The sequence below is a fragment of the Musa acuminata genome, chromosome BXJ1-6 (assembly GCF_036884655.1).
Source record: "Musa acuminata AAA Group cultivar baxijiao chromosome BXJ1-6, Cavendish_Baxijiao_AAA, whole genome shotgun sequence".
NCBI lineage: Eukaryota > Viridiplantae > Streptophyta > Magnoliopsida > Zingiberales > Musaceae > Musa > Musa acuminata.
In genome coordinates this window covers 36,306,640-36,410,760 of record NC_088332.1, presented here as the reverse complement: position 1 = coordinate 36,410,760, position 104,121 = coordinate 36,306,640, and the positions used below count along the sequence as shown (strand labels likewise).

At 41.2% G+C, this 104,121-nt stretch overlaps 12 protein-coding genes, 2 long non-coding RNA genes and 1 other non-coding gene across 29 annotated transcripts; 6 read left to right on the top strand and 9 right to left on the bottom strand.

Annotated features, from left to right (window-relative positions):
- Nucleotides 1-534: 534 nt before the first annotated feature.
- LOC135676778 (kinesin-like protein KIN-12G) lies at nt 535-9,227 on the bottom strand. 2 transcript variants are annotated; one of them, XM_065188324.1, is made up of 21 exons: nt 8,812-9,227; nt 8,344-8,499; nt 8,175-8,258; nt 7,817-7,936; nt 7,611-7,724; nt 7,290-7,382; nt 6,950-7,039; nt 6,749-6,819; nt 6,569-6,643; nt 6,360-6,447; nt 5,564-5,622; nt 5,401-5,464; nt 5,234-5,299; nt 4,761-4,919; nt 4,518-4,622; nt 3,932-4,167; nt 3,672-3,741; nt 3,532-3,588; nt 3,259-3,321; nt 3,068-3,147; nt 535-2,589 (listed from the first exon to the last, which is right to left on the bottom strand). In XM_065188324.1, the coding sequence occupies exons 1-21, from the start codon at nt 8,992-8,994 to the stop codon at nt 783-785; spliced, it is 3,840 nt and encodes a 1,279-aa protein (XP_065044396.1). In that variant the 5' UTR covers nt 8,995-9,227; the 3' UTR covers nt 535-782. The 2 variants fall into 2 exon arrangements, with proteins under 2 accessions (XP_065044396.1, XP_065044397.1); XM_065188325.1 differs by having other exon boundaries at nt 3,259-3,318.
- Nucleotides 9,228-10,620: 1,393 nt separating this feature from the next.
- Nucleotides 10,621-17,823, top strand: LOC135676777 (protein AIR1-like). 4 transcript variants are annotated; one of them, XR_010514421.1, is made up of 9 exons: nt 10,621-11,151; nt 11,316-11,423; nt 11,529-11,687; nt 14,444-14,605; nt 14,852-14,968; nt 15,062-15,169; nt 15,250-15,843; nt 16,994-17,084; nt 17,532-17,823. XR_010514421.1 is itself a non-coding variant. In XM_065188323.1 (7 exons), exons 1-7 carry the CDS (start codon nt 10,753-10,755, stop codon nt 15,640-15,642), a joined length of 1,446 nt encoding a protein of 481 aa, XP_065044395.1. In that variant the 5' UTR covers nt 10,621-10,752; the 3' UTR covers nt 15,643-17,823. The 4 variants fall into 4 exon arrangements, 1 of the variants encoding a protein (XP_065044395.1); XR_010514420.1 differs by having other exon boundaries at nt 16,994-17,823; XR_010514422.1 differs by having other exon boundaries at nt 10,622-11,151; nt 11,322-11,423; nt 16,994-17,823.
- A 4,839-nt stretch (nt 17,824-22,662) lies between these two features.
- LOC135585108 (granule-bound starch synthase 2, chloroplastic/amyloplastic-like) lies at nt 22,663-29,460 on the top strand. Of its 3 annotated transcripts, none has more exons than XM_065188319.1 (9): nt 22,663-22,869; nt 23,738-24,004; nt 24,547-25,054; nt 25,266-25,330; nt 25,587-25,664; nt 25,749-25,859; nt 26,029-26,073; nt 26,685-26,858; nt 28,067-29,460. In XM_065188319.1, exons 1-9 carry the CDS (start codon nt 22,750-22,752, stop codon nt 29,021-29,023), a joined length of 2,325 nt encoding a protein of 774 aa, XP_065044391.1. In that variant the 5' UTR covers nt 22,663-22,749; the 3' UTR covers nt 29,024-29,460. The 3 variants fall into 3 exon arrangements, with proteins under 3 accessions (XP_065044391.1, XP_065044393.1, XP_065044392.1); XM_065188321.1 differs by lacking the exon at nt 22,663-22,869 and adding an exon at nt 22,876-23,028 and having other exon boundaries at nt 24,681-25,054; XM_065188320.1 differs by lacking the exon at nt 22,663-22,869 and adding an exon at nt 22,876-23,028.
- Nucleotides 29,461-31,006: 1,546 nt separating this feature from the next.
- On the bottom strand, nt 31,007-33,368 carry LOC103988858 (cation/calcium exchanger 1). The gene has a single exon (XM_009407527.3). The coding sequence runs from the start codon at nt 32,778-32,780 to the stop codon at nt 31,092-31,094; it is 1,689 nt and encodes a 562-aa protein (XP_009405802.2). The 5' UTR covers nt 32,781-33,368; the 3' UTR covers nt 31,007-31,091.
- A 1,262-nt stretch (nt 33,369-34,630) lies between these two features.
- On the top strand, nt 34,631-37,284 carry LOC103988859 (uncharacterized). 3 transcript variants are annotated; one of them, XR_001978507.2, is made up of 4 exons: nt 34,631-34,885; nt 35,542-35,706; nt 36,522-36,630; nt 36,727-37,276. It is a non-coding gene; the product is annotated as an uncharacterized LOC103988859 (long non-coding RNA). The 3 variants fall into 3 exon arrangements; XR_010514419.1 differs by having other exon boundaries at nt 35,542-36,630; nt 36,727-37,284; XR_671984.3 differs by lacking the exon at nt 36,522-36,630 and having other exon boundaries at nt 36,727-37,275.
- A 602-nt stretch (nt 37,285-37,886) lies between these two features.
- On the top strand, nt 37,887-44,089 carry LOC135676776 (TATA-box-binding protein). Of its 6 annotated transcripts, XR_010514417.1 has the most exons (10): nt 37,888-38,568; nt 39,485-39,572; nt 40,246-40,317; nt 41,261-41,311; nt 41,465-41,509; nt 41,603-41,695; nt 42,085-42,186; nt 42,269-42,398; nt 42,588-42,688; nt 42,912-44,089. XR_010514417.1 is itself a non-coding variant. In XM_065188316.1 (8 exons), exons 1-8 carry the CDS (start codon nt 38,492-38,494, stop codon nt 42,341-42,343), a joined length of 603 nt encoding a protein of 200 aa, XP_065044388.1. In that variant the 5' UTR covers nt 37,888-38,491; the 3' UTR covers nt 42,344-42,795. The 6 variants fall into 6 exon arrangements, 2 of the variants coding, with proteins under 2 accessions (XP_065044390.1, XP_065044388.1); XR_010514416.1 differs by having other exon boundaries at nt 42,269-42,688; XR_010514415.1 differs by lacking the exon at nt 42,912-44,089 and having other exon boundaries at nt 42,588-42,795.
- On the bottom strand, nt 42,779-43,746 carry LOC103988860 (NADPH-dependent aldehyde reductase-like protein, chloroplastic). Its single transcript, XM_009407528.3, has one exon. It carries the CDS (start codon nt 43,744-43,746, stop codon nt 42,928-42,930), a length of 819 nt encoding a protein of 272 aa, XP_009405803.2. The 3' UTR covers nt 42,779-42,927.
- Nucleotides 44,090-45,364: 1,275 nt separating the features above from the next.
- On the bottom strand, nt 45,365-45,889 carry LOC108953091 (NADPH-dependent aldehyde reductase-like protein, chloroplastic). Its single transcript, XM_018827346.2, has one exon. It carries the CDS (start codon nt 45,887-45,889, stop codon nt 45,365-45,367), a length of 525 nt encoding a protein of 174 aa, XP_018682891.2.
- A 6,792-nt stretch (nt 45,890-52,681) lies between these two features.
- Nucleotides 52,682-54,451, bottom strand: LOC135677511 (uncharacterized). Its single transcript, XM_065189870.1, has 2 exons — nt 54,371-54,451; nt 52,682-53,938 (listed from the first exon to the last, which is right to left on the bottom strand). Exons 1-2 carry the CDS (start codon nt 54,449-54,451, stop codon nt 52,682-52,684), a joined length of 1,338 nt encoding a protein of 445 aa, XP_065045942.1.
- A 4,891-nt stretch (nt 54,452-59,342) lies between these two features.
- Nucleotides 59,343-65,110, bottom strand: LOC135677796 (NADPH-dependent aldehyde reductase-like protein, chloroplastic). The gene is made up of 2 exons (XM_065190192.1): nt 64,389-65,110; nt 59,343-59,596 (listed from the first exon to the last, which is right to left on the bottom strand). The coding sequence occupies exons 1-2, from the start codon at nt 64,930-64,932 to the stop codon at nt 59,343-59,345; spliced, it is 798 nt and encodes a 265-aa protein (XP_065046264.1). The 5' UTR covers nt 64,933-65,110.
- Nucleotides 65,111-69,328: 4,218 nt separating this feature from the next.
- LOC135676774 (glutamine--tRNA ligase-like) lies at nt 69,329-83,390 on the top strand. The gene is made up of 23 exons (XM_065188315.1): nt 69,329-69,586; nt 69,683-69,730; nt 69,813-69,884; nt 70,090-70,189; nt 72,774-72,869; nt 73,536-73,597; nt 73,696-73,797; nt 73,880-73,972; nt 74,503-74,655; nt 74,730-74,785; nt 75,690-75,780; nt 75,845-75,931; nt 76,109-76,306; nt 76,376-76,474; nt 77,759-77,890; nt 77,985-78,121; nt 80,031-80,130; nt 80,213-80,308; nt 81,809-81,909; nt 82,001-82,103; nt 82,204-82,293; nt 82,388-82,517; nt 82,944-83,390. Exons 1-23 carry the CDS (start codon nt 69,458-69,460, stop codon nt 83,039-83,041), a joined length of 2,373 nt encoding a protein of 790 aa, XP_065044387.1. The 5' UTR covers nt 69,329-69,457; the 3' UTR covers nt 83,042-83,390.
- Nucleotides 83,363-85,248, bottom strand: LOC103988864 (cinnamoyl-CoA reductase-like SNL6). Its single transcript, XM_009407533.3, has 5 exons — nt 84,971-85,248; nt 84,546-84,709; nt 84,258-84,449; nt 84,017-84,176; nt 83,363-83,921 (listed from the first exon to the last, which is right to left on the bottom strand). The coding sequence occupies exons 1-5, from the start codon at nt 85,227-85,229 to the stop codon at nt 83,605-83,607; spliced, it is 1,092 nt and encodes a 363-aa protein (XP_009405808.2). The 5' UTR covers nt 85,230-85,248; the 3' UTR covers nt 83,363-83,604.
- Nucleotides 85,249-85,379: 131 nt separating this feature from the next.
- On the bottom strand, nt 85,380-89,550 carry LOC135676775 (uncharacterized). 2 transcript variants are annotated; one of them, XR_010514414.1, is made up of 3 exons: nt 88,000-89,550; nt 87,651-87,711; nt 85,380-85,521 (listed from the first exon to the last, which is right to left on the bottom strand). It is a non-coding gene; the product is annotated as an uncharacterized LOC135676775 (long non-coding RNA). The 2 variants fall into 2 exon arrangements; XR_010514413.1 differs by lacking the exon at nt 85,380-85,521 and adding an exon at nt 86,952-87,201.
- Nucleotides 89,371-89,567, bottom strand: LOC135677948 (U2 spliceosomal RNA). Its single transcript, XR_010514780.1, has one exon. It is a non-coding gene; the product is annotated as a U2 spliceosomal RNA (small nuclear RNA).
- A 1,219-nt stretch (nt 89,568-90,786) lies between these two features.
- LOC135677795 (probable glycosyltransferase At5g03795) lies at nt 90,787-93,941 on the top strand. Its single transcript, XM_065190191.1, has 4 exons — nt 90,787-91,417; nt 91,512-91,642; nt 91,781-92,129; nt 92,788-93,941. Exons 1-4 carry the CDS (start codon nt 90,947-90,949, stop codon nt 93,472-93,474), a joined length of 1,638 nt encoding a protein of 545 aa, XP_065046263.1. The 5' UTR covers nt 90,787-90,946; the 3' UTR covers nt 93,475-93,941.
- Nucleotides 93,942-104,121: the final 10,180 nt, after the last annotated feature.

The window sequence follows — 104,121 nt, the reverse complement described above, 5'->3', positions numbered from 1 at the left end:
GTAGACATTTAAAGCACATTAATGTATTCACAACCAAGATATCATCATCATCACATGAGCACACCATTTCTATGCCACCGAGAGCATTATTCTTTCGAGACAACGACCTTCACCTAATGGAGAAAGCAACCTCACAAACATGGGAGCAATGCGCACGATGGAAAACTTGTCCTCGAGGACAAGCACTCATCAATGAATTAGGGGACGGAGTGTGACATGTCAAGGGGCCAAATATCATCGAATTCTCGACTCCAATTCTCCAAATTATGGCTTGAAATGATATTTCATGGTTTCCATTAAATCACGATGGAAGGGTTGATGGAGTAAGAAGGAAGAAAGATGAGGAGACAGGTGAAAAAAGATGAGAGAGAACACATGGAAGAATGAGAGAAGACAAAGGAGGAAGAGGACAAAGAGAATGAGGAAGCGTGCACGTCGATGACATACTACGAGCAAGCGTACGGACCAGTATACTTCGGTATATCAAATAAGTACATTTTAATACTGAATTCAAACTTAACTTTGACTGTTTAAACCGCTGTCATGTGAGATGGCAAAACACCAATATGCCAAAACGTTCTCACGAGCAGAAGATGTATTCATGTGGAGCTCTTGAGGTTCTAAGAACAAGAACAGCTTCACAACGAGCAGAAATGCAAGACAGGAAAACACGAGCGAGATCTCGATAGGGGTCCGCGCAAATCACAAAACCAAATTTTGAGCAGTTGAATGAGCGACCCATCACTGTGATGAATCTGAATTAATCAAACAATCCATCAGTTCTAACAGGTGGTAATTACTTCATCAAGATACATCTGGACACAGCTTAACTCATGTTCTAGCTTTTCCGACACAATCCCTGAGCAAACTCCTTCGTCGGAGATCACCATTGCACTTCTGTTGTTCTCCAGGAACTGATTCAAATTCTGTGTGGCCAAATCTCTCTTGGATTTTATCTCCTCCAGTTTTGTCGATTCCTGTTGCATTGTTTCCTGGCACAGCTGAATCTCACCTTCTTTTAAGTCCAGCACAAATATACACTCCTGGAACTCAAGTAACAGGTTTGCCAGCTCAGCCTTTCCGGCCTCTCTCATCTCTGAAAGCATGTTCTTCTCTTCCATCACCTGTTGCAACCCAACTTCTGCTTCCTGCAGTGAGAGCAGTCCAGTATTTATCCCATTTTCGTAGCTCTTCATCTTAGTATCGATTGCATCAATTTTCTTCATGAAGCTTGCGATTTCTTTTTGTACAACAGCCAACTGTTCCTGTAACTTTTTCATCTCCACCGACAGCTTGCTTCGCTCCTCCTCACACTTTAGCAGTTCAGATGCTTTACCAAAACTCAAGTTCTTTTGCACCGGGACGACGTCGACCGTATCCATATTATCAATCGCAAACAGCACTCTTTCGGTCTTCTTCCTTTGAGTTTCTGAATCATGGAGCTTAGACTTTAAACAATCTATGTTGCGTCTCAACTGAGATTCGGAATGTTGAGCCTTCGACAGTGCGGTGCTAGTTTCATCCTTGCGAGTTTGAAGACATCTTAGTTCTTCTTTCTTTTGCTCCAAATGTTCAAAGCACACGTTCAGCCTTGTTCTAGCCCGGGTTTCTCTCTGTTCCCAATAGTGTGCCTCAGAAGAAAAACTCCCAAGTGCAAGTTTCAGAGCCAGAAACTTCTTGTCCAAGACTGTCTTTCTTTCCTGTGTCTGGGACAGAACACGCTTGAGTTCCTCGATCTCTTGTTCTTTTAACTGAATGCCAGGCTCTACTTTTTCAACATTTTCTGAAAGCTCTTTCACATCGGTTATGTTCTTCTCGAGTATCCCAAAGTATCCGAGATCTGTCCGTACGGCAGCAAGCTTATCTCGTACGAGCTCCAAATTATTTCTGACCGAATGCCGCACTTTCTCTGGCACTTCCGCTAGATGTTCCATCAGCTCCTCCGTCTCTTGCTTCTGGCAGCCTGTTTCTTCGTCCATTTCAACTAGCTTTTCCGGACATACAATCTCTTCTTTGGTTAAGGATATGCTGGATTCCATAGAAGCCAACATTCTTTTGAAATCATCCCTCTCTTTCATGGCTTTTTCATATAAGCCCATCAGTTTCTCATTTTCTTCATGCATCTCATAAAGTTGGTGCTCAAGACTTTCGATATCCTTCTTTCCTGAATGGTGGAATTCTTGGTTGAATTCTTCATGTCTATTTTCATTAAATTCAGCTGACATGTCAACTTGCACCAGAGACTTCTCAAATTTGGTGAGGCTTCCTGCATCATTATTACCACCTTCCGCAATTGCATTCTCATAGAGTTCAATCAGCTTATTGTTGTCCTCAATAAGAACACTAAACTTCATACGCAATTCCTCATTCTCCTTGGCCAATGCAATGGCTGTTTCATGTGCTTCAACTTCTCTCTGACTAGCAACTGCAATTGCATCCACCATCGTTTTAAGTTCTATCTGATCATCAGAAAGCTTGCTTGTTCCTGAAGTGATGTCACAATTAGTTTCTGGAAGTTCGACCCCTACGTATGGAGCATGAGGAGACTTCCTTTGTTCTTCTAACTGTGAGCCTAACTCATCCACACGCCTGCAGAATAATCAGATTAGCCACCAGAGAAGAAATTCATGGTATTGACAAAATTATAACCATTTTAATGAAAAAGCAACAGTGAAATGTTTCAATAATGTTCATGAGATTGCTGAATTTTATATTGTAACAATTAAGGGATAATAATAAAAACAATAATAATAATATAGTAATAAGAATAATAAGCATTCACATTCTCAAGATTTCAAACAAAGTTTAGCATGGACTTCTCAGCCTGCAGATACAATCAACAAAAATGTTTTCAGTACTAAACATGATAGCTTCCAAGAATATATCAGAGTTATTCATATATGAACTCCAAAAAGCTGATGAAAAGTTAAAACATATGCCTGTCACATGGGTTGTTTAAGAGTAAAACCATCAATCATGTCAGACAAGTCACGGGATGTCATGCAGCACCAATGGAACAAACCATGTGATGTGCCAGATTTTGGGTAGAGAATTTAACTGGAAGTACCTTTCCAGCTTTTCTTTGGCTTCAAGACATGACGATAGGTTTTTACGAAGTGCTTCTATCTCCCTCTGATTTTGAATAGCCTGCACAAGATGGCCATGTCATGAAAAGATATGTTTGCCATATCAAAATAATTAATAGGTAAATTTTTGGAACAAAAGAATTAAAAATAAAAATATTGCCGCTGTCCTCACCTGCAAATGGAGGAACTCATTTTCTTCATTTCCAAAAGAGTCCCAAGATGATGACAGGTTCTGCTGTGAAGAAAGATGGAAATTTTAAAATAAGTAGAAATAACCAAGATTTTCCAACTTGCACACTGAACTTGCTGAACATAAGTCCAGCAATTCCCAAATCAGAAAGCAGTGAAACAAGACCGAGTTTTCTACCAATATGTCTAGGGACATCTTATGCAAGGATAAGCCACTATATGCTGATCAAGAATTTTAAAAATTTAGCTTTCGAACCTGAACAACATCTGAATCTTTTTCATGCATAAGTTTCCAATCCAGAGCCTCCAATAACTACAAGCCATACATGTATGTTAATTAAGCACAAAAAATAAAAGGAACAATGATGAGCTTAACTTGAGAGAAAACATGGATACCTTATCCTGCAAAACAGTTATCTGTTCATTCATCATTTCTCTTTCACCTTCTTCAACAAACAACTGCAATCTGGGTGTCAAATATATAAAAATAATTATTATTGATATGCATAAGAGTTTATTTTGATGAGTTGCTGGCTGTAGAGTATATAAAAAACTAGAGTGAAGCATCATTATGGAAGAACTTATGAGTAAAGATGAAATGAAGTATAAAGAATTTCATCTCAAAGTCAAGAAAAAATAGCAGCGCAATAGCAGACCTTCTGAGTTCTTCTTTCAGCTGCAAGTTCTCCATGGCAAATCTCGTAACTTCTGGATTACGGTCAACCTGGTTGCAGAGAGCTTCTATTTCCTTCAGAAGTTCTTCCTTCTCTTGCACAAGATGTGTTTCAGCTGATAGCTTTGCAGAAGCAACTGCTTCTAACCTCTTAATTCGTTCTTCACGGAACCGAAGTCTCATCTTAAGACTTCTTACTTCTTCTGTTCGTTGAGTAACCTAGTAAGCAAAAATGTACCATGCAAGTTTTAGATGAATAAAGAGTCAGAAACATTAAAATTCATTTAAACAGGCAAGCCTAGAAAGATGAAAGTACATAAAATTGTCATCTGACAAAATTATTGAGAAGTCACTATGTAAAAGCATTATGATGAACATGCTGTAACGTTGAACTCACTGAAAGTTGGTTCTATTTATTTTATTTAAACAAGTTTTAGGGCATCACAGTCAAATCATACAGATCTGGCAAATCAAAGTTTTAGGGCATCATTGTCAATTGTATGTAACGCAAATTCGCATGGAAATATCGAACTACCCAGAAAGCTATCATAATAAGAGACTATAGTCACCAGCTGCTGTGTAGCCTGCTTTTCGGCAGTCATTGCCTTCAGAGCTTCTTCTTTATCCTTATCCCTTCTAAAAGCTGCCACTAGAGCAGCTTCATATTCCTTCCTCTGGAGTAAAAACAAGTGTCAGATAGATTACTGTGATGGATGTATGATTCTAGATGCGTTGTTGCCAACACATGCCAACAACTATTACAAAGAAAAACAACATAATTCGATGAGATGCTCAACGTAGGAGATGCCAACCTGCGATAACCTTTTATCAAATGTCAGTGGACTAAATGATCCGTGCCCTCCATCCCATTTGAAAGAACATGGAGATCCAGTAGGACAAGCACTCAAACCATCAGTCTCAGTGTTGTCAGGCCCAGCACTTACCAACCCTCGCAAGCGATTCACCTCTTTCTGCATGTGTTTAAGAAGTAAGGCAAACTATATTCCCATAAAGGAATTCAAGAAATAACATCCAGTATCAAAATTATATTATGATCCCACGTTTTACAAGACAAAAAAGCCTTATTAAACAACATCATCTTACTAAAACTAGATTCACAAATTCAGAAAACTAAGAAAATGCATAGTGGATTGTGAGTGCACACTAGACAATGTACCATAATTCTTTTCTATGTTAGCAGACATTCCGGCATCAGTTGGAACAAAATTGCAATCACACGTATAGACTCCATAAATGAACATTGTAAAAGAATATTCTATGTTACCTTTAGTTGCTGAATCCGTAGACGCATGCTAAGAACATCTCCAGAAGCATCCTCATTTACAATTGCCTGGAGATAATAGGAAATGATAAGTGATTTATTCTGTTACAAATAAGATAGCATGTAATGCAATTTTTAAAAATAGAAATAAAAGGTATTGCATCACTTACATTATTCCGAATGAACTTGGCCCGTTGTGCAAACTTTAGTGTACTTAGTGTCTCTAAACCACAGCTACAGAAAATCCAAGTTAACAAACACAAATGGAGAACACGTCAATCAAAATTATCTACACAGAAAGAGTAACAACTTGTGGCATATAGGGCCACTAACCAATTAGATGGGCTTATATTTGCAATTATGATGGTTTTGGAGTTGCCTCCCAATGAGTCCTGAAAGAAACAAAACATAATTTAGACATCAAGGCCAACATAAAACACCAAATGTCTAGTTTAAAAAGAAAGGACATTTGTCTTATGCTGAGTCACTAACAGTGGGACCATAGATCTTTTCTGCTGATAAATTTATGATCTAAATTTTTTATGATAAATTTTTGATGATAAATTCTACAAAACTGATTAATTTATGATCTAAATTGTTCATGTTTATATTTGTGGTACATTTCAAAACTGATAATTTGTTTGCTTTATGAATATATGCTCAATACATGGATATGACAATAATCATAATTTGCTTCGTGCACAGACAGTGTCTGTTGTGAACATAACAAAATACATAGCTTTATATCAAACATAAAATGGACACTGAAAATTCATGTGATGCCATAAACCAAAATGATAATTTGATTCTTTTCCATCAGATAATGGAATGCCCTAAACAGCCAATCGGTGGGGAATCATGAGAAAGTATGGTGCAGCCTACAAGATCTTATTGTTCCCTTAGAAGAAAGATCAGGAATCATTAACAATAAACAATAATGAAGAAGTTTCATTGATGAAACAGATAACTTTGCAGTTTCCTTCATATTGCAGATGGAATTTTTACACATATAGCATTTTTTTTATAGAGAAAACTTCAAACATTTATATATGCAAAGAAAACCTATTCTAAGTTGAGACACACCAATGTGCAAATTATAACATATCAGTTTCCTTCACAAACAATTTACCTGAAGAAGAAAGGTCAATTTAGAATCCCGGTAAGGTACATGTAGTGATTTCTTGCTTGATGTGCTGACAAGGTTCATAATAACAAGCCTGCATGGCCCAAATCACATTGAGAAGCATAAGTGTGCAAATGGCAAAATACCAGTGATGTGTAGTCGCAAATTAGATATACAATTTATTAAACCAGACACAATAAGAAAAATATACAGACCCTAAGGTTGAGAGTGACTTGTTAATGTTAGTCGCTTCCTTCAGTCTGTCACCCTCGGCACCTGAGCTCTTCTGCCTGAGTCCATGTGTCCAAGAGGGTTTAAGAGCTAGATTGATAGCAAAAACAAGTGGCCAAATATTCATGAACATGTTTTGGTGGAGTACTTCAAAGTTTATGTACCTCTCTGATCCTGCCAAGTCTACAAGGTTAAGCCTAGCAAACCTGTGATGAGTAACACCCTGGGATTCCCACTGCAAGATTTTGAAACTACAATATTAGTTCGCTTACTATTAAAAAATGTTTCATGGTCAATGTAGTTCAAAATACTTTGTTAATTCATAATAAGGAAAAAACACTATTGATTTGGCAAATCTAACACACCTTGCTTTCTATGACACAGGTAAAAACACTATGAGAACGACTGCTTGCACGATTCATGTTTGTGGCAGCCACCTTTCTATTTGCTGCCCCCTATAAACATTCAAGCAATTAATCATACTACTTCCACAGAAAAGTACAATTTAAAAGACAACAATATTGGAGAGATTTTAAAACCATGGTAGATCATTTCAGACAGGTTTGAGATGTCTTGTGCTATGTTTCTACCATATCCAGTAAAAAGGGCTTCTCACATTATATATCGAGGAAACAAATCAATTAAGTTGCAAGCAATCCAAACATATTAGCTAGCCACTACAGTTTGATGCATGTTCGAACAAACCTGAATAAGTTGTTGCATAACATCTCGAGCACTTGAAACTTCAAATTCTGAAAGACTCTCCACATGCACACCTTTCCTTGAGTCTTCTCTTATCTGTAATGAAGCAACAAGAGGTGAACTCTTGCATTCCAAAACACTAGAATATGGAAATGATAGAATCTAAGATATTGAGGATGTTTTTGACAGATAAACAAATAATAATCAGGACTTGCCCGCTCATGATTATTCTGTTCACCTAAAGGATTAGGTAAAATCTAAAGAAGTTAATTTAGGAATGCAATATAAAACGAGAGAAACATAATTTCTATGATCACCCTTCACCTGCAAATTTACAGAGGATGGATCCAAAAGATCAAGTATTTGTTCATTGTATATTTCCAAAAACGAGCATTTACACGTAAATCTTAGCTTTTCATCTCGTCGGGCCTCTTTTTCCTATCAAACAACCATGAGAAGTCAGCCTGTTACAAGCGCTCTTTTTGCTTAAAAATTAAATAGCTTGAAAAATAGGTGAAAGTGAATCTTACCTTTTGTATCCTTGAGAAGAGATACTCAAACACTCGAGGTGTCATCCCACAGTAAACACTATGTCTGCGTGTTCCACCTTCTATGTCTCCTAACATCGTGTGTGTTTTGCCACTACCAGTCTGAAATAAAATTATCTCGTATTAAAGCTCTAAGTCCAACTATACAACAAACATCATATGTATACTCTCATGTTATGTAAATAAGAAACTAACTATGCACTCGATCTTTTCCAAGAAAAGACGACTACTAAGTCTCTCCTTTATGCATTCTGAGCATATGAAATAGCTGACAGAGAATAAAGGAGTAGCATTCGATTAAGCAGCAACTAAAAGTAAAAAAGAAATGTCAAGAACTTACTTGGCCATAGGCAAACATACAGCTGTTATAGCCTGCCACACAATTCTCTACCATTGGCACTCCGGCAACTTTAAATAGGTTCTCCTGTTATGCACTAGATGCATCACTTCACCAAGGATAACATGTCATGAAGGAGAAGTGTTATCTGAAATGGAGAAAAAATTATCACCTGGCTGACATGCTCATCAGCAATGAGATCAAATGTGAAACGGGACTCTGGGTGTCCAGTCCAAGTAATGGTTTGGCAGCTGTCCTGCCTGACACATCTGTTGTGTCCTTGCAGAGATATTTCCGCGCTGCTAAGGGGTCGAATTCGAATGACGACCTACTTCAGTCAAAAAATGAGCACAACCACTAGCAAGAAATAGACAATCTCAACACTAATAACCTAAAACCTGTGAAAATGGATTATCCCAAAATTTGAACTTTTTCTAACCTATTTTCACAAAAAGAAGTCCAATGGGAACAGAAAGCATTAAAAAAAATTGTAAAAAAATCTAATATCAGAAAAGTGGTGCAGAATATCCAAAAATTAAACTTCCCTGAACTGTTTCCTTCAGGAAACCTTAACGATCAGAAACTATCACGAATCTGCTTCCAAGATCGCAATCTTTTCAACTCAAAAACCCTCAAGTACCTGCACGTTATGATCCTTCCAGAAGGATGGATCTTCCCGCAGCTCAAATCTCTGAACCGGCAGGCCGCCGGTGACGGCCTCGCGATCACCATTCCCATCCACAGACCCCGCCTCGGAGTCAGTCACGCGTTCTTGAAACCTGACCCTGCTGCCAACGCTCCCAGGTTCCACGACCGCCGGCATTATTCCAACCCGCAGCAAAAACCGAATGAAGAAGAAAATCCCTAGTTTGTCACGGCAGCGGCCAAATCCAAGGCTCCAAGACGCAATCGAGAAGGGAAAGTCAAAAAGAAGAGGTTTCCGAAGAAGAGCAAGGATTTGGGAGCTCCTAAGGTTTCGATTTGGAGACGGGATTGAGGAGTAGAGAGCGGCACGGAGAGAGAAGGGGGAATGGGATCGAGCCGATGGAAAGGAAGAGGAAGAGGGATAGTGCGACTTAAATGCTTTCGTTTTTTTGTTGTTCTTGTTTATTTGAATCGGACGGTGGAGATGAGCGAAATGGACGGAGAAGATGGCGAGAATTCAAATTTCGCGACCGTTTGCGCTCGAAAGCCCCACCGGAAGTGTTCCCAAAGTTCGAGGCCATGGGGATCCTTTACAATAGTCCAAACGGCTCCGATTAGGACACGGAGATGATGGTGTCTGCAGTTACGTTACACGTATTATTGCAGCGAATCCCGGCGCACTTAACAGCGCAGAAACAAATGGCATGGTCAAAGACCGATCAGCGGATCGGCTGAGTCAGCAGACCACGACCAATTACTTCTTCGTTGCCGGTTTATTACAATCTTGGAAAAGAAAATACAGGTTTGTTAAATCATATTATTAGAATTTTATTTGTTCTTATTCGTTATCCAATGATGACATATTAAGTCAAACCTAGTAACTCATTTAATCTATCGAAATATTTGGATATATAGATTTTTTTTATTATCATAAAGCAGTTTGTAAAAAGAAACTATATAATTTACCTATAAAATCTCCTGCTAATTAATTTTTTTTACCGGATGACATGTCTATCGAAAAAATATCTATGCACATCATTTTTCGTAAATCGTAATTTTACTCTCCTATTTTAGTAATTTTTTTAATTCATAATTATCTCCAGTTTCGGTCTTTAAGCTGTTCATATCGGTGGATTATATCTCATCCATCTCCAGCCGTGAGGGAAAACAAAAGAGCATTATACATAGAATAATATTTCCTTCTTAATTATTTTGTATGATAGAGCATAATTATTATGGATTAAGACTACCTGAAAAATAAACTTATGGTAAAAAATGATTAATCGAGTGGCTACGAGTTTTCTAAGATAAAATTCTAATTCTTATCCTTCATGTGATTGACCTATATATATCAAATAATAAAAAATCATTCAAAACGGATAATTTATTGCGAGCTAATATACTCACTTATCATTTGAAACGCATAATGAGCTATTACTAATTTAATTAATTAGTGTTATTTTTGTTCTTATCTCAATTCTAGTTGGAAATAGGGATATTAATTTTTTTCAAATAGCTACTCCCGAGGAGTCATTTAAATCAAATGTAGATAAAGAAATAATTACTCGAAATATAATATTTATTATTTCTCATAATATAAAATAGAAATTAATGCAGATTGATCTAATATACTCATTATTATTACCCTATCTGTTATTATTTCTAATATTATAACGTAAAATTGAAGCAAATTGATTTCTTTTAAATTATTAAGCACTATATGACATATTTTTTTCCCTTTTTACTTGAATCGGATTCGGATCCTAATTCGGATCAAATTGGAAGACCGAAACCACCCGTAATTAGGGTTGGAGCCGCTCTTCGCCGTCTCTGTTTCCGCCTCTGCTGCTCGTCAGAAAGAGGAATTCGAGTTTTCCGATCATCGTTAGGGTTAAGATCCCTCGATCTCGTGGGGCTCCTCCTCACCCTGTCCCGGATGCGCGAACGACGGAAATCCAATGGGAAAATGGAACCCTCGGACGAGGGCGAGGCCGCGCCATCGATTGTCTTCCTCAGCAGTAGCGACGATGAGGAGGCGAACGAGGACCTTAGCCTCGCCATCGTCAAGAAGGCGCGCCAGCGCGAGGCGAAGCGGAAGTGGTCCGAGGGCGCCCTCGGCCCCGGTCCCGTCTCTGCCGTCTCGCTGGCTCACGTCATTGAGATTTCCTCCTCTTCTCCTCAATCCTCAGGCGAGGCGGAGCTTGCCTCTGATCCGACCCCTGCCCCTTCTGCCGGAGGTTTGATGTCTCCCATGGAGGAGACGAAGAACATGCAGAAGAAGCCGAAGAAGAGGAGGAGGAACAAGAAGAAGAAGCAGTTGGAAGAGAAGGAAGTTGTAAGTTTTATGCTTAGTGTAAAAGGCGATTGTTCGTTTCTGATTTTTTTTTTTGGTTTTGATTGTATTTTCCGAGATTCAAACATTTAGGAGGAGAATTTACTTGTAGTTTGTATTTCCTTGAATATTTAAAGGTGGTTGGAAGGGATTAACTCTTGCTTTAGCTGCAGGTGGATACTATAGTCGAAGAAGAGAAGCCATCGGGGCCGCCAGAGTCTGTGATCACTGAGGTGAATGAAACATCGGACAATCTGGTTTTTCGAAAGCTTCTTGTAAGTCTATATAATTTTCTTTCATCTAACTTTAGTTTCTAATAGGAAGGTCTGATTTTGATATTACTTCTCATGTTTTTTTTTTCTTTTGTATTTTATGATAAGCGTGGGCCAAGATATTTCTATCATTGGGAAAACACTGTGGGGTCTTGCTTCAACTGTGGGGAAGAGGGCCATACAGCTGCAAATTGTACTATGGAGAAGCGGCAGAGACCTTGCTTTGTTTGTGGGTTGTTTGGTCATAATGGAAAGCACTGCTTACAGGTGAGGAACCACACTGTTTTAGGTGCATCTGAGTTAAATAAATGATTAATTGCATTGGGTTTTGACTTTTTTGTTTAAAAATTTCAAATAATAAAAGTGGAACCTGATTAAACTGAGGTTCTTTGATGCGTACTGATTTCTTCAGCCATGTAAGGGTCTATTTTATCTAGACCTGCAGTTGAACTCTTGCTTCCAGTCGCTTATTGAGAAAGTGCATTTCATTTTGGCACTTTCTATATCGTGCTGGAAGGATGTCGTGAACTGTCCTTTTTTTAAAGGAAAACTAATAGGTAAATAAAAAACATTTTGATTTTGTTTAGCATTTATACTGTATGTCTAGAAATGGATGCCATGTGACATATTCTAATGACCTCGGAATCTAATTGATTTTTATTTTGACCCAAAATCAAAATGCCTTAAATGTCCCTAATCTTCCTTGGTTCTGTCAACAACTTTGTACTGTGAAATTAATTTTCTGAATCGTGTAATTATTTAGGATCTACGTGGCTTGTTTGTTTTTCGTTTTCCTCCATTGGGTTCTTTTCTAGTGGGATTTAAATTGTTTCACATGTGGATCTCAATGGAAAAGAAGTTAATGTAATTAAATCCTAGGTAGTGCTTTGTAGTAGATTGAAGGGGAAAGAGGAGGAAGATAGAGAAGAGATGAGGGGAGATGGGAGGAAGAAGAAAGGAGAGGAGAGGTGGGGACACAGGGGAGTTGGAGGAGAAACTATGAAGCATGGATGCTTCAAAATGTTTGCTGAATCTTTGTCATGTCCATGTCAAACACAACTGACTGGATTCCTCTCAACTTGTGTCAAGTAATTGAAAATATATTAAGATTCTTGTCCCTTTTGACACTTATGTCTGTTTATATATTGCATGTGTGGGATGTTCATGTTATCAATATAAGACGTCACTGCATGAACTGGACTGTTGACTTCTCCTTAATGTTTTGTCTATGTTTTTATTCGTATGATTGGAATGCGATGCTTCTTATGAATTTAATATGTTGGTTGTAGAATATTTAAACTGTGTGAAGTAACAGGTATAATAACCGAGGTTTGCAATACCGACTCTTACCGCTCGATACGAGTGGTACATATCGGTCTAACAAGGGACCCGTACGCGGACCGCCCTCTACCGGGTGGTACCATAACCTGACCCCGTATCAAGTGATATGGGGTATGTATCGGGCGGTAATGGTCGAAATCCGACCGTTACCGACCTGTACCAATCGTTAACGAGCAGATTTCAACCATTATCGATCAAGGGTTGAGATCGACCTATTTCAAACAGTCACATTGACCGTTTGAACCAGTGAAAAGGGTTGTTCCTCCTCTCTCTTCAACTTATATCACTCTCTCAATCTCTTCGACTTCCTCATACTCATTCTCACTCACATCTAACAATTCAAATTATTTCTTTGTAGATAATTCAATATTAACGAAAGCACGGTTCAGAACGTATCACAAAGTTACTCCTCAAAGTCTAAAAAATATATGTGTCATTATTCTTTCCTAATTTAGATTATTTTTTTGCTAAAATTATACTAAATTCATATTTATTTTCAACTTAAAAACTCTAATCTATTTTTTTTATTTTCAGGTATTTTTGGAGCTATTTTTGATTTTTTTTGGGTGTTCTATCGGTATGCCCTAGCGTACAGTCGGTACGCCTCGGTATGTACCGTACTGACTATTGGTCGGTACACTGGTATGGATCGAAATTGCAAACCTTGATAATAACATATGAAAAATATACATGTGGTTACTGTGTTCATGCCATGTTGTTCCTCACTTTTAAAAGATTAATCATGTTGGCATGTCTGCATCGATGTATAAGTCTCTTGTTGGTGTCCATGCTTTATAGTGGACTAGAGTGGAGAGGAGGCACGGAGAAAGAGGAGATGAGGGTTTGCAGTAAAGGAGGAATGCAAGAGGAAGAGGATTTGGGTGTAAGGGAGAAGAAAGGGAGGGATCTCTGGTGTTGGATGGTGTCGGATGTCAATGGAGAAGTGTTGGAGTGGTTGTGGAGAGGACATAAAGAGGACTTATTCCTCTGACATGCTCAAAGCCCATTGCTGAAAACGGATTAAATAATAAAGACTTCTTGAAGTTTTCTTTTTCCTCCATTAAAGTTGGCATTTGCAAGGTTGAAAGTACTAATCTTATGTTGGTCAAACATCAAAATCCAAGGCTTTGCACAGGCAAAGTATCCCATGGGATCCAAGTTAGCCAAACAGGCATAATTTTCTAATCTGCTATTTGAAATCTATAATGCTTGTTTACCATTTAAGCTGGCAAAATATTGCATTTCCATTCTCATAGTATTTTCAATCTTCATATCAGTTTGGATGAGCTCTTGTAATGTTTGGTAGTTCTGCTATTTTTTACATTCTTTATCTAGTCTAAATATGAGCTCTTGCTAGATAATATCTCATATCAGTTTGGATAAGCTGACAAAATCTGTAAATTCTCATATTGGTTTGGATGAGCTCTTGTTATATTTGGTAGTTCGGTTATTTTTTACATTATTTATCTCGTTTATAAATCTTAACTAGATGCTTTAGATTTTTTAGTTATGCATATTAACTCTTCTTAATCACATAATTTTTTTTTCTGCAATGAGTTCTTGCTTTGTGCTTTTTCTTGGGTTTGAAAATGGGATGTTCTCTTCTTTCTGCATAGATTTTTGCTAACACTGTACTTCATTGTTTCAATTCTGCTTTTATGTTGATATTGAAAAATCCACAGGGACAAGATTGTTTTGTTTGCAAAAGAAGAGGCCACCATGCAAAAGACTGCCCTTACAAAAATAAAAAGGTTGCTCAGTGTTCAGAAATTTGCCTGCGGTGTGGAGAGACAGGACATGTTATGTTGTCATGTAGAAATGATTATTCACCTGATGACTTGAAGGTTAACAGTTCTTCAAAACCTTCCCTATGCATTGATTATGATTTTTTGAATTCTACTTGTGTCGATATACATGCCAAAAGAGGGATTAATAAAGCCAAATTTTTTCATACAGAATATGATTTACTACTTATGCTTGGTAGATCACCATGATGCGGTTGTTTCAGTTAATTGCTAGAAAGGCTTGAGGGTGCAAATTATCCCAGATCTGTTATATGATATCTGATGTCGATCTCATTTATTTGATAGGAGATGCAATGTTATGTTTGCGGAAAGTATGGTCATCTATGTTGTGTTAACTTCACAGATACTGGTCCAAGAGAATCCTTTTGTTACAATTGTGCTAAGCCTGGCCATACTGGCTTGGTAAGTTGGAAAATTGTACACTTTCATTAAATTGTAAATGTTTTCTCATTTGTTTTACTTTAAATGGCCCCATCTATAACTTTGTTGACTTAGGGGTGTGCAAAGCCACGTGGTGATAGTGTTGCTGTTGATTCACCAGCTGTGTGCTGTATTTGTCATGAAGAAGGACATTTTGCACGAGGTTGCACAAAAAGGACTAAGGTCTATCAAATTTCTATTGTACTTAAAAGTTAATTGTTTTATTTGTCTATTTAGGATTCTAATTTGTGTTAGTTTTGCAGTCTTCTAGAAAGATGGGCGAATCATTAACACCTCAGACGTTTGACAAGAAGAATAGGAGGTCTAGGGGATTTAAGTCCGTCCCTCGTGATTTTGGTAAAGAACGAAAAAAGAAAAGCTTGGTATATGAAGAAAGAAGGAACATGACAGCCAGTAAGTTGAAAACAAGAGGTGGTTGGATTGTTGATGATCCAAGTGATCTTCCTAAGAAGAAATTCAGAGCAAATAATTATTCATCACCTGTGACACCAACACAAAGGAGCCAAAGAAATTATTCATCAGGTTTTAGTGGGCATTCTTCAAGTTTTCATACTCCTAAGAGATGGAAGTCTTACACTGGAACTCCCAATTCTCATGCTACAGTAAAGGCCTTGCATCGAGAATTTTCATCGTAAAGATTTAGTAACTCATTACTATTTTTGTGAGGGCTTAAAGCAAGAAATCGTGGGTTCTTTTTCAAATTAGGCAAATCTGCAGAAGTATTCTCTTTGTTTGAAACAAGTGCTCCTGAAGTGATCCTCAATGCCTCCTTGATACAGGGCCTTATCTTGCATTGTTCTTTTAGCAGTTCAGGGGTGCTGTAATTCTTGACAAAGGTAAGCATCTATCATATGCTTTGTTAACTTTCTTGTTTGAAAGTTGAATAGATTTGAAATTGTTATCAAAATATTTGAATTGGGACTAATACAAAATTTTATTTGGAGAGCAAAAAAAGATGCTCGTGAACACATAATAGTTGTATCATTTATGATTTTTACCAGATTGATTCTCTTAGGTTTCCTATTATATTATTTCAGGGGTTGCTTAATCATTTAGAATATTCGAAACAATGTGTTTGTATGTATGGGTGCAACTTGGAGAATACGTTTTGAATGCTGCAAGTGCAAGTCATAAATTTTAGGGCTTAGAAATCAGGGAAAAGATATCAAGTGTCATACATGTTGGCTCTAGTTTTCCATTTGTTTGTAGCAGCTTTTGTGTCTCATGAAGTTGTTTTCCATTGCTCTAAGTTCTAGATTGGACAAACTATAGTTTCTACTGTGAAAGTGTTTCTCTTATCAAACATGTATATTGAGTTGTTCATCATGTATATATTATTTTGTAAGGAAACAACGGCACCAAAACTGGAGCATCAGGATTTTACAGATCGAAGGTTACTTTTATTGTCTGTTTAGTGTGTATACCATGTGTTATTTCTGCAAATGATTGCAGACTGGTGAAGACACAACAAGTTCATATCCCCATTCGATTTATTCATTTCAATATCTCCTAATATTCTCAGATTGTAAAATCAAATTATTGGAAGTATTACTAATGTCATCAATAATTTTTTTTATCGAGAACATTGGTGACAGATTGTTGAAGTGGACTGCATCAATGAATAGAGTAATGAGAAGATTGGATTAAATGGCTAATATAAGTACATTACAGGAAAGATATTGTGGTTATGTTTTCATATCATATGGTTATTATAGTTTATTAGAAACCACATGGTGTGAACCAGTCATCTGTTCAATCCTTTGATCGTTTAGGTTGGTTGAGGGCCTTAATACTAAGCATACTAGAGATTTGCATGTACAAGAACACGTGAGTATGTTCGAAACAGGGGAAGCTATCACACAAATGCCAAAAAAATTAGGAATTAGAAAAAGATGGTGCAGATTCACTGTAAATATGACCACAGAATCCTCACTCAAAGAACAGCTGGCAGTCTGTGTATGATGTGATGTGTTTTGTTGGATGTAGGTAATGGAATGAGATGATGCGCAAAGGCACTTCCCCAAGGAATGAACTTCTGAGTACTATCTTTTGTTGGCTTGACTTACATGGCTTCCAGGTTTGTTGGGGAGATTCTTATCCTAATGCATTTATACAGTGTTTTTGTAAGTTTGTTGTCCTCTAATCAGATGCAAGGAGTCTATGCATGGATTAGAAACTCAGAACTTGTACTGGGTAACTTATCAATGTTAACTTTTACTGTGAAAGAAGTTTTGCTCTCTAATAGGATAACTTCATGGTCCCATCTGTCTACAATTGCAACTTAATCAAATTTCCTTGGAGCCTTTATAGGCTGGTCCATGATTACTTGATCAACTGTGTTACTTATAACTGTGTACTTCCTCGACAAAGAAATTTTTGTGAAGAACAGAATCTTTGTATATGCTAGGGTCTCTAAAGGTACAGAAAGAAAAAAGATTGTTTACCTTATCTGGTAGACTTTGTGCAAGAAAGAGCTAGGAACTTTTGCTTTTACTGTCACCATTTGTTTACCTTCTCTTGTCAGATGATGAAGGCTTATTGGCTGGAATAGCTGGTTGGTACTTGGAATATTTCCTGCATTCTTCAGTGTTCATGATTCCTGCCAGAATCAAGGGAGCTGATTCTTTGGTCTTTAAAGAAGTTTGTTTTCTTATATGCAGACTCATTGTTTTGCTTATCATTCATTACCTCGACTTGAAGCTTCTGATTCTTAAAAGTTTCTTTTGGTGTCAACTTTAAGCAGTTTATTCCTGTAATGCCTATGATCACTCTGTTGTTGTATTCCTTCGTTCTTGAGTTCACCTCATGTTTATTCAGAGGTTAGCTCTATCTGTGGTTTGGTTTTTGGGCAAGGATTCGTTACACTCTACATGATTCTATTTATTGGTAGAAATTTACCAAGTGACCAATAAATCACTCAAAATTTACCAAGTGATCAATGATTTTTTGTAGGATGATTTGGAAAAAATAAAAAGGAAAAAACAAATAATATACCAATTATTAATTATAGAAGAATGATTCGGATTGGGTTTTACCATCTTTTTTCGTGTTGTAAAAAAAATTAACAGTAAGTCATGATGAGCAGATTAGTTGGGTAAAAACTCTTTGGTTGTGATTATGTGTTGAAAATATCCCTAATAAGATTAAGGAAATTAAATTTTGAAGAATATTTTTTTTAATTTTTTATTTTGATGCTGGTTGGCATGTGTGAATTTAGCCAAAATATGAATACTTGGATCGAGAATGATATGTTTTGGGATATCGTTCAACTAGGGGTGACGTGACGAATGTCGAATGATATGTTTTGGGATATCGTTCAACTAGGGGTGACGTGACGAATGTCACTCGACGACACTAATATCGTTCAACTAGGGGTGACGTGACTAATGTCACTCGACGACACTAATCATACAAGTGATAGTCAACATAACTTAGATTTTTAATGAGTAATAAAGTGATAGTAAAAATAAAAATAATAATAATTAGTAATATTTTAAAATTAGCATCATTTTCTTGACTTGAGAATAATTCAATTTAGAATTTATAGTGAGTTAGTTCCTTTCAAATCTTGAGTTGATATTCATACTGTCTTTAAAATTAATCTTTCCCTTAAAATGTAATAAGTATATTTGAAGTATCCCAATACATTTTGAGTAGAGCTCATAGACTTAGTGGCAAATTTATTCGGTTCTACGATAATATTACCTCGTCCTCATAGAATGAACTTAAGTCACACACATTAAAAATTGGACTGATTGCTAACCTATCCAATAGCTCCGAGTGAAAAGCATTTGGCTCGAGTTTTTTTTATAACTCAACGTGGTCCAAATTTCCTATACTTGAGTTTACTATATGTCCTAGTAGAAAATATTTCTTTTCGAAGATAAACCATGACAAAGATTATCTTTATATAGAGCTGAGATGTTTTCCTCAATTGTTCATGAATTTGATCATAAATGGTCTTAACGTGGGCAACAAATTCTTCTGTATCTATGTTAAGTAAACCACTTCAAATGAAGCTTTTTCTTTTTTAATCTATTATTAGAACTATTGTTGGCAAATTCAGTTTGAGAAAGAAGGAACTCCCTCCCATCTTTTAGGATTGTCATCTCTATTTAGCCATCTATTTGTGAATGATAAACAATAAAAAATTATAATTTAGTACCCAAATATTTTTAATTTATTTTCAAAAGTGACTCATATATTAATCGTCATAATCCGAAATAGTGGACCTTAGGACCCAAAACAAATAAATTGACCATATGTGAAACATCAAGAGAATTTTAGGAGGTATGAAATGAGCTATCTTTGAGTATCTATCAAGGAATACAATTATATCCATGGTTGGTATAAAATAATATTTTACACTCCTTCTTTGGCCTTTTAACAAATATAATATTTTTACACAAATCTAACAATATCTCCACAAAAATATCTCTCTTTAATAACTGTTTTTGTTTTGTCACACCCAAAATGTCCTCACCATAATGTAATTCTCTTACGATAAATATTTGTAAAGAATCTTTTAGTAAACAAAGTTATTTTCTTTTAATATAGTTATTCATAAGTGTATAATTTAAAATATAGTCATTCTCTTCTGACTCTCGTAAGACTTTAGAGAAGAAAGGATCAGCTACATAACTTTTTAGTATAAGATCAAATCTAACAATCTCATGAGAAAAAGTAATCAACAAGTTATACTTCTTACTCAAAGGCATCAACGACCTTGTTAGATGAACTAGCCTTGTGTTTTAGAGCAAAGTTGAATTTTTCTAAGCAATCCATCTTATATGTGAAGTATTAAGCATTTTTTATGTCTTAAGAAACCTTAAAGCTTGATGGTCTAAATAAAAAATAAACTCCACTTTGATAGGATAACCTTTCCAATGTCGTAATGCTTGAATTACCACACATAACTCTTTATTGTATGTTAAATATTTCAACCAAGCATCACTTAGTTTCTCATTGAAATGCAACAATTGCTTTGCCTTCTTGCATTAAGATAGCCATTTTTTCAATGCCAAAAGTATCACACTCTACTTGGAGAAGTCGAGGAATGCTAATACTAGTGCTTTCACAAGTCTTTTCTTTAATAATTTTAAACTTTTTTTAGTTTTGTTGGTTTATATAAACTCTGTGCTTTTCAAGACATCCACAATGGAAGCTACAATGATGCTAAAATTTTTAATAAACTATTGATAAAATGATGTCAAGCATGAAAGCTTCTGAAACTCCTAGGTGTAGGTCAATCAAAAATAGCTTTTACCTTTTCTTCATCCATTTATAAGTTACCTATACTCACCACATAACCTAAAAATATAACTTTATTAGCTATAAAATAATTTTTTTAGATTGATGTATAATTGGTTTTAATGGAGCACTTTGAACACATTTTTTAAGTGCTCTAGATGATTAATTTATCTTAACTATATACCAAGACATCATCAAAATAAATAACAATATAATTTCCTGTGGCTCAACTATTGAACAATATATCAAGATGACTTAGAGTCATCAACCTCATAATAAAAGTGTTAAGGGCATTGGAAAGTCTAAATGCTATGATAAGCCATTGATATAACTCTTTAGTTTTAAAAATCATCTTCCATTTATCACTGATCTAATACAAATTATAGCTATTATAAAGATCAATTTCAGAAAAGTCCTTAGCACTCATAAGCACATCAAACGTATCATCAAGACGGAGGATTGAAAATATATGCTACACTATTATCTTATTGACAACCCTACAATCAATACGTATCCTCGGTTATTCATCTTTTTCAATAGTTAAATGAGTGGGCATAACACAAGGTTTAATTGATTTTTTAATCAATCCTATAGATAACAAACTCTCTACTTGTCTTTGTAATAAATATATTCTTTTGATGACACACAATAATATGAAAAATTAAGAAATATAGGACGAAATCAATTTGATATTGAATATCATAAAAAGGGGGTAAACCAATAGAAGACGATCAAGAGCCAACCTTTCAAATTGGTCCATCGTACGTTTCACTCATTTTAAAACCCTCTTACTCTCTCTTGACCATTTTCCTTAGCCACTAATGTATTAGTAATATTTCCTTTCTTGTCGGATTGCTCAAACTCTTTATAATTTATCTAACTAGTTGAATTATCAGATTATATAATGGTAAGAGCTTCCTTTGATAACTACAATTGTAGAAACTTCACCCCATCTCTAACTAGAGAATAAGTATTCTTTCTTCCATCATGATTAGTATTTTAATCAAATTATCATAACTTACCTTAGAAGCAAATGAAGTATATATCAAAATAAAATTCATCTTTGTACCTTCCAATACGGAATTTGATCTTGTACCTTTAAGATACCAAGATCTCTCTACCCTTTGGAGAGAATTTGATCTTGCACTTTTGAGATATCAAGATCTCTCCATCCTTTTTGAACTATGAAACCTTATATAGTTTTGGATGACATGCAAATATATGCTTTAGTTTGTATAACATAAGCTTTGAAACTATACTCTCTACACTACTTTAATCAATTATTAAAAAATATTTCTTTTCATAAGGCAAGTAATATATTCTGAAAATATTATTTCTAAGCCATTGTTCATCTTCTTGAATAGTCATGATATATTGGATAACAAGATTTTCACTCTCAAAATATGGCTTACAATTTTTTTCTTGAATGATATTTTGGGGTTCTTAGACGAACTCATTATCCTCTCCATTAGGCTCATTTTCTATAAGATTAATTTCAACTTTCTTTCTTGGATACACGTACAAATTTGTTTCAGGTTTAGGACTTATGAATTTGATAAAAATTTAAAGACTTTGATGGATATATCCTAAGATGTTGCTCAACCAGGATGCTACTTGATGTTGCTAATCATAGATGTGACGAAGCCAATAATTGATAGGAAAATTCAATCTAAACAAAACCTATTAAGAATGATCTGTAAAAGTTTTTAGAGAAGCAAAACTGAAAGATTGTTTCTTTTGAGCTTCCATTATAATGACAAATATATCTTAATAAAAAAATATATTTTCAAGTAGTCAACACACTATTAACTAAAAGACTTTTAATGAGAGCAATAAAATGACTACAGAAGTATAATAATAATAATAATAATAATAATAATAATAATAATAATAATAATAATAATAATAATAATCTAAAATATAATTAATTAGTAGTAATATAAAATTAGATTATGCCATCTACATCATTTCTTCTCTTTTTCAATATAATTGTGGAGGAAGTGGGTTATGTCTAAGGTTCTAAGAAGTGGGTTGGTTATGTCCGTTCTTTAGGAAATTGATTAGATCGACAAGACTTGATGAGCAAATCAATATAAAATATTATTGATATGAGTTTTATTTATAAAATACCTAAGATATTAGTTTGATAGTGATAGTGTATATTGAAAATTTTATTTGATTTATTTTAGTAATATTTATTTATTACCTTAGCCATAAAATTTTTGAGAGATTATCGTAATTTCGAATTTTATTTTCTTTATTTATGTTTTTAAAAATATTTATGAATGAGAAATATTTATGATATATTAATATTTAAAGATATATATATATATATATATATATATATATATATATATATTACAAAAAAAATTGTTAGGATAAATAACACCAAGGAAAAAGAAGGAAGTGTAGCGATTCAATCCACCGTGTGCGGTTGACAGAAGAAGAAGAAGAAAGACGCCCGTGTTCACCTCGTTTCCGGCCGGCCCGAAATGTTCTCCCAACTCCTCTCCTCCCCGCCGGTCCCACCGGCGTCATCGCGCGCCGGCGCGGTGGCGTGCCGCCTCTCTCACATTGCGACGCGCCCGCTCACCCCTTCTCCGCTCCCCACCGTGAGTTCTCTCTCTACGCCTTGATTTTTGGGGCGGCACGCCCCTGAGGAGTCCAAGAAAAGGCGTTCCGCTCTCGGAAAAAGAGAGAAAGAACGGTTTGTTTTGTAACTTTTTCGGTAGAAAAACCTTCTTGCAACTCGAAAAAGTTGCTTTAGAAAGGTAACGATCTTTTCTTTCCCCCCTTTTCGTTTTCTTGGTCTCTTAAGGTCGTAATCTTCAACGAAATCTCTTTTGGGGTTCCAAGAAATGGGTCCACTTTTCTTCTTTTTTTATTTTCTCTCTTTTTGAAGTCATTTTATGCTTCTTGTTTTAGCTTCAATTTCGTGCAAATGAATCATTCGTATAATTATTTCTCCTCGCGTAGAACACGATATGCAGATCCCTGAAGCCTTAAAATCTGTAGGTAATCGAAATTCTGAATCGAGTCTTAACATCATTGCGGCAATGACGGTTTGCTTTTGCTTTTTCTTGGACCTTCATGGCTTATTCACCTCAACCGATTAAATCATTTTAACCAGTGCCCGCTGAGTTGCACCTTGTTTTTTCTTATCATCTTCACTCAGAAGATGTGCAATATTCAAATATCAGAAAATTAACTTCCAGTCTTTATCTTTAATTTTAAACTTAATTTTATTGAATTTGTAAAGGTTATGAAAGGAAAAAGGGTGCAAATTCCCCTGACAAATGATGAATTCTGTCTCATGAGTTAATTTCTGAAATATAAAATATTGGCCCTTTTTCTTTTTATTTATTTGTCTGCTTTCTGCATAATTTTGGTAGGAACTAGAGACTTATGCTTGTAGCTAACCTTTTAGGATTAAATGGACTTATTGATTTCAAGCCTTGGTTTTCTTTACTTCATCTCCAGAGAAAAATCCGACTCAATTGTATTGATTATAATGGAAGTGCTTGCACGGTGAGGTTTATGAATACTGTCTACCATGGACTATCGGTTGGATTGGTTCGAATCAACCAAATGAAGGGAAATCCCCCAGGAGCAATTAGGAGAAGCAGCAGTGCCGAGGGACAAGAGGACAGTGACAAAGATGATGAGGATATCACTGATGATGCCCTTCGAGCTACCATCAAACAGAGCAAGAAGGTCTTGGAAATACAGAAGAACCTGCTGCGACAGGTTTTCTCTTATTTCTTGACTTGAATCTTTTCTCTAAATTCAATATGGTCGTGCCTGAACATATCTGTATTCTTGGTTCGATGTATTGTCTTATGTCAGACTACTTCTTGGGGTCTCCCAACTTGACTAGTTGTATTTGGACAAACATGTGTTTCTATATTCTTTGTACATACCATGACAGCATTGTTATTATTTAGGGATGGTTTGGCTTAGAAACTAATCAGAAAATAAGTACATCTATTTTGATATCATAAGTACCTTAAAAGTTGAAGATACTCTCTCTAACATGCTACTAAACCAGTTCTATGTTTATTTACACCTTATCATTCATAGTTTACATTCTTCTTTGATATCTGAGATAAGTTATATAATTGAGTTTCTTTTCGATTGACTGACTGGGGATTTGTTATGCTTCCTCCGCTAAAGCACAACCCAAACTTCCTTGTTGATATCACCAATTATGTTCAGTGACTCCATAGATTTTGCTCTTTGTTTTATACTAAACTTGATACAAATGCTAAACTTCCTGAACTTTAATGCAGATTGTTGAAAGGAGAAAATTTGTATCATCTATAAAAGATAATTTTGTTACAAAAGAAGAGGAAACAGTTTCTTACAATCAGAATTATAGTTCTTTCTCGAACATGGATATAGATAATGATGAAGATTTTGATAGGACAAACAACCCTTGGAGTTATTCTGACAATTATGCTCAGACAACTGAAGCTGATGTTCTTGATTATGGGGAGGAAACAATAGACGGCATAGAAGTTGAACAATCTGTGGCAGAAACTCTTGGACTGCTAAGAGAAGCCGATTTGGAGCCGTCTCAGCCTCAGGATATGCCTCCAGTTATTTTTGAAGAGTCTGAATATTATACTATGAATGATGAGATCCTTGAGGTCTCTGCAGAAGAGGGTATGCAAGGTTCAAATGAGCAACAAGAGGTGCCACCTGAGGAAGGAATTATGGACTCTGCACCTTTGGCTGGCCCGAATGTCATGAATGTCATCGTGGTGGCTGCAGAATGTGCTCCATGGTCTAAAACAGGCACTTATTTTCCACTATAATTTAATGAAATCATCTCTCGTTGATAAGTTTTGCATCTTTATCATTGCAGAAAATCTACTTGATTTCATGTTCTCTTAATTTCTTTTAATCTTTTATTGTAAAGGTGTCTGCCTGTTGGTATCTAACTATTATGTTGAGTTATTTGAACTTTTTTTTCTTTATACTGACTGTGGTTGATGATTTTTAATAGGTGGGCTTGGAGATGTTGTTGGAGCTTTACCTAAGTCTTTGGCCAGGAGAGGCCATCGAGTTATGGTACTCACTCCTATGACTTGCTATCTCATCATGTTAACTCATGCAAAATAGTGAAATACCATTAGTGAATTCCTGCCTCTGCACATAGCTTGAAGTAGTCAGTTTAGAAGAATGTGAATGTGAAACAAGTTTCAAAATATGTTTCTGAATTTTCTTTTCCATAGGCAGAACAAATTTGATCTGCCTCTGGTGTTGTTCAAAGTTGAAACACTGAGTTGTCTCATTGTCTGATTTTGCATACAATTTGTTGCTTTAGGTAGTGGCACCAAGATATGGCAACTATCCTGAACCTAAGGAAGTAGGAGTTAGGAAAAGGTACAAGGTCGATGGGCAGGTATTCATTTGTTCCATGAGTTTTTAGAGTGAGACATCCTGCAGATATAATATAATTTTCTTAGCCTTTCTTCTTGTTTTACAGGACATGGAGGTTACGTATTATCATGCCTTTATTGATCGTGTCGATTTTGTTTTTATCGATAGCCCTGTTTTTCGCCACATTGGAAATGATATATATGGTGGAAACCGACTGGTAAGCCTTGTTCATATTTTGTCTTGCTTCTTTAGACACATTAATCATGATTAGTGTCTCAATTGTTCTGAACACTATATTACATGTACTCAGTTTTTATAGTTTTAGCAATAACAATATTATAAAATCTTTTTTCCATCTAAAATTTCTTTTAATATTTGGAATGCAGGACATTTTGAAAAGGATGATTTTGTTCTGCAAGGCAGCAGTTGAGGTTGGTCATGCTATTCGTTAGCTAATTATAATTAGTGAGACATGGATAACCAAGTACAAATATTTGTTTCTTGGATATATCCAACTATCCTGAAAGATAATGAAATGCACATGATTTCAATTGACAAAGTTCATGGATCATATGGATTGGAAATTGTGAAATAGTTCTAGTCAATTGTGTGTCGATGGTAAACATTCTTTCTTCTTTTTTTTTCTTTTTCTTTTTTTTGAGGGAGAAGCATATGGAGTTGTTGACAACATCAACTAAGGCACTTTTAGAATTTGGGTAGTAAGAATTTCTGGAATGTAAGCAAGCTATGAAGTCACTGTCACATGCATGGGACTTGGAAACAACATGATTAGATGTGGCAACATGACAAATCTTGTAAAAGTAGGATAAGGCACATCATGATCTTGATAAGTAATATATGTTTTTTTTTACATATGTTATTGAAATTTCATACATTGTAGTTTGTATGATATTGATAAACTATGCTCATCATATATGAAACTTATAAGAAGATAACAACCATTAACAATAAGAGCATAACAATCAATATGCCCCTTTTTAACTTAAATGTTGTCTGAAGAAGGCCGTCTAAGTTGTTTCAGGTTCCTTGGCATGTTCCATGTGGTGGCACCTGCTATGGAGATGGGAATCTGGTTTTTGTTGCGAATGATTGGCATACTTCCCTGCTTCCTGTTTATTTGAAGGCATATTACCGTGATAATGGGCTGATGATATATGCTCGCTGTGTTTTGGTGATACACAACATAGCACACCAGGTATATCCTTGGGCATTTATGGTATTCAGTATCAGACAAATTTCTTTTGTTCCTATTTCTTGTATGATGTTCTTATTCTTGGGCTGTTGGGTTTGACCAATTTTTATGTACATCCATAAAATAGTTTATGGCCTATATTGTTAGCCAACTAGACCAACTATTCTGGAACACCAACAACTGAAGAAACACGGACATAGTGGTCAATTAATTAAACCCATAATGTTCATAGTGGTCAAGACAATTCAATTCAATTTGAAAACCTTCTGCAGTTGCAAAGAAGAGTTCTCAATCATTGATAATTTCTTTATCACACTATTAAGATAAACAGTATATCCTCGGCCAATACATTATGATATTTATGATATCAACAATAATGAACTTTTTCTGGAGTAGGCAAGTATATTCTTTTGCACCGTTAAACTACTTTAAGGGTGATATGATTTGTTGATTCAAGGCCATAACCTTTTTTTATTTCAAAACAGAATCTTATTTGGTCTTTCTTTATTTCTTTTGGTACTAATTATCTGTACTAACATACCTCTTCTGGAATATTTATAGATCATTTTTGAAGTCGTCCAAAACCCTAACGAATTATTTCCCTTCAATTGATGCTCGATTGTTAGTAACTTTACTTTTCACAAATGTGAAAAGACTTCTTGTTCCTGCTTATATTATTTTCTTCTTTGTTCTACATGAACTATTCCAGCTAAATGTGATGGCATGTTGGATACTCTTCACATACATTCTTGAAAATTGCAGGTTACAAATGAATTCTCGAATCATTTAAATTCAAGGCTGTAGTTGTAGATTGAATATTGAATACTGTAACTTAATCGTTAGTTGTTATTTATTAAGAATTGAAAATTTTAAGCACTCAACCATTAGAAAGTTGTCTACTTGCCATTGAATTAGTTAGAAATTGTAGATAAATAGAATACATGTAGATTTTGTTTGTTATGTCTAAGAAGGACATTATGGTGTCCTTCAAGATTCAACAAAATGGTGACAGAAATGAAACCAAGGTAATTAGACTTGCATAACATCGTCACTTGATTGACCTATAGTGGTTGCTTGGTTTACTTTTCTTTAACATCTATGTAACAATATCTTCTTCCAGTTCAGGTTTGGAACCATCTTTTTCCATTTAGAAAATTGATGCAACTTTAAGATTACATTTCCCAATATGTTAATACAGATTTCTCATTCAGGGTCGTGGTCCAATAGACGACTTCTCCTATGTGGATTTGCCAGGCCACTACATGGACTTTTTCAAACTCTACGATCCTGTTGGTGGTGAACATTTTAATATATTTGCAGCTGGTTTAAAAGCTGCTGATCGTTTGGTTACTGTTAGCCATGGTTATGCTTGGGAGTTAAAAACACCTGAAGGTGGTTGGGGACTGCATGGGATCATTAATGACAATGACTGGAAATTCCAAGGAATTGTTAATGGAATCGATACCCGAAGTTGGAATCCGAAGTTTGATATGTACCTACAGTCTGATGGTTACACCAACTACTCTTTGGAAACTCTTCAAATGGGAAAATCCCAATGCAAGGCTGCTCTACAACGTGAGCTTGGTCTGCCTGTCCGTGACAATGTTCCTATCATTTCCTTTATTGGAAGATTAGATGACCAGAAAGGTGTAGATCTCATAGCGGATGCCATGTCATGGCTTGTAGATCAGGATTTACAGTTAATCATGCTGGGCACTGGAAGGCCAGACCTTGAAGATATGCTTCGGAAATTTGAAAGTGAGCATCATGACAAGGTCAGGGGATGGGTTGGGTTTTCTGTGAAGATGGCTCATCGGTTCACGGCAGGTGCTGATGTGCTACTGATGCCATCGAGATTTGAACCTTGTGGGCTGAACCAACTTTATGCAATGATGTATGGGACTGTGCCCGTTGTGCATGCTGTTGGTGGCCTTAGAGATACTGTAAAACAGTTCGATCCATTCAATGAGACAGGTCTTGGATGGACCTTTAAGAGGGCAGAGGCGAACAAGATGATTGAGGCACTGGGTCATTGTCTGAACACGTACAGAAATTACAAGAACAGTTGGGAGGGATTACAGAGGCGAGGGATGATGCAAGACCTAAGTTGGGATAATGCTGCTCAGCGCTACGAAGACGTCCTTGTCGCTGCCAAGTACCAATGGTGATTCCATTGCCCTTGTCGGTTCTCTAGTTCACAGCATTTCATTTAGCATCCTGTTGAATTTTCACAACTTGTGGTGAGGCTTCTAAGCAATGGCACAGCTGCAAAGTTGTTCTATATCTGTTCTGTTTGGCGATGGCGAGTCCATAAATTGATCACATCTTGGTGATATTTTCTACATCCTTTGGTAATCCATCTCCTCTGTATTGCATGAGGAGTTGACAGCTGATGATTTTTTCTACTGTAAGTAATTCTCATGTCGGTGTAACATCTTGTGCAGGCTTGCTGATTAGTTCTTTCAAGTAAAAGATGGTGTAAATTGTAAGATCTTGTGCAGGCTTCTGTATGAAATGCTCTAGCTCTTTAGGCTGTAAATTTGGAGCAAAGTTGTTCTATATCTGTTACTGTCTATGAACATCAAAATATTGTTTGCTCATTCTACGTTCCCACCCCCCACCCCCCCCCCCCCCCTCCCATGTCTCTGCTATGCTGGTCTTTTGTATTTTACCTCATTGACAGTTCATATGAAGTTGTTATGAGAGAGTTATTTCTCGACAGTGATTTTATACCTTCATCACTGGAAACTGCACTCGACCTGCATAAGATTCTGACGCATTCCACTGGTTGTCAAGTTTGTCAGAAATGGAAACGCAGGTGAACATTTGGTGTTCCTACTTTTGACATTTATAATGCACTTTTTAGTTATATATATTGGCAATGTCTTATTGTATTGGAGTGTTACAAGTTGAGACTTCGAACTGGCATCTTCTTCATTCCTCATTGCCGACCTAAGTGGAACCTCCCTTCCCCATGCCAATAGGAATAACTCAGTCTTCACAGCAGCTGGATCTCAAGCAACAATGTCAGTGGTAAGTCTTCCTTTACTGAGCATTACTCAAAAAATTCCTCATTGCCGTACGAGCATGTAGAGAATCACTGCACCGTGTGCATCTTCTTCGTTCGATCCCTCGCACCCCAAGTGTTTGTTTAATTGCCGACGAAGCACGGAACACAAAGCCGAAGAGCGTCTCCATGGGAACGACTCTCGGGCAGCGTGTCTATGTCATCTTCCTTAGCGTTGAATTGCCTCGGGAGAGTAAATGAACTTGCATGTGGTTTCAAAACCTCGTTTTCCTGCATTGATTGGTTAGCCCTCGTGACTTGCCAAACTCTTTGTATGTAAAGGAGTTTGGATCTGATGCTAACATCGTAATCTGTTGTTGGGGTTTTCTCGAAATTAGGGTTCATCATCTCTGGGCCTCTTAAAACAGTCCGAAGATTTTGGGCTACAAATAAATGACTCTACCTCTACAACAAAAGAAGAAATAGGTCACCTTGGAGAACTTCGCAAACATGCATTCAAATGTAGCGGAAGCAATCTGTACCTCATCCATCCAGCATCTTGCAGGGGTAGGAAACTTCCTTTTTCTTTTGCTTCTGTCTAATTTTTCCCTGTTTCTGATTGCAGAATGGGAGAGAGAATTGATATCCCAAGTTTAATTTTCTTGAGGAAATTATTGATATCCCAAAAGATGGAACGTTCAATCTAAATCAAGCTAGAGACTAACACTGTATTTTATGATGCACCTTGATTTGGTTGGATATGTAGATGCATAAAGTTCCTGATGTTTACAGCTTCAAGGATTGTGGTGAGGTTCACAATTCCAAACCATATTAGTCTTGTTCCTGATGTTGATATTTCAAGATTTTTTCAGCCATGATCAGTCTCTTTAACAAGCAGCAGAAAAAGAAGGATGCACCACATTGTCAACTATTCTCTTTATTGGTATGACAGTGTAGATGCAGACTCCAGATTAGGACATCGAGGTAGTGCTCGAGAGGAAGAGGGTAAAGGTAAATGCTACACCAGAACTAGATCCTGCAGCGGTTAGGTGTTTGAGGAAATGTGCCAGAGAAGTGGAGTTGTGAGATATCAATTTGACAGCAAACATGAACTTTACCAAACATTTGAGCAGAAGAAAATTCATGAATAGAAGGAAACATTAACATTCTCCCTTAAATTCTATGCTTCCATAGTGGTTTTGACAGGCCCTTTCTGGCTATTGTTGCAGTTACACAAGTCCAAGAGACTGAACCATTCTTAGAGACAAGGAGCAGAAATAAATAGAGAGCAGGCCAGAGCCTAAAACCCTGTCGAGCCTCATGCCTCTCCTGGGCAAAATGACCAGGGCCCACAGGAGGCCACCAATCAGAAACCCCATCGTCTGATACAGTGTGAGGTCCTTTGGAATGACCACAGGTGTGGGGTATGCACTCCATGAGGAGAACACAAAGGAGAGACCCAGCCCCACCAAGGTGTTGAAGATGGGCCCACCATAGCAGCCAGACATTGCAACTTGGGTCCCACCCTGCCTGTCATGCAGTGCCACTGCCGAGCTGGCAATCAGATCCCCCACTGAGTTGCCCCAGGCCAGGACTGTGAGCCCCAGAATCGAGGAGCTGATCTCCATGACAGTCCCAAGCGAGACCAGAAGAGAGACCAACTCCTGCGCAATGATGTAGGTCCAGGTTACACTCATCAGGAAGCCACCAGCAAGCCATGGGAAGAGAAACCTTGTCGGAGGTCTGCCCTTCTCGGTCTTCACCAGGCAAACAATGCCCAGCACGAGCCCCACGAGTCCACCAGAAATGTATATCGACAGGCTTTCCTCTGAGCCAGCATCCTTCCTCTTACAAGTCACCAGAACTGCCAAGAGCAATGGTGCCAGTGTCACCGAAGCAACTGCAGATGGCTTGGACCATTTCTCCTTGCTGACATCTGGGATGGTCAACATCCTAGGCAGAGAAAGAGGCAGCTCTAAACACCGTACAATTCTCTTGCAGTGGTAACAAGCTGATGGATTGCTCCTGGTACCATCTGATTCACTTGTTGAGGCAGTTTCCTTCTCTGTTGAATCTGGCTGATGGTCTTCCAAACTCTCCAGAAGAGGAGCTTCCAGGTCAGCATTCTGTCTTGTTTTGCATGAGAGATCCTGTTCCTGTTCCTCCTTCCTGCAGAAATGTCCTACAGCTACCAGCAACACATAGACAAGATACAGTGAAGTAAAAGCTATGGCACCCCATAGATTGATCTTTCCTATGACTAGTATCACAAGGAGGACCGAGAGGACAAAGAGGAAGAATAGAAGGTCTCTCACAAAGCTGGACTTGTCGATGGGATACTCGTGGGAGCTGACACAGGTGCTTATGATTCCGACAACCACACAAGACACAAAGAAGGAACCACCTAAGACGCTGTTGAGGCCTACAACACCTGAACCAGCGCCCATGAAGGAGACAATGCTAGAGAATGCGTCGGGAGCGCCGTTTCCTAAAGAAAGAAGGGTCGCTCCGGCAATGGTGGGAGGGAGCTTCAAGAGTGTGGACAGGCCCTCTAAGTTTGTGCAGAAATAGTTTGCAGATGTATCCGCAAGAAGATAAAAGAGAACCAGAAGCCATAGAATCAGAAGAGCGTAACCCAAGAATGGATACTTGCCATAAACACAGTAGAAGATGTGGAGATAGTTTATGTAGCCTTGAGAGAATCGGGCTTCAGAATTCAAGAGCACCGACTTGCCTTTGCAGATGTCATGACAACCTTTACTGGAATCTCTGAGATGAAGTTTTGTGGATCTTTGAAGAATTGCATGGGATGTATCAAGGTGGATAGAAACATAGAAAATCCCCACAGCCAAAAACGATATGTTGAGGAAGATCAGGATTACCTTTTTAGCTGAAAGAACAGGGAAGGAGATTGCCATTCAAGGATGTATGTCCAAGAGCGGTTGAAGGTGTTCACAGATTGGATGCTGAAGAGAGCATATACTACCATGTCTTGGAGAACAAGAAGTCCATGTTTCGAGACCTCAGGTTGCTAGTCATCCAGTACATGCTCAGATCACTGAGAAAGGTGTCTTGAAGAAGAAGAAGAAGAACACCAAAGAAAGATCTTGAAAAAGGGAGAGGATCCTTCAACCTTACACCATTAAAGTTAGGATGGAGAGGGGGGTAATTTGGATGCCTTCGTATCTAGTTTCTTTCATGTGTCTCCATCTTAAGTGAGAATCTTGTCACCAAAAGATGTGGTGGTTGATACCTTCACATCAACTGCTCGAAAGCATGAGCCCTCATACCAAAGTTACGGAGAACAGGATGCTGCAAAAAAGGCTTGACCTTTGAAACAAAGCAAAATGGTCAAGGAAGACTGCCTGATCGAAAGCCATATGCATGCATCTCCATATGAAGTTATTTCTTTGATATGGTTTGGAACTATATCATGTCTGCTCTTAGATCCTGTACATACTTATAGGCCATTAGTTCTTTAAAAAGGCCAAACTCAACCGGACAGCTTGCAAATGAATGAGACACTGATATATATATATATATATATCTTATAATCATTCTTGATTAATGAAATGTTTTAACATGGCGAGCTAAAAAGTTTTCACATTACTTGTATTGCATGCGCTTCCTTTAACAGAAGAACAGAAAAAAAATATCTTTTTTGCATAATCCAAACAAGAACAAGCTAAATGACAGATGTTTTGTGCCAAAATGTGTGTTCTTGTGCCAAATTCCTGTTTCAGTGGACTCATATTTTGCTTTGAGGATTTACAAAGAACACTTTGTAGGCGATTCAGTGAATCTGACATCTCCAGTAACTTTATGTTTAAAGAGGTTTCTGAGGTGAGTACACAATGCCTTTGAATGAAGCATCAAAGCATGTAAACAACTTGATGACCATGTCAGAGATTAAAAGTAGTCGAAACCCTCACAGAGAAAAAGCTAGTCGAATGGCATCACCACCGGAAGAATGGTGCTGAGATGAAGCATACCCGGTTGGACATGAATCATGCGGCATGCTGAGTTCAACTTCCCTAGCCCTCACGCAACTTGGTGATTGGCTCAGTTCCTTGAGGAGGGAATAAACCAAGGAGGAATCACCTCATGGAGCCGATGCTGATGTATCCTCCAAACAGCTGTTCTTTCTTTCGGTGATGTTGTTTCTTACTGCCTGTGGCACACATGCTTGTGATGGAAGCAACAAGTGTACAACTTACAAGAATCATTTCAGAATAATTTTTTGATATAGACAACACTTGACATATTCCACATTTCTCTCATTGTGTCATCGGTAAGTATCATTGCCAACTCGTAAAACGTTGCATATTTCTATTTTTTCCAATTAAAAAGAAACTATTTCTTCTCTATTAGTCAATCCAGTGGAGTGTATTATTGACTATTTAAAACTCTAATATACTAACAAAATATTATATATATATATATATATATATATATATATATATATATATAGTATTGAGTGAACAAAATACATCGGTTAGAATGATTTACCTATTATTCATCAATTTAATTTATATTGTTATTCTTTTTAAAATTATTGTATTATAAATTATTAGAAATGTTTATTATTTTATACTATTTAATTTTTTAAAAAAATTCAAAGTAAATGTTAACAAAATATGTGAAGGATCTTATTGTATTCAGATCGGGTCGGATTGTAACTTACTTGACCCGACCCGAACCGGACCGAGTCCATCACCGTTGAAAGAGAGGGGGAGGCGCCCTCACGTGGTTGTCACGTGAAGACCGCTCGAGCGTAGGGTTTCTTCGAATCCGAGATCTCTGGTTCCTTCCTTCCTTGCTCCCTCTTTGTTCTTCTCCTTGGCGGTCTCGGTTTCACCAGGGGAGGGGAAGATGTCGTTTGGGTTGCCGGCGTACGGCCTCCAGGCGATGCTGAAGGAAGGGCACGAGCACCTCCCGGGGCTCGACGAGGCCGTCCTCAGGAACATCATCGACGCCTGAAAGCAGCTTTCCTACATCACCCGCACCTCCCTCGGTCCCAACGGTGGGTTTCCTTCATCGATATCGTTACGCTCACAGTTCCCTTCTTTTCCTTAGTGGGGGTCTGAGGTTGCATTGCCTTTCTGTTGTAGTTATCTTGATAGTCTAAACGCTTATTCACTTACCATTAGAATTCAGTCTATCAAGATTGCCCTTTTCTTGGAGTTCACCTTTTGTTGTTATGTCACATTTTGCTCTCTGAATGTAATGTAATAGGCCCTTGTCTCCTTTTTGTGCCTTGGAGCTGATAGTTGTATGATACTCATTGCATCATTTAAATTCAAATATCGCAAAGAATGTTAGGCATGCATGGATGTCTCATTCTCTTAGAAGAGGCCATCCATAGGTGAAATTTTGTATTGGAATAATTTCATCTATGGAACGAATCAGTAGTTACTACGAAAAATTTTAGAAGACTAGCTGTGGTTTTATTTCTCTTTGGATTCCTGGTTTACTCTATTTGGTTAGCTTGACATAGATTGGAGAGGTGATGCTGTGATTCACACTTTTTTAGTTGTTTTTTATTTTTTTATAGACTTATCATGGGGCCACACTCATCAGTGGCCTTTGAGATAGAAATTTTGTTTGGTTTGGATTCTTTTCTTGGGCTTATTGTCATTTATTTAATTAACATTCTTTTTTATTTTGTGAACTTGTTAGGTAAGAACAAAACAAGTGATGCTGCCACAATAGCGGATGAGCTTGAGGTCCAGCATCCTGTTGCAAAGATTTTGGTGCTAGCAGGAAAGGCCCAGCGGGAGGAGATTGGTGATCGGGCCACACCCTAGTGAAATAATAAGTGGTTATACGAAAGCAATTAATAAGGTTCTTTCTTTCGTTATCCTATATTACTTCATTGTTGACCTATAAAATCCAAGATACCCCCAAAAAACACCCAAACTAACAAAAGAAGAAAGAAAACACAGGACAGAAAACTAGCTCTTCCTAGGAGTGGGTATAGACTGAGGGGTAGACAGTGTACTCATTATTAACAAGTTGGACTAACTTACCAAACTTGATACTTGGATGGTTCAACCGAGTATCATAATCTCTAACTTACCATAGTAGATAAGAGTAGCTTGGACTTCAAACTCTTGCTGAAAATGCCAGGCTTAATGCATTGGAGATAATATCTTGCTTGTTCGCCAAGCATGCTGCTGGAAATGCTAGAGCAAAAGAAGGGGTCTCCAAGGATGTCTTGACCATGAATATCTAATACATCTATGCAACCAAGTTAGGCCCTCTCGACATCTCTTTCCTTCAATTATTTAGTCGTTGAACTGGAAGCTGCAATACTTTTGCTGTTTGCATCTGCTAAACCAGTATTATAATCGGAAGAAAGTGTATGCTGTTACTGGAAGTTCCTCTTTCATTCTTTTTCTTTCTCCCTTTCTTTCTGGGTTTTTTTGTAACTTGTAGGGTGATCTGGCTTGGAACATGATATTGATTGTTATTCTTCGAACCGATATATGGATCTCTGGATTTCTGTTTAAGAGTTTCTAACAAGTCAAATGTGATCAATGTCTTTAGAGAGTGGTGCTTTCTTTTACCTTTTTTTTGTGTATAAGGTGGTTAAGGTGCTCAAACTTGTAGCTTGGAATAGTTATTGACCACACGAATCCCCGATTCCTTTGTGACAGATATAGTCTTTGAATATGCTGCTGATGTTGCCTGTACTCTTCTCTGGGTTAATCAACTGAGTCACATTTCAATCTCATGGTTCCTTCTGAATTCACTCGTTGCGCATCGGTAATTTTAGCTAAGCTGCTGAAATTTCTGCCTTCGCGTAGTTGCCTTACTTTTGGCTCCATTTCGGTTGCATTGACACCTATACTATGTTTGCAGATCATAAAGGCCAAGTCAGCAGGTGGGCCAAAAAGAGATCAATCGACTAGCATGGATGAGGATTAACTTCTTCTTGGATTTTTTAAGAGCATTGTTACTGACAATGCTGCAGCTAAAAGTGTCGTATCCGTTTTTAGCCATGCATGTCACACAAAGTTTTGATGCAACGGATATCTGAGCAAAGTTCAGCTACAGAAGCCAGTGGCTTTGTGGCACTAGTAATTGCTTTCGAGGGAAGATTTGCAGTTCTCTGAATCTGGTGCACTGGTTTTGAACATCAGAACATTTCATTGTTCTCAATCAGAAGGTTTCATGCACGAGTTTCCTGAATTGTTCCTATGATGTAATCGTGCCAGCTTAGGGTTGCGACACCGTATTGTGCTGGCTGTCATCAGTATCAAAGTATCATTCTTAGCAATGTTGTATTAGTCAAATAAAATTAGGGTTTTTTGTTTGCAACTATGTAGGATAAATCATAGTGTTCTTTGTATTGTAGGTTTGACAGTTTTGAAAATTTTGAAGTAATATGAATTTGTACTTAAAATGTGATCTATTTTTATAAGCAGGAAATGATGTATTCTTATTGATTGATTTGATGATATGAGATACTGAAACGCCAGTAATCCATCAATAATGTTAGAAGGGACTTGAAATGTGTTTAATGGCTATTTAAATGTATTTTATCGAAGATGTCAACTAATGTAGTTGATAAATAGGATTGGAGAATCTTAAAAAAAATGAATCGGCGTGGGTTTATCACCCCTAAAAATTGTTGGGGTTGATGTGTTCGCTGTTTTTGTCCTTGGTCCCACAAATCGTCTAGTCCCCAACGGGCCGCAACACCCCTGCAACGTCTTAGGGGTGACTCAGTAAAGTCAAGTTGCGTGGTGTGGTTGTCATCGCCCGTAATATCTGTCACGGGCGAGGTATTCGATAATTTTTACGTTCCGGCCCCCACATATGTGGGTCCCGCTGCATTTTATGCGCAATAGACCTGCACCCGGGTAATTTCTCAGGGTCGATTCGGTTAGGGACGCAGCATTAGATCAGAAAGGTCCACGTGCATTCCGGAATCTTCGCCGAGGAAACTCAAAATGACTAATCTGCGGGGCTTATGTGCAAAATGTAGCCCTAAATATTATCCCGCGGAGAGAATGCACATCCGCTTCGTCCCATTTGCTACCCACCCCTCCCCAAAACCTCCCTCTCCCTCTCTCTCTCCTTCAGAGGTATTTATCGCCGGATCTGTTCCTCTCCCTATAAAAGGCCCATTTGTTTGGAATTTTTCCGCCTACGTCACCATTTCCCGCCCAAATCCGTCCGTCTCCGACCTCCAATCGCCCGAGCTGAGAGGATTTGCGGCGTCGCCGGCGGATTTTATGTCGAATTGGGTCAGATCGTGAGATCATTATGTCTCGTTCGTTCCTGCTACGGTTTGATCATATTTTCTGCTTCCAGTCCCCGGAGTGACCCGGCAAATTAATAGATCGTGCTGATCCTTTTATATTTGTCGGCTGCGTATTAGATTTCCGCTATTTGGCCTGTTGTTGATTTGGAGGAGCAAATATTTGGTGATTTCTGTGTGTCGGTGGAATATTTTTTAAGATCGGTCCTTTATAGATCGAGTAAGGTCATTTGAGGAGATTGGAAATATAAAGGTGCGATTTTGAAGAGCGTTGATTGGGTTGAGGAGAAGCGAAGCTATATATATTCTAGAACGTTGGTGTTGATTGATTATTTAGGAGGAAGATTTGGAAAGTGGAGCATGGCTGATCAGGGCCTGGAAGGGAGCCAACCGGTCGATCTCTCCAAGCACCCTTCTGGCATTGTTCCCACGCTTCAGTAGGTCTCTCGTCTCTTCGTTTTCCCTAAAGAATGCAGTATATTTTTTGGACTAAAGTTGCACATTAAATTTTGTATAACAGTATAGGGATGCTTAAAGAATCCAGATATCCCTTTGTGTCTGATCGTGGGGAAACCATCTTCCTCCAGACTTTGCTCCCTATACTTTAATAATATGTTGACTTGCGATTGAATGCTAATGGACCTATGATTTGTTTTTCAGTTTTCTGTTGAAAGATTCTGTGATCCAGGTGCTTATGCTTGAATATAGTACTTCCATGGTTGATGATAATCAGTTGCTTGGGCTTTGTGTTTGGGTGATGATCAGTTGCTTGAGCTTCACCTTTTTTCATGTTGCAAGTGAATTCAGAATAACGTGAAGAACCAGATGAAACGGGTTGCACACATACAAAGAAAAGAATTACTGAATTTGCTCTCTAATCAATGTTCACTGGTTGTGATCTTCAATATTGTCTTTAAGCACTGCATTCTTTCTTTTACCTGTTTAGACCTACTTTTGTGCCACCATATGAGCATACAAGTTGTTGGTTGTTCGACCTATTTATTAGTTTGGATCTTCTATTTATAGTAATATTATACTTTGGTAGTTTAGATTATTTTATGTGCATCAAAAGGAAGCATGAACAAAGTTTCTTAGGAATTCTCACCTTGATTTGCCACTACAATCTTTCATTTCTTCTTGCACAAGACAGTACTTGTTGATAAAAACTGCTTTGATAGTCAAAACGAACTTATCTACATATCCACAGGTAGGATACGTATGTTGATTAGAGAATGCTGACCTCCTGTGCTTATCACTAAAGTCTGAACTGTTGTATGCTGCTGTTAGCTGATATTGCAATAAATAGCCAGATAAATTGTCATGAATTTCTTTGACTTCTGTTCAACTCTCCAGGAATATTGTTTCAACTGTTAATTTGGACTGCAAGTTGGATCTTAAAGCAATTGCTCTACAAGCTCGTAATGCTGAGTACAACCCCAAGGTATGAAACAACATTAGGCAACATTGAACACTTACATAATATGTGTTCTGCATTAATAAGGTTAGTCATTCATAATGATATTTTTTTTTTAGTTTCTCGTTGCACATGATTCTAAAGTATGTTCGAACCTAGCTAAGGCCAGTTTGGGAGTGTTTGAGATCACAAAAGACCAACTTGAAAGGAAGCAAGTCTTGTACAGAAAGCTCCATATGTAATTACTGAGATGATTATGAAGTTTCAATGACATGCTGAATAGAATCTGAATTCTGAAGTACATACATATGTCACATATTAATCACTTGGTGATTGTGTGACTTGTGCGTTAACTTGGTCACAGTGATATCCTTTTTGTGTCTATAATTTGAAATGAACATTGTTCTAGAAGAAAGCTCATCTTATTTCTTTTTTACCTTGTTCATGTATAAGTAAATTCCAAACTCAAAAAGCTAGGTTCCTTAATGGCATGAGCATAATCTGCAACAATTTTTTATAGAGTAGACCATTTTTCATTTTTATTAGGATTTAGGTTTTCTTGCAATCTCCTTTTGCATTAACAAGAGGTTTATGTGAGGTTGACAGCTGATAGTCTCATGCTGCACTAAAACACTTTGCATTATACAAGTGCAGTAAATCAATGCTTCATTAATTTTTGCATACTTGTTCTTTTGTGCAGCGTTTTGCCGCGGTTATTATGAGAATAAGAGAGCCAAAAACTACTGCATTAATATTTGCATCAGGAAAAATGGTAATTATTTTTATTGTTCTTTTTTGTAGATTTTGGGATTTTTCATGTGTAGTGGATGTGCAACAACTACTTTTATTAACCTGTTAATACATCAAAATAGATTTAATCTACTGTTACATTTTTCTTTGCCCATTTTTATTGTAGATTTAATTTTTGACATTCGCTTTAAATGAAAGGAAGCATGTGTCTTTTATTTTTGGCAAACTCATAGGTACCTTTATTTCATAGATCCTAAAGTTGCAAATACCCCTCTAAAATTTACAAACTTTGGTGAACATCCTTTGAAATATATCATAGACACCCTTTAACATTAACATAATTTAATGAATATCCTTCCATTTAGAAATTGTGGATGGGTATATGTGAAAGAATTGGATATATATGAAAGATTGTTAACTTTAAAGACACATTCCTAATATTTGCAGCTTTAGTAGGGTACACACCAAATTCTCCATGTCTTAGAAAGTACATATGAAATTGTCCTTTTTATTTGTACATCTTATATACTTCTTTGTTTTATTTGCTTCATTACTCTATAAAAATATGATTATGCAAGAAATTAAATATACTGAATCCATGATGGCGAGCCGCTTTACAATGATAAAGTTCCTCAAGTTCAAGTCATGGAAACAATATATTAAATACAAAGGCAAGGTTGGCTACATTGATATGCTCCAATCTCTGTAATGTCAGGAGCTTCATGGGGTCACCATTTTTATGAGGAAACATGTGGAACACTCTGGAAATTATGTAATGTAATAGGCTGCATGAAATGGTAATAGTCAAATTAATGTTGCATGAAATGGTATGATGTTGCACCCATTACATTATCCAATAGCCAAATTAACATCACAGCTATTATACTGGCATTGTTGCTTTACAAAGTTCTGTGACAGTTCCACTGTTATAGTTTTTGTGCTGACTTTCTAGATCCACATGGCAGGTCTGTACTGGAGCGAAGAGTGAGCACCAATCCAAACTTGCAGCAAGGAAGGTCTGATTACTTAGACTGTGACTCTATTTACTCTTAAATGCTTCAAAGCATAATTTCCAGTACTAGCAGAGTATTAAGATCGTGTTGTTCGAGTCTATGTATCTGCAACTGCACTTTGGAGTTGTTTCCTTACTCGTGTCCTTGGCCTTTCAGTACGCCAGAATAATTCAAAAACTTGGTTTTCCTGCTAAATTTAAGGTAATTGCTCTTAAGTTGTTGCTTCCTCTCTTGCTACTAACTTTTGTGTCTTATGTATTCTATCTTAGTATAACATTCTACTGTGGTGTCTAGGATTTCAAGATTCAGAATATTGTCGGTTCATGTGATGTCAAATTTCCAATAAGACTTGAGGGCCTTGCATATTCTCACGGTGCCTTTTGCAGTGTACGTAATTGATCTGTGGATGAGCTTTACGGCTGGTTTTTGCTGATTTGCTGCTTTTTTGCACTATTTTGATCTATCATTGATTCATTTTTCTTCTTTTCCCCTACTTCAGATCATCTACTTCTCTCATTTCTGATAATGATAAGCATAATAAATATTAAGCTTAATCATCTTTTTTTATGAAGCTACACTGCAACTTTGTAGAGCCAATCTGTTTTCTTAAACCACTCATCCTTTCTTTTCTGCTAGGGTGATTTACTGGCACTGGCAAAGCACATGACCTTTAGAATCCCTTCACTGCGTCTTCCCCTCTTTATTGGTTTTGTAAACCTAACTTTTTTCTAGATGCAATATGTTCAACATTGTGGAATGCTGATTGCTTCTCGCAGTATGAACCAGAGCTCTTCCCTGGTCTGATCTACCGGATGAAGCAGCCAAAGATTGTGCTCCTCATATTCGTCTCAGGAAAAATTGTTATTACTGGAGCTAAGGTAAATCTCTGCACTGACATTCTTCACAACCTCATTATATAATTCGGCATATCTGATTCATGTACCTGGAATTCTTTATCAGGTGAGAGATGAGACATATACAGCATTTGAGAACATATATCCAGTTCTAACTGAGTTCAGGAAAAGCCAGCAATGATAAGATCAACAAGCCTGACAGTTCTTTCACCTATGCTTTTAAATATCTGCATGCAGTAAGTACTGATCCGAGCAAGGACCGGTATTGTATTGGTCAGTGTAATTTTTGAAATATTTTTTCCAGCTGATATTGGGTGATTCAGTTTGGTTTATTGTTGGTACACATCGGTACTGAAGCCGGGATTCACGCTTTATTTACTATCTAGTCAGCTTATATTGATGTAAAATGTGTGTTTGTTGAGCAGATTTCCATCAGACTGGTGGTAATATCCTGGAGTCAGATCTGTGCAAATGGAAGACATCCTTGGGGCGACACGAGCGAGGGAGCTAAGTTAATACCTGTACTGTGAGTTCTTCTTCGAGACTGTACATCCTGTCGAAGAGTTGTATGAGAAAACTGCTTGTTTTAAGATTTCAAGATATGAATAAGAACATGTCATTAACAGTTTCCCATATTGCATTATTCTTTCTTGCCTCCTTGGAATGATCTTAAAACGTAAGACAAGCTTAACATATCATTCTTATTTCATCGAACTTAAATACTCTGTGGATCATTATCGAGCATTCAGCTCGTCTGCAGCGATCTCAGATATTGCCACCATTGATACGAATGATCTGCCCATTCACCCACTCTCCGTCATCGCTGGCCAAGAAGCCCACCAGCGGCGCCACGTCCTCCGGCTGTCCCAGCCGGCCCAGCGGTATCTCCGCCGTGCACGCTGACACGGCCTCCTCCGATTGCCCGGCGTAGAACATGGGCGTCGCCGTCGCACCCGGGGCCACCCCGTTAGCCGTGATGCGCGTCCCCTTCAGCTCCTTCGCTAGCACCCTCGTCATCACCTCGACTGCAGCCTTCGTCGCTGCGTACGTCCCGAATCCCGGCCTGAGCCCCCCCACCCCCGACGACGAGAAGGTGATGATCCGCCCGCCGCCGCCCCGGACCAGGCGGTTCGCCGCCTCCCGGCAGCAGAGAAACGTGCCTTTGGCGTTCACGCCGAACATCTGATCGAAGATTTCCTCGGTGGTGTCGACTATCGATGGGTATCGGGCGTCGTTGACGGCGGCAGCGGTTACGAGTATGTGCAGGTCGGCGCCGAAGGTAGCTTCAGCTGCGTCGAACAGGGACTTGACTTGGGCGGAGTTGGAAACATCGGCGGAGACCGCTATGGCCCGGGGGCCGCCGGAGTGGCCATCGCCAGCCCCGTAAGTCGTGTTGATCGCCTCCGCCAACTTCTCCGCCGGGCTCGGGTCGCCGACGTAGCCGATGACGACGCTTGTGCCAAGGGAGGCGAGGTGGGCCGAGACCGCCGAGCCGATGCCACCTGCGCCGCCTGTCACGATCGCCACGCGGCCTTTCAACGGCTGCAGGCGGTGTTCCATCGCTGCGGTGCCGGCAGCCGCCATATCTCCCCACTCACAGCCTGTGCCTTTGTTTCTCTTCGCAGGAGAGCTCTAAGGCAACTGGCTGTAGCAGCGTCGGATAAGGGGAAACGACCATCGAGAATTCTGGTCTACTTGTCGCCGGTCAACCACAACAGTCTGCCGACAGCTACTGCATCCATGGCGTCAACATGAACGGCGGACTCATGCATCACCTCGGAGGTATAAATATCTAATGCTTACAAAGTAGTAGCAAAACTAATTGAGCATTGGATTCAAATCATTATCAAAGAACTGGGAGTCGAATTAATCGATCTTGTACTCTATTTTCTTTTCTATGTCAGCATAGTGCATTCTAAGACATAAAGTTGCGACGGACGTACGCAAACTTCTCGAAGCACAATACATGAGCTATAAGGTTTTTTTTCTTATTTAAAGAGTTATCAATATATGATCAAATTCGCAAATAACGAGAATTAATTTTTGCTGCAAAATTAAAGATCTAGCTTAAATTCATCAAGATATGGATCGTATCTTGCTTGGATCATTGATCTAAATGAATCTCGATCCACATAGATAGATATAGCTCAAACTCTAAATGAGATGTAGATTTATGAGATCCTGTTTAAGATTGACCCAAAATAGGTGTAAATGGAAGAAATCTAGGGTAAGAGTGGAAGATAAAGCGTAAACCCGAAACTAATTATATGAAATTTAAACATTATCTTCTCTAATTTCTTATACATATTTTCCCATGATTCTTTGTTCTTGCTTGCCTCGATGGGGTTTGATAATGAGGCGTTCCGATTACGTGTTCTTGTTCGACGTCTACATTACTTGCTGTTTTTCATGTCTATTGATGAGGGTAATAATAATGATGGGACACGAACTAACGCCACCTGCTCTCGGGTGATGTCTCCTAGGCCATGCAGACCGAAGAGTTGCGGGGGTCGCCTGCTTCGGTCTGACCTGACAGCGCTTGGCCGAAGCAGACCAAAACGTCGACCGAGGCATATCGCCATCCTGCAGGAGCTCGGTCCTTCATGTAACGCTAATGCCGGTGTCAAACGTTATCCAAGGTACGACCCTGCTCCCTGCAAGCGGGCATATCAGGAAACGGTGACCTTCCCTATAAAAACCCTCGCGTTCAGAACGAAGAAAGAGAGAAAAAAATAAGAAAAACCCCCTGAGACTATTGACTGACTAGATCGTCGGAGGGGTCAGGCCGAGCTCTCCCGACCCGACCTGTGTGCAAGAATGAAGACGAAGTACCTCCCACCGAACGCCCAGGCGAGGGGTCCCCTCCCGGAGAAAACGATGACCCTGTCGCGATCGGACCATCGCGGTCGGCTACCTCAACAGTCTCAAGGGTCGTTCAGGAAGATCTCCAATCATTCGAACCCGAACCCAACCATATTGGCCCCGAGGCCACGGCGTAAAGATATTGACCCTAACAGTTTGGCACTAGAAGGAGGGCCGAATGGCGAGGGATCGGTAGATCAACCTAGACGAACCCATAGTTGAGGGGTCGCACCTAATCGGGGCTCCGGGGGAACGCCCCCCGCATGGTGAACCTCAAGCTAAGCACCCCGCCGCGACCTCAGAGCGCTATTGGCGGTTATTCAACGACCCGGGCTTGTCGTCACCCGAAGGCGCCCCAACCGACCCGTCGCCCGTATCGCCCGAGGCCTTTCAGGACCTCGCTTATAAAGTCCGAGCTCTGACTGGGATGGTGCAGACCATTATCCCGCTCATTTCTCATCCGGCGCACCCACCTACGATCCAACCACTGTGGCAACAAGAGCCGCCCGTTCGGGCTCACACGGTATCGGGCGTCGTTGACGGCGGCAGCGGTTATGAGTATGTGCAAGTCGGCGCCGAAGGTAGCTTCAGCTGTGTCGAACGGGGACTTGACTTGGGCAGAGCTGGACACGTTGGCGGAGACCGCGATGGCCCGCGGCACCCCGTAGGTCGTGTTGATCGTCTCCGCCAACTTCTCCGCTAGGCTCGGGTCACTGACGTAGCCGATGACGACGCTTGCGCCAAGGGAGGCGAGGTGGGCCAAGACCGCCGAGCCGATGCCACCTGCGCCGCCTGTCACGATCGCCACACGGCCTTTCAACAACCGTAGGCGGTGTTCTATCGCTGCGGTGCCGGCAACCGCCATATCTCCCCACTCACAGCTTGTGCCTTTGTTTCTCTTCGCAGAGAGCTCTAAGGCTACTGGCTACAGCAGTGGACAAGGGGAATCAATCATCGAGAATTCTGGTCTACTTGTTGCCGGTCAACCATAGCAGTCTGCTGACAACTACTGCATCCGTGGCGTCAACAGTAACGACGGACTCATGCATCAGCTCGGAGGTATAAATATCTAATGCTTACAAAGTTGTAGCAAAACTAATTAAGCATTGGATTCAAATCATTATCATAGAACTGGGAGTCAAATTAATCGATCTTGTACTCCTCTATTTTCTTTTCTCTGTCAGCGTGGTGCATTCTATTAGCTTAAACAACTTTAAGCCATGGCCTCGGGGCCAACGCGGCTTGGTTTGGGTCCGGATGATGGTCCGATCGAGACAGGGTCGCTGCTTCCTCCGGGAGGGAACTCCTCGCCTGGGCGTTTAGTGGGAGGCCTCCGTCTTCACACCTGCACACAGGTCAGGTCGGGGGGGCTCGGCCCGACCCCTCCGATGATCAAGTTAGTGAATAGTCGTAGGGGGTTTTTTATCGATTGTGTCCTCCTCCTCTTTTCCTCAGAGCGCAAGGGTTTTTATAGTGAGGGTTATCGTTGCCTGATGTGCCTGCCTGCAGGGAGCAGGATCGTACTTCTGGTAGCGTCTAACATCGATGTTGGCGTGGTATGAGGGATCGAGCTTGAGCAGGGTGTTAATGTGCCTTGGTCGGCGTTCCGATCCGCGTTGACTAGGTGCTGACAGGTCAATAGAGGAGTGAGGCATCATCTGGGGCAGTTGACGTCACCCGAGTCTTGTCACCATTATTACCCGACCTGCACACAGGTCGGGTCGGGGGAGCTCGGCCTGACCCCTCCGACGATCAAGTTAGTGAATAGTCACAGGGGTTTTTTATCTATTGTGTCCTCCTCCTCTTTTCCTCGGAGCGCGAGGGTTTTTATAGTGAGGGTTATCATTGCCTGATGTGCCTGCCCGCAGGGAGCAGGATCGTACTTCTGGTAGCGTCTGACATCGATGTTGGTGTGGCATGAGGGATCGAGCCTGAATAGGATGTTAATGTGCCTTGGTCGGCGTTTTGGTCCGTGTTGACCAGGTGCTGACAGGTCAACAGAGGCGTGAGGAGTCATTTGGGGCAACTGACGTCACCCGAGTCTTGTCGCCATTATTACCCTCATCATATTCCCTCCCCCCCCCGAAGGAGGCTATGCATCGGTTGGTGTAAAGGGGGGTCCGAGACATGGCTTCAGCTTTAAGAAACTATCCTTGCTAGGCGGTTGCCGGCCCGTTACCAGGGGTGTGAGAATTGTGGAGTTTAGTAACTAAAGAGGGTTGGATGTGCAGTGGTGGCCCTGGGCAGTATGCGGCCGAGGAGCATGCCTCGGGCAGGCAAGTCACGCAGAGATAGTGGTCTCGGGCAACATGCAGCCGAGGAGCATGACTTAAGCGGGCAGGCCGCGCAGAGGTAGTGGTCTCAGGCAGCACGCAATCGAGGATGCACGACTCAAGCGGGCTGGCTGTGCAAAGGTAGTGGTCTCAGGCAGCTTGCAGCCGAGAAGCACGACTCAGGCGGGCTGGCCGCGCAGAGGTAGTGGTCTCGGGCAACACACAACCGAGGACGCAAGACTCAGGCGGGCTGGCCGCGCAGAGGTAGTGGTCTCGGGCGGCTTGTAGCCGAGAAGCACGACTCAGGCGGGCAGGCCGCGCAGATGTAGTGGTCTCGGGCAACATGCAGCTGAGGAGCATGACTCAAGCGGGCAGGCCGCGCAGAGGTAGTGGTCTCGGGCAACATGCAGCCGAGGAGCATGACTCAAGCGGGTAGGCCGCGCAGAGGTAGTGGTCTCGGGCAACATGCAGTCGAGGAGCACGACTCAGGCGAGCAGGCCGCATAGAGGTAGTCGCTCAAAGCGCCTCCCGTCATCACCTCTTGTATCTCGTGGTGGCGCATTTCCCCGTCATAGATGGCACCGAACTCCTGGCGCTATCTGGTGGCGTTCCTATGGGAGTGCCACTACGCCAATATTGCCCTGATCCGGTCCCTCTTCCTCTCCTGTTTTCGTCTTTCCAAGGGGTCGGGGGGTTATTATCTGTCCGCCCGACTGGGCTTCCGAGTTAGCGGGGCACCTTCCAATAATAAGGGATGGAAGGGGCGTTTCTTTTTTGTTTGTCGTTCGGAGGACTGGGGATTCGGGCTCCAGTGGGCGGCACGCGTGATTGACAACACCGCCCCGGCCCTGAACGACAAGGAGCGCAGGGACCTTTGGTGACTTAAGGAGATTCTACCAGCCTCTCAAGTTATCCGGGAAATGACCGAGGGGTGGCTGGTCGAGGCGGGTCTTAGCCCAGCGCCTCGAGGTATGCCCGCAGTGGGTAGCGATAGGGTTTTCTAAAAGATCGTTTTTGGTGCTCTAACCAATGTCGGTGTTTTCGTGCAGAGATGGTGAACCTCGTCGCTATGCGCGGGGGGCATTCTTCGTCGGCTACGTCGTCGCGTCAAACAGTAGAGCTGAGGGCCGGCTCGAAGGAAGCGCCAGTAGAACTCGAGGCCAGTTGGCCACGGAAGAAATCGAAGATCGGCGTCTAGAAGGCGGATATGCCACCAGCTCAGGCCAGGGAGGTCGTTGTTGAACCAGGCCGGCGTGATCGGCAATGGGGCCTTGGTCGAGGCGAGGTCGGTCCGAGCAACGAGGGGGCAGGGAAGGCGCCCCGGGAACCCTCCATTCGCGACCTGTGTCGCCTTCCCGTGGGAGCGCAGGATGAGCCCTATCAAGCTCAGGTGATGGGCGGACTTTCGAAGGGCCAACCCTCCGACCTGCTGGTCGCCCGGTGGGCGGGCTTGACCTGCAGGACCCGAGTATGGGCCGACGGGGAGGCCGCAGCCTCCTTCGCGTGAGGCGGGCTTCATCTTGATACGGCTCGGGATCTGTACACCATGCCCTCGGATGTTTTGTTGGGCAAGTCTGCTAAGTCGTTGCTATGGGTAAGCATCTCGCTATCAACTTCCTACCTATGCCCGAACGGTACTTGTCCTGACTCTTTCTCTTTGTAGGGCCAACATTATACCATGATGTTGATGGACCGCGTGCGTGACGCGGGTCGGGCACTCAGCGTTTTGAGCGACTGCAACGTGGAGTTGTGTCGGCAGATTGAGGAGGTCCATGCAAGAGCAGCTCCGGAGGCAGTCGTGGTGGCCGAGCAGCGTGCCTCCAATCTGGAGGCGGAGGTGACACATCTTACCTCCGTCGTGAGGGCGGCCGAGCAGCGTACCTTGGAGCTGGAGGCGGAGTCGGCACGCCTCAAATCCGAGGTGAAGGCTGCCGAGGGGCAGAATAATGAGCTCCAGACGCTCCTAAGGGTGATTCGGACCGAGGCTCGTCTGGCCCGGGATGAGGCGGCGGGCCTCACTTGGAAGCTGGAGGATGCGCGCACCAAGGTGAAGGGGGCTTCCGACGCCCTGGCCGTCGAGATGAGTCAGCGGCCGGAGAAAGATAGGAAGTTGATCGAGGATTACAAAGAGTCCTCGGGCTTTCAACTCGGTCTGATCCGGTCGGGGCAGGTTACCTATGAACATGGGTATCGGATTGCCCTGGCTTGTTTCAAGGCGTGCCACCCCAACCTGGAGGTTGAGGAAGACCCCTTCGCCTCCTACCCTGAAGACCAGAGCGTCGATATGCCGGACGAGGTTTTTTTTTACGACAGCGCCGAAGCCTCCGGAAATAGGGTAGAACATTGTAATAACCTAGGGGTTTGGTCTGGTGTTGTAACTTGTCTGGTCCTGTAATCAGGTTTCAATTTCAAAAAAAAACTTTTGTTTCAGACTTTTGCCTTGTCTACTTCGCTTCTCCTTTATACGAAGAATTTCTTGAGATTTTGCACGTTCCACGTTCTCGGCAAAGGGTGGCCCTGCATGGTTGCAAGCCGATACGTGCCGACCCTGACGATGTCGATAACCCGATAAGGTCCTTCCCAATTGGGAGCAAGCTTGTCGCGCGCTCGGGTCGGGTCGCTGACTTCGGTCTTGCGCAGGACCAAGTCGCCTAATTTAATTGGTCGAGATCGTACCTTGCGGTTATAGACTCTAGCGACGGCTCTCTTATAAGAGAGGTCTTTCAGGTGTGCGTCAGCACGCCGCTCTTCGAGCAAGTCGAGGTCGGCTTGTATTCCTTGGGTCGATGTCGTTTCATTGTAGTTTTCCATCCGAGGGGTAGGGAAAACCACTTCGGGGGGTAGTTATGTGCTAGTCATAGGTGCCCAGCAAGCCAATCACGTGAGTGATGGCACATGTGACTTGATACAGAATCTTTTTGCTTATTATATTTTGGCGTATATCACTTTATAACTATTGCATATGTGCATATATATATATATATATATATATATATATATATATATATATATATATATATATATATATATATATATATATATATATATATATATATATATATATATATATATATATTGTTATGTCCTTGGATTTGTGCAATGGGAATCGGATCGTGATGAGATCACGATAATGAGATCGATTCACCTTTAAACACATATCCTAAATAATCCCGGTCATAGGTTACTCGAGAGGGACATCGTGATAATCGGACAGACTGGTGTGCTGTGTACCCGTCCATATGATGGATGCAGCTGGTCTCATAGTTGCTCATGTAGGGACACTAGGGATACAGTACAGGTGCTCATTGGAGAATGAGTTCACTGATTGATCCGCTTACGAAATGCTGGATGGTTGATGTTACCTTATTGTCAGACAACAATTCCATAGTCCTAGTGGTGTATCTGGTCCTTTGACTTGAGACACCAAGGATGTCCTGTATGAGCGCTCCACTCTTTGATACCAGACTTATAGGTTTGGCTGTCCCAGATCTAGTACAATTGGTCATTATGAGTGGTAGTCGACCTTACGAGGGCTATTGAGTGTCGATAGAGGATCATCCACTCTCGGCGTCATGAGAGGAATATCCCATGTGTTCTCGCTTAGACAAATCCCTGGCCAGGGTCATTCGGGTTGAGAGAAAAAGAGTTCTCTGGGAGAATCTGATTAGAGCGAGACTCGAGTAGAAACCGTATGGGTCTGACAATACCATGCTCGATATACGGTCTCTGGGATATTAGATGGATGAGGGATTATAGGTACATGGTAACTGAGGACAGACAAGTCCAATGGATTGGATTCCCCTGTATCGTCTGGGGACTATGGCGTAGTGGCCTAGTACGTCCGTAGTCGATGAGTCGAGTGAATTATTACAAAGATAATTATTCACTGAGTTAGAAGGAGTTCTGACAGGTATGACTCACGGCCAGCTCGATATTGGGCCTAGAGGGTCACACACATATGGTAGACATTGCGATGAATAGAGGTTCGGATATGAGATATCCGATGGAGCCCTTGTCTTATTGGATGCAGATCCAATACCCACTAGGGGAGGACCCATTATGGTTTGACAGGGGACCTCTATAAATAGGAGGGATTCAGAGCCTCATATGCTAGAGCCTTTGCTTGCCTTTCCTATTCTCCTCTCCCTCTCCACCTCAAAGCAGGCATGGAGTTTTGAGGAGCGTCGTCGCAACCTTGCTGTGTGGATCACCGCTAGAGAGGAGGACGCTTGACCTCCTTCACCCTCTCGTAAGGATCTGCAAGGAAACAGGGATATACGATCTCCTTAGGTAACACAATCTACTCTATACGTAGTTTAAGCTTCGCGGATTTTGCGCACCAATCTTCGCACGACAACGAACATCTCTTTGGGAATCGGGGATTTTGTTTTCTTGTTCCTCCACTGCGTATATGATGTCGCCCCCAAGATTTCCTAACAGGATGGCCTCGGTCCTGAAGGAGAGGCTGTAGGGGGATTCTCCTGTTGCGGATTTGGGGGTGGTCCACAGGGACCATAGGATACTTGGGAGCTCATCTACCCAGGTCGATCGGGCCGCAGACACTCTCCTCCTGAGCCCGTCCAGAATAGATTGGTTGGTCTCCTCGGCAAATCCGTTCATCTGGGGGTGGGCCACCGAGCTGAACCTCAGTTGAATCCCATAGTTCACGCAGAACTCTCAGAACCTCACGCTGGCGAACTGGGATCCATTGTCCGTGATGATGGTTCTGGGCAAGCCGAACCGAGTCATGATATTTTTCCAGATGAACTTCTCCACTTGCCGTTCTGTGATCGTTGCTAGTGGCTCGGCCTCAGCCCACTTGGTGAAGTAATCTACTCCCACAACGATATATCTCAGTTGCGATTTTGGGGGTGGTCCGCAGGGACCATAGGATACTTGGGAGCTCATCTACCCAGGCCGATCGGGCCATAGACACTCTCCTCCTGAGCCCGTCCAGATAGATTGGTTGGTCACCTCGGCAAATCCGTTCGTCTGGGGGTGGGCCACCGAGCTGAACCTCAGCTGAATCTCATAGTTCACGCAGAACTCTCGGAACCTCACGCTGGCGAACTGGGATCCGTTGTCCATGATGATGGTTCTGGGTAAGCCGAACCGAGTCATGATATTTTTCCAGATGAACTTCTTCACTTACCGTTCTTTGATCGTTGCTAGTGGCTCGGCCTCAGCCCACTTGGTGAAGTAATCTACTCCCATAATGATATATCTATGTTGCCCCGAGACTGGTGGGAAAGGGCTGAGGAGGTCCAATCCTCATTGTGAGAATGGCCATGCGCAATCAATGCGGGCGAGTGGAACCGCAGGCTACCGGGGCGTTCGGGTGTGCCTTTGCATGGGCCGCACCATTGTATGTAAGATCTTGCGTCTCATGCCATGGTGGGCCAGTAGTATTCTTGGCGAAGGATTTTGTAGGCCAAGGTCCGTCCAGCGATATGCTCTCCGTAAATCCCCTCGTGGACCATGGCCAGGACCGTCCGAGCCTCTTTAGGCCCGAGGCACCACAGTAGAGGATGCGAGAAGGACCGCTTGTAGAGTCGTCCGTTCACCTCGGAGTACCATGCCTGCATTCGGCGAATGCGCCGAGCCGCAGCCTCGTCGGTGGGAAGAATCCCGTCGCGCTTGAAGCGCAGCATCTCTTGCACCCATGTGGCACGCGCGTCGGCTGAAGATATAGCCGAGACCGAGATGGCGCGAAAGGGTAGCTCTTCAATCTTGACCTGGGCTTTGGAGTCCAACCTTGAGGCCAGTTTAGCCAGCTCGTCGGCTCGCTCGTTTTGACTCCTTGGCACCTTAGATACCATAAAGTGAGAGAAATTGGAGGCTAGGCTTTTTACCTCTACCAGGAACTTTGCCGTGGTTGGTTCCCTGGCTTCGTATCTGCCGCTGAGTTGCTCAGCCACCAGCTGCGAATCGGTGAGGATGTGGATGGCATTCACCTGCATCTCGAGGGCCAGTCTGAGTTCTGTTAGGAGTGCCTCATATTCGGCTTCGTTGTTGGTTGCTCGGAACCCGAAGCGGAGGGAGCGTTCGAACGAACGCCCATCGGGGGCTGATAACACCAGTCCCGCGCCCGCACCACTCAAGGTAGCCAAGCCATCCACGTGTAGGATCCACGCTTCCCTAGGCTGCCCGGAACCCTCAACCTCAGTCTGAACGAGTTCCGAGATTAAGTCAGCTATCGACTGGGCTTTGATGGTAGTCCTCGACACGTAATGTATGTCGAACTCTCCAAGCTCTACCGACCACTTGAGGAGCCGACCTGCAACATCGAATTTAGATAAAACCTGCCTGGAAGGTTGGTCGGTGATTACCTCAATCGGGTGGGCTTGTAAGTAGGGGCGTAGCTTCCGGGCAGCCAGCACGAGCGCCAGAGCAAGTCTCTCGATTGGCGGGTACCGCTCCTCAGGCTCATTCAGGACATGGCTGATGTAGTAGACCAGTAGTTGCCCACCGGAGGCTTCTTTGATTAGGATGGAGCTAACCGCGTGCCGGGAGGCAGCCAGATAGATACCGAGTTTTTCCCCAAAAGAAACTGAGGCAAGGCGGGGGAGGTTGGCCAAGTGTTGTTTGACTTGTCCAAAAGGTTCTTCGCATTGCGCCGTCCATTGGAAGTTCTTCGGGTTCTTCAGCGCCCAGAAGAAAGGGAGGCAACGATCACCAAATCGGGATAGAAACTAGGATAAGGTAGCGAGCCTTCCGTTCAGTCGCTGCAAGTCCTTGATTGTCCGAGGGGTTTGCACATCGATGATCGCCTGGACCTTTTCCAGGTTGATGTCGATTCCTCTTTCGTGTACGATGAATCCAAGGAACTTTCCCAAGTTAACGCCAAAAACACACTTTGTCGGGTTGAGTCGCAAACCATACCTCCGTAGCGTGGCAAACGTTTCGGCCAAGTTGGTCAGATGATCCGCCATCGCACGGCTCTTCACGATCATGTCATCGACATAGACCTCGATGTTCTACCCGATCTGTTGGGCAAACATCTTGTTCACGGCTCTCTGATAGGTAGCGCTTGCGTTCTTTAGCCCTAATGGCATAACTTTGTAGAAATACACCTCTAGATCAGTGAGGAAGGTCGTGTGCTCTTGGTCCTCGGGCGCCATTTTGATCTGGTTGTAGCCGGAGAAGGCGTCCATGAACGAAAGGTGGGCATGCTCGGCGGTTGCGTCGACCAGCTTGTCACGAACGGTCGTCGCGCACCCACAACAACTCCGTTCAACGAACCGTTCGTCGCTCACACCTGCATGTACAGCTGCTTGACAGCATGTTTTCTCATGGTTTTGGGTCATTTTGCTGTAAATATGTAAGTTCGAACCAGCTGCAGCGTTGCAAAAGCGATCGCTCACCGAACCGAGCAAAACAACCCCAAAACAGCCCAAAACGGCTCCGTTTTCGCGTGCCGCGGGAGGTGAGCGGAGTGCTGCCTCCGCTCACCAAAATGTCAGCCATCTCAGCACCCAGGAACCCCCCGGGTGGCACATGGCTGGATGGGGCTTCGGTTATATACCGGGCGTTGAACACTCTTTCGCAAGTTCGCACGTGACCTTTACGGGAACTTGGTGTTGCGCCTGGGACCAGGTGAGCGGCTGTTTGTGGGCTTGCAGCTGTTCGTTCATCCTTGAAAGCCTTGTTTTCCTCCCTCTCCCTCTTTTCTCTTGTGCACACAAGGTGTTCGACGATTTGCTTGTAAAGCTTCCCTTTTCGCGAGACTTCGGGACTTGTCCGTTGCTCGTTCTTTCGATCTAACTTTCTTTCTCTTTTACAGGTCCTTCGTGACCTGCGAGAGGTTACAAAGTGGCTGATCCTTGCGGAGCAAGATCGCAAGGGCGAAGCGCGACTTAGGCAACGCAAGCTAAGTTCGCGTCTTTGCCGCACGGGTGACCCGCGACTTTGGCAACGCACGCTAGCTTCGAGTCTTTGGCCGCAAGGGTGCCTCACGCCTTAGGCAATTCCAGCTAAGGTCGTGACATTGTGGTATCAGAGCGGGCAAGCTCTTCGATCGAACAGCGAACGAACTTCGCAACTTCGCCATGGCAAAGCATCGTGGCGAATCAAGCAAGACGGGGCAAGCCGGAACCTTGCCCCAAGCAGCCGCAGGTGGGCTGCATGTGCACACTCGCTCTCATGCTGTTGGAGCCGCTCACGAGGATCGCGGTAGCGAACAGGATGAGCGAGAAGTTGGCAACTCTCCGCGAGCGGAGGAAGCGCAATCTGGTGCGCTAACGGGGAAAAAGAGTCATAAGGAGAGACTCACGACGGCGGAAACCTGCCTGGATGTTCTGGAAGTGAGCATGGAGGAACTCTACCATGGCCAACAAAGGCTTGTTGGGGTAGAGAGCTCGCAAGAGGAAGCGGAGTCCAGGATCGACAAGGTCGAGGCCCTAGTCGACCGACTGTCTGATGACACCAAGGACTCCGTGCTACACTTACAGGATGTTGTGGCGGAACTCACGGCAAAGGTGGCTATGCTCACAAGAACGCTAAATGCGGGAGGAGGCAACACCCGCGTTGCACCGCCACAAAACTTGAGGGCACCTGAGCCCCATGGATACGGAGGGGCTAGAGATGCCAAAGAGCTCGAGAACTTTTTGTTCGACATGGAGCAATACTTCCGAGCTACGAGGCCCGATTCTGAAGATACCAAAGTTTCTATAGCAACAATGTATCTGAACGGAGATGCGAAACTTTGGTGGCGAACTCGTTGGGAGGAGATCCAACAAGGTCGGTGTCGAGTCGACACATGGGAAGACTTGAAGCGGGAGTTGAGAACTCAGTTCCTACCGGAGAACACAGAGTTCGTCGCAAGAAGGAAGTTGAGACAACTCCGCCAAAGTACCACCATCCGAGACTACGTGAAGCGAGACCACCATCAGGTAGCATTGCTTGGACTCACGGGGGCTTCCCCAGACTTCCCCGGTCCTAGTGTGGGTCGGGAACTTCACCGTCTGGTGGTAGGTGGAGACTACGACTCTAATCTTGTTGAGGGTGGGGCGACCGAGGATGGCATTGTATGCGGTAGGGAGATCCACCACTAAAAAGGTTGACATCACCGTCTTCGATCTGGGTGGCACTCCCAAAGTCAAGGGTAGGGTGACGACTCCCAACGGCGAGATTGAGTCGCCGGTGAACCCCGTGAGCGCCGAGCATATGGGCTCCAAAGGCTTCTTTAGCCAACCCAAGTTTCCGGAAAGCGTCAAGATAGAGCACGTCGGCTGAGCTCCCCGTGTCGATCATGATCCTCCTCACCTGGGTGTTACCGATCCGAGCTGTTATTACGAGCGCATCGTCATGCTCTGATCGCTTAGCGCCCTCGGGGTCGAGGCCGCGCTGGGGAGCATCGACCCTGGCGGAGCAGGCATAGGCCTTCCTTCCGAACATACTAATCCCTCTGGATGCTGGGCCGCCCGTGATGATGTCGATGTGGCGCTCAACGGGGCCCTCCATATGGGGCGAAAGTTCCCTATTATGTCGAATGTACCAACTGAGGTGTCCTCTGCGGACGAGCTCCTCGACTTGCCGCTTCAGCTCGCGGCACTCCTTAGTATCGTGCCCGCTTTGCTGGTGGAAGCGACAATACTTGGACTGGTCGGCGTGTTCCCATGGGCTTTTCATCGGGTTGGGGGCCCTGAGTAACCCTTTTTCCCTTATTTGGAGAAATATCTTCGTTCGGGACGCGCCCAAAGAGGGCAACGGGGTCCTCAGCGCGGCGGCCGATTGTCCCCGAGATAGCTCCAGCCTGGCCCTCTTATTCTCCTTCCGCTTCCTGACCATCCAGGCCTCGGTCGCGATGAACTGGTTCGCGCGTTGAAGCATCTCGGGCACCGCGGTGGGGGGTTGCTCCACGAGAGACCAGAAGAATCTGGAAGGTCACAAGCCTATCATAAACGCATGCATCAATAGAGAGGGATGAGCATCCGGTAATCCCCAGATTTGTGTTGCAAAACGATTCATAAAATGGGAGAGGGGCTCGTCCTCCCTCTGGTTGAGTCTGAGGAGTAGTGCAACGGAATGTTTCGGTCGAGCGTAAGCCAAGAAGTTGAGTTCGAAGTCCTTGACGAGCTGGTCAAAAGAGGCGATCGTCTCGATCTTTAGGCCGTTGTACCACGTGTGGGTCGGCCCTCTCAGAGTGGTGGGAAACACTCTGCACATCAAAGCATCAAAAGTTCCATACAGCGCCATCTGGGCACAGAAATCGGCTACATGGTCCACTGGGTCGGCGGAGCCGTTGTATGCGTCCAGGGAGGGGAGTCAGAAGTTCGGGGGGACTGTCTGATCCTGTATCTCGGGTGTGAATGGAGATCCCTGGTGTGCGTCCTTCCCGAGCTCTCCCCTCGACCTGCGAACCTCTTTCTACACCTCGTCGTGCCGCTGACTAATGAAGCGTAGCTGGGCTCGCAGGGAATCCGTGAGTCTGAGGAGAATGCCTCGGGTTCCGGGCGGCCTCTTGGGTTTGCCGTTGCTCGGTTCCCAAGTGGGGTCGTTCGGTCCCGGGGGGAAGTCGGAAGCTCCCGGGGTGGGGTGCGAGCCCGAACGGGCGGCTCCTGTTGCCGTAGTGGTTGGATCACAGGCGGGTGCAACGATCGAAAAACGAATGGGATAATGGACTACACCATACCGGTTAGAGTTCAGACTTGACGAGTGAGGTCTTGAAAAGCCTCGGACGACACGGGCGACGGGCCAGCTGGGGCGCCGTTTGGCGGTGATAGGCCCGGGTCGTTAAATATCCGCCAATAATGCTCTGAAGTCGTGGTGGGGGGTTTGTCTCGAGGTTCTCCGCGCGGGGGTGTTCCCCCGGAGCCCCGATCGGGTGTGACCCCTCAGTTGCGAGCTCATCTGAGCCAATTGGGCGATCCCCTGACATTCGGGCCCTCCTTCTAGTGTCAAAATGTTGGTGTAAACAACTTTAAGCCATGGCCTCGGGGCTGACGCAGCTTGGTTCGGGTCCGGATGATGGGGGATCTTCCCGGGGCGGCCCTTGAGACCGCTGAGGTGGCCGATTGCAATGGTCCGATCGAGACGGGGTCGTTGCTTCCTCCGGGAGGGAACTCCTCGCTTGGGCGTTTAGTATGAGGTCTTCGTTTTTGCACTTGCACACAGGTCGGGTCGGGGGAGCTCGGCTCGACCCTTCCGACGATCAAGTTAGTGAATAGTCGCAGGGGGTTTTTTTATCTATTGTGACCTCCTCCTCTTTTCCTCGGAGCGCAAGGGTTTTTATAGTGAGGGTTACCGTTGCCTGATGTGCCTGCCCGTAGGGAGCAGGATCGTACTTCTGGTAGCGTCTGACATCGATGTTGGCGTGGCGTGAGGGATTGAGCATGAGCAGGGTGTTAATGTGCCTTGGTCGGCATTTCGGTCCGCGTTGACCAGGTGCTGATAGGTCAGGCGTGAGGCGTCATCTAGGGCAACTGACGTCACCCGAGTCTTGTCGCCATTATTATCCTCATCAGATTCTTATACATAAGTTACAACGGATGTACGCAAACTTTTCGAAGCACAATACATGAGCTATAAGGTTTTTTTATTATTTAAAGAGTTATCAATATATGATCAAATTCGCAAATAACGAGAATTGTTTTTGCTGCAAAATTAAAGATCTAGCTTAAATTCATCAAGATATGGATCGTATCTTGGATCATTGATCTAAATGAATCTTGATCCACATAGATAGATATAGCTCAAACTCTAAATGAGATGTAGATTTATGAGATCCTGTTTAAGATTGACCCAAAATAGGTGTAAATGGAAGAAATCTAGGGTAAGAGTGGAAGATAAAGCGTAAACCCTAAACTAATTATATGAAATTTAAACATTATCTTCTCTAATTTCTTATACATATTTTCCCATGATTCTTTGTTCTTGCTTGCCTCGATGGGGTTTGATTATGAGGCGTTCCGATTACCTGTTCTCATTCAAACTCGACATCTACATTACTCGCTGGTTTTCATGTCCATCACCATCAACTGACACACACCATTTTTAGTTGATCAAACCACGTGGATCATTAACAGGGGATTGCAGCAATCAATCTCAAACATTGCCACCATTAGCACGAATGATCTGCCCATTCACCCATTCTCCGTCGTCGCCAGCCAAGAAGCCCACCAACGGTGCCACGTTCTCCGGCTGCCCAACCTGGCCTAGCGGTATCTTCGCCACGCACGCCTTCACGTCCTCCTCCGACTTCCCCGCGTAGAACACAGGCGACGCCGTCGGCCCCGGGGCCACCCCGTTAGCCGTGATGCGCGTCCCCCTCAGCTCCTTCGCCAGCACCCTCGTCATTGTTGATGTTGATAGGAAGAGGGGATGGAGTTATCAAATAGAGGAAGAGTAGGACAAGCTTTCTATCTTCTATATTTCTCTCAAGAAAAACACTTTTACAATTTCAAAAACTCTATTACACTCATGACCCACCATATGAGGTTTATATAATCCCCAAAGATACATTATATTAATTGTATTCAAGATGAATCATTCTCTTTCAAGAAACCCTTTCAAGAACCAATAACCAATTTGACTTATCTTTCTATAGACTTTTAATCCAATTTTTCTTCTTGATGTATTGATTCTCCCACTTGATGCAATGAACCTTTTTATGCCTCTTGAACAAGTTTAATTCCAACATTCTCCCCTCTTAAACTTGTTCCATCCAGCATGCCAAGTTTTCTTCGAAGTTGTTGAAATATTTCAAATTTAAGAGGTTTTGTGAGTATATCAACCACTTGTTCACTTGTCTTGACATGATGTATCTCTAACTTCTTTATTTTTGATATGATCTCTTATGAAATGAAATCTTGTATCGATATGCTTCGATCTTTCATGATAGACTGGATTCTTGGCTAAGGCAATAGCTGATTTGTTATCAACATAAATCTTGGTTGACTTCTCCTGTGGCATATGAAGTTCTTGGAGTAATCTTCTTAGCCATATTGCATGACAAACACTAGAAGAAGCTGCTATATATTCTGCTTCACAACTTGATAGAGCAACGATTCGTTGCTTTTTTGAAGACCAAGTGAATGTAGCTTTACCAAAATAAAATACAAATCCAGTTGTACTCTTCCGATCATCGTAGCTTCCGGCCCAATCACTGTCACTATATCCAATGAGCTCCAACTTTTTAGATGATGAATAGAACATTCCATACTCAATTGTTCCTTTGATATATCGCAAAATTCTTTTAGCGACATTTAAATGAGATGTCTTTGGAACTTCCATAAATCTACTTATTAAGTCAACTCCAAATAGTATATCAGGTCGAGTGCATGTCAAATACCTTAAACATCTAACTAGACTTTTATAATAAGTTGGATTAATGTATGTACCTTCACCTTCCTTGGTCAACTTGGTGCCATATTCAACAGGTGTATCTGTAGGATGACAATCTTCCATGGAAAACTTCTTTAAAACCTCCTTTGTATAATTTTCTTGTGAGATAAAAATTCCTCCAATATCTTGGATAACTTCGATACCAAGGAAATAAGTCATTAAGCCCAAGTCGGTCATCTCAAACTCCTTTTTCATAGAGTGCTTAAAATCTATAATCATGGAGCTACTATTGCCTGTAAATATTAAATCATCTACGTACAGGCATACAAACAAGATATCTCCATTAGAGTTAGATTTCATATAGAGAGCATGTTCATGTGGACATTTAGAAAAACCATTTTGAATAAAATAAGCATTTATTCGAGAATTCCATGCTCGTGGGGCTTGTTTAAGCCCATAAAGAGCTCTCTTTAACTTATATACTTTGTCCTCTTGTTCTTGAATAATAAAACCAGGGGGTTGTTGAATATATACCTCTTCTTCAAGAACTCCATTAAGAAATACTGATTTAACATCCATTTGTAAAATCTTCCATTTCATTTGAGCTGCTAGAGAGATAAGTAATCTTACTGTCTCCAATCGAGCAACTGGCGCAAATACTTCTTCATAATCAATTCCATATTGTTGTTTATATCCCTTTGCAACCAATCTGGCCTTGTATTTCTCCACCTCTCCTTTTGCATTTCTTTTTGTTTTGAAGATCCACTTAACACCGATAGCTTGGTGGTCTTCTGGAAGTGTAGTAAGCTCCCATGTATTATTTTTGTTAATGGCATGAATCTCTTCATTCATAGCTTGTCGCCATTATTCATCTCTATAAGCTTCTTCAAAGGTTAATGGATCATATCCTACAAAAAGATAAAATAATGAAAGTTCATCATTGTTAGTATCAATCCTTCGAGTTACTTCATATAGGTCCTGAATCGGTCTTGTCCTTCTTATAATTGGACTTCTTGAATCATGTGACCTAGCTGATCTAGGTGATGATTCCAGCACAGCCACTTCGGTGCTTGCTTGTATTATATCATCTTCTTCTGAAGCTACAGCTTTCTTATGCTGCTCATCACTTTTCCAGTTCCAAATCTGTTGTTCATCAAACTCAACATCTCTTGACATCACAACTTTATTTGTGATAGGATTGTAGAGTTTGTAACCATTGGAATTCTCCGGATAACCTAACAAAATACATTTCTGGCTTTTATCCTCCAATTTCGTTCTCTTTTCTTCTGGTATCTTGGCAAATGCAACACTTCCAAAAATCCTTAAGTGATCAACTCTTGGTTTTTGTAAGCTCCATGCTTCTTCTGGTGTAACATTACCAATTCGCTTTGTCGGAAACCTGTTAAGCAAATAAACTGCACAAGCAACAGCATCACCCCAAAATTCTTTCGGAATTTTTCTTTCCTTTAACATGCATCGGACCATATTAAAGATAGTCCTATTTTTTCTTTCCGAGACACCATTTTGTTGAGGTGTGTATGGCATGGTGAATTGATGTAGAATTCCATTATTTTTACAAAAACTTTCAAATTCATTTGATATATATTCACCACCTCTATCTGTTCTTAAACATTTAATCTTACAACAACTTTGTCTTTCAACCAAATCCTTAAATTCTTTGAATTTGCTTAAAACTTCTTTCTTTTCTTTTAACATGTAAACCCAAGTTTTGCCACTATGATCATCAGTAAATGTAAGAAAATACCTGCTTCCTCCAAGTGTTACTGGATTGATAGGGCCACAAACATCCGAGTGTACCAGATCAAGTCGATTCCATGCTCTTTTTGTCCTTCTCACTTTGAAAGGCTTTCTTTCTTGCTTACCCATAACACATACTTCACACAATTTTGCTGGGCGATCAATTTTTGGCATTCCTGTCACCATATTATACTTCTCTAAAAGTTTCAAAGCCTCAAAATTTAAGTGAGCATATCTAATATGCCAAAGTGTAGAGATATCCTCAATATCAGCTTTAAAACAATTTGATTGATCAAAAATACTCAAATGTAGAGGAAACATTCTATTCTGTGCCATTTTCACATGTGATATCAGTATTTTATTCTTATCACGAATTGAGAGAGCCATATCTTTCATCTCAATTTCATAACCTTTTTCAAGTAATTGTCCCAAGCTTAGAATATTATTTTTCATATCAGGAACATAATAAACATCTGAAATGCATAATTCTTTGCCATTATTAAGTTCAAGGAGAATTTTACCTTTGCCTCTTACTGGTCTTTGAGACAAATCACCAAATGTAATATTCCCGGAATAACTTGTATCCATTTCTGAAAATAGCTCTTTGATGCCACACATGTGATTTGAGGCTCCTGTATCTAGATACCATGTCATAGACCGATCATTTTTCAAATTTTCATAACTCATTAGCAAAACTTGATTTTCCTTATTTTCTTCCTCAACAAAATTTGTCTTATCACCTTGATTGTTAGGATTATAATAACATTCATAAGAGTAATGTCCATACCTTTTGCAAACATAGCATTGTATTTCAGACCTTTTAGAGTTTCTGCCACGTCCACGGCCTCGGCCACGTCCTCGACCATAACCTCGGCCTCTTTGGCTATAATTTTCTCCAACATCTTCACTGTTTGGAGATTCTTGATTGGTCTGATTTCTGCCTCCTCTTCCTCTTTGTCCTCGTCCTCTTCCTCTTTGAGAATTTGATTCTCTTTTATTTTCAAGAGCAAACTTAGCTTGTAGTGCTTGCTCCATAGTTTTCTCTTCTCCTCTTTTTGTAATCCTTTGTTCATGAACTTGAAGGGAACCCATAAGTTCTTCTAAAGACATTTTTTCCAAGTCTTTAGATTCTTCGATCGCAACAGCAATAAAATCAAATTTCGGATCTAGAGATCTCAATATTTTTTCTATTACTCTCTGATCATTTACTTGTTCACCATTTCGTCTCATTTGATGAACAATAGAAATGATTTTTGAGAAGTAATCAGAAATGGTTTCAGAAGTACCTTGTTGTAATTTCTCAAACTCGGCTCGTAAAACTTGTAGGCGAAGTTTCTTTACCTTATCAACACCACCGAATGCTTTTTGAAGCATTTCCCAAGCCTCCTTTGAAGTATTTGCTGGAGCGATGATCTCGAACATTGTATCATCAAGGCCTTGGTAGATTGTGAACAAAGCCTTTTTCTCCTTCTTCCTTCTTTCTTTGAGTTGTTTTCTTCCTTCTGCATTCATTGCTCCTTCTTCTGCTGGACTTGGTTCAGCAAATCCATCTTCTACAAACTCCCATACATCTTGGGAGCCTAGAAGAACCTTCATTTGGATGCACCATATGTCATAATTTTCTTTTGTCAATCTGGGGATCTGAAGTTGGATGGCACTTGAGGAAAAAGTCATAGCTTAACCTATGCTCTGATACCACATGTTGATGTTGATAGGAAGAGGGGATGGAGTTATCAAATAGAGGAAGAGTAGTACAAGCTTTCTATCTTCTATATTTCTCTCAAGAAAAACACTTTTATAATTTCAGAAACTCTATTACACTCATGACCCAACATATGAGGTTTATATAGTCCCCAAAGATACATTATATTAATTGAATTCAAGATGAATCATTCTCTTTCAAGAAACCCTTTCAAGAACCAATAACCAATTTGACTTATCTTTCTATAGACTTTTAATCCAATTTTTCTTCTTGATGTATTGATTCTCCCACTTAATGCAATGAACATTTTTATGCCTCTTGAACAAGTTTAATTCCAACAGTCATCACCTCGATCGCCCCCTTGGTCGCCGCGTACGCGTCGTAGCCAGGCCGCAGCAACCCCACTCCCGACGACGTGAAGGTGATGATCCGCCCGCCCCCGTCCCGGACCAGGCGATTCACCGCCTCCCGGCAGCACAGGAACGTGCCCTTGGCGTTCACGCCGAACATCAAGTCGAAGCTTTCCTCGCTGGTGTCGGCTATCGGCGGGTACTCGGCGTCGATGACGGCGGCCGCGGTGACGAGGATGTGGAGGTTGGGGCCGAAGGTAGCTTCAGCTGCGTCGAACAGGGACTTGACTTGGGCGAAGCTGGACACGTCGGCGGAGATCGCGATGGCCCGCGGCGCCCCGTAGGTCGTGTTGATCGTCTCCGCCAACTTCTCCGCCGGGCTCGGGTCACCGACGTATCCGATGACGACGCTTGCGCCGAGGGAGGCAAGGTGGGCGGAGACAGCCGAGCCGATTCCACCTGCGCCGCCTGTCACGAAGGCCACGCGGCCTTTCAGCGGCTGCAGGCGGTTCTCCGGCGCAGCGGTGCCTGCAGCTGCCATCTCAGCTCCCCCTTACAGAGCTCCCGCCTTGGTCTGTGTTGATGAGATCTAAAGCTACTGGCTGCAGCAGCATATAAGGCGAGTCTACCATGACGAGTTCTCTGTGGAGCACGCTGCCGACAACTGCTGCATCCATCTCGTGAACAAGGACGGTGGCGCCTGCATCACCCTCGAGCTCTCGGAACAGTAGCCACGGCATCCGATGCTAAACCGCGCCATGCGCACACGACATGGTCACCTCCGGGGTCCTTGTCAACACAACACTGCATGCAGAATACAGGCTGTGTGTATGTCTGTAGCAGAGTGAGTGCCAGGAAACCCGGACGGGAAGAACAGACAGGTCATATCAAACATTGTTTCTTTCTTTTTCCGTCGCTTAGTTTGTTCCACCGATGAATCGTACTGCAAGACGACAGGGATAGCAAATGCCACTGGAGATAAAAAAAAGAAGAAGAAGAAGATGAACTGAACGTGAGTTAACTTTTTCTCTGCCGCTGGTCGTTGTGGTTTCCAGAGTGTTCCGCTGCATCATCTAATGTAAATGATGTAAATGAAATTGTTTTGGCACACTTCTTACGACGAAAATGACACATATTAAATTAGCATAATATTTAAAGAAAAATATTTTTTTTTTCATGATTGTCAAAGTGATAATATATAACATATTTCTCTACATAGCAATTCAGAAAAATGAGGCTGGTCAAATTAATTTCACCATATTGAATTGACATACAAATTTGACCATATCAAATTTAGTTTTAATCCGACTGTTATCTGTGTTAACTTAGTTTTTTTTTTTTTAACTTTCATTCCATCTCTCAAATACTTTGATATTGTTACTGAAACTATTTTTAATCTCCTGACATAATTTCTCATGAAGAAGAAGAAGAAGAAGAGAAAGTTTAATCTGATCAGCTCACCCTAAGCCGCTCTGTGGAGTTTAAATGAGAGCAAGAATAAGGTCTGTTCCAAGCTCACCGTCAACGAACTTCTCTAGTCGTGGCTGAGTTGTGAGTAAGGCTTGGTCCAATTGACGATGTTCAGGATCGTCCCTGCGACGAGGCCTTCGTCGGGTCGGGTTGAGCTCGGGGTTGACTTCGCACGTAATTCTTTGATCGGCACGCTGTCTGCTTCGTCGTCGCCAGACTCCTACATACAGGCCTAGGTCGAGAGGGGAGGGGTTTCCTGACCTTGGCCTCTCCAAAGGTTAAGTCAGTATTGAGTGGAGTTTCTGTAGAAGAATAGTTCCCCCCCTTGGTTGATGTTGGTCAGGGGGCTTTTATGCTTGCGACCGAGGGTTGGTCGTACGTGATCTGATGATGGCGGTTGACTTCTCAAGCGGTTGGCCTGTACCTTTGGGCGACCACCGATCGATCTACATTTAATGACGCCACGTTTTCTGGAGCGGCCTTCAACCGTACAACACTGTCTCGTGCGGCTTCTGACATCGCGGGAAGGGGCGACCTTCATCCCGAGTTCGAGGTGGCATATCTGACACGACGCTCCATCTCAGTCCTGAGGCTTCATGTCCGCGCTAACGTGTTTGCTAACCGCGTCCATGAGGGCGATACCATAATTGCTAGTCATAGGTGCCCTGCACGTGTGACTTGACACATAGTTTTTATGCTTATTATATTTTGGTATTTATCACTTTATATTGCATGCTGCTTGAATATATTGTGATATTCATGGACTTGTGCAATGAGAATTGGATCATGATGAGATCATGATAATGAGACCGATTCACCTTTAAACACGGATCCTAAATAATCCCGGTCATAGGTTACTCGAGAGGGATATCGAGATAACCGAATAGACTGGTGTGGTGTATACCCATCCATATGATAAATGCAATTGGTCTTATAGCTGCTCGTGTGGGGACACTAAGAATATAGTACATGTGCTCATTGGAGAATGAGTTCACTGATTGATTCGCTTATGGAATGCTGGATGGTTGATGATACTTTATTATTCGACAGCGATTCCATAGTCCCAATGGTGTATCTGGTGCTCGTCATAAGTGCTCGGCAAACCAATCACGTGAGTGATAGCACGTGTGACTTGATACAGAATCTTTTTGCTTATTATAGTTTGGCATATATCACTTTATAACTATTGCATAAATACGCGCGCACACACACACACACACACACATATATATATATATATATATATATATATATATATATATATATATATATATATATATATATATATATATAGTGATGTCATTATATTTTTGCAATGGGAATCGGATCGTGATGAGATCACGATAATGAGATCGATTCACCTTTAAACACATATCCTAAATAATCCCGGTCATAGGTTACTCGAGAGGGACATCGTTATAACCGGACAGACTGGTGTGCTGTATACCCATCCATATGATGGATGCAGCTAGTCTCATAGCTGCTCATGTAGGGACACTAGGGATACAGTACAGGTGCTCATTGGAGAATGAGTTCACTGATTGATCCGCTTACGAAATGCTGGATGGTTGATGTTACCTTATTGTCAGACAACAATTCCATAGTCCTAGTGGTGTATCTGGTCCTTTGACTTGAGACACCAAGGATGTCCTGTATGAGCGCTCCACTCTTTGATACCAGACTTATAGGTTTGGCTGTCCCAGATCTAGTACAATTGGTCATTATGAGTGGTAGTCGACCTTACGAGGGCTATTGAGTGTCGATAGAGGATCATCTACTCTTGGCGTCATGAGAGGAATATCCCATGTGTTTTGCTCAGACAAATCCCTGTCCAGGGTCATTCGGTTGAGAGAGAAAGAGTTCTCCGGGAGAATCTGATTAGAGCGAGACTCGAGTAGAAACCGTATGGGTCTGACAGCACCATGCTTGATATACGGTCTCTGGCATATTAGATGGATGAGGGACAATAGGTACACGGTAATTGAGGACAGACAGGTCCAATGGATTGGATTCCCTTATATTGTCTGGGGACTACGGCGTAGTGGCCTAGTACGTCCGTAGTCGATGAGTCGAGTGAATTATTATAGAGATAATAATTCACTGAGTTAGAAGGAGTTCTAACAGGTAAGACTCACGGCCAGCTCGATATTGGGCCTAGAGGGTCACACACATATGGTAGGCATTGTGATGAGCAGAGGTTCGGATATGAGATATCCGACGGAGCCCTTGTCTTATTGGATGCAGATCCAATACCCACTAGGGGAGGACCTCACACACATATGGTAGGCATTGTGATGAGCAGAGGTTCGGATATGAGATATCCGACGGAGCCCTTGTCTTATTGGATGCAGATCCAATACCCACTAGGGGAGGACCTATTAGGGTTTGACAGGGGACCTCTATAAATAGGAGGGATTCAGAGCCTCATAGGCTAGAGCCTTTGCTTGTCTTTCCTATTCTCCTCTCCCTCTCCACCTCAAAGCAGACTTGGAGTTTTGAGGAGCGTCGTTAGAGAGAAGGACGCTTGACCTCCTTCACCCTCTTCTAAGGATCTACAAGAAAACATGGATATACGATCTCCATGGGTAACACAATCTTCTCTATACGCAGTTTTAAGTTTCACGGATTTTCCTTCCTCGGCCAAATCACTGGGTCCCGCGTTACCTCTTGTTGCTGCCCTTGGGGTTTCCAAAAGTCAAAAACATCGAATCCATTTCAGATTGCCCAAAAGTCAAAAACATCGAATCCATTTCAGATTGCGTGCTCCCCAAGTCCCTGATTCGGTCTTCCACGAATTCTCGTAGTTTGACGCAGCGCCGGAATATCCAAGTCAATTCGGCCTCTTCCTCCCATCGAAAACAACTCAACCCCACGTAAAGCGCAGTTGTTTCCCTATATCATCGGTGGGCCACACATGTGGACCTATGAGAGGCGGCATTTGGGTACGTGTGTTGAGTGTGGCAAGCTGGTGTTCGGTGACTCGTCCATCAGACGTGCACGGTGACGTCACATATCCGTCGACGACGTTACGGAAACCGACGCAGTGGGAACGTTACGTTGACTGCGGAGAAATCTCAGCCGTCGGAACTAAAAACAAGTAATCGAACGGCTCGCGTAGGTCCCGTTGTCTCCAAGCGTCAGAAAGATCTCGCGCACGCGGCTGGCTCGGCTGTCGGACGTCGTCCACGCCCCAGCAAAATGTCACTCCATTTTAACGTTCGTGGCCCCACAAGCGGGTCCCACATGAAGGTCACCCAGAGTTCCGAGATGGGTAAGGCTCGGTGAGCGTAAGTTTGCTTTGCCCGGGGCCAGCCTCCTCGATTCGCTTGCACCTTGATTGGTGGGAGAGTGGGTACTCCTACTGCAGATACGATGTGAGGGAAGAAAGAGATGGACCCTGACTGATATCAGACAGCTGAGCCTTACCCACATCTGTTTTAGGGTTCCATAAATATCCCTGGTTTTGGTTCGAATCAAGAAAGGAGCGATCTTTATTGTGCCTAAAACCTCGGCCGGGGTGGCGAACCTCGCACTCTCGCCCTCTTCTCCCTCCTTTGGGCATCGGATAGAAGCAGCAGCGGAGCGCGCGGGCGAGGATGGTGGTGGAGGACGGCGATGCGAAGCCCTTGGATCTGTTCCTGTCCATCGGATTGGACAAGCGGACGGCGGAGAACGCCCTCGTCAACCAGAAGGTCACCTCCAACCTCACGGCCGTCATCGAGGAGGTAATCTCTTCCCGATCCCAATCGCATCTCGCATTAATTCATCTATCGGGAGGTCTGTGAGTCCGACCTTTTCTTTTCTTTTTCCCCTTTTCGCAGGCGGGTGTTAATGAATGCAGCAAAACGATAGGCAATCTTCTTTACATGGTACCATTTTTTCGTCAATGCTGGTGAGATTGTGAGCTGCTGAAACACTTTGGTTATTTGGTTCCTTTCTTTTATGAGATAGGTCGCGACCAAGTACCCAGCGAATGCACTTGTTCACCGGCCTACTTTAATCCAGTACATCGTCTTGTCGAAGGTTATGACTTTTAGCTCTGTCACTTGTAATTAGTTTTCTGATACGAATTGGGAAAACAAAAAAAAAATTCTTAAAATTTTTGGTGACCGCAGAATGTAAAATTTGCGGGTTTGATATCTTAGTATATGTTTTTATTATTTTTAATTATTTCAGAGTTACTAGGGCCTTTGCAAGTCAGTATGAGTATCGGCCACTTATTTTGCAGATAAAAAATCCTGCACAACTTGATGCAGCTTTGGCATTTCTTGGGACTGTTGGTCCTGAAACATTCAAGTTGAATGAATTTGAAGAAGCTTGTGGTATAGGTATAATTCTTATGACTTTTCTGATGATGTTAATCATGGATGTTTACTGAGGGCATTGCTTTTTTTGTTGACTTGGGAATCTACTAGAGCCAGGTTGAGCCACGAAAATATTCATGGAATATGAGAAGATCCTAAACCACAAGTCTGTTCGTGGCAATAAAAGTAACTGGAAGGGGAATGAGTTATTTCTGCTGTTCTGTTTGTCTCTTTCAATTCCTAAGTTCCAAATAATGGACATCCATGACGTCTTGCTTGCTGAATCAAGTGCTTTGACTAACTAACTTGAAAAGTAGAATGGGTATCAAATATGACAATCAGAGTCCTAAATTGAACCAATGATTACAATAGGCGCTCGGGCGCTCGCCTAGGCTCTCGGGTGAGGTGAGGTGAGGCCCGAGCGCCTCGCTTTATTTCCAAGAGGCGCGCTTCAAAGAGGAGCTGCCTGCACGCTCGCTCGAGCCCAGGCACTGAGTGCTTCGAGCGAGCGCCTGGGTGAAACTAGGCGATCAAACCAGATTTTTAGGTCTGGTTGGTCTTCGATGCTTTAGTTGGTTCAATCGAACTAACTAAATCACTGATATCAGGCTCTCTCTCGCGATTTCCCTGACTTTCCTAACCCTAACACTCGCGATTTTGTCGCCGAGATTTCTTCTCTGCTGTCGCTGTTCTTTGTTGCCGCTGCCACTGTCGCTGCTCGCCGCTACTGTCGCTGCTCGCCGCTACTGTCGCTACTCGCTGCTGCCACAATCGCTACTCGCCGCTACTGTGGTCACTTGTCGCTGCTATCGCCGCTCTCGTTGTCGCTGCTATCGCCGCTCTCGTTGTCGCTTGCCGCCGTCGTTCGCCGCTCCAGCTACGATTGTCGCCTCACACTCTTCTCAGCCTCGGTCAACAACCGTTGTCATGTGATTGGCTATCACTGCCGTTGCCTCAGTAGCCTCAGTCTTCTCACACTCTTCTCATTATATTGTTAACAGTATCAAGGTATACAATTTCGAATAATATCGTCCGGTACTGACGGTACGTACTGATCCGTCAGCTGACTAGTACACGAACCACCTGTTACCGGACGGAACGATATATATATATATATATATATATATATATATATATATATATATTTATCGTATCATATACAGTACGGTATACAGTATCGTACCGTACTGAGCTAACGTCGAAACTCCGGTACAGAACAAAATTGTGAACCTTTAATAGTATACTGCTAACTGTATACTAATAATAGTATTTTTATTTATTAGATTAATAATATATTTTTTTGATTTTAATGCTATTAATTTTTATTTATTTAATAGTATTTTTTTATTTAAATAAGTATATTTATTAATTATATTATATATTTTTATATTTTAGTTCCTTGCTTCATTCGGGAGAGCGCCTAACGCCTCGAGCGTTTTTGGACCTTGGCGCCTCTTGCTTTTTAAATCACTGAATTGAACATCAAACAAAGGGTTCCTACACCTTTATACAACTTTTCTTTGAGCTTCATGTGCTTTATACTGTAGCTTAAAAGTTAGGCTTCCTGCACGCTAGCTGAAATTCCAGTAGTCAGCAGCTTCTGCATCAGTCCAAAATTTAATGTTAGCTCTAGGAATTATTAGTTTGATACTTGGTACAGATCCTGATGTAGTTATAGCTTTACTGATCATGTTATGTTGTTAAGGTAAAGGTATTTAGAAGGAAGTAGTGTGGGTTAACATTTGAAGATACATTGTGAAGTCATTTTCTGTTGTTTGCATTACCAAGATCCTCAACCCCATAAAGTTATTCATAATTTCTCTACTCACTCTATGATTCTGTCAAAGGTTACTTAAATGCTTTCAAAGACTCCAACTCAATAAAACATAATAATCTTGTGTGATTTTTTTTATATTTGTACTTATCTCTCCAATGCAGGAAAAAGGCATGACATTACTAATGCAATGCTAAAAGTTCCATCAACTTCGAACTTTTTTTTTTACAGAATGCTCGATGCTCGTGGACTCATCATATTTCAAGATTTAACTGTTGTCATGTCAGTGTCAACTTTAGAGATTATAGTATCTTGATTGTTGATGCAGAACATGCTGAGACAGGGCAATCATAGTACATTGTTCCACAATAGGCAAAAGAATTTTGTATGTTCAATAGCTTGTGCTTGCTCTCTGATTAAGAGGAATTAATGGAACACTTGCATGGAGTTAAGTCGAATATTCCGTAATTTGTCTTGATAGCTGAAAATTGGGTCCAGGTGGAAAAGTTGGAATAGTTGTTTGTCTTTCAGATGTTTCAGTTCTTCTTAATGCAATTAAGGCACATGCATCATTAACATATTTTTGTAGCTGACCTTAACCAGAACATCTCAGAGTATATTCTTTGTAGCTGATCAATTGAGGCATCTTATGGTATTTGCAAAATCATGCTTAGTGAGATCATATTTGGCTGTGAACTGTAAATTGTTGGTACTGTTTCCTCAGAGAATAACTTTTTTCTTGATGTAATCTGTGGTTTATAACTTCTGGTATGACATTTTATGTTTATATTTTTTAAAAATTGTCTGAAGCTTTTTGTTTGTGAATTATTGCAGGAGTTGATGTTTCTATTGAAGAAATTCAATCAACAGTTACTGCTGTTCTGGAAGAAAATATGGTTGCCATATTGGAACAACGTTATCATATCAATGGTTTGCCCTTTTCTCTCTAAGCTATTGCATCTTGATGATTGCTATTTTATGATTCTTGTTCTCTTTGTGATCCTATCCTAATATAATCATGTTTGTTCATGCTAATGTATGCCAGCCATTGTTTTCAAAATTGACCAACCTGATCTGGATCAGTTGATCTATACTGGGATCCTTCTGATTTGAGAAATCTCAATTTCATGAAATAATGATTAAATTGACTAGAAATAAGTTGAAATCAACTGGGTGCCATTGTAAAATTAAAATCAGGATTGCAATCGACTAGTGGCAATATGATCAGTATTGGCAGGACTGGCTTTTCCAAATCAATGATAATTTATTATAAATGTTAAAAAGTAAAAATAAAATGGCAAATTGCCAGGATTTAGGAGTATTGTGATTTTTGAATGGTCATCCCTTGGTGGTGATGTAAGATTATTCAATTCCTGTGTTTTCTTAGTTCTGCGTTGCTAATTTATCCCTGTAAGATGTCGATAGACCCACATTTGGTACATCTACAAGGAACCTAAAGTGTTATGTCATTATGTCTCTTTGGTGTGACAATTTGATGAATGTTTGTTCAACTCATGTTAGTTTTCCCCTTAATTAGTCACTACATATTCTTTCCATTTTCATTCCCAGTATTTGATGATTGTTTGTTTGATCCAGTTGGTAATCTGTGTGGGCAAGTCAGGAAACATCACCCATGGGCTGATGCAAAAATTGTTAAGGTATTTTAATCAATGCAATGCTCTAATAATTATCAAACTTTCTGTTGATAATAGTAACCTTCTGGTTTTTTTCTTAATTTTTTTTGGTCCTTTGATAGGAAGTGATTGATGAGAAGCTTCATGGGATTCTTGGAGAGAGGACACCAGATGACGATAAAAAGCCTTTGAAAAAGAAGAAGGAAAAACCTGCTAAAGTTGAGGTAAGGATGTATGTAAAAGCCATTTAACAAGATGCAGTTTTTGTCTCTGATTTGTGGTCATTGTTGTGTGCTCATTTTTAAGAAACAAAAGAGTGATGCAATTGCATCCACCCCAACTCTGGAGGAGGAAGTGAATCCTTACTTGATATTCCCAGAACCAGCAGAAAACTACAAGGTATCTTCGTTAGTTACATGGCTTACTTGTGAGCCTAGGTTTCTTGTTTATTTTGAATATTTTGGATTGGTCTCTAATTCTATTTCACTAGCTTGGCTCTCAACTTTGTTTAGCAAACATGATTGTGAGGATTGAGTTTCAAGTATTGTGACTTTCGCAATGTTACATCTTCCATCTTCTTTTATTATTTCTTTCCATATATGATAAGAGAGTCATGAACAGGCTTGTTTATATGCTGCCTATTTCCTTTTAAGTGTGTTAATTAGAATTGTGAGCTTGGTTGGATTATCATATATGGGGTAATATGTTGGTGCATATTTTCTCGATAGATATCCTATTCAGGTGTATATCATTTGTAATGGTTTGAACTTTGAAGTGCAGTACTTAGGAAAGAAATTGACTATTCCATGCTTTGTGATTGCTGTTAGTTATTTTCACATCTTGGTAGTCAACCTTAATTGCATCATCTCATTCCTTGACTATTCTATGCTTTGTAGTTTCTATGACTAATGGTTCCTTTGATATCTCAGGTTCATACAGAGATATTTTTTAGTAATGGAGACATCTGGAGAGCTCACAATACAAAGGAGATCCTGGAGAGACATCTTAAAGTTACCGGAGGGAAGGTTTTCACTCGCTTCCCTCCTGAACCTAATGGATATCTACACATTGGCCATGCTAAGGTAGATTATTATGTTTGCATGGGCATTTTATAATTTTTAAGAAAATAAGTTTACATGTTTTTTAACATCTTCAGGCAATGTTTATTGATTTTGGTTTAGCAAAAGAGAGGGGTGGATCATGTTACTTAAGGTGAGAATTTTTTTCCATTTTTTAGGTAGTGTTCAATATGAGGTTTCTTTCCACTACTAAATTTTATCACTATATTCGGCTCCATTATTGGGCTATTTCCATGCTGTCCTACTTAAAGTAGTTCTTAGTATTAAATTACTAGACAAATTTTTGCTTGCTTATGGCAATTTAACTGCATTATGGAAGTTTGTTGTGTTGCTAACTTTTTGTTGCTATCTTGTATACCATGTGCAACTACTTGAGAATCATTTTCATGGCCATTTTTATTTATAGGTTGATTTATTCTGTCATTGTATTTACATCCATGCCATCAGACACTTATCATCCTTGACATACTAGATGTCATTGATTGAAGAAAAATGACTTGGAATCTTAGTTAGTCTGCTAAGTCTGAGGCGAGTCCGTAGATCTAACATTTTTCACCTCATTGTGAAATGATGTAATCAGAAAGGTGTTAGTAATCATGTCTTCATTTGACCAAGGAAATGCAGCATTGTGTTTAGCCAGTTCATGGGTATCATTATATTGAACCTTCATAATTAACTTAAATATGTTTTGGAGTATATCAGTCACCGGACATGAGTAACACAAATGATGTTTTTCCCGCTTCTGCATTTAGATGATGTCAGCACTGTTTCTTATCAACTTTTAGTTGTTTAAAATGTCCAAATAGTTGCCTGTAGTTATTTTCCTTTTATATCTAACAACTGATCAGTTTGTAAGGGAAACATTCCAACTTCATTTTGCATAATCAAATGTCTCAAACGAGTTAGTTTAACATGACAAATCAGGATTTATAATGTTTTAATTCTACCATGTGATGTTGGACAATAATATGTACATTTACTAAACATCAGATCTCTGAATCATGGGTGTAATTGGTACTTCTCTTTCTTCCTTCTAGATTTGATGATACCAATCCTGAGGCTGAAAAAAAAGAATACATTGAGCATATCCAAGAAATTGTTCAGTGGATGGGTTGGCAGCCTTTCAAGGTCAGTGTTACTTGGTTTCTATACCTTGTCACGGTGAATATAATTTGACAGGATCTTTTATCAGGTTACTTATACCAGCAACTATTTTCAAGAACTCTATGATCTGGCAGTCGAGCTAATACGCAGAGGCCTAGCTTATGTTGATCATCAGGTTTGTTGTATAGTTGTTAGTGGATTTATGTAGAACAGATTGTTAGTATATCTACAAAATATATTGATAGTGTGACTGAGGAACAATCCTGATATGCTTGTGAAGATGTTGAGAAAAAGGATTGAGATTGATTAATACAACAAATGCTAAGTGGTATTTCCTTTTTTTCCCCCCTAGAGTCCTGAAGAAGTTAAGGAGTACAGAGAAAAGAAAATGAACAGCCTGTGGAGGGATAGACCTATTGCAGAATCATTAAAGTTGTTTGAAGACATGAGAAGAGGTTTGATCGATGAGGGCAAGGCAACGCTTAGACTGAAGCAAGATATGCAGAGCGATAATAAAAATATGTATGATTTGATAGCATATCGTATCAAGGTGAGCTGTTGCCTCTAAAACACTTAGCAATTTTAGGTATCTAATTTGTTTCCTGGCACATTTGTACAGTTTACTCCCCATCCTCATGCGGGTGACAAGTGGTGTATATATCCTAGTTATGACTTTTCTCACTGCATTGTGGATTCTCTTGAGAATGTGACGCATTCTGTAAGTGCCGTTTTTCATATGTGTGAATCTTCTGCAACAAGTTTTATTATATCTGCAATTATTTGATGGAAATGGCACATCATTTTAAGCAAAGTTCGTAATACCGTACCGTACCGGTATTTCGACCTGGGCTCGGTACCGGTATGGTACGGTATACCGAGCGGTACACCCAGGGGTACCGAGTACTGTAGCATTACTACAGTGATACAGCAACTGCTACAGTGCTACAGTACATCGGATCGGTAACCGTCGGTCCGTGTACCGAAAACCGGTCGGACCGGTATGTACCGCCCATACCGGGTGGTATGGCTCGTTACGGCAAACCCTGATTTTAAGTCCATGTACATCAGTAAATCAATAGTTAATTAAGCATTTCCTTTTACCTTCTTGTGTCTATAAAGTTTGTTCAGTGAACTCTTTCAGTGCATTGCTAACCAGGTGCCTTCCATGTTGATTTAATTCATGTCTTTTAATGCCACACTGACACAATGCCACACAATTGGAGGTCACAACTATATATGATGATTTTATCTGTCAGATTTGGTTTTGATCTGGAGATGAAGCTGACACATATGCTGCCTCCCTCCACAAGCAGCAACTCTACGTGAAGAATTTAAAAAAAGAGAGAATGACTAGAATTTAGGATATTGATTGGAGTAGGTAGCAAAACTTTAAATCTTATTTCTTTTTCCACTTATTCAAAGCAATAAACAATATTCTTTTGATATTCAGTAGCTTCAACAGCCCTTTGTATAGACTTGACTGAACTCCTTTCCTAACCTTATTAAGACTGCAAATAAGGAAATGCTTTGGGAAAAAACCAATTGGATAAGATTTGCTGAAATTAAAATGTCAGAAGTTCTCTAAAATTAGAACAATCACCTTGGAAGAAAAAAATCCCAGTCAGCTTCAGCTGGAACTATACCATGCCAGAAAGGTTTCGCAATCCCTCGTGCTGTGAAACATTATTCTCTGGAGAACAAAATTTTTAGCTATAAAGCTCTATAAAATATCAGTACTGATTTAAATGACAGCTTCAAGTAACTTTAAGGAAGTCTTTGAAGTTTCCTAGGATTTGGATCCTTCTCCGTAAAGCAGCTTGAGATGTATCTGCTGCCTTTCAGAAGTGGTGTATCTAACTACTCCTTTGACCTTGTCTTTAGTTTAAGAGTTCATTGTAGATGAATGAAGATTTTTTTTGTAATGCCATCTTTAATCATTTGCTTAAGTTGTAGTGACATTTCAGGTTGTTGATGTTAACTTGTTCTTACTTTCTTTTTGTAGCTATGTACTCTTGAGTTTGAGATCCGCCGTCCTTCATACTACTGGTTACTCCTGGCCCTTAACCTTTACCAGCCATATGTCTGGGAGTATTCACGATTAAATATTTCTAATGCCGTGATGTCTAAGCGAAAGGTCTGTTATTTTGCTGTCCAATATAATTAACACATTTGACTTATTTCATGATCCATTTATATTTTTCCCTAATTTTGTTTTCTTCTATTTGCAGCTAAACCGTCTGGTGACAGAGAAGTGGGTAGATGGGTGGGATGATCCCCGTCTAATGACACTAGCTGGGTTACGACGTCGAGGAGTCTCTTCAACAGCAATTAATTCATTCATCCGAGGAATTGGAATTACGAGAAGGTGGCAACTTGATTCTTTACAATCTTAGAATGAGTTATGCAGACACAAATATTGTGTTAATGTGCTTATTTGGTTTTCTACACGTGAGCTAATTAACACATCATTTTCACTCTGCCAAAAAATTGATTTTACTGGACTTTATCATCTTACACTGTATCATGTTGTAGTTTGACATGACATTTAGCCTTGTAATTTGACTTGCCATTTTTTTTTCAATCTTTATGAGCCGTCTGTGATAGAGGAATTCCAAACTTAAGTTTGGACTTAATGCACATCAAGGATAAATAATTTAGGGCTACAGTCATTTATTTAGGTGGAGCAATCTTCAACTTCCTTTATATTTTCATTATGAACTTGTCATGCTGTGATACATTATGCATAACATATACATGCACTAGCAAACATATGTAGCTATATTGGTGTATGTATATGTTTAATTTCTTAGGTAATTGTTATGTTTCCAATCTTTTTTTGTTGACATGTAGTTAATCTATATTCCATTTACAATTCTTGTCTAGTCATCTATGCCAGCTTAACTAGAAGGTTTGCACATGCAATGTGATTTTTTCTTACATGATATGTTATACTGGATTTAGCTTGATAAAGATCGGCTAAAATTCAGGATTTGATGCCCAAATATTCCTAAACAGATGGTCAAAATCCATAAATTAGATATAAACTTGCTGAGATTGCTTGCAGCAATGGGTTAACCCTTCTATTAACTTTCAAGGATTTTGCATGTCAAAATCATTCTCTGTGCTGTCAATTCTGCAAAACTTAAGCATGCTTCAATATGCTAGCTTAAAGAAGATGGTTAACTGACTAGCACATGAAATGGAACTTAAGCATGCTTCATATGGAAGCAGTTGACAAGATATGAAAAAAACAAACTTTGGAAATTTCCAAAATGGAACTGAATTGACAAAAGATAGAGCCTGAGTGCGTTGCTCTCTGGTCTTTTTAATTCTCAATTCTCAGATCCTAATTCCTTAGCGCATGACCTCTATACCTCATTTTGGTGGCTTCTCTCCTCTCTGGACTGCATTCCATACTTATCTGGTATATTATTAGAAAACAATCACTGACTCATGAAGTTTTATTAAATGCAAACCTCAAATGTTAGACATTTAAAAGAATAAATTAATTAAAGTCCGACATTAGTGAGCCCAAATAAGCTTCCCACAATCTTTGTGATGTTCTATGCAATGATCCTGTGAAGTCTCGAGTATTCCCAAATAAGCTTCACTGGACTGCATTTTCTCTGTCAATTTGTCATTATTATCTGGTATATTATTAGAAAACAAATCACTGACTCATGAAGTTTTATTAAATGCAAACCTCAAATGTTAGACATTTAAAAGAAGAAATTAATTAAAGTCCGACATTAGTGTGCCCAAATAAGCTTCCCACAATCTTTGTGAGGTTCTATGCAATGATCCTGTGAAGTCTCAAGTATTCCCAAATAAGCTTCACTGGACTGCATTTCCTCTGTTTGTCAATTTGTCATTATTATCTGGTGTATTATTAGAAAACAAATCACTTACTCATGTAGTTTTATTAAATGCGAACCTCAAATGTTAGACATTTAAAAGAAGAAATTAATTAAAGTCCGATGTTAGTGAGCTCAAATAAGCTTCCCACAATCTTTGTGAGGTTCTATGCAATGATCCTGTGAAGTCTCGAGTATTGGCATTTACCCTTCAAATGCAGAACATATTGCCTTTGACCGTTGAAAGCCTGCTTTTTACTTCATTCAGTCACTACCATGTTTTTCTTTTGGCTTCCTTGATTGCATATTGATGATGGCATGCATTACTGTAGCAGTGCAGGGAATGATTTAGAAGATTGTGTTTCACAAGTAAATGTTTTCTTTTTCATATCTGGTCACTCATTAAACCTTATTGTACAGTGATAATAGTATGATACGTGTTGATCGTCTTGAATATCACATTAGAGAAGAACTCAACAAAACTGCATCTCGAACTTTGGTTGTTCTGGATCCACTTAAGGTATGTTAGTTATATTGGTAGAATCTTTCCTTTATTATTTAATATATACTTATTCTTAGCTTTGTGGGATCTGTTACTCCAGGTGGTTATCACGAATCTTGATTCTGGATCAGTTATAGATCTTGATGCAAAGATGTGGCCTGATGCTCCATCAGATGATTCTTCTTCTTACTACAAGGTGCTTATTAGTCTAAATTTCTCGACATTAGTCAATGTGAAAGCACAAATAACCATAGATAATTTCCATGATTTCTTTTAAAATTTCAGATGATATGATTATGTCTATAAACCATCTGTCTAATGATTTCTTTGCTTTTGATACATTGAAAAAAAAGCTTTACATTTCTTGCACCTTTTTTTTCTAGATATGCTACCTGAACATGAAACTTGTAAAAGTTTAAGTACTCATTTATCAAACAGCTTTAGGTTCTATGTATCCTTTTTTTATAATAATGCTTGATTCTTCATTCACAAATTTGGTACTAACTTGTAAAATATAATTATGAAATCATGATCTAGTTATAATCTAGGAGTTTGGCAGCTTGGAATGACGTCCACTTGTCTGTTTGAAGTAAGAAACATACCATGCCAATGTGATGTCAACCTGAGGTGCTGACATATAGCAAGGCCAACCTATACCTTTGTTGGATGGCATGATTTTGTGCTGTGTTTGTTAGATGCCCCTTATGATGGTTGTCGCAGGTTAAAAATTAGACTAGCCATATGTCGGCACCTCCAGCATTAGTTGTGGCACCATATATGTCAATATTTTTTGGTACGGTATATTTTGATCTATGCAAAAATGTGACAAGTGTCACAACAATCCTGTATGGAATTTAATAGACAGAAGTAAACCTACTTTGAGTTCTCTAATATTTAAGTTGATCAATGAGCTCTTTCACAGTTGTAATCTTTCGGAATTCCACAGATGCCTTTGTTGACATTTCTGGTTCATTCTTTATAATAATAGGGAGTGTACCTAATATTATTTCATCATTTTGATTGTTCCTGCAGCTAACTTAAAACTGAATTTTCTTTATACTATCTTGAAGTGAGCTTGTATGGCCAATTTTGCCAATGTCGAGACAGTTTGTTACTTACTGTCAGAAAATTCGTCCTAAAATCATGCAATAATTAAAATCTGTTTTATCTCTGCATGAAAACATGAGGCCAATCCGGAATTCTAATCCTTTATATTCACCAATGAAAATGAAAGGTCATTTTTCCACCACTTTGGAATTTCCTTTTGTTCCACAACTTTTATTGTATCTTTAGAGTTGTCTTCCATATCAGCATTACCTTCAGTGGGGCCATCTGTGCATGTTGTGTAGCCTAATTTTCTTCTGGTCTTTTTGTCCCATTTGGACACTATGAAAATAAGGAGAAAATTTAGGAGGGGTAAAATGTATACTTCTCCCAGGAGTACCAGGAAACCTGTACAAGTTCTGTTTAGTACATTGTTCCCAGCTAACCCAAAGGACAGTTACATGACTTGCCTTTTGGTTAAATTGTTCTGCTCTCTTGTTATTGTTTCATAATTTTAATTTATGGTAGTCATGAAGTTCATATATGCTTCATTGTTTCTCACATCAAATATATTCACAGCATTGTTGTTTTTCATGTCTGAATCCAATTAATGTGCTTAGACTCATTAACAATGTGGATATTCTCATTGCAGGTTCCTTTTACAAATGTTGTTTATATTGAACGATCAGATTTTCGTCTTAAGGATTCAAAAGACTACTACGGGCTGGCACCTGGTAAATCTGTTCTCCTCAGGCAAGTGATAGTTTGAAAAGGCAAAATTCAATCTTTGCACTTTCAAGTAACAAGGCTATAAACAGGTATTTATCTTTCTTCCTAATTTTAGATACGCGTTCCCTATAAAGTGCACGGAAGTTTTTTATGGGGATAACGACACTATTGTTGAGATCCATGCTGAATATGATCCTTCAAAGAAAATAAAGCCAAAGGTTTAGTTGTGCTTTCTGAATGGTTTCCAAGTAATTATCACTGCTGCATCTTGCGTGATGATAATTAAGTCAACTGAATTTCTTTTTACAACAAATGCAGGGAGTTCTTCACTGGGTTGCTCAACCTTCTCCTGGTGTTGATCCTGTAAAGGTGGAGGTGAGGTTGTTCGAGAAACTATTCCTTTCAGAGGTTGGTATTCTGCTGTGTTCATCCTTTCTTATGTTTCAAGATAGTCTTTTGTGCAAAATGTCAAGCCTTTTTCTGAGTTGCTATTGCACATTAGAATCCATCTGAGTTGGAGGACTGGCTGTCTGATCTGAATCCACATTCTAAGGAGGTGATTCCAGAAGCATATGCAGTTCCCTCTCTCGCTAACGCAGTGTTAGGTGACAAGTTTCAGTTTGAGAGGCTTGGTAATCTCTCTTGCTCACTTTCGAATGCTAATTTGAACTCCTTGCACCATGATTGGGTCCTAGCATTGTGTCTGATTCGTTTCTGACTAAATATGTTATACAAATGTTAGTGTAGTGTCATGTAGATTATCCAAGCATATATTTCTAAATGGTACCTCATTAATAAGTTAGATACTTGAATCATATGGGTTAATAGTGATCGTGCCTTATTAAATCAACATCCTGCTACATCTTTCACTCGAGAAACCCCAATTCCAAGTAATTGTTGGGAAGGGGGAAATTTGGTACCTGAGATTGACAGGTCTAACTTATGTTCAGCGATGTTTATGACTGCAGTCCATGAATAAATTACTTATTATCTGTTCATGTCTGACTTCTTTTATTTTTATTTGATATTGCAACTTGATATAATCTTCTCTGTTTCAGGTTACTTTGCTGTGGATACAGATTCTACTCCTGGTAAATTGGTCTTCAACAGAACAATCACCCTTCGGGATTCCTATTCAAAGGGTGGAAACAAGTAAAATCTCGCCCTCTTTGAACCTCCTTCATACAAAAGTACATGAAATCATGAACCTAAAGGAAGTATCGACGAGTACCGATTTAGTATTAACTGTTCTTTTTTGTGGAAAAACATAGACTGAAATTGTAATACTTGTACTCTATAATTTTATGTCCTACCAACTTATTCTCTGGGGTTGGGGGTTTGGTTAGTGGTAAGCTACGGAACCAGTAAATAACCTTCAAACTAAACCATGTCGGATAGTATTGTAAATCTTTCTTTTAGCTTTGTTTATGTTCTTTGTTGTCGAGGCATTGTAACAAAAGGAATTCTGCGCTAAATGTTTTATAAACTGTCTGTGATATCATTCATATGCAGTATCTTTAACCAGAACAAAGAATTCTACTGTACATATGTCTTAAGTCGGACGTTGTATACCTGTCTGTAGGCAGGCATTTTTCTATCATGTGCCTGTGACATCTTCCCATCACAATTTTACTACCCAGCTATGGACAAAATTCTCCTTTCCTTGAACTCTCATTAGCTAGCTATAATCTCATACTATGCAGCTCTGCCAGCTTTTACTCAATTCCATGTAAGATCAGAGTAGACATCAAACGTGCACTTCCTCCCTGAGTTCATCAGCCTGAAGAGCTTCTGGTTGGAGAGCTCCGACGACGGCGAGCAGGGGGCAGCCGTCTCTCCAGATAGCAATATTCTGCTCGGAATGCCGAGTCGCCGCTCCAATTCCTCGGCCTCCCCTCTTTCGATGACACGGTCGTAGCAGATGTATCGGCCGCAAGCGTGGCTGCTCATTGCCTCGTAGATCGATACGTGAGCTCTGGCCAGCTTCTCCACGTCGACGGTAACCAGCAATCCTTCTGCAAACATCTCACGAGCTCCTGTCCAAATGCAGTGGAATGGGTTTCAGGATCATGGCCTTTACTCTTACTGCGTTGCCGGGACTCATCGATCACAGCATGCAGTGATATCTCACCTTTGAGGTAGGCGATGGAGGCAGTGATGTTGCGATGATGGAATCCAGACCCGGTGACAAGAGCCGGGCACACCGTCGCTAACTTCAAGTCCCGTCTTCCTCGAGCAGCAGCTTCCCAAGCCGCCTTCTCTGCCATCGTCTTGCCCAGAGCGTACCACAGCTGCAGTCATCCGGAAAGAGTTATAAGGCAGAAACATGCAAGCCTTCGTCTTCACTCCAACTTGCGTCGGACTCGACTCACCTTCTTATCCCGGCAGAGCTGTTCATCACTCCAGCAGCTCTCGTCGACGACCCTGCGGCTACGAGGATCGCTCTGTCGCCATGTACAAGCCAACAGAGACGAGGTGAAGACGCACTTCCTCACTGACTCGGTTCTGACACAGGCTTCGATCACTCGCTCTGCCGCTCGTACCTCGATCTCGGCCATATGCTTCTGTAAAGTGGATGGCAAAGATCATGTTAAAAGCTCTGCCAGCATTTAAATCTTGCTTTGGTTCTACGATATAAGCGTTATATGCTTTTAACTCACGGAGTAGCCGGATATGCCGCCGGGATCCAGTGAACTCGAGGTGTGGAAGACACCGGCGCAGCCATCGAACGCCCGGCACAAGCTATCCATGTCCGTCATGTCGGCCATCACCGCCGACACGCCGCCCCATAAGGTCTCTGTCTCCCTGAGCTTATCCCAATCCTCTGCAAGTTTCCATGCCAAACTAGTCATCATTTGTGCGGAGGTTTGCCAGAGTATTTATTAATTATCATTTCATCAAACATGAAATCGACAAGGTGGGAGCAAAGGAATTGGGAAAGAAAAGGAATCAAAGCTGAGACTAAATGACATCTTTCCACGCCGATTCAAACAACGGCTGAAATCGAAGAACGTATCCGTGGCAGAGACGATTTTTATGTTCTATGGAGAGATAGATGAAGTAGGAGGCGATGAGGATAAGAAACCTTGAGTCTCGACGAGGAGGCGAACCGCATAGCCACGGTCGAGGAGGCGGTCCACGAGGGCGGACCCGACGTAGGAGACGCCGCCGGTGACGCACACCGCGCGCCCCTCGACCCGGCCTCCTCCGTCGCCGTCCCTGCTCCTCCGGACGCCGACCGGACCCGTTTTCCTCGCGCTCCGTCCTCTGCAGCCACTCAGGATCGCCTTTCGCAGCGCCTCCGCCTCCGCCACCGCACCCTCACTCCTCCCCATCGCCCCCATCCCTTGCTGTCTCACTTAAATGGGATCTGTCGCGAATTGAGATGGCGGAGTCGGTGAAGCTTTTATATCGGAGGGCTCTGATATGGTCACCCCTAATTATTCAAAGCCGTATGATGTATCAGGCACAAGATTACAAGACGGTAGGGCTAATATGGGGTAAGAATAGCATTTGTCTTTTGCATCTCACTTATTTCTCGGAAGGGGAGATGGATTGTGGCTTGGCTCACTCAGCTCAGCTTGACTCGGCTCGGCTCCAATGGCTCAAGTTGATGTTGTTCTGCCGGTGGTGGTTCTAATATGCAGAGCATGTTTGAACAAGGAAGTCCAAATTTGACTAAATATATTTTTTTAGCTTTATTGATGTCATAAGACTTACTTTATATTCCTATATCATATTATATTTAAAATAAACTACAAGAGGACGGCATATGTAATTATGATTAACATGTTTTTTTTTCTCAAAAACATTTTTGCCAATAAGATAAGGGATAGAAGACAATGTCCCAAGATAAATAAATAATGTTGTGCTTAATAGTGGATAGAAATCTTAAACCATCACATTTTTACACATCTATATGTATTGACTTTTTTGTCATTTAATTTTATTTTTATTTATCATCTTATTATTATTATTATCCAAGAATTCTTCCAACACAAGTCCGGGCTAATAGACAATTGTTTTTTTTTTGAATGAATTCCTCCAAATGAAATCGGGGCACCCTACTAGTAATAGTTTAACCCTATTTATTAATTAATGATGTTCATAAATCAGCATAATGGGAAAGGGTGAGATCAAAGATAAGCTTATGGAGTTTGACCATTAATCATGTTGACCAATTGACCCAAAAGAGCTACCTACCTAACCATGTGTGATGTCTAAACCATTGTCATTTGACTTGACTTATTCAACTAAGTGCTAAGTTCCAGCCAAAAATGTTTCTTGTAGACAATAATATTTTATTGATAAAGTACTCAAGTGACATGTAGCCAAGTGTTGGCAAGATTCATGATGAGAATCCAAGTGTAATTTATTTGAGGGCAAAAAAAAGAAGAAAAAAAAAACAACTCTTGTTGTTTTTCATTTTTATTTTAATCACATATTTATGTAAACATATTTGGAGTTGCTGCCAAAAGACACCCAAAACAATCCTTCATTAAGTGCATGAATTAATGATGAAGAAAGATGCCATCCAGGACCAGCTTCATCATTGTTCTCCTGGGATGAAAGCATTCTTCATGCCAAATCAAACAAATGGAGGTACAGTGTTGAAAGCATAGTCTGTGTTTGTGCATGGCACCAAACTTTCTCTTAAGAACATTAGGTTTTTCCTAACATGTCATCACCACAACTTTCTGTCCACAATTAGGTCACTCTGACCCATCTAACACTAAATTAGTTCACATAACTAATCACTTCTACTTGTCTAGTTAATTAGCTGCTTAAATATTTTTCTGAATTAACAAGGGAGGTAAGAGAAGACTATTTATCATTCAACCTACTTTTCTACATGTAATATTATTCTAGCCAAAATTACCTAAGATAAATCATTCTTCTTAATCGGTTCATATTTCATGTTTTATTTATTTGTTATTAAAGGGTAATCTCAGACAATGAAGGCTCATAAAGAGTGGTCAAAAGGAAGTCTTGATACCTCTTTTTTTTCTTAATCCAATAATTAATTTTTAATTAACATCACTAAATTTATTTTTTAGGAATTAGCATAACTTGCACAAGAATTATGAGAAAAAGCAGTATATTCCATTGACTTTTAGGTAAAACGCTGAGTCAAAGTCTTTGGGGGCCGGCAGCTGTTGCGCACGTGGTGGGTTGGTGGGGAGGGCTCGTGTTCTGCGAACCACCAAGCCGGCCACTCACAAGTCAATCGGCTCGGCTCCAAGCTTTTTAGCCACGCTTGCTTCGCCAACTCGTGTCCGAAATGGTGGGCTACGTTCGAAGGATGACTCTTGACACCTGAAACTTACGTGAGTCAATAATATCAACCGTCCGATCCGATCATAACGATCGGGCGGGGCCTTCCTCGAAGTTACCCCGTGGACGAGTGCTGCTTGATCCATGAGGTCTAATATAAGAAAGATGGGAGTTGAGAATTCCTTTCTACCAAAGATCATAGCAGAAAAGACTGCATTATTAGAAATAGAACCAATTTGATCAAAATATGGATTTCTTCTCTCTCGATGATGTTGATAGATATCATGTAAAAAAGAGTGATTGAATGTCTATGATAAAATTGTGTCTAGCATGGTAGCTAGTCAAACTTCTCATTCATACAAGTCAAAGCAGTGAAATGATAATGAATCAGATTACTTGAACTTGTAATTCAATTCAAATCATAAAAAGCAACATCTGCCTTAATTTGAGAAAAGTGAAGCTAAATCAAGTAGGAGAGAGAGGGAGAATACCAAAGATTCATGATGAAGGCCTTTTTGCTCCTTGCAAGTCATTCCTCAATTGATTCATCATCTGAGGAGCCAAAAAAAAAAAAACAAGTCATCTCAGAGTTTTTGTCTAAATAAGCAGTAGACAAGTTTACTGTTTACAGTCAGTGACATGAGGAGAAGCATAAGAACATCAGAAACCAATGGTGAGTTAACAAAGACACAATTTTCCCCTTCAAATACTGAGTTTTCAATATACATTCGAGCAGCAGTAAAGGGATATCAAAAGTTCCTCGAAATGTAATCTCATTTGCGATTTGGGTGATGCTCGAGTTACTGAAACATAGACCTATATGAGAAGAGGATATAATACCAAGAGTTGCATCAACAAGGGTGCAGCAATAAGGATGATGTTACTTCTTCGAGTGATTCATCTACTGTTCCAAAGAGACTGCTGCTTATTTGCTGGTTCCATCAGAATCTTGATCCTTCTAAAATGAAACATTGCTTGGCCTCATCAATTATTCCTGCATCACAAATCAGATCAAACAATACATGGAAAACCAGTATGAACGATGCCAAACCTTTCTGCGGCATGGCATTCTCCTGCGGTCAGAACAACCATATGAGAAACATGAAACACAATGTTCGACAAACAGCCGTCCATCATCTATGATCATAGCCTAACAGTACATGAAGAACAGATTATAGCTCATGGCATTTGGAAGCAATTGCCTCTCCACCATCACATCAATCAAAGCAAAGCCATGCGCCCTTTTACAATGCAGAGCACGGCAACGTCATGGTGGCATCCTCTCTTTCTCTCTCTCATCTCCTTCAGAACATCTCTAGCTTTATCGGTCAGTCTGTGTGATTACATCCGGGCATGTATCTTATTCACGCATTTTATCGACTAACTCGTGTGCCTTCTCCGTCCCGCGACTAAATCGTACGAGGCCAGATCCAGATTCACCCCCAAGCTCCAACATCTCCTGGAAGAAACCCTAGGCAACGGCGTACTGTCAATCCGACAACAATATGTCAAACATCTAAAGATTAAGGTTAAGATCATGCTTCAAGCTGTGATACACAGGGTCCGCCCGCATTTTATCGACCACCTCATAAGCCCTCTCCCTCCCGCGACTCTTACAGTAGACATCTTCCATCTTCCGTGCAATCATACGAGACCAGACCCGGCTTCATCCCCCAGCTCGGAAATCTCCCCTTCAGCCTCGTCGGCGGACTTACTATCTGTCAACAACATGTCAAACCCCTGAAAATTTAGGATTCAAGTCATGCTTTAAGCTGTGACACACATTCCAGACATCGCTCATGCTCTTCTCCTGGCGCAGGATGCGCAACGGAGCGCTGAAGCAATCGGTATCGAACATCGGAGCAAACATCAAACGCAATACCGGACGGAACAGCAACAATCCAAAGCATATTCCCCATCCTACATCTAATCTTCCTTGCAAGCCTTCTGCGTGCCACGACTTTACCAACAAATCGCACAAAAGCGGTGATCAAATCTATACATCACTTGAATATGGTCACTTAATCGACCCTTCATAAATGCTTAGACGTTAGGATTGGTCGGGGTGCGACATGACCGTGCGGTTGTGCAACACACAGGCGACGCACGAGGGCCCCAATGGTGATTAGACTTTAGGATTGGTCGGGGTGCGCCAGGTCACTGAATATGGTCAGTTAATCGGGCCTTAATAATGCTTAGACTTTGGATTGGTCGGGGTGCGCCAGGCCCGTGCAGTAGTGCAACGCACAGGCGACGCGTGAGGGCCCCAATGGCAAGCCATTGTTGCGGACCCTCCCCCACGATAAATTAATTTAATATCATAGTGGATCGATGACCCACGTATCAGATATTAAACTGATAAGAACAGATACTACACTTGATCTTAGCCAAAAGGCCGAGAAAGGTATGATTTTTCCAGTCGCCATGACACGCTTATATAGCGTTTGCTTCAGTCGGTGGTCTCTTATTTGGCGATGTGGGACTAAACGACTTGCAAGCTCCACTTTTCAAATTAACGGGAAAGTTGCATTTCACACATTACAATTTATCAAACTCCGAACCATCGACATGACAAATAAATATAAGAAATGAAATACGATAAGTTTTATATGTATCTATTTATATATAATTTAAGAGAACGATGAGGCAATTTGATAATTCATCCGTTATCAATATAAGGGATATGTATCACAAGGAATTGACTTGTATTATTGATCTTATTACATGAATGTCTAATTGACAATGTCACGTACATATTAAGATCAAATGAAATAGATTTTGATATTTATGGGTCTATTAAAAGAAAGGTATAGTGCGCTCGTTTTTCTTTTTTTGTTCTCATCGATTTTCCGGTAGACTAAACAAATGTTTTTCCTTTTAATTAAGCTACATCCCATGATTAATTTAACTTATAGAGGAAGTTGATCCTCGTTATGGGTAAATATATGCATAAAAATTATTCGGGATCAATTCGGTCGAAGTGTATTCCTTATAAAATTTAAGAATTTTCTTATTAGGGTTTTCATCGATATCGTCCAAAAGATCAAACTTGAGGTATGTGAGTTCTATGACACATTTTATTGGTCTCCTTTAAAATGGTATTGATTATTTTTGGTGTTCTATCTCATTTTTAATGGATATTTCACATTAATTATTAAAAAATACTCTAGCATCTTAAAGTAAAGGATTCTTACATATTTACTTAGAATTGATACATTTTAATAAACAATTCATCATATCTGCTAATTTTAGTGTGGTTAGGAAATTAAAACTATTTTAATTCAGTATTCAGTTTTTCATGAAATTTATGTGTGAATTATTTTAGATCCCAACTAAACACCAGTTATTTAAACTCATCTTCTACACGCCCACACGTTTATCCTATATATATATATATATATATATATATGGTCATGGGGAGCCACAGTGGGCCACGCCCCAAGTCACCGTCGCGTGGCGGACGGACGCGGCATCTGAGACAGGATACAGAAGAGGTGGTCTCGGATGATATCAGCAAGCGGGAGCTGGGACCCATGTCTACTCGAAGGATTCCCTGGCCCCTGTCGCGTCCGAGACAGGGGAGGCTCACCCTTTCACGAAGGAATGGAGTGCAAACGACAAAGGAAACGGCCAACTGGCAGCCGTTGCTGTTGTCGTCCCCCGCTCTTTCTTCTCCTCTCCCTCTTTCCCTCCTGCCTTCCCTCTCGTCGCCAACAATTTCTCCTATTATGATCTCCTGCTCCTCCTCTTCTTCCCATCTTCCCACCGGATCTTTGGGCCACCGGCCATGGCGGCCCTGGATCTGAGGGCCGCCGCCCGCCGCCCGCGCCGCGGCCGGACCATGTCCCACTGGCGGAGGCGCATCACCGCCGTCGCCCTCCTCTCCTCTGCCGTCACGGCCCTCCTTGCCTTCACCATGCCCTACCCCCTCGCCCTCGGCCTCATCTTCCCCCTCGGCCCTCTCTCCTCTGCCGGCACCTCCTTTGACGAGTATGAGCCCCTTCCCCCTTCTCCCTCTCTCGTTCGCGTCAAACCAAACGAACCCGCCGTTTCCACCTCGAATTCTGTCTCTTCTTCTTCGTTATTTGCACCGCCTCAAGTGCTTCGGAACCGTATCGAACCGCCCCCAGTGGTCCGGAAACGCTCAAAGCGGCGAAGATCCAAGCGTCGAGAACCGCCTCCAGTGGTCCGGAACGTAGACTTACCCGCACGAAAATCCAACCCTAGCGACGTAAAGGTCCCATCTCTGCGTCGGGAGGTAGAAAAGTTCGTCTTTTCTTCTTTTGGGGCAATCGGAGAGTTTCGATTCTGATGTTGCAAATAATTCTGCTGGTTCGTTGAAATTTGTGTAGCCGGCTTATTGGAGAATGGCGCCGGAGGAGGCACTTCGGCTCGCCAAGAGAGAGATTCAAAATCCGCCGGTAGTTTTGGATGATCCGGATCTGTATGCCCCGTTGTTCAAGAATGTATCAGTTTTCAAGAGGTGAGAGACGACTCTTTTGCCTTTTTGTGGGCACTTATCTTGCGAATGATAGCTGCAACATTCTTTTTGTCGTATGCATCACAGCTTAACATTCTCCAGAAACAAATCAAAACAATCCTTAAATTGATATGCTTTCAGGAGCTACGAACTGATGGAAAGAATGCTTAAGGTCTACATCTATCAGGATGGGCCAACACCCATTTTCCACACACCAGAACTCAGAGGCATTTACGCTTCTGAAGGATGGTTTATGAAATTGATGGAGGAGAACAGGCAATATACCACCAGGGATCCAAGTAAAGCTCATCTGTTCTATCTACCATATAGTGCACGCCAGCTAGAGCTTGCCCTTTATGTGCCCAACTCACACAACTTGAGGCCCTTATCACTCTTTTTAAGGGACTATGTGAATGGTATAGCTGCAATGTTTCCTTTCTGGAATAAGACTAGAGGGGCAGATCATTTTCTAGTTGCCTGCCATGACTGGGTATGTATTCACTAGTGTCAATTTTAAATATTCTGCCTTTGCAAAAAAAAATTGTTGAAGATTCTTAAAATTCTATATGATCAACTCTTGTTAGGCATCATGTGTGATGTTCCCTGTTCTGCTTATCTTGTTCAATTCCAAATTTTCTTTGTATGCATCAAGTTTAGTGATTCTTTTTTGTCAGTTCTAGAGTTCCATTATACCTTATCAATTACAGGTTTAATGACGGCAAGTTCGGAAATGACTTCTATTGGGTAATATCATAGTTTGATAAAATCTAGCTTATGTCCTTTGCAAACATTATTTCACGGAGTTTGGATGTCCAAAAGAAAAGTCACTGTGGGTGTAGATTGAGAAAATAATACATAGTGGGTGTGAAATTCATATGCTTGATGTTAAGACTTATTCATGTAACATATGTTTGAATTAGTTCATAATAGAGTTTTGGAGAGAGATGCCTTGTCTTTTATGCCACAAATGTGTATCTTTTTTTGTTTAATTGATGTTTTGGAGATCTGTGGATGGAATAATATATTCATGACTTCACAATTCTAAGCACGAGTATGTAAATCACTGTATCAGTATCTTATATAAAGTTCACTTGATCATGTTTCTGCAATAACAGCTATGACCCCGTTTTCCATCGAGTTTTGTACAGGGGCCTTACACCACCACTCAACATGAAGAACTGTGTAAAAACACAATCAAAGCTCTGTGCAATTCTGATGCTTCAGAAGGTATATTTATCCGTGGCAGGGATGTTTCCCTTCCGGAAACAACCATCAGAGATCCGAAGAAGCCGCTTAGATATGTGGGTGGGAACCGTGTCTCCCAACGATCTATTCTAGCCTTTTTTGCTGGGAACATGCATGGGAGGGTCAGACCAATCCTTCTGAAGTACTGGGGTGATAAAGATGAAGACATGAGAATCTATGGACCCCTTCCAAACAGGGTTTCAAGGCAAATGTCATATGTCCAGCATATGAAAGCAAGCAAGTTCTGTATCTGTCCCATGGGATACGAAGTGAACAGCCCGAGGATCGTTGAGTCTATATATTATGAATGTGTTCCGGTGATAATAGCAGACAATTTTGTGCTTCCTTTTGAGGAATTGTTAGACTGGAGTGCGTTCTCTGTGGTTGTAGCTGAGAAGGACATACCTAACTTAAAGAACATACTACTAGGAATTTCTCTCAGGCGATACATCAGGATGCACACTTGTGTACAGAAGTTGCAGAAGCACTTTCTTTGGCATGCAAAGCCACTCAAGCACGACATTTTCCACATGATTCTGCATTCCATATGGTTTAACAGGTTGAACCAGATTCAGCTTCAGCAGGAATAGCACCCTCGTTGCGGTGGAAAGTATACTTGCAATTTACAGATATGAAACTCTGATGGTTTATGAGTAGCCTTCCAGTGTGATATACGAATCAAGGTTGCTTGCCACTGCTTAGTTCATCTATGGTTGGGTTTCACTGTTCCAGATCTAGAGTTTCTTGTAGCAAGAATATGTTTTCAGTGGGAAAAATCAATTGAATTGAGGGATATTAACCACGGGATTTTAGAGTTGCTGTGGTTAGATGTCGACTGAGGCTCATTGTAATATGCAAGGATCATTAGGAATGAAGGTCAGCCGAGCAAATACAGATCCACGAGACTCCTGGTGAATGCAAGGATGAAATCCACCAGAACAATGGCACGACAAAGTTCAAGTAACCTCCAATAAGAAACTAGAAGAAAGTGTTTTACTTTTTCTTTTTTAATTTACAATTTTTTAGCTTTATTTATGCAATTCTTTTAAACGGTGGTCCTCACTCTTTACAGAAAAAAGATGTTCAGTAATTGCTTGTTTATTTGAATTAATTTGAAGCCTTTATTGGATAATGTCTGTGTAACTATCAGTTGAATTCTATTATTATTGAAAATTTGTAGCAAATTAAAATATTTATTAATTTGAAGCTCTATTACTGAAAATTTGTGAAACATCAAATGATATGCATAATTGAGGATGATGAAAAATCATCGAGAGCAGCACTAAAAGCTGCACTAGCAGAAAAATCATCGATTTTGTAAGATATTCGTTAGTTGAAAACTAATTTCGAAAAATGCTTGACTTTAAAATAAATAAACTAGCAGTTAATTTAAAAACAATAGCAGTAGTAAAAAGCAAAATAGAAATAAGCACATCGGAATTTATAGTGGTTCAATCATTGTGACCTACATCTACTTTTGATTCATTCTTCGTCGAGGTCATCGACGTCCACTAATGGTCTTTCTTCAATGGGCGAAGACCAACCACCTTCTTTACAGTACTTTCTCATTTTTACGGGTTTATGAGATAACCTTTACAAGGCTCACATCTCTATCACAACACTAGAAAGGGAGAAGGAGGACTTTTATCACTTTTACAACACTTTTAACATCCCAAGACTTCAAGATATTATTGATAATTTTGTACCATTTCAGAGTATTTATATGTTCCAATATCTTCAAAATTAGAATAAAAAAGTGTCTCATCTCATATTTCCAAGATACTGATGGTACCACCGCTATTATTGGGTGGCACCACCGCTTGCAAACTGACACTAGACGGTACCACCGCTCGGTCTGACGGTACCATCGCCTGATAAGACGATAACCATCGCTTTGAAGGTAATAATTGTTGGCGGTACCACCGCCCAGAGCACCTAAGAGACTGAGTCTCAGGCGGTGCCACCGTTGGTCGTGACTTCGGATGCTGAATGAGCTTTTCAACCAGCTCAATTGGCCCCTAACTAAGTTAGTGGGATTATCTCTTAATTCTAACTCAACTTAAGGTTCAACTACGATAATTTAAGACATTAACTAAGCAATATTGGTCTGGAATTGAGGTGGTACCTAAAAAGAACCTAGCCTATGGCCTTTTGGTTCCTTCCTGTTTATAGAGGTCCCCTATCAACCTAACCGTAATAGATCCTACCATATTGGGTATTGGATCTTCATTCAACTACCCAAGCCTCTTAGATTATGGGGTCTCTACCAAATAATCTCTCATTGACTCTTATTGGATCACATCTATACGATTCAATAATTTATGGACTTATTGGATATCCAATATGATAAGGGCTCTAACGGATATCTCAACCTCTACTCGTTGCAGCACCTACCATATATGTGTGACCCTCTAGGCCTAATAATGAGTTAGTCGTGAGTCATACATGTCAAAACTCCTTCTAGCTTAGTGAATTATTATCTCCATAATAATTCACTCAACTCATCGATTGCAGACATACTAGGTCACTACGTCGCAGTCCTTAGACGATATAGGGAAATCCAATCCTTTGGACCTATCTATCCTCGGTTATCATGTACCTATAGTTCCTTATCCATCTAATATCCTAGAGACTATATACCGGACATGGTGCTGTCAGGCCTATACAGTTTCTCCTTGAGTCTCGCTTTAATTGGATTCTCTCAGAGAACTCTTTCTCTCCCAATCCAAATGACCTTGGCTAAGAATTTGTCTAAGCAAGAACACATGAGATATTTCTCTCATAATACTGAGAGGGAATGATCCTCTATCAACACTCAATAGCTCTCGTAAAGTTGGCTACTACTTCTGATGATCGGTTGTCCTAGATTTGAAACTTCCAAACCTATAAGTCTGGTATCAAAGAGCGGAGTGTTCATACAGGACATCCTTTATGTCTCAAGTTTAAGGATCATGTACACCACTGGGATGACAAAATTGTTGTTTGACAATAAGGTATCATCAATTATCCAACATTCCATGAGCGAATCAATTAGTGAACTAATTCTCCAATGAGCACCTATATTATAGCCCTAGTATCCCCACACGAGCAGCTATGAGACCAACTACCTTCATCATATGGATGGGTATACAGCACACGAGTCTGTCTAGTTATCTCGATATCTCGATGTCCCTCTCGAGTAACCTATGACCAAAATTATTTAGATTTTATGTTTAAAGGTGAATTGGTCTTATTATCATGATCTCATCACGATCTAATTATGATTATATAGATTCATGAATATCATAATATTTTTATGCATCAAATAAGATAAAGTGAGAAAATACTACAATAATAATAAGCAAAAATAGTACATATCATATTACATGTGTCATCACTCACTTAATTAGCTTGTAGGACACCTATGACTAGTATTGTGCATTGGGAGTCTGAGTATGATGAGATCACGATAATGAGACCGACTTACCTTTAAACACAAACCATAAATAATCTTGGTCATAGGTTATTTGAGAGGGACATTAAGATAACCAGACAAACCGATATGTTATATACCTGTCTATATGATGGAGGTGGTTGATCTCATGGCTGCTTATGTGGGGACACATAGAATTCAATGTAGATGCTCATTGGAGAATAAGTTCATTGATCGATTCGTTCACGAAATTATGGATGGTTGATGATATCTCACTATCAGATAGTGATTCCATCATCACAATGGTGTATCTGGTTCTTAGACTTGAGATACCAAGAATATCATATATGAGTACTCATCTCCTTAATACCAGACTTATAGGTCTGGAAGTTCCAAATTTAGCACAACTAGTCATCGGGAGTAGTAGCTAACCTTATGAGGGCAATTAAGTGTCGATAGAGGATCATCCACTATCGGTGTCATAAAAGGAATATCATATGTATTCTTGCTCAAGAAAATCCCTAGTTAGGGTCATTCTGATTGAGAGAGAAAGAGTTCTCTGAGAGAATCTGATTAGAGCATAACTCGAGTAGAAACCGTATAAGCCTGACAGCACCATGCCCGGAATACAGTCTTTAGGATATTAGATAAATGAGGGACTATAGATACATAATAATTGAGGATAAACAAGTCCAATAGATTGAATTCTTCTGTATCTCTTGGGGACTACGATATCTTGGCCTAGTACGTTCGTAGTTGATAAATCAAGTGAATTATTATGAAGATAATAATTTATTGAGCCAGAAGGAGTTTTGATAAGCACGACCTACGATCAGCTCGATATTGGCCTAGAGAGTCATACACATATGGTAGGTGTTACGACGAGTAGAGGTTCAGATATGAGATATCCATTGGAGCCCCTATCTTATTGGATATCCAAGAACCCCGTCAATTATTGAATCTTGTGGATAAGATCCAATAAGAGCCAATGAGATATTATTAGGTAGAAATCCACTATTCTAAGAGGCTTGGGTAGTTGGATAGAGATTCAATACCCAAAATGTCAGGATCCTTTATGATTAAGTTGATAGAGACTTCTATAAATAAGAGGGAACTAAACTGGTATAAGTTAGACCATTTTTGGCTACTATCTCCTACACTCCTCTCCTCCTTAGCGAACATCCCCAGTTTAGGGCATGTGGATAGCAAGAAGGGTCAGCCCCTTCTTGACCGTGTGGTGTACTTGGAAATGAGGATTGTGTAGTGATTTGAGGAGCATCTTTGTAGCGCTTGCCATGTGGATCACCACTAAAGATGAGGACAATTGACATCTTTCATCCTCTCCTACAGATTTACAGGTTCTTAGGGATATATGATCTCCCTAGGTAACACATATTTCATATACGCATAGTTTTTCAATTTTACATTTTTTAATGCATCATTTTTCACATGACGATGAGAAACTATTTTTTGTGAGAAATCTAGGATTTTTATTTTCTATTCTTTTGCTGTGTATATGATATTGCCCTAGGTTTCCCAACAACATGGTGTTGCTATACCCATAGCCCAACAATCTATTGCTTCACATTTGCATCCCTTTTTACGATCAATACATCCACCTTTGCAGCACTATAGCACTCCTTCGAGTCCACATTTATTCTAATCGATACTTAGTTTTGGGTAACTAAGTCTCTCTAGACCTATTGTTACTTACTCGTCCCTTTCGACCACCTAATTTAACACTTTTTTATCATCTAAGTAGTTCCCCTTGGTTGATGAAAAGATGAACTGTAACTCCTATGTATGACCTTCGCTATCATTTTGCAAGGCTCATGTTGATTCTAATTTCTTTTGCTTCATTGGTATTAACGTTCGCTTACTCGGCTTTGTTATATGACTTAATCGACTCTCTTAAGTAAATATGAACTTTAGAGAAGTCTAACTCTCTAGTTACTCTGATCATCTCTATATGATTAAGTCTACCCCTCTCCCCATGGGATCACTAGTACTTACATATAAAATTTTCCCTTAGTGATATACAACCCTTATATGTTGATGACTAAGGCTTTCATCCAATGTAAGATTCAATATACATATGGAAGATCCACCTCTGCGGTACCATGAAATTCACTCTTCATAGCTCTTCTTATCATCATATTATTCATCAAATTGGAGCTATCAGTAGCTCCCGATTATACTTCTATATGATCAAGTCTCTCATGGAGACTTCTCCTTTGTGTGTCACATTACCTTGAATTGTTCTACCATGATCTACAACACCATGTCACCTTTTAGTGACATCTTCATTACATATTGATCTTTGTGAGATGAATCTGGATTGTGATTTCTTCATATGTGGCCTTTGCTAGTACATCATAGGGCTTACGCCACCTCTGATTATATTCGTTCATTTGGTAACCAACCTTCACCTACCCGCTCTCAGGTCACGCATAGATGAAGCTCTCAAAGTCTATTGAGTTTGTTGAAATTGATGTGTCATTGTTTAGATCTTGGGACTCTGCCCTCCTAGCATAATCTTTATTATGCATTGCTTCCTTCATGACAACTTGAATGGTAGTACTATGACATTCTTTAAGAGTACTTGCATTCGCATCCTCTTATCTTGTACTAAGACATTTTGACCCTAATTTTGCCTTCACAAGTTGAGTTACCTTAGTTTATTCATTAAATGTTTCATTGAGAGAAGGTGCATATGTCTTAAAACTCCTGTTGTCTTTGGCACAATGTATGATCAAACTAGTTCATCAAAATGAGGGACCCATGGAACAACATGATCCCACTCTTACCTCTACAAGAGCTTATGTTCTTGACCTCTGTCCAAGGAAAGTTTTGTATCTCTATTCCATGTTCTGTCTTGTATGTTAACTCCATTCATACAGCTTGGACACTTCATTAAGTTCCGCCTAAGTTGTTCTGCCCTTCGATTTACATTAAGTTGATGGTAACCCTCATGCCTACTAATTCCATAGGTCAAACCTCTATTGAGTATGATCTCTACATCGACTCTAAGTATGCCATCATATGGTGTTGCCTTGGGTCGCTTCCTTGATATCGCATTGCATTACCTTATGTGAGATTATGTGATGATTCATTATCGCTTGCTCGATCCGTTGAGCTTTATGATGTTATTGTCTTTAGGTACCCCTTAACATATACAATTCGTTGCACATGATTTTTTTCTTTCGAGAATCAAGACTTATCCTTTTTGGATATTTATCCCGTTAGAAAAACTTTTCTCTTCGTATCATTTTCTCTGAAAGTTTCAAAGAGTATTATCCCCTTGTACTACTCTGGCTTACTAAATGAATTATGCATTATTCCGCCCTCGTGAATGCACTTGCTAGATTACGACTCTTCACTAATATAGCTCTCGTTACACCTCTCAAGACCTAGCAATATGTTAAACTTACTACATATTTTAGCCTCTTATGAACGCATCATTTTCATGTTGAAGAAAAAGTTTCAATGCTCTATGACGTCGAGTTTTGGTCACCTTGGGATGGCCATGGATAGTCCATCATTCACCTACAAGCCCTTGCATGAGTATTAAATTCTTCAAGTTAGCAATTTCCTTCACCTTTGTGAGCTTTGCATAGCTCTTTCAATCATTGAGTAATCCATCTCACCTTTCAAGTCTTATCCTTTGTTAAGTGCCCCACTTGTCTTGAGAACTATAAAATTTGGTTGCCAATATTTAGCAGTAGCTCGAACTTAGTTATCCCAACTTTTGTGTGCTATGCGTTCTTCTTAGCTCACTTGTCCTTGTGATACCAAAGGGTTGGTCATTCCTCAAAATGTCAATCTAAGATGCTGCTCCTTTGAGTGACTCCTTTCTCTACATCTCAATGCTCGTTTCCCCCAAACAATCGCACATGTTGGCTGTCCTTAATGCAACCCCGCTAGGTTCATCACGTTTGCATGCCAAGTATTTTTAAATATGCTTGTCTCATTTGATACCATCTGTCATAGACTTAGTTTTTCCTAAGTCATATGACACCCTTGCGTGTCCAACCCATCCAACCATGTGCCACCTGGGTAGTTTCTGATTAATATACTGGCTAATACTCTGCACCACTTTATGGAGTTAGAAAACCCCAAAAATGACTGTTTGAATAGTTTACTTTCGGATAGTTTTGTCTCTGCACGAGGATTACACATAACTTATGTTTACAAACTTGAAATGACTATAAAAGCCAACTACATTAAGCTTGTCAAGGCTACTAGAAGCCCTTTATATATTATACAAAGCATGAACAAAATAAAAAAAATACGAACATACATGAGCATTATATTAAACACCTCGTTTATGGCTTTGTTTATAGTAGTATGGTATGAGAGTGCATGTATATCTTATGACATATAGTGTGAGAGTGCTATGTATATATTATGATGTATGGTGTGAGAATGCACATATATATTATGACGTGTAGTGTGGGTGTATACATGTATATATTATGACGTATTGTTACGGACAAACTTCTAAACAAGATGTTTGATGTAATGCTCATGTATGTTCATGTCTTTTGGCATGTTCATGCCTTGTACAGAATGTAGAGGGCCGGCTAAAGGCTTAATAGTCCCATTTTAGTTGGGTTGGTGGCCTCTTTAGGCTTGTAAATAAAGGTTGTGTCATGTGGACACGTGCGAGAGATTTTCGGTCTGTAATGGATCATTTTACCCTTTGTTGTGCCACTGTTCAGAGCTTGTAAAGTCTGTTTGTAATTTGCATTGCCTATGAAGTGTTTTTCGGAGATGTTTGCTTGTGGATCCCGATTGAGGCGTTATCTCTAACCCGTTCTCTCTTTTGTTGGTCCTAAGGGACAATGGGATGTTTCGGGGAGGCTAACCTTTGCGGACGGACACGCAAGGGTGCCGCACGACTTAGGCAAAACCAGCTAAGTCCGTGACAGATGGTATCAAAGCGGGACAAGCACTCATAGAAACACTTAGCATGCAAACGTGAGGGACCTAGCGGGGCTGCGTTGAGGGCAGTCAGCACACGCGCGATCGTTTGGGGGAAAACGGGCATGGAGATGTAGGGAAAAAGAGTCGCTCAGAGGAGCGGGCATCTGAGATTGGCATTCAGAGGAATGGCCTACCCTTCGCGCAAGAGGCACCACGAGAATAGGCAAGCTTGGAAGAATGTGGAGCGTACAAAGGTTGGGATGGCTGAGTTTGAGCTATGGCTCAACGTTGATAACCATACTTGATGGTGCTCAAGACAAGCGAGACACTTGGTAAAGGATGAGACCATCCAAGGTGGAATGAGTTGCTCAACGACCAAAAGAGTTATACAAAGCTCATAGAGGTGAGGGGAATTGCTAACTCAAAGAATTTGGTACTCATGCATGGTCTTGTATGCAGATGATGGAATATTCGTGGCCATCCCAAGGCGACTGGAACTCGGCGCCATGGAGCATTGAAACTTTCTCTTCGGTATGTGAAGGATACGTCCGTAGGAGGCTGAAGTGTGCAATGAGTTCAGCATGTTGCTAGGCCTTGAGTGGTGCAGCGGGGGTTGTATTGACGTGGAGTCGCAATCTAGCAAGTGCGTTTGCAGGAGGCAGAACAATGCACAGTTTGTTCAGCAGATCGGAGTAGTCCAAGGGGATGGTGGTCTCCGAAACGAAGAGAGATGTTGCTCCAATGGGACAGTTATCCAGGAGGGATAAGTCCCGGCTCTCCAGAGGGAGAATCATGTGCGATGGACCGCACATGTTGAGGAGGAATACCTCAACAAACAACAACTCCACGAAGCTCGATGGACTGAGCAAGCGACGAGGAGTCGTCGCATGATCTCACTTGAGAGAATGCATTGGTGGATGCATTGCGAGATCAAGTGGGGGAGCGACCCAAAGCAACTTAAATGAAGGCACACTTGGAGTCGATATGGAGATCGGACTCAAGGGAGGGCTAACCCGTGGAATGGTGGGCGCGAGGGCCACCATCGACTCAATGCAAAAACGAGGAGCGGAGCAACTTGGGTGTAACTTGGTGAAGTACCCAAGCCGCATGAAGGGAGCCAACATAGAAGTTGGAACATGGAGCAGAGGCACAGTGCTTTCCTTAGACAGAGGTCAAGGACATGAACTCTTACAGAGGCAAGAGTAAGATCATGTTGTTCCATGGGTCCTTCATTCTGACGGAGCGGACTCATCTTGCATGGTGCCAAAGACGAAGGGAGCTTTGGGGCGCATGCACCTTATCTCGGAGGAGCATTTGATGGAGGAACTAAGGCGACTCAATTTGCGGAGGCGAAGTTGAGTTCAGAAGGCCTTAGCACGGGGCAAGAGGACGTAGAGGCGGGTACTCTTGAAGAATATGCCACAGTGTTATCATTCAAGTTGCCATGAAGGAAGCGGTGCGCAGCGGAGATTGTGCTGGTAGGGGCAGAGGCCCAGGATCCAGACAATGGTGCACAAATTACAGTGAAGTCGGTGGACTTCGGGAGCTACTAGGCGACAGACTGTCCTAGAGCGGTGCTTCATCTAGGTGTGACCCAAGAGTGGGTAGATGAAGGTCGATTGCCAAAGGAGCGAACAAAATCGAAGGTGGAGGAGACCCTACGATGTATTGGCAGAGGCCACACATGGAGGGTTCATAATTCGAGTTTATTCCACAAGGATCAGAATGCAATGGAGATGTCACCAGGAGGCGATATGGTGTAGCGGATCGTGGTGGAACAGTTCGTGGCAATGCGATACACACGATATAGTCCCGGGAGGGACTAGATCATATGGAGGTATGATCGGGAGCTACTGGAAGCTCCACTTCGGTGAACAACACGACGGCAAGAAGGGCTATGGATTCATGGAGTGAAGGCCATGGTACCGCAAAGGCGGGTCTTCCGGGCGTGCATCGAATTTTGCATCGGATGAAAACCTTGGTCATCAGCATATGGGGGCTGGGTTTCACTAAGGGAAAAGTTCGAATGCAAGTACCAGTGAGTCCCATGGGAGGGACTTGATCATGCAGAGGTATGATCGAAGCAGTTGGAGAGTTGGACTTCTCCAGGGCTCATATTCGCTTAAGGGAGCCCGGCAAGTCAGAGGACAAGGGCGAGTAAGCGAACGTTGCTACCAAGGAAGCTAAGGAGAACAGAATCGGTGCAAGCCCTACAATGTGATGGCAGAGGCCATGCATGGGAGTTGCAGTCTGTCTTTCCATCGACCAAACAGACTGCTTGGAGAACACAGAGGTGTTGAAGCAGGGAGTCGAAAGGGGCGAGGAAGCAACGACGAGTCCAGAGGGACTTAGCTACCCAAAGTCAAGCAATCAGTTAGAATGAAGGTGAACTCGGAGGAGTGTCACAGAGGCATATCTATTGATTGTGAAGAAAAGGGATGTAGATGCGAGGCGACGGATAGTAGGGCCATGGGCATGGCAATGCCATGGTACCGCAGAGGCGGGACTTCCGTGAAAGTCATTGATCCCTTGCTCTCATGGAGGGAGAGCGCTTGGTCGTGAAAGGGGCCGAGGAGGTGGAGCATGCAGAGGCAATCTCCAAGTACCGAGACAAGGCTGAAGGGCGGAGGCCGAGGAACTTCGTAAGACCGGTATCAATGAGCTTCTCATCAAGATAGCCGAAAGTGAAGGACTTCGGGTCATGCAAGAGTGCATAACCAAGGAACGAAGCAGGCAGTATGCGGTACTGTACCTTTGCTACTCAGTGGAGTAGGCGACAGGGTTGATGAAGAAGACGGTACAATCCCAGAGGCGACCAAACCTATGAGAGAATTACTCCAAGTTGGGGTGAAAACTTCCTGCATTCCAGAAGTTCGATGGCATTGAGAAGGTGAATCAC

Bases quoted from the DNA above. Each gene is read 5' to 3' on its own strand.
- LOC103988864 (XM_009407533.3), bottom strand. From the start codon at position 85,229: ATGGGGGCGATGGGGAGGAGTGAGGGTGCGGTGGCGGAGGCGGAGGCG. The intron at 84,710-84,970 runs GTTTCTTATCCT...GGAAACTTGCAG, and splicing joins CCTCCTCGTCGAGACTCAAG to AGGATTGGGATAAGCTCAGG. The intron at 83,922-84,016 runs GTGAGATATCAC...GCATTTGGACAG, and splicing joins CTCCATCGCCTACCTCAAAG to GAGCTCGTGAGATGTTTGCA.
- LOC135677795 (XM_065190191.1), top strand. From the start codon at position 90,947: ATGGCGGCCCTGGATCTGAGGGCCGCCGCCCGCCGCCCGCGCCGCGGC. The intron at 91,418-91,511 runs GTAGAAAAGTTC...AAATTTGTGTAG, and splicing joins TCCCATCTCTGCGTCGGGAG to CCGGCTTATTGGAGAATGGC. The intron at 91,643-91,780 runs GTGAGAGACGAC...ATATGCTTTCAG, and splicing joins AATGTATCAGTTTTCAAGAG to GAGCTACGAACTGATGGAAA.
- LOC135677796 (XM_065190192.1), bottom strand. From the start codon at position 64,932: ATGGCAGCTGCAGGCACCGCTGCGCCGGAGAACCGCCTGCAGCCGCTG. The intron at 59,597-64,388 runs TGATGACTGTTG...TATCAACATCAA, and splicing joins GACCAAGGGGGCGATCGAGG to CAATGACGAGGGTGCTGGCG.
- LOC135676778 (XM_065188324.1), bottom strand. From the start codon at position 8,994: ATGCCGGCGGTCGTGGAACCTGGGAGCGTTGGCAGCAGGGTCAGGTTT. The intron at 3,589-3,671 runs GTATCCATGTTT...TATGGCTTGTAG, and splicing joins TAACTGTTTTGCAGGATAAG to TTATTGGAGGCTCTGGATTG. The intron at 3,322-3,531 runs GTTCGAAAGCTA...CTTTCTTCACAG, and splicing joins AAGATTCAGATGTTGTTCAG to CAGAACCTGTCATCATCTTG.
- LOC135676774 (XM_065188315.1), top strand. From the start codon at position 69,458: ATGGTGGTGGAGGACGGCGATGCGAAGCCCTTGGATCTGTTCCTGTCC. The intron at 74,656-74,729 runs GTAGATTATTAT...TAACATCTTCAG, and splicing joins TACACATTGGCCATGCTAAG to GCAATGTTTATTGATTTTGG. The intron at 81,910-82,000 runs GCAAGTGATAGT...TCCTAATTTTAG, and splicing joins GGTAAATCTGTTCTCCTCAG to ATACGCGTTCCCTATAAAGT.
- LOC103988858 (XM_009407527.3), bottom strand. From the start codon at position 32,780: ATGGCAATCTCCTTCCCTGTTCTTTCAGCTAAAAAGGTAATCCTGATC.
- LOC103988860 (XM_009407528.3), bottom strand. From the start codon at position 43,746: ATGGCGGCTGCCGGCACCGCAGCGATGGAACACCGCCTGCAGCCGTTG.
- LOC135677511 (XM_065189870.1), bottom strand. From the start codon at position 54,451: ATGGACGCCTTCTCCGGCTACAACCAGATCAAAATGGCGCCCGAGGAC. The intron at 53,939-54,370 runs GTGTATTTCTAC...TGGGCGCTGAAG, and splicing joins CCTTCCTCACTGATCTAGAG to AACCCGAAGAACTTCCAATG.
- LOC108953091 (XM_018827346.2), bottom strand. From the start codon at position 45,889: ATGGCGGTTGCCGGCACCGCAGCGATAGAACACCGCCTACGGTTGTTG.
- LOC135676776 (XM_065188316.1), top strand. From the start codon at position 38,492: ATGGCTGATCAGGGCCTGGAAGGGAGCCAACCGGTCGATCTCTCCAAG. The intron at 40,318-41,260 runs GTAATTATTTTT...TCCACATGGCAG, and splicing joins TATTTGCATCAGGAAAAATG to GTCTGTACTGGAGCGAAGAG. The intron at 41,696-42,084 runs GTACGTAATTGA...TGCTTCTCGCAG, and splicing joins CTCACGGTGCCTTTTGCAGT to TATGAACCAGAGCTCTTCCC.
- LOC135585108 (XM_065188319.1), top strand. From the start codon at position 22,750: ATGTTCTCCCAACTCCTCTCCTCCCCGCCGGTCCCACCGGCGTCATCG. The intron at 22,870-23,737 runs GTGAGTTCTCTC...CTTCATCTCCAG, and splicing joins CCCCTTCTCCGCTCCCCACC to AGAAAAATCCGACTCAATTG. The intron at 25,055-25,265 runs GCACTTATTTTC...GATTTTTAATAG, and splicing joins TGCTCCATGGTCTAAAACAG to GTGGGCTTGGAGATGTTGTT.
- LOC135676777 (XM_065188323.1), top strand. From the start codon at position 10,753: ATGCGCGAACGACGGAAATCCAATGGGAAAATGGAACCCTCGGACGAG. The intron at 11,152-11,315 runs GTAAGTTTTATG...CTCTTGCTTTAG, and splicing joins AGTTGGAAGAGAAGGAAGTT to CTGCAGGTGGATACTATAGT. The intron at 15,170-15,249 runs GTCTATCAAATT...TTAGTTTTGCAG, and splicing joins GTTGCACAAAAAGGACTAAG to TCTTCTAGAAAGATGGGCGA.